The sequence below is a fragment of the Chelmon rostratus genome, chromosome 24, assembly GCF_017976325.1.
Source record: "Chelmon rostratus isolate fCheRos1 chromosome 24, fCheRos1.pri, whole genome shotgun sequence".
Taxonomy (NCBI): Eukaryota; Metazoa; Chordata; class Actinopteri; order Chaetodontiformes; family Chaetodontidae; genus Chelmon; species Chelmon rostratus.
The window spans coordinates 11709803-11825510 of NC_055681.1; the positions used below are offsets into that span (position 1 = coordinate 11709803).

The window sequence follows — 115708 nt, forward strand, 5'->3', positions numbered from 1 at the left end:
CCCAGCCACTCTGTTGCCCACACAGGCGTTAGAGAGGGAGGAGGGCGCCGCTGGATCAGGTCGACTCCCCTCCTCTGGACTGATCACACTGATTGATCGTCGGGGTGCGTCCCGGAGGAACCCCTGCGAGGAGCTCGGAGGACCGAGGCGGGAGGGGAGGGGAGGGGAGGGGGGGAGACCGCTGTGTGGTCGCGGATGACACGCAGGAGAAAGTGTGTGGGCGGATGAGGAAGTTCGGAGCGCGGATTGATGGTCACACACACACTCACACACACACACACCCACTGTGTTGGCACTTGAACGCAGCAGCAGCGGCAGCAGCGCCACGCCGGGCTCTCCGTCCACCAGTTCCTGCGGCCAGGGGGTGATCCGCGCATGGGAAAATGACAATCAAGTTCGCGGTCATCCTCCTCACACTTCTGCTCGTCCGAGGCGCGCGGTGAGTAGCTTTGATTCAACAAGCTGTGAGGTGCTGCTCTGACGCCTCAAAAGTTCACATGTGACTATTGTGGGGACGCAACTGCGCATTTTTGTGTGAATGAGTCTGGCTGATAATTCATGGAGTGTTTTTTTCTTGGTCTGAGGGCTTTCCCCGCACTCTCTCTCTCTCTCTGTCTCTGTCTCTCTCTCTCTCTCACACACACACACACACACAGCAACCATTCACTGCTGTGTCCAAATACAGAATCCATGGCAGCAGACATCATGTTTTCCTGCTGCGACAAAGTTTGTCAGAACAGCGGTGTTAATTAAAGGGAAGCTCGCAGCACATTAACGCCCCCCTCCCTCCCCGCTTTGTTTCCCCACCCCACCCCACCCCGCAGTTCTGATCCACAGGAATATGGCGACTATGGAGATCACCACGACGCCACTGTCAATCAAATGCTGGTTCCCCGGTCGCACCAGGAGGACGCCACGCTCATACTGAACAATTTGCTCAAGGAATACGACAAGACGCTGCGGCCGGACATCGGAGGTAAGGCTGGATCTGGACTGATGAGTTCAAAGCTGAAAACTTAGTGGAGCTGCAGGCGCTGCGGGCGGTGTCCGAGGTGCTGGCGCGCATTGGAGCTGTCCATGGTGCTGGCGCGCATTTGGGCTGTCCATGGTGCTGGCGCGAATTGGAGCTGTCCATGGTGCCGGCGCGCTTTGGAGCTGTCCATGGTGCCGGCGCGCATTGGAGCTGTCCGTGGTGCCAGCGCGCATTGGAGCTGTCCGTGGTGCCGGCGCGCATTGGAGCTGTCCATGGTGCTGGCGCGCATTTGGGCTGTCCATGGTGCTGCACCATGAGGCGGGTTGCTTCCCAGGCTTGTGCGCCTGTGTCAGCTCGTTCCAGAACTGCCACTGAAGCTCTGTGGTGTTTCCACAGAGCGAAAGGTCCACACCAAGGCTTTGTACGGCTGCACCTGTTCATCCAGGGTTCCTTAAAATGCAAGCGGACACGTTTGGACGCTCTGGGAGGTGGACTGGGAGTTAGAAGCGGGTTCTGTAAGATTGAACAACGCGCGGCTGCACAGCATGAGTTTGTAATCATGACCCCCCCCAGGCTGCAGCTCATTAGCAACACTGTTTACTGAAAAAATACAAGGTGTTTGAGTCTGGCTTCAGCATCTACAGTCTAATCATGCACAAACTACAGCTGCAGCTTATTTTCTGAAGCTTCTTTTCATTATCAGTCCTTCTGCTGATTATTTTCTCAACTAATCTAGAAAAGAAAACGGGGGGGGGGGGGGGGGTAGTCTTTTATGATTGTCCTTGACTTGTTTTAATCATCCAAAAGCTAACGAGATTTGCTCCTCACATTGAAGAAACTGAGCGTTTGGCTTCTGATGAATGAGCAAAAGTTGATTCATATAGCTGAGTTTGCTGATGTGACCCCCCCAGAAGGAGAAGGAGACAGTTCCACAGTTTAGGAGTCAGGACAGAAAGAACTTGGTCGCTCTGAGCGGAGAGATAACAGAAGCGGAAACTATGAGGCATTCAGGGACTAATCTCCTTCAGACAGTTCTGTAAAATGGGCAGATTTGGAGGTTTTCCAGGTCTCATAAAGACATAAAGCTGGACAGCATCGATAAATTGACTGATTGTTGCAGGTTTAGCATAAAGCAGCACAGTTTTGGGGGTGATGTGTTGGGAGAGTATTAAATATAGCTGCTATGGCACAACATCATATCTAATGAATATCACAAGCAGCTCTTCAGTGAACTGCCTTGTTTCGTCTTGGGGTGAGTGTGGCGCCACCAAAAGTGATGCTCACGTGTTGCTTGGGTCGCTACAACAACACACAAATGGAGATTACAAGCAAGGGTCATAGTTTGTTTTGTTCTCAATGACCTGGGGGATTAACATGTTGAGTGACTGCGAGATCGACCAAACGGTTTGCGTGCAAGCCTCATGTAAACAGCGGGAGGGTCATCAGTGTTTTGCTGGTGAGGGCTAGCTTTAAGGAGCTGAATGCTAATTGCGGTTAGCAGGTCGGTTTAGCTCTGAGCAAGCTAGCAGCGCCATTGTTGTATGACTTCCTGTGCTTTCTGTCCATCGCTGTGCAAGGAAAACCATGCATCTCCAAAACAGTTGATATTGTTTTTATTTCTATTTTCTTTTATTCATTCTCACATGTCAACAAAAATCAGATCACTGAGAAATATCTAAGGGTGGAGCGTCTTGCTGCAGATGTGAACATTTTTTTCGTTATTAGAGATTTAATTCCATATTTTGCTCCAAACTAATGAAGAGTTCCTTACATGGATCTCCTCATTTGATTACCAAGTTATCGAAAGGCAAGTCTACATCTAAATTTAGCAAAAAGTTAATTTGAACATTCAGAAAATTGTCGGAAGTGTTGGGTGGAGGCTGAGCTACATATGGGTATTTTGCCCCTGCAGGGGATTATAAGGCAGGCATACTGTGCGTATGAGGCGGTGGTAGTTTCCCTGATTGCGCCCACATCATTTCTACCATACTTAGGGTGCAATCAAAACTCCAGGCTTCTTTGATGAGAATGGTCATTTTCAGAGAGGGAGGCTGGCTGCTAATCAGATCGTTACTAGCTTGATCCAGCCGGTGACTGGGAAAGCTGAGTGTGCGGTCGTTACCAAAGTCCCACATATTGTTACTGCTGCGTCTCAGGAGTCATTTGGAGGAATCGAAAGCAGTCTGTCCGTCTGAGCATGCAAGAGTTCTGAAGCTGGTGAAGAGGTGATCACTTAGCTTCAGTGTGCTGGTGGTGAGAAGTACATTTTATGGCTCTATATCTGACAGAATGCACAAAAGCAGACATCTGCGCTCTTGAGTAAAGCTCTGAACGTTGGACGGCCTTGGCATGAAGGTAGCTTCAGTGGCGTCATGTGGCGCCACCTTTGGCAGAACTATAGGATCCGCTTTGCTGCGTTTTCTTCTTCTCTCTGGACTGGGATTTTGCATTTCCTGACAAAATCAGAGGAATAGCTGATCTGATATGCGGAGGCCATTCGGGAATTGCTCTACTCTACATTTCGGAATAAACACTGCGAGTTTCTTAACTTTTTAGATGCTGTTGTTTCGTCTCCTGCAGCCCACGGTCGCATTTTTCTTCTCCCGTTCTTGTCTAAATCTTTGCACATGCTGGTACACGTGGACATCAGCGCATGCTGAAGGAGACATGGGCCCACGTGCGTAAAACTTTGAAGAAAAGGTCTGAAATGTGATCCTAAACGTATGAGTCCAACCAGTCAAAACAAGCCAAATCAAGTGAGGTACAGTAGTTTCAGCTAAATGTGCTTAAAGCCCTCCTCCGAAGGGACTTTTTTGCAAAACTTTATGAGTGAAATGTTGGATCCTTTCGCCTCTTTGGGCCTCCAACAGTTGTTTAAATGAAACCAATGCGAGACGTTCAGAGTGGAAATATCTCTTCTTCTTCACCTTTTTTTTTCTTTGGAAGAGGCTACAAGCAAAAGCGTCTTTTTTTACCAAGTATTTTATAATCTTATATGTTTTTGTTTTTTTTTTTTTGGTGTAAAACAGCATTCTGAAAAGGAACTAGTAATTAAAGCTAGAGGAGCAGTAAATTGAATAGCACAGACTCACACAGTGGCATCATCAAATCCCACTTTTCTAATTAGGTGTGTGCTTTTCAAACAGCACGTTTAGCAGAGCTCTCTGTCTCTCAGCTGCAGGACTCACGGGTTTGAACTCATTCTCAGGTTTATGAAGACTCAGTCTCAGACTGCACTGTGCACCTTCACGTTGCCACCGCCAAGCCTGAAGGACTTTCATTCGTCATGGTTTCAGTCGGGAGCCTCGCCGGCGTTGCGCTCGAGATGGAGTTTCAAAAGACTTTGTGGAAAGACTCTGATGGGAACACTTATCTCCAGATCATTAAGAGTGTTTATTTGTGTTCTTCGGTTATTTAAAATGACCGAGCATCCAGCTTTCACAGTCTCTAACCTGCTGGGAATTGATTTATTTTTTTTTTTCGGTTCAGTGTGGTAGCTCACCTCACGGAGGGGGGATCTCCCTCCAGCCCTGCTGCCATAATTAAGGATGAAATTTTGATGAGATCCAGTTGACAAACCTCGCCGTCGTCCATGAAATGTTAATGCCCTTGCAGGATAATGCGCGGTGGCGGAAACGCACGGGCACGCGTGTGGGTGGGGTGTGGGGGGGCACATATGGATACACACACACACACACACACACACACACACACACACACACACACACACACACACAAGGGAACACACTCACAGATGACGCTGAGTCAAAGACAGATCTGGGACATATAAGCCATCGTAAAAAAAGAGGGGGTTCAGCTGAGAACTGCTGCAATGAATCTCTGAAATGCGCACACACACACGCACACACAAACAAGCACACTCACGTTGACAGCCAGCTACTGAAGTCAGAACAGTGTGGCTCATTTCCGAGATACACCTGAATTTTGTCTAAATCAAAGTCATCCTCTTTAGACACACACACACACACACACACACACACACACACACACACACAGTATCAAACAATGCTTTTCCGGCTGCCTCTTTTAAATATGAGCAACTTCTCGTCTGTAGTTCTGCTTGTTTATATGCTGCTGGCTGTGGAACCAGAGCGCACGCTGTTGTTTTAAGCATATTTGAGATTTCTGTATTAATTGGCCATTAATTTGAAGCTCAGAAGCGTGTTTGTATCTCACAGCGAAGCTCCCTCCTTTGGTAAAAATCAACCTCTGTAAGCTCAACCGGAGTAATTGAGGCCGGGGTAGGGTTGTACCACTGGTTACGAGGCAAACATTCAAGGACATAAACAACAGCAGCAGCAAAAACCTCTGCAACCAAACACCAGATACCACTCCAATGCCTGTATGCACTGTGCACTGTATACAGCCGGTTAGCTTAGCTTAGCATTGAGAATGGAAGCGGGGGGAACAGCTCGCCTGCTGTGAAGACGACAAATTGCGGTTTTGTGGGGTTTTGAACTCGATCAGGTTGCCTGGCAACCTTGTCGTGACAAAACAGCCTCCAGGAAGTGACTGCGCCTAGCCCAAATAAATAAATGAATAGTCCAGTTATAATCCCTGGCAAGGGAGTCTTCCAGGCTTCTCCCTGCTTCCAGTCTGCATGCTAAGCTAAGCTAACTGTCGGCTGCTTCTAGCTTCATATTCAGCATAAAAACATGAGATTGAGCCTCCTTTCAAAATACAAGTAAGCACATTTCCAAAAATGGAGACCTTTAAAGATTTGTATCAGCCACAAATGACTGAGGGTTATGTATTCATCACGCTGTCCAAATTTCCATTTCCATGCTTGATTGCTTTAAAGTGAATCTAGCTGTGAACTTCAGGTCTCTGATCAATCACATTTTTCATAGTTAGTTCACAGCGGCACTTAGGAATCTTTAAAGCAATCCAAAGTGCGGTTCGGGTCCACGGCGGTGAGGCGGAACTCCAAAGACACGACGTGACAAGGTTATTATCTTCGTTTCCCTGTTTGTCTTCGTCCTGTCTCTTCCAGTCTTGTGAGGTCAGCAGTGAGCCTAATCGTCATATAAAGTGCTTGACTGGTCCACTTGTGAAAAAGCGCCCCCCCAAAGCAGAACAAGTGTTGAGCCTCACCTTAACCGATAAGAAGCAGTTCGCCTCAGATGAGGATGAGATGCTTTTGTGGCCCTATTGTGTCGCTTTCCTTTTGGATTCAGAGCGTGATCACCGCGTGCGATCTGTGTGATCCTGTGCGAAGGCGTGCGTGCGTGCGTGTGTGTGCTGTAGCATTCGCTAGTGTGTCGGTGTTTGCGTGTGTGCTCGCCAGGGAATCGAGGACAAAGCGGGCGGCTGGAGTCGAGGGCTTTGTGTGCCACGAGGGCACCGCAGCCATGCACATTCAAAGTTTGGGGGCCAGGGATGATTCAAGGGGTTTGATTAAAGATGGGTCGTAGCCGCACTCTAAAAATACACAAACAAATTAAGAAGTACATTCAAGAAAGGTTCAAGTCTTTGTGCCCATGAGAATTTAGTCATCTCAAGAAAGCTTTAAAGGCATGAGGCTACCCAACAACAACCCCTACAACTGCATAAAAGTGATGCCTGCACGTCCAATGCCTGATACATCTTCTTTCTCTATGCCACAGAGCTCCACTGTTGTCCAAAAACAATTAAAAACACATCAGCCAGCCACTGTCTTGCACTGTGTGACATGTTCCTTCATTTCCATGAACACACACGCAACACATTTTTTTGAGTCAATCCTGCATGCACTGTCCTGCTGCTGCAAATACTCACGAGAGTGCCAAAGGTGTATTCATCCGCTGCTGGAAATAGTCCCAAGCAAATGCTGTGTTTGCTTCCGTTTGAGTAACATTTTCGAAAAACTACAGTGCCCAGCTGATTTAAGAGAATACAGAGCCTTTTAAAAAATGGAACCAAGGTCACAAATAGGGGTAATATATCTTGAGGTTTAGCAAAACTGATGCACGAGTGGCAACGATCTTCTAAACCAAGGTCAAAGGTACATCCATAATACACTTCTGTGCTATGAATATTCACTCTTGTCGCTAATGCCAGACAAATTCACCCATGTGTCCCCCCATGCAACATGAGAAAAGCAATGGATTTTCTCTCTCCAATCATCATGATTCTTTGGGACTATAGTTCCCATGATGCTTTGTTGGATGTAAACAGACAGTCATCATCAAAAGTTTGCCGAATTGGCTGTTAACAGTTCCTGTTTGCAGTGCACATGGATGCACGGACAACTATTACTGGATTACTTTGATACTGCAGAAAACGTAAAAACGTGACGATTCTTCTGAAATAATAAGTCAGATCTGTTTCCGTTATTTCTATTCATCGAAAGTGTCAGTCGCACTGCATCTATCATAAGTGTACCTTGGGTGTGATAGACTTAGAGAAGGAGTACGTTTGTTATAAATTGCAGCAATGGGGCACTCGAGTTTATAGTATCTAAACTGGCTCCATGAGCGGTGTGTCACAGTATCTTTGCCTCATATCTCGCCTCCCAGCTGCTTGTTTTTACAATAAACAAAAGAAGAACTGGCAGATTCATACAAACAGCAATAGAGGCTTTGCAGAAAAGACAAGAAAATTAGCCCCATCGACTGAGAAGCAATAATAATAATAAAATATAAATAAATATATATACAAGGGAGAAGTCACAATGCTGATCTCAAGAGAAATTACTGCTTAGCAGCTCAGAGTGTGGAGACAAAACATCCGATTAAGCTATTACCACTTTAAGAAACTGTCATTTTAAATCCCTTGACTTTTTCGAAACGACTGCAACACACCAGGGAGAAATAACTGGACCCAATCAGATTTAAACGAAGAGAAATCCTGTTTTCTTTCCAGAAGTTAATCCTGAACAAGCCGCTGTTTTTCTTTGCTCTGATTAGGCGCACGGTCCAGTGTCAGCCTGCATGCAAATACAGTCAACCTGACAGCTTTTCGACATGGCGAGGGGGCTAATCCGGTCGCAGGTTGGCTGTGATCCGAGCAGGTGACGGTGACCCGAGGCTGGGATTGTCCACAGCTAACGCGCTATCGATCTACACTGGCTGACCAGGTCGCTGCAATCATATCCATCATTAGAGTCTCCCTGAATATGTCTGGTGCTCACAATTAAGTCTGTGGGTGGGGGCGAAAAGGGAAGGGCTGTGTGTGCATGTCAATTGGGTGTGTGTGAACGCATGTGTGTGTCTGTACTTGCTACATAGTGAGGAGGAACACGTTTTTAATCAGCAGATTGAGGACATTTTGGCTAGTCCTCACAACTTCAATGGGCGGTTTAAGGGTTAGGTTAGATTTAGGCTTAGCTTAGGGTTAGGGTAAGGGGTTTTTGGCGTGATGGCTAAGGTTGTGGTAAGGGGCTAGGGGATGCATTAGGTCAGTGAGGGTGCAAGGGTGTGTGTGTGTGTTACTGTAACCGACAAGCAGCTACTGTTTGTAGTTGTACAACACTTTTATCCATCTATATTTACTCAATTGCTTTTATGTATTTTTATCATTTGCGATCACTGGCTTGCCGTACACACTTTTACACACAAATGTGATGTGCATGATCTAAATGTGTGTGTGTGTGTGTGTGTGTGTGTGCGTGTGTCACCAAAGAGAAGGACTTTGATTCAGATAAAAGCCAGGTGTGTGTCAGAAATGGAAACCAAAGCTACTCAGACATCAGTGGTTTGCAGCCGTTTCTTGTCTCGTTCACCCCCCCCCCCCCACACACACACACACACCCCCATCTGTTTCTCTCTTTTGCGCTCCTCCCTCTCTTCCCCCATTTCTTCATGACCCTCCCTTTATTTCCCCTTTAAACCTCCCCCTGCTTACTATCAATTACTGCGCGCTGCTACATAATTCATGTCTGGTATTTGCGGCCCAGATTTGAGGCTTTTTGGAGTCCAAGTGAGAGTTTGACCCACTTTGCATCCCATATTAAAATCTCATAGATCCAATTCAGAAGTCATGTCAGATTCAATCACTCCAGGGCGAAGCACAAGAGCAGAGGATGGGCTGCGGGCACGGCAACATTCGGTCTTACTGAATCCGACTCATATCCTCGAACAATATACGTCAGCAGCCCTACATTTCCCCCTTGTTTGATAAAAGATTTAGATGAATCCTTTGTTTTATTAAAGCATAAAACCAGTGGAAATCAGATTTGAGGAATCTTAACGTTGTTTGCTGAGAAAGTTCCGACTCAGTTTGGATTTTTTTTTTTTGTATCCCAGCGCCAGAAATAACAGGGACGTGTTTGTCCTGCACTCAAACGCTGTGATTTCACACCGGCGTGAAGCTTGAGCTGAAAATGAATTGGAGTGGATGGAAGATTGTGTGACTGTGTCTGGGATCAAAGGGGCACTTTGGAGCTGAGAACGGATAGACGGAGCGTGCTGACGCGTCTTTGCCAGTCGAGGAGGCGTCCAAGTAAAAAAAACAGAACTAAATGTGAAGAAGGACTTGGCGGCACAAGAGTCTGCATGTTTCTGTCTGTTGATTCGTCCTCCACTTTAGTCGAGACTAAAATGCTTTGGCAGCTGCCGGATGAATTCACATGAGATTCAGTGCAGACATTCGTGGTCCCAGGAAGATGGATCCAAATAACTTTGGTGATCTCTTGACCTTTCCTCTAGTGCCATCATCAGGGCAACATTTTAATTGTCCAATACTTTGGTTTATGACCAAATACCTGCAAAACTACAAACATCCTCATCAGCCTCAGACCTGCTCTTTGTTCACTGCTAATTTGTCCTGATGGGCAGACAGCGACTCTTCTTTCGGCCTGCTAAAGCGTACTCTTGTGCCAAATGGCACTTTAGTGCTAATATTGGCATGTTAGCACAGATGGACGTACAAAGCTAAGCTATCAGGGCTTTCTCCGTGGTTACGGAGGAGATGTGAAGCTTCGACGCATTCCACTCACCGAGCACAGTGGCATCCGTGTGGTATGGAGGCTCTACAGTGAAGCTTGACAACTAATTGAGTTCTTTCTATAGCTGAATTCCCAGAAGTGCAAACAGCACAATACATGGAGAGCTAAGTGTTATCCATTTTCATCTGAAGTACTCTTGTTGCTGCAGCACATGCACAACTTCTGTGTTAAAGTAAAGGTATTTATACACACACTGTAGAAAAAATGTATGAAATGTTTCTGTGGCACGTCATGTGCATCCAATTTTCTAAGCTATTCTCTTCACTTCTTATCCAAAAAATGATCAGGTATGCGTCGGCATGCCAAATAAAGATGGTGACCATGGTAGATATTGCACCTATGAAACATCTGCAGGTTATCACCGTTACTGTGACAACTTAGCCCAAGTTCAGCCTTGCACGAGTGGGGATGTAGGACAAAATGTTCCATACAGCAGAAACACAGAGTAGAGGCACACACATGAGGAGAGTTTCTGGAAATAAGTATGAAAACCCCCTATAAAGCTCTCTTTTATTAAAGAACTATAGGGCGAAAATCCTCACTCATCCCTCTCAGCTGCAAATTGCTGAGATTATAAACCTAGGTGGCCTCGTTCTTCCCCTTAAGGAAGTTAATATCACCCGCTGTCAGTCCAGGATTGACCCCATCACTACCACTACCATCATATCTTTCAGTGAACACTCTGTTACACTTATATGATACACCTTTCTTATGACTGAGGAAGGGTTTTTTGAGGTTCTGGCACCCTGACGTGGTGTTGTGCTTTCCTTCTGGGAAACACGTGGGTGAAGGCCACGTGCTGAAGCTTGGTTCAGAAATAATCAAAACCTGTCATATGAAGCATGTGTCAGAGGCTTCTCAGCTTTTGTTAGCGGTGCTCCTCCAGACTGTGGGTCGATATGACATCCCATTAGTCTTGTTTGCACTTGACAAACTCCTCAATGGACTTTTTTGTGACTATGGCTGGAAAGGATGATGTAGTTTTCACATGAGATAATGTTCTCGTATCCTCAAGTAACTCAACAGTTGATGCTACTTTGATCTTTCTTTGATCGTCGGATTTAAAGATGGATGAGTGCCTGAAAAGGTGATCAGCTCCATCACAAACGCAGGTGGGTGTTTTGCATTGAGTCGCCCTTTGTTAATGAACAGACGCGCATGCAGCGTCCTGAGAACATGCGAGCTCCCGCTTCCTTTCCAACCCACTGTGCTTTTTTTTTGTCACCAGATAACCCTGATGACGTCATCCCTGATGATGTCATCAGGGTTATCTCGATAATGCTTGATACATTGAATTTAGAAGAAAATCAGAAATTTTTTTTTAAGATGTTGGCATTCAGGAGGCAGGGGGCGTCGAATGAAAGCTGTTATTGAGGTGCATTATGGGAAATTAGGGACCAGTATTTTTGGAGTTTGATCCATGTTAGAGACTAAAAGATGATTAAAACTAATTTGAGTCCGTCCTCACCAGAAAAACGGCATACAGATTGACCTTGCAAGAAGGTTATTACGACCTGTATTTTACAGTTATTGCAAGGCGGCGACCTCTAGTGGCCAAAGTAATTACGACGGGAGAAAAGGAGGAAGTCAGGCAACGTAGTATAAAGAGCAAAAAGGTCTACATGTGGAGGATGGATGGATGGGACAAACAAACACAGGAGACCCTGGTGTTGGTGTCCCATACCAGCTGTCAAGAGGCAGGAAAAGACATTCAGCAAAGGGCCCCAGGTTGGAACTGAACCCGGTGCCTTCTCTTTGAGTAAAATCGCCGTAGCCACCTCTGGCTTGGTGGCTTTGAGGCTGACTCAGTCCTGGCAGGCCTCTTCCTGGTGATCCTCACAGGGCTGACATTTGGCGCAGCGGTGACGCCTCGCCAGCTGAAAGGACAATGCTCGGCTCAGCCTCCTCAATATTTCAAGTCCGGTGACATTTCATTAGATGAGGAGGAGTTTAGACGCTGGCGAAGGCCTCTCCTCACGTCTCGGCCAGCCCGGTTAGCCGAGCTGACAATCACCTGCGGGAGGGAGGTGCACATGTGGACACACCAGACTTTAATGGACACACATTTGCGGACGCGCGCGCACACACACACACACAAGCTGGAGGATTGAGTAACCTTTTACGAGCTCTATGATGCAAATGTCTCTCCCGTCCTGCATGTGTGTGTGTGTGTTGGAGAGGCTTGCGCTGAGAGTTTTGCACTCCGGTTTGCATGAAAAACAAGTTTCACAACATTTCTCACTAACTTTTAGGTTGTTAGTATTTCCAAAAGCGTGCAACATTTCCAACGGTGAAGTATTTCTTTCCACTTAGTAGAGGGGCAGCGTGACCAAACGTTGCATCGCAAGATTTTCTCTTGAAGAAAAAAAAAAAAAGAAGTTCTGAAATGATGCTCTCCCGCTGGTTTCTTCCCTGCCACCTCCTCTTCTAATTCAGGAGAAAATCGAGCGCGACCCCTGAAGGGTGCAGCCGGGTCTGGACAGCTGATCAGCAGGGTGGGAGCTGGTCCAGTGTCAGCGGAGTTTTTTTTTTTTTTTTTTGCTTCATTCTGTCAACCTCCTGCCAGCTCCTCTTGGGCTGTAAAAAGCAGGAAAAAAATAAAATAAAATGCTGTACAAACTGCAATTACAACACAGTCTCACTCAATAGAGTCTAAAAGCGGTGTCCACAGAAAGATATGTGGTGATGTTCACACAGTTTAGGCACCAAAATTACTTAGATTTGGAAAAATATTATGATTTGGGTTAAAAGAACAACTTAAAGAGGGTCTCCAGGTGGACCTCCTTGCTCTTCATCCTCGTTAGGTTGAGTGTCTCGAAAAAATTAAACATTCCAGTAGTACACAAATGTGATCAATCAAATCCCATGACTATTTCACCAAGTGCCCTGATGCTGGCCCGGATTCGCAACTGAACAACTTTCCTTCCAGCCAAATCCGCTTCTCAGCCAATCAGATGCTTTGGAACGCCACCCGTCTCGACCAATGAGTGAGCCTCGTGTTTTCAGGCGAGCTGCAAGTTTAAATGGCTGATGCATTTTTTCATGTTGATAGCTGTATCATGTCATGTGCTGTCATCTGCCAGCGTGCTGCATTGCATGTGGGATATCACGTCGCCATGGTGATGTCTGCCTGTGTGTTGACAGGCATTGTGATCACCGTAGCTTGTGCTTCCAGATGAGATGATCTCATTATATTTTGGAAACCCTTCCTGCATATTAGCACGTTAACGAGGACATTTTCTCAAACTTCTCTGTGCTTACAAATACGCAGCTACCTGCCAAGTGCACAGAAGCATGCCGGCGGAGAGATTTGCAGATAAATGCAACTTCCTGTGCCACTTTCTAACACCACACAGCGTCTGAGGAGGCGAACACCAGGCCTTGACCAGGAATTTAGCGTCCCTTGCAATGCTAATTAATCTCGAAAGAGAGTTTGCGGGGCTTTCATTCCTTCAGCGTTCCCGAGTTAATGAGAAACCACAAAGGAATGGCAGAGCAATCGTGTAGGGCTTTAAAGCCGGTCTGATGCCAGAGTGAAGTGCATTAGGTGGTAATAGGACCAAGCTGGGTCTGGATCATGGCTGACACATTTCCCATCCCTGTGAGCTCTAACCATTTAATCGATTTCCATCTGTGTCTCCCATGTTCGCGCCACTCCAGCCAAGGCAGAGGCGGTTAGCCAGGGATTGGTGGAGGTGGAGGTGGGGTGGATAGACATTAAGTGGAGCTGCTGTGGAGAACAAATCAGAGACCATATTGATAGAGCCATTTGTGTGTGTGCTTCATGCTTCTCTGGCCACAATACTTTTTTCTGATTGCACTAGATTTTATGGAAGATTTAAAATGCCTGAACAAAAACAAATCAAACAAAGAAATGCGGTGAAATCCACAACATGTTTTTTGTTATTTCCTTTCACGTACGCGCTCACTGTGTCATTATTAAAAGAAAAGCACGTTAGAAGGAAATTATCTAACTTTTGGTCTTTTTTCCATGCCTCATTAAAGTTAAATCACAGCACAGAAAACAAAGTGACAATGCGCGTTACAATTCATTATACTGCGGCCACTGGCAATTCTGGATTGTGATTGGCTGGAAGGTGTGGCGTAGGTGTTAGGCGTACGAGCTTGGATCTAGTGTTACGCGATTAAAAAAAAAAAAAACGCAAATATCATCTCAGTGAGAACAACATGTTAAAAACGTGTTTCATGCTTAAACAGCGCTGAATTCAAGACACTTTTATTAGTTTTCAAGCGCCAAATGCCAAAACGAAAGACGATAAACTTGACTTTGACAGTTCTGATTGAGCTGATGGCAGCCATGATAGACTTTCACATTAAAAAAAACATTGTCTAAGTCTCAAAACTGCAGACAGTCGATAACAAATGTTACGAAATGTCCGGGCAACCCCACAGGAAGCCGTCTGAACGTGAAATTTCACTTTATTCAAAAGTTTTTTTAATTAGGCATTTTAAGTCTTCCGTAAGATTCGAGCTTATGGAAGACAACGAGGGGCATCACCTTCATGATTTTCCACTCAGGGGACACCTAACTTCACAGGGGGCAGATGTGGCATTTTTTCTGAAAATCTGAAACTGCTACGATCTCGTCCTCCACAGTAGCGCGTTTGGCATCAAGCAGTTTCCATTGGCGTCATTGCACCGGGGGAGCAAAAATAATGCATAATTCATTGTTTACCCGATGGACACAAAGTCTAATTAAATCTCCAGAATCTCCAGCTGTGATGGGGGTGTCTGAGTTTTACGTCCTCGGTTAAAGTGATTGTGGGAAAAGTTGCAAGTCACCAAGGACTTGACTCCTTCGCCGAGTGTCAGTCTGAGATTGTGACTGGGTGTGTGCGAATAAGGCACCTAATATCCTGTCTCTTCCCCCATCAAAGAGATTATAGCATTAACCTCTATCATCGCCTATTAGCAATATTATGAACACACTCGGCGTGATTGTTTACACAGCACCCTGGGATTAGCCTAAGCCGAGCCAAAACGCTTTACATTTGCATCCATTTGCGCCGTAATTTTCGTGAAACAAAGTCTTGAAGTCGATTTTAATGTCCGTGCTGTAGCTTGCGGGTCACATTCACTTTCAATTCAGTCAATTAAAAAGTAATTGATACAATAAATGGATGATATGCTGCTCATTTACCACGGAAAGAGAGCTTGTTATGATTAGTTCATTATTCTTTAAGTATTAACAGAAATTGAACGGGGAGCTGTTTTCTAAAATGCCCTCCTCGTTGCGTGCATTAACGTGCGTGTTTTATAACAAGCAGCCCCAGCCCCCCTCCTGTTTTTGCTGAATTATCGCTCAGTGATTGCCTGGTGGCGATTCATAAGCAGTGAGACCTTTCCCTTCGCCTGGTTCTCATCAAACCTCAGAGGAAAGAGAAACACCTTCCCCTCCCAGATCTATTATATTGGATTCAGAGAGCTGAATACAATCTGGTACAGTACAGTATGTACTCGCTCAGTCCCCCACACACCTACATGCACAAACCACACACACACACACAAGCACTGTATACACACCTACGCAGACGGTCAATATCTGTCTGATGGGAAAGTCTTTTCATTAAGACTTACATGACTTTTTTTTTATGCGCTCACGAAGAGAATTTATGAGTTTTTGCCAAATCCTCGGCACACCTGATGTCATCTTTTATCTTTCCAATGAAACGAGCTGGACTCGTGCTTCTGGATGCTGGATCGGCCTAATAAAACACACTCAGCGGGGTCACCCGGTTTCTAGTTTAAATAATATTTGTGTGCGGAGGGGAGATCTGCTGAGCCGACGCGCGTCAGCAATAACCTGCTTTAAATTCATTCAAGTAGGCGGACACACAGCTAGCTGCTCAGTGCAGCCACAGGTTCTTTGGTTTGGTTCTCAACACCAGCGTTTCATGTCAGGGGACGAGCTTTGAAAACCCACTGAAGGCTACCTGCTGAGAATCAAAGCCAAGGGCCAGACATTTTCCTCAGGAAACCTAAAACAGAGTGAATATTTGACCACGTTCATAAAAAAAATCACTTATTGCTTATTATTGCTTTCTTGGTGAGAGTCAGGTGACAAGATCAGGGAAATCTGCAATCAGAGGACAGCGATGGACCTGAATGACAACACAAGTCAGCCGGGGTCACTCAAACAACAGATTGACAGAGAATTGTGGGATTTGAAAGGATTTAAAAGCCATCCTGAATTGACCCTCTTCCTCCTAGGCAGCCATGTGATACAGGGAATGTTGCTAACTTCAGCTTTCTGAGCAAAATTCACAATTACTGAGCCACCGGCTCTGTTAGCTGACTTGATGCTAAGCTAAGCTAACCAGCTGCTGGCTCTAGCTTCATATTCAGCCCAGACAAGAGAGCGGTGTCGATCATCTCACACGACTCCGGGAAAGAAAGCGAGCGAGCACACCTGACAAAAACAGAAGTGGGAAAACTTAAAGCACCGATGGGTTTCTTTTTGAAATTATCTCATTCTGAATTGGATTGTGCACTTGATTTATAAAAGTGATTAGAACTGAATCAAACAGTTCATGTGGTTTTAAATCAATAACTTGTGCGCAGGTTTAGGCACAGACTACGAAACAAGACGTCCCCCGGTTTCTCTTTGCTGTGCAGCATCAAATTAATCAAATTAAGCAGCGGTCACAGCCCATGTGTTGTTTTTTTTTTTGTTTTTTTTTGAAAACATACATCACCTGAGACAACTTCATAACAGTTATAATTAGCTGCTCTGCTCCTGCCGCTGGTCCCGGATCTGCCGGAGGCAAGGCTGTCAAACGGCGCCACTTTTCGGGGCGGGAGAGTTCAGCAGTAAACATCACCCGCGCGTGACGGACCGCGGTTTCCCGGCAGCCGGGGCAACGCCGGCTAACGTCCCTCTCAGCGGCAAAGATGGCCCGTCGCGGCTTGTCCTCGGCGTGGGTCGCCGCTGAAACCTGCAGATGTGGGTCAAATAGCGTTTGTGCATAATTTTTACCCTTTGCTTCTTCCTGCTCGGGAGAGCCCGGCAGCTTCCCACATGCAGCGTGCAGGCTGAGTTATTTAAATATTTCTTGGAAGCAGAAACAGTTTCGTTGGTTGAGTTAAACCCAGTGGGATAAACTACAGAACTCTTTTTTTTGTCCGGCAAAGTGTCATAAGACGAAAAAGAGAGACGAAAAGAGGAGAAAGTGATTGCTATTTATATTTGCATTTTTTTCTGTTTCACTGGTAATAATAATGTTTTCTTGAGCAAGTGTTATGTTGTGTTCGGTCATCAAAGTTTAGAAATCCCCCCAAAAAAGTCTTGGCCCATAATCATCAGCCTTTTCCTCCAGCGTGAAAGCAATCCAGGTGATTGGAATCTGAACGCCGTGAACAGGCGCCAAAGCAACATCACTTTACACGATGCAGCCGCGCCAAAAAGGAAAAGCGAAGGCTAAAAACAAAAGCGAGATTCATTAATTCCACCTCGTGATCTCGTGCTGAAGCCCGACACCTTGCTTGCGTGACTGGAGAGGTATGAGAGTTCATGCAGGAGTAAAAGGTGTTTCAATTTTATCCTTCCTGTTTCCACACACGAGGGGGGCCGAACATTTCAAACACCTTCAGCACGACATCACTGGGGTATATAATTGAATTATAATCTCGGTGATGCAAAAAACCCTTGTTTTAATTGTCACGTGGCTTCCAAAGAGTGGGAGGAAATCTTAGCGAGCTGAGGTGTGCCCTAACATTTCGCTCCAAAGTGAAGGAAATAAATCAGATCAGTTTTTATCGGAACTTTGCTTGGAGAGCCTCTCATGGAAATCAGTCAAGTCCTTTGGCTGTTTGTGTTTTCTGGCGCTCCTCAACAGTTTTGACATTTTTCACTAATAAACATTTTGTGTGTGTGTGTGTGTGTGTGTGCCTTGGAAATTTGTTGTTCTGCCAGTGTGTGGTGCAGTGCCATGCAGGCTGAGAACTGCTGGGAAAGACAGCAGAGAGGGGTTTGGAGCCCGCGCCGTCACATACACAAAGATTAGCTGCCACTGTGCAATTATAACTCGGCTTTGGTCCTGCGTGCTGATTACCCCGTCTGTAACGCCACTTTCATAAGAGAAGAAATGCATTTAAATTCAGGTGCTATTTGGAAATATTGCTTTGTTTAACTTGAATGCCCAAATCAACAATGTTAAGGTCATTTATTGGGCTCATCTCATCACTGCTGCATTTTGTTATCGCTCAGACTTTGAGGAGAGAAGAAAGCCGGCATCAAGTTTGCACTTGTGTTGACGCGCTTCAATCAGTCTGCAGTGCCAAAGGGGAGCACACAAAGAAGAGGCTGCATGGCCTACTTCTGATCGCCACTAGGGGGCTGACACCACGGGGTTAACACAAATATTCCTGGTGCCCAGCTTGTATTTACAGTTCTGTTCAGATGAACGTGGGTATAAATCACAACACTAACCGAGGGCTACAGGCCTGCAGCAGCCACTATCGATTGACATGGTGGGTGGACCGCCAGCTCTTGGTTGCATCCCTGGCAGAGCTGCATGCAGCATAGCCCAGTCACACACAACTGACAGTGATGACTGATGGGAAACCAGTGGGGGATCATGTCCATGTTGCAGTACTTGAGACTCCGAACGGTTGGTGCAACACATTTGTCTCATGCCAGCCGTCTCAGCCCAGCACGAAACAGTTCAGAACAGTTCAGCATTTTTGGAAATGTGACACTGTTTCTTGAGGGTTAGACGATAAGTCACTCTCATGTTTGTACACTAAATATGAAGCTACCACGAGGAGACACTTAGCGTACTTAAGCATATAGGTTAGCAACAGGGGCAAACAGCTCACCTCTTGGAGTTGTTGTCACCAAAAGGTTGCCAGACAACCAGTCGAGAGCCCAGGAAGTCACTGAACTCAGCCAGGAAATAGTCTCATATATAACGTAAAACCCCAACAAAAGTGTTTTTACATGTGAAGAACTGTGCAACCATGCAACCATCCACTCACAGGCTTGCATCCTTCCAGTTCCATAAAACCACAGCAGCAGAGACTGTATGCTCCCTACCGGCAGACTGCAGCGGCGGCAGCGACAGCTTTTTCCATGCAAAACCAAACCAAAGGCAACGCGAGCTGCGGGGCTTTTACTGATACTAACAAGGGAGCGGAGAGGTCATGCATCACATGATGTGTGATTACTGCGGATGACATGGGCTGCTCCAGTGCAGCAGGGTATGGAGTGATGGATTACACTGTGTGCAGACTACACTCTTGTGGATCCATAAGTGACTTGGACTATGTGACCCACAACTGTGACTTAAAAGGATAGCCGAGCAGAGCTGTGCAGACTGTATTTGTTCCACTGGAATACACCAAATGAACTATTTAAAGGAAACAAAGTGATCTGACAAGCTTTCTGGACTGACACTTTCTAGAGAGCCTGCCTGCTTCAACATGTGCAGAAATATATCTTCTGAGTAAAAAATGAAGTTAGTTTATGTGGCATATTCTTTAACAGTACTGCCGTACAAACTATGGAGAGCAGTAACAAGTGAAGTGGTGAAGCTCATAAATACTTTTCAATCTGGCTAGCAAGCTGTGTAACAGATAGAAAGGTCACGATGCCTTCATTTTATGCTTTTTAGGCTGATCGTTGTCTTGGATGCTGCATAATTCCTGAAAAAACTGCAGGCACTGAACAATCTTGAGGGAAAGTGAGGCACGAACACAGTATCTGCAAACAGAACGTGTTCCTTTTAGCCTCCTTATCCATTTAAACGAGTTTGTTAAGAAAATAAAGTACTTAGATTATTTGAAGTCTAAAAAAGTGTAAAGCGCTTAACAGCACTGCACGAATTCTGCTGTTAATTCACCAAATATGAATGAATGAATGTGAGTATTTTTCAATTACAGATAACAGCTATGAAAAAAGAGAGTAAGAAATTGAGTTGTAGTCCAATCATGGCTCTGCACTCTTAGCTGTCTCATTGATCAGAGCACATTTCTGTGCACTGTGCTTTTGTCAAACACTGTTTTTCGGATGGAGCCACTTGAGGTAAACAGCTCAAAGGCCTACAGTACCGCAGATAACTTTTAGTTAACGGGATGCGATGAATTATTTTACAGCACATTTATTCTGAAAGTGAGACTGAAGATGCGAGGCTCGCCCTGGGGACGGCATCTGACAGCCCGCCGAGGCCTGCAGTTCTCCCAGCACGGGGCTCCTTGGATGCTGAACATATGGGAGTTGAACGGTCAGCTGGGATACGTGCGTCTGTGTACATGTGTGTGCGCCTGTTTGCCGGGGCGGACAATGCGTAATGCATTTGTCATGCCAGCAAGGCCAAGCAGGCATAAAAGCCCTTTCTCTTTAATCGAGGCCCACAGGGTAATGTGGTAATACAGATGGGGCCTGTCATGCTTTTCTGAAAAGCAAGACGAGGAGGAGGAGGAGGAGGATGAGCAACATGAAGAGGAGGATGGGGATTCATCTGGCCTCTGTGGATCATGGTTTCTCCATCAGAAGGAGAAAATTGGGTTGATAGATGGGTGGATAGGTAGGTAGGTGTTTTAGTTGCTTCCCATGTTGATTAGAGGTAGCTTTCTTTACAACTTGATTTTTCTCCATGAGAGGTGAGAGAGAGCAAAATCCCTCAAACAGACATATGAAAGGGAATAAACAGGAGATGCGTCCTGAATATTCTCTTTTACAGCCGTGTCATCATTACCTATGCACCATCCCACGTGAACCTGCCATGCGTTATTTGGACATGTGTCAGGTCGGCTCAGCTTTTGCGATGGTTGTGTTTGCACGAACACTCGCGCTCACTTCCAGAGGGGGGAAAACAACAGATTGAAGGGAGGCTGGAGACACCGGACTGTGGTTATTTCCTCCTGTCTTCCTCCTGAAACTGTTACTCCGCAGACCAAGCTGACTCATGTCTGTGTAAAACATATTTTATGGAGATCGGTGTCATCGTCTACCTTGATGAGGCACTGTGGTGTAAATTAAGGACAACTCCCTTCAGGTTGTCCCACTTTCCAAATGCTGCAGACCTGCTAAGCTGTAACAGATGAGCTTTCCACTCCATGCCTCCACTTCTGTGGTTTTTCCAATTTTCTCCATGTTCACTGTAAATGGGTCTCACAGGGGGGGACAGCGGTTCCCACTGTCACCTGTGTGTCCTCCAGGTGTTTCTGCTGCATAATCCAAAGAAGGTTTTGTTTACCGCTGTCTGGTGCTGAGAGACTTGCCAGTGTGTCCTGGGGTTTCCCAGTCCCTGGTTACCCTGAATAATAACAATGAACACATCCTATGTATTTCTCTATAATCAGTGCATTGTGATTACGTATTGTCCTGTTCAAATTCGATGCCAGATTTCCCCAAATGGACAATAAAGATTTGATTCTGAGCATGAACTTGGGCGTGATGCCCAGTAACAGTCCCAGGCAGTACTCAAAAGAAGGTTCCAGATGCGATGCAATGACCAGGATGCCTCAAATGAGCCAGCAGTGTGTGCACACCTCGTTGCTGCACTATTGACTCCCACTGATTAATTAGAGGTTGGTACTAGCGATCCAACATCCATGGCATGTGCAAAGAAGGGACTGTGTGTAGGCACATGGCTGTCTATGCTCTCCCCCGGAACAGTGACAATGACTAAGAATTAATTATACCAAGTACAATCACTTCCTGACACTGATGGGAGTGTCATTAGTTGTCGGTCATGAGCCAAATTAAAACTTTGACCTGATCGTGGCCCAAGAGGTAGAGTTTTTACACGTCATTACAGCTCATCCTAAGGGGGGAATGGATGTCTGTGCTGCATTTCATGGCAATCTATCCAATAGTTGAGCTGAAAAACAGCCTCGTGGTGATGCTGGAGGTTCATCAAAGTCATGAGGATTCATCCTTTGGAGAACATGAATGCCTGTGCAAAATGTGCGCCCATGTCGAGATAAGTTCAAATTTTGACCCGTTGGTGGTCAAATGTTATGCATCCTCTGGTGATTGTGAATGTCTGGACCAAATCCTATGGCAATCATGCAATAGTTTTTGAGATATTTCAGTCATTTCACATGATGCTAACGTGGCTAACATGTGGGGGAAGTACATCTCTCATGGCAATAGGCAACATTTAAAAGTATTGTCGCCTCATGCTATCAGCATGCTATCAGTACTGTTGAAACTGGTGGCTGCATTTTTGAATGAATACAGATTTCAACCTATCGATCAAAGATAAGACATCTGCAGCCATGGCACAAGCATGAATTGTGGACAAAGGACTAATTTCAGAAGTGCATCTGCATTGTTGTCCCTCATTGTCCAGTTGGTGGAGCAGAACATGCTGTTGGAATTGAATCAACGCCTCCCAGCAGGCCTCCGCTAACCAAAACCGTTTGCATCAGTAGCCCAGCACAGCAGGTCCCCGGGGACACCACACGCAGATGTGCACACATAAGTACACCCGCGCATACTTCATTTCTGCCATTCACACACATCACAGCACACGGAGTTACATGACTGTGAAGATGCTGACAGTTTAATAAGTCTTCAGTTTCAGTGAACCATAAAGAATAATGGGAATGAATGCAACATGGGTCATGGATTAATGAAGTAGCTCTTGTCTTAACTAACATGAATGAATGCAAAGTGCCAGATGTTTGATAGGACATGCCGTATGTAAAGAACCAATAGATTCATTCAAGTCGCTTCCTTCAGTAACAGCAGCGAGTTGTTTTTTCTCTTTTCATCTTTGATCAACCTGTACTTGTGCTGGGAAGATTTGCTTGAGAGTATTTGTTCTGTCTCAGCATCAGCCTGCTTTATATTCATTGTGGCACAGACGTTCATACCTGGAAGCTGCTCTGTAAGACAAAAGATTCTTCTTGTTGGATAGCGGGCAGCTGGACTGAGCCGGGTCAGGAGTTAAACACACTGCTCAGAGGTACCTTTTCTTCAAAGAAAGGAAGGCGCATAAACACGTCAAGCTGAATAGAATTGTGTGCTACATGGAGGTCGTGCTGATATCTCGTCAGGGCAAGGTAGCAACGAGTGTAACATTATGGAAACCATCATAATTGAATTGTGCTGAACAAAAAGACCACTCAATATTGGAACCTGTCGGCAATCACCTGACAACAGTTTAGCCTCTGGGGTCAATGGCCAACGGTTTCATCCTCGTGGTGAAGTGAGAGGATATCTGTGCCAAGTCTTCATCTTTCATGTGACAGTCATTGTTTACGGTCCGATTAGCAACTTTAGACTAGGTCCAGATGTCGTTTTGGCCAACGCACTCTACCTCTTTTGCTCTCTACACTATTTACCCGCATGCAACCAAAGCCTCCTCAAACACGATCGGTCATTGCTACTTGGACTACAAACAGGCTACAAACAGAAACCGGAATGCCTCTGATACCAAAAATCTCCTCCCTTGCCTCCAGATTCTGCATCCACATGCAGATATCTGATCGCAGAGATTACACCACTTCATCGAACCCTGTCAGGCTTTAGATTCCAGACAGTCCAATCTGCTGGTCGCAATCCTGCAAAATGATACAAACTAACTGCAACACTATCTCACCCAAGAGCTCGCACCCCTGCACAGTGCTTCGCCTAAAAATGCGTGCTGTAACCAAAACTCAGCCTGCATTTACACTTGTTCTAACTACTCTGCAGTTGTTGCATTCAGCAGCACTCTTAAGGCAGAAAACATGTGTGTGTCTAGTCTATGTCCAATCACAGATGTGAATAGCTATCGTACAGGCTACGCTGTGAAGAGTGTGATGTACATATGGGCACGTTATTATTATATTAAGATGAAAAAGAGTGATCCTGCCCTTTAATGGCATTCACTGAGACAAATTGACCCAATGATTATTTGTTTCGGTCAAGACGGGATGTTTTTATGTTTTTTGTTCACTTTCCTCCCAACCCAGACTCAACAGCCATGCTAGCAGCTTGTCCTCAGCTGTCCTTGAAGCTAAATGCTAATGTCAGCCTGCTAATATGTGCAAAATGAAAATGCTTTGCATTTGCTACTTTGCAGCCACGACAACCCATGAATATCATGCTACGTAAATATCCAGATATTGCTGATGCAAACACTACCCATAATGCAACTCATCACCGATAGTAAGGCCTGAGATTCGGGTTTTATCAGCTAATTTGGCCTCAAGCTGTGAGCCTTGAGGAGTGGTCAGCTCACTTCTTTTTAACCCCACGCCCCAGAGTCTTCAGCTCCAACTGAAGCGGACTCAAGTGACATCACTCGAGGCAATTTATCAGATTTTAGCACAGCTCACTCTGAAGGTACAGAAACCAGAACTGCCAATGGTGGCGCTACAGGAAATGTCAGGGGATCGATTTATCCACTGTGGACCACGAATGTCTGCACAAAAGTGGCCCATAATAGATTTTGAGATATTTCAGTCCAGACCGGTGGACCAGACCATCACGGCTAAAATACATCACACATGGCGACAGGCCATGTCATGTGACACATCTTGTAACGGGTTGCAGTGTAGGTGTGTTAGCGAGACATGTAGATGATGCAGTGAGAAAAGTCTCTTTCCCTGTTTTACAATCATGAAACAAAGACACGTTTCTGATGCTCCAGTGTTTGCTTCTTAGAACCAACCTGCATGTCGTTGCCAAGCAAAACTAGCCAAGATCCTACATACTGACTGGAAATGCTATTAATTGCCATGGTAACACAGTAACTGCTCCAGGAAGCACAGTGGAGCTTTTCTGATTCCACAAGTAAATCTTTCCTCTGGATGGCTGGACGGCTGTTTCTTCATCAGAAAAGGAAATAGGCTCGCTTTATCCGCCAAGGTGACATTAAATGATAATAGGCGTTGCTTTAAACTCGATTGTTGATTTGATTTTTTTTGGCCAGGGACACATTCAGGTTCAGTCATGCATAACTGCAAGCTGAAATCACTGACAAATGACAAAAATAGAATGACTGCATGTATAAATCTCACATGTGTCCATCACTCACTCTTCTTCTTCCCTTTCTCTCTTTCAGTGAAGCCGACAGTCATCGATGTGGGCATATATGTCAACAGCATCGGGCCTGTGTCATCCATCGATATGGTGAGTCAAAGCATTCGCTCTCTCGCTTTCTCCCCCCTCCCCGAGTCAGGCACGCGCCCATTGTCCGACATTAGCATCATCATAAATGAACGCTGCCATCACTCACGCTGCGTTTGGGGGTCATGTGCGCCACCACAGCTGTTTCCGCGCTGAGGAAAGGCAGGTGTGGACGCTTTGTTCACGTCCCGTGGATCAGCTCGGATTAAGCAAATGACTGAGTTTCAACACCCAGGAGAGTAATCGAAATTCTGCTATGAAAGCTCTCCACTATCGAGTCGGACAGCTGCGTCTCTGCGGAGGGGAGAGGACCTCCTCTTAGGCTTGGGCATAACGGCGTGTTATTTTCTTTCAGTGTGTCTACTTTTTAGCTCGATTTAGTGACTGGATCTTTTTGTGGCAATCCCCAGAACAAAGTTTGACTAGACGGAAAAATGTTTTTAGAAAAACTCCAGGACATGGATGAATGCATATTTCATTATGGAAGGCCTCATAAGATGCCATCAAACATATAACGCTGAAACTCAAAGCCTGATGCTTTGTGATGAGAAAAATGCTTCTTTACAAATAGAAAAGCATAAAGCATAAGCAGTATGTTGCTCGGCCTTGAATGAAGTGCAGTAAACTAAATGGATGCAGCCTTGTCTTATGTACAGTGCAAAGGGTCCCTTCAGTGGCTGTCAATACACCCAAACGCGGCATCGTTTGTTCTGCTTGAAAACCGCTCTCAAAACATCATAAATGTATTGCTTTGCAAATATTTGATGAGCTCGACGTGATAATGAAAGCGTTTTATCTCTGAACTTACCAGATCGCCAGATGTTGAGGAGGGACTGTTGCCTGGCAACATTTAATATTTCCAGATATAAAAGCAATTTAGCCTCTTTTTTTTTTTGACTGTCGCTGCTATCCTGCAACCTATATTATGCAAGATTACATCAGGTCATTCAGAAGTAAATTAAAAGAACAATAAATGAGCGCGCTGCACTAAATGTCATTCCTGTATATTATGCATAATGCCGTGCATGTCTTTGCCATTTAATGTTCTTATTATTGCTACTTGCTAGAAATTAATTAATTTAATCTTTGAAAATGATGCAACTTGCTGGCAGGTAACAAAGCAAGCCTGTTTATCACATTATTCAGATAAAGGTTTGGCTTAGTCTAATGCATTTTAAATGAGTGCAACTGTACACAGCTGTCTAAAATTAACCCTAATAATGTTATCCCAGTTCATTACTATGCAGTCATTTAGCAGAGGACATTTAGGATTCCTCTCAAAGTAAAGTTGCATGAATTCAATTTGCAGTTGTTTTTGTACTCTGAGGAGCTACAACACTGTGAACTTTGTACTCAGTGCCGATGGTGCGATTGGTTGTATTTTCCTGACCCATCATTAATCCATTCACATGAGGGAGAGAGTGAGAGGGAGGGCAGCAAGATTACCAAACTGCGACCTGCACAGAACATCTATTGTATGCCGGCCGGTCCAAGTTTCTCCTTATTTGAATCCAGGGCCTTAGGATAGAGGGTGTTGTATGCTGAACAGATTGTAAAGCCCCTTTGGGCAGGTTTGTGATTTGCGATATTGGGCTGCATGCATAAAACTGACTTGGCCTGACACGACTGAACGGAATACCAACCAGGGTCACACGAAAAGGTGTAATCCTGAATGCCTAAATCCTGGTTCACGTGATGACACCTGTGGTCACAGTGGCAGCAGGACGCGTGGTCGAACACTGCAGCTCTCAGAACGAACAATAATAGTTCCAACGAGCTATGAGCAACCACAATCTGACTTCTCAGCAATTAACGCCACCCCGTGTTTAGCCACTTGAATGGCTTTAATGTAAAGACTGAACAATAAACATTGGAGATGATATCAATGAGATTAAATAGATAGATACTAAATCACAGGCTTATATTTCCTTCGTGCATCTGAAGGCAACCTGAATCCATCGCAGGAATGGCGGACCCCGCCACGAACAAAACACCTACAATATAGAGCGGTAACTAGGAACTACAATGAAATTCTCATGTCAATGCACTCTCTATAGGCCATTGCAGGAAAAACGCAGATCATGAAGAGAATTAAAATGGGGTTTGATTCCATACATCTTGAGGGTTGTTACTACACTAATTGAGAGAACAAAATTAATTTTCACACATTAGACAACAAGTCTGAAACGCTATAAAGCCAAAAGCACAGAATGTTTGTCCCAAAAGACAAATCTTAACAAAGATATTATCTGTTACATGGCTACTGTGTCGGATTGCATTTTATTGAACAGAGCTTTCCTAATAATGTACAGCAAACCTGGTCATTACTCCAACTCCAGCCCCTGCAGAGCCATTCAGCCAGTAAACAGGAGGCTCTTGAGGCTTATTTTACCGTGATGGCTTCCTTCCTTTATTATAAATCTGCTTACAAAAGACATCAATCGACACTGCAGATAAAACCAGTAAAATGCTTTTATTACGCACTAAAGCCGCTCAGAAGCTTACAGAGCAACAGAGATCGACAAAAGGACCTGACGTTACCTTTGGCTCTCCAATCAAAATTGAGCAGATTTAGCGGTAAGATCGTGACGCCGCTACCGAGGAGCTCTGCTAGTGTACAGTTTGAGCATCTATGAACAAAGTAGGGGACCAAGCACTAGGCCATGGGGTGCACATTAGCCGAGAGGGCAGGGTTGGATTTAGATTCCTTGATCTGAACAAATTGCTTCCATCAGCGGCTTTAAAGCCCTGAAAACATCTTTTCTCCATCATCTTCTGACTGTAAGTGATCGTATCCGACACGAGCACACAATTTTCGGCCAAGGTTCAGCCCAGCTTTGCTGATCTCTGTATTTGTGTTCTCGTTTGTGCCCATCTCGCTGGTTTGCATTGGACAGGGCTCAGGAGGAAAAAGATGACATCAAATACTTCTATGCACCATTTGAATCAAAATCTGATTACAGTCGGTGGGTTGTTGTAGCACATTTAAATCAGATCACACCCACACTAGCTCATGCAGAGTTTTTGACTGTTAAACTCTTATTAAACAGTGCATAACAATGTTTTTTTTTTTCCAAACTTTAACTTTTATTGTTGCTTTTTTCGTCAGATCCACTCTTATCAAGAAAAACCTCCAAGGGCAATACAAGTGGAAAAATCAAAAAATCGTTTTGGGATGAGGACGGACAGTGAGGAGGATGCAGGAAATCTTGTCCTTGTTGCTAAGCCCTACATATTCCTGCTGCAGCGCTGAATTAAAGCAAAGGCACAACAGATGCATGAGTTACAAGGACAGAAAAATCGGTGTACTTGTGGAAATAACTCATGGAATTACATGCACTTGGAGTCGAGCTGTTTCAGGATGTCCTTGTTTCTATTGAGGACTGCAGCTAGCTATGCAAATACTGTTTATTCTAGCGTTCATTAGAAGTGAGAAAATCTCCTAATTTTACATTGTACTGTTGCACATTTTTGCTTCCTTTTAAGTCAAATTTGAGAGGGAGAGAGCTACACACACACACACCATCATTTAAAAATATAGTTGTTGTGATTTAAAAACTCCTGCAGCCTGTAGTGGGTCAGTGAGGCCCGGCCAAACTTTGTTCCAGTGGAGAACAGGCTCCCGCGGTGACATTCCAGTGATTTTCCTCCCTGATTGGCCTCGCCCTGTCAGGGCCGATGGACGCTGGGCAGTGGAATGTGAATCCCCCAGCCGCCCCCGGGGTTGCCTGGGCTGGAAAGTCACAGCTCTTTTATCTCTGTCCGCCTCTGTGTTTTCTTCTTTAGCGCGGCCTGGCGTGGCTCGGCCTGACCCTGTTTTTTTTTTTTTTTTTTTTTACTTGTTTCTTTCTTTTTTCCCCCCAAAGCACCGCATTCACACTGTACAGCATTTCTCCTCTTGCTTGAGTGCCATCCATCATTTGGTCTGAGACCTCCATTTAGCCTGTTCTCTCCCTCTGAACTTCAGGGGTGTGTGTGTGTGACTTCCACATGAAAAACCAGGTCAATTCCCTGGGGCCTCTTTTAGATGCATGATCCGTATTGATCATCCACACACAGCGATTGTCTCCGGTGCTGCGACGTAGTCAGCGACCAAACCCCAGGACGCTCCTCATCTGCTTTTGAACAAAACACATTATCTTTCCTCATTTGCTACAACGGTAATGGCCACTGGCTGGGATGATGCAATGCCAAATGAAGCCGACAGTAATTTAGGACATACTGCGATGAATGGTTGAGTGGTTAAGCAGCATTAGCGGCATTAAGGTCGAGCGAAAGCGCTGGGAGAGTCAGATAACACGGCTGGTAAATTGACAGACAAAGACGGACACACTCTGACATTGATACGATGGACTTCTGCGTTTGTCTACGCTCCAGCCAGTGAGCGGCTGGCATCTTGAATTTGCTGCTTTGCCATTGAGCCTGCCTGAGTGCGAACCAGGTGTGGCAAATACTAGGACCACCTGCTCTGTCCATGCTCTGTCCATGAAACACACGGATTACGTCAAACCAAGAGAAACTGTGATTCTCTGTTAATTGCCTGAGAAATGAAATGGAGGCAGGGGAAAGGAAGTCACAACTTGATGTGTTGCACTTTCTGCACAATGCACTACTCTTTTTCGCCTGAGGGTGCTTTCATACCTGAAAGTCTGCATCAAGGTCCCACCCGAGGTTCATGTTTTTGTCACTCTGCATGTATTTGATCTATTTAGCTTCGGTTTCACCCTGCAATTATGAGCTGAGTGCCATGCAGAATGTGTTTGCCGTTGCGAATCATTCGGAAATTATGGTAATTTTCGGGAGACCGGGCTGTGCTAGAACAGGCGCCATCATCCGCACCGCAGCCCCGGCCATCACTTGCTGCCGTCGGCCAGAGAGGAAACGCTTCCTTTACTCATCAGTGTAGGCTCTTCAGCGCTGCCATCTGAAGTGTCAAAGCAGATCATCAACTTCTGTGGACGCGTCGGGCTGCTGTGTGCGGCCGAGTGACAGTTTGTGTTGCAGCTGGGTTGTTTCTTTCTAGCGCATTCACATTGAAAACATACACTTTTCCAATTAGAAAGAAATGTTTTGACTACAACGCTCACAGTTCATTTAGTGCCTCATCCCAGTGGCAAATTAAGGGTATGATGATGTAAAGCTGTGCTATGTAAGGGGTGCACGTAGCTATTTTAATCAGGTACTCTGGTGAGTACCAGGAGACAGTGTTTGGTGCTCCTCGAACATCTTAAAAAACACAAGCTTCCTCGCTGTCCTCCACTTCAGCTTCCTGCATGGTCGATGATGAAGATGAATCGCAGCCCTCCCAGATCAGCTGCCTCCTTCCACAGGTCAACAGCTGGCTCTGGCTCACCTTTCACATCTGTATGCCCACCAGGGCCGACAGACGAGTATTCATTCGGCTTGGGTTAGCGAGTGGGCGACTGGACTTTTCAGCTTAACCACCGTGTTTGTTAGCAACAGCTTCCGCCACTTTCGTGCGCCCCTGACTCTTTTCATGCTCGTCAAACAAAGGACGATTGAAGAGCAGCGTTGGAAAACAGCAGCAGACAGTCTGTGTGCACGCACACGGGATGAAGCTCATCCAAATGCAAGGAGAATAACAAACTAATTATGGAGGATGCAGTGCCGTGTTGTGCAATAGGTTCACTGGACAGGTTTTATTGTTCTCAATACATCCTGTGGTTTTTATTGTCAGTGAGTGAATTGGAGCCCGACGAAAGAGAAAAATACATATAAAAGGATTCTCAATCACGCACATTCATGATATTATCTGTATGTTATTTCTTGATCTGTCAAAAGCATTTTTCCTCACATGTCAGTCTGAACTGGTCTCTGGTCAGCGGAGAGGGATTGATACATCCAGTGCAGGCAGCCATCTACATTAGCCCAGACAAATGTGTTTACATGAATAGCCTCTGACGAGACGTCCACCCCGGCCAGGAGAAAGAGTCCCCGTTTGACAGATGTGATATTTCAAAGCATCTCTGCCTCCGTCTGTGAGGTTTGAGCCGCCTGTGTTTTCGTCTTTCTGCGCACTAAGTCCGAGACAAAGAAGCAGATCTGTGTGCGTTTGTGTGGATGTGAGCATCTTTCCTTTGTGCTTTCTCCTGTTTGGGCTGGTAAATCCACTGAAGTACAAGTTGAAAGTGAGTGATTCCAGACACTTCTTCCTGCTTCCTTTCCTTCGCCTTTGATCGCCTCTGCCTGTCGAGATCCTTTATTTATTTAGTTTTCGCCGAGCTTTGCTCCTTCGCTGTTGGTGGAAATCAAGGTCGTCCTTTGCGATGGCAAGCAAACCGAATTAGCCAACGCTTGAGCCAAAGACGCATGGACGATGAGCACATTTATCATTCCATCATTAGAAGAAAACGAAAGAATGAAGAGGGTCAGTGAGTCAGAGACAGAGAGGACAGATTATTATTCCCATTGGCGCGCCATCACAGCCCACAGTCTTCTTGGCACAGAGATCCGACATCTATTAGTCAGCGCGCACATTTCAAAGATGTTATTACTGACCCAAAACACGGAGCAGGTCGCCACAATGCAGCGCAGCCTCGCTTTCAATTTGCTGCGATCGAGTGCTGTCAATTCACGGCGCATTTATATTTTCTTCACAGCTTTCTCTGAACGCTGAGAGAGCAATCTGTCTCTTTCATGGCTGGGTCAGACGCAGCGCCGTGGGAACTGATTTTACTTCATTTTTAATTTTCTTAATTTCATTTCATTTCTGCTTCGTTGCTCTGGGTAATCACAAGGTCATGCTAGCAGCATGGTTCTAGAGATGGCAGTGTCAGTCTGTTGGCTGGTCCACCGCTTTGCTTCAGAGTGAAGTGAATGTTGCTCTTAAGGCTGGTAAACATATTCATGGTCCCCAGAGGAGGAATCCTACTGACTGCATCAGTTAGTGAGTACATGTGTAAATGTGTTGGAGTTAGCAAGCCTTCTAATTTACATCCGTTTTAAGTGAAGTTGCTCAACAACAAATGGAGGGATCGTCATAAAATTTGGCTCAGACATTCATGTTCTTCTCAGGATGGATTCTAACAGCTTTGGCAATCGCAGCATCAGCATCAGGTCGATTGTTTGGGTTTTTTGACAAAATACCTGCACTTGCTTTGCATCAGCACATTAGCATTGCCATTAAACGCATTTCCATCCACCTGTCTGTAAGCGCAAACCCGAGTGCAACTGCCAAACAGCTGGAATAAAGATAAAACATCACAAAAAATGTTTGCACACTTGGCTGAGGCGGAAAAGTTTCAATAAAATAAAATGCAACAAAGTGCGATTGAAAAAAAACATACTGTGCGGATGAATCATTACATTTATCTTTTCATGTGCTTTAACGGGACCTAACTGGGGAATTAGCGCCACCAGATCTTTTATCTCCCTGAAAAATTCCAGCAGTAGTGGATGGAAGCGTGTATTAATCCTGTTAAAATCTGCATTATGTTTAAAGGGAAACTTGACTATTATGAGCTTGTGATGCTGACATTAGCATTTAGCTCAAAGTTCTAGTTTGCACAGTCTCACAGAGCTGCTTTTTTCTTGATAGTGTTGCAAATGAAGTTAGCTCTCAATCATTTGAAAACACTCCAGTAAAAAATGTGTATTTGAACTTACACAGGTTGTTTCTTTGGTTTAGATGGAAAAAGGACTAAACTACTTAAGCATACAGTGCAAAGCACCATGATCACAAAAACACTTTTCCTCTGCTTTCTTGGCCGGAGAACAAAGCAGCTGTTTACGAATGTATTCCCCCGTTTTCCACTCTTAACTTTCAACCCTTCATTTCCTCCAAACGGAGACATTTCTCGAACCTAATTTTGGGGGATAGGTCGAATTCCTGGCATCTCAGTCAGCGGTGATGGGATGCTCTGCGTCCTGCAGCTCCACTTATGTGATTAAGGTTGATAAAACAGGTGTGCCTGCTTAATGCTGCTTTGAAGTCAATTTCATAGACTCCAAATGCAAGCAAACGGTAATACCTTGAAAAAACATGGCTACCTCTGCAAACCCAAAGGTCAGTACATGCTGGGCCTGTGACTCATGGATCTCTAAGCCTTGTTTTATTCATCTGCTGTAATTTTTGGCTTCCCAACAAACTGGCCCAACCTGTACATGCACTTAAAGAATGAATGAAAGCGTGCACCCTCGGTACAACAGCAACAGGGGACAGACTCACTGAATAATTGAGTCCACAGAGATTGAAGGACATCCTGAACTTCGACTCTGAAAAGACAGATGAAGCTATTTTCGCGGCGGGGACACTTAGCCCACTTACAAGCTACACAAACAACAAAAAAACACAAAAAGGCAGATTCACCAGTGGCGTTGTTAACTGGGATAAAGCCCCCGAATGTTTTATGAATATCCTCGGGTCTCCAAGGCACACCTTTACCTGATTATAACAGTCTAAGTCCTCATAAATAAGACTAAATCCCAGACCAGCTCCCAGACACCACAGGTCTATGCACTCCCTGTGATATTAATGTGGAAGCTGGGCTGAGCACAGAACAAAAGGGGGGTGACCTTACTTTGCTTTTATAGACTCCAACTGGTAAGCCTCCAAGTCGTAATTCGCTCTCAGACATGCGAAGCATCTCCGCAAACATTCAAAACTTGAACAGAGAATTGGCGGCGTAAGATCTGGCACATAACTGCTCCATCGTCATCATCAAGCCTCTCATCTGTTTTTTTTCTTCTTTTACACCTGCGGCTGGAAGTGAAAAATAACAACGAAGGTGAACGAGAACTCAGATTGCAGTCATTTTGTGTGTTTAGATTCCTGGAACGTGGAACATTCTGGCAGAGCGCGCTGCCTCGCGCCCGGCTCTCATTTCACTGTGAAATAACTGGAAAATGGTGCAGTTGGCAGGTGAAAGTCTGAAGATTCGTGGGCTGGGCTTGAATACCGCCCCATCTTAGCAAAGCCTCTGGAATTCACTAACACGCGCATCTATCTGCGATCCATCTATCTGTGATGTGTAAACACACACGTGCACACACACACACGCGGGGAATATACATCAAAGGCTTCGACCACTTTCAGAAGAGACTCGCAGACTTAAAAGGGAACATTGTGTTTCCCTCCCTCTGCTCGCCCCTTCATTTCTGCTCAATATTCGTTGCTCATTTGCGCTTTATGCACTGCTGATAGCGATTACTCGGCAGTATCTTAGTGTTAAAGGATCAGTTTGCTTCCCGGGTGCAGATATTTTTGCTTGGATCACTGTCGTCATTTGATCCGACTTTCTTTTCAAGCTGCACGTGATGTGACTTTTTGTCGCTGCGCCAAACAGAGACCAACACGGCACAATATTCTGTGGACTCAACACACACAAAGAGACATATCCAGTAGTGGAATGTGCTCCATGCCATTTTGCCATTACTGTACTTTTTACTCCACTAAATTTATTTAAAAAGCGACTGGCTGGCCACGTTTAACAGCTAAACAGACCGCCATTACCCTCACGAGCGAAAAACAGAGCTAAAAGAGAGTGCATGTTGGACTGAGAACAACAAGATGCCATTTGTGGGGTGGGTTTATTCAAATTCAGCCACCAAAGGATTTCAGCGGAGCTTGTTCCACCAATTAAACTCCGTGAACCCCTTGGCGCTGACGTCCGGCCATACGAGATCAGTGTAAAAACAGCATGTTCCGTCCATGTTTATGCAATGCGTGCCAGCTGACACTTCACACCTTGTGTGACGGCGCATTGCTTTGCTCTGACTCAGGAATTAAGGCACGTGCCCAGCGAGACGCATCAGCACATGTCGGGCCTTCGTAATCAATCCATTTTCACATCGCTGAGGGTGGAAATCAATTCAGGACACTAAACACATCCGGAGTGTCCAGGTCAGTGTATTTGCTTGACACCCACTTGTTCACTGAATGCATTTCCTGGAAGTGTTCCTCAATTCTAATCAAGATCTAGCTCTTCAATCCATCAAGATTTTGACACTAATACAAAATCTTGGAGTATAAACATTGGTTTTACACACCAGTCTCGCCGGCAAAGACAATGGCTGCCGTCTCCATTCAGTTTTGACTGGATTTCAGAGCACAGAAGGTGACAACAGCCCGAGCAGTGCTGAACATGCCGTCGATGCGATTCAGAGGAAAATAACTGTGCGGGCTGAGAATTCTTCGTACTGCTTTTTCCAGATGTCAAACGTCACTTTAAAGTGCCTTTTAATGTGCTGTAGTCTTGGTGCGTGGGCGGGCCGGTTTGCGTTTTTTTTTGCGGCTTTCCTGTGCTCGACTGTCAATGATGCGTCTAATTCGGGCGCAGGGAGAGCGAGGCCGAAAGAAACGCGGGGAAAAGGTTGTCTGATTGCGGCGCAGAAGGTCGCTGTTCTTCGCCTTGTGCACCAAGACATCATTAAGGTGGCCCCGTAAGTTAATTTAGAAAAATGAAATGGCATTCACTGCGCTTAATCACATTCTCTCAGCTGGATGAGGAGCGTCTGCAGCCTGGCAACAGACTAATAACATTAAAAATGATTTTTTTTTCCCCTTACATAACTGTCATATGTGACCTTTTTGAAAATGTGACACCTGTTGAAACTAGAGGGCACTCAGACGCGGCTCACCTCCGCCAAAACTGATCCTCTTGTTGCTCTCCCTGTGTAAGATTTAAAATCCAATCTTTCTCTCTTTCACAGTTTTTGTAAAAACATAGCATCTAATAGTGGAAACTTAAAATCTACTCTAATATAAATGTCCTCCAGTCCGTGATTGACATGCTTCCAATATGTTTTTTCAGTTAAGCCCTTTTCAGACATGAAATACGTAACATTGCTGACGCCATTTATCTGTTAAAGGGACAGATCAACCCATCTATAGAAGCCCACAGTGACTTAATTAAAACAATAATGCAAAGTGATGCAAAAAATTTCATTCCGCAAGGCATTATAATTTTTAATTTATGCACATGTTATTTGCGTCAAAATGAAAATGAACATGCTATCACACAATTTTATTTTCACATACTCACATTAGTGTTCGATGTCCGTATTAGAATGAGAATGAGTGACGTGTAGTTCCATTACATTCAAGAGAAAGTACACATTTCTGCAGCTGATTTCGAGAACTCTGCAACTCGCACCAAAACAATCAAGGTGCATAAATAGTGCAACAGCTAAAAAAAATGATAAAATTTGATTTTTTGAACTGTCCCTTTAAAATGCAGCTTTTTAAAATTCCACTCAAAACTTGCTGAAGCCTTAACTCATGGCTGTTGTGAGCGTGAGTGACACAGTGAATGAATTAGCGAATCCACTCGTATATTTTCATATCAAATTGAAATTATTAGTTAGCGAATTCGGCTGCCTGTTTTATTATCACATTTCAGTTTTTATTCTTTTTTAAGTCCAACGGCGCCCAAACAGTGAACGAGACTATTAGCTGGGGCTCTTGTTTAATTCCTATTCGCGCTCAAGCTACATGTGCAGAGTTCAGGGCATTCATAACTGAAAATATACAGAGAGAGAGTCTTGGTCAGCTTGGTCGTTCAAGGGCTTTTTAGCCTCTTTTGCGCCAGCTGCACCGCGAGGGGATAGTTGGTCGGATCTGGCCTGAGAAGAATCTCTTCAGCAACTTATAATTGGCTCTTTCACAGTGTTTCATAGTTCATTAAACGTTCATTTATTATTTTCTTACAAGGCAGTGCAAGATACACAGCTCTCTCTCGCCCTCTCTGCTGCTGCAGCCTTTACGTTAATCTGACGGACAGAAAAATGACCAGGATGCTTATTCGGACATGAGATTAACATTATGTTAACTGCCATCAGATTAAAGTAAAGGGGTGCATGTCTGAAGGGGATTTATGAGCCTATAGCCTTTATTGCATAAATGCTCCCATATATTTGGCAGGATAGCCCACTTTCCTGGGAAATGCATTCAGATTGGATGATTCTTAACCTCACAATTTATAATCAGACCCAACGCAGGGTGTAGCGTGCTATTTGTGTAGCGAGGAAGAAAGATTGTGGAGGTCAGGATGGTGGATGGGTGTGTAGCTCGTCCAGTTCTTATGTAGGAAATCTAAGTTTGCATCCCGTCAAAGTTTTGCAGAATCATCCAGAACTGAAGCTCTCTGCTGACACAGTTGTAGAGTAGGTGCACCATTGAAGATGCTCCCCAAGCAGGAGCGCGCCGTGCAAGCGCTAAAACCCTCCAGGGCTGCACAGGAACGAACAGACGAAGCTACACAAAATGCACCCAGGCAAGATGTGTATGGAAATGAGTCGATCAGATGGAGCTGGGTGTTGGAGGTAGATATCAATCATCGGGGCCGGTGTGTGGCAGGTGGAACAAAGCACAACCGGCAGCTGCAGCGTTATGTAAGCACGACACTGCCTTACTGTCTCCATCAAATCTGATTGGTGACCAGTTTGAGTGTGCTTTTGAGAGTGGGTCGATGTTGATTAGCTGACGTAGCATTAACTACAAGACTCCGTGAGTCCTTTCTTCCTCCCTCTCCACCACGCTCCTCTTCCTCAAGCCTTTCGATTCTCATTCCCGCGCCTCTTCGCTTCCCTCGCCGTTATTAGATTCCACATACTGCTTCCTCTCTTATCTAACTCCTCTTCTTTTCTCCTCCTCCGCTTGTTTTTCCCTCAGAATCAGCGTACACAGAAATTTGGCGCTTGAAGTGAAACTCGGCATCTAAATTAATTGAGAGCAGCAGGCGTTGATGGACTATTCTGTTCAAAGACGCTGGGAAAAAAAAAAAGCTGGAGGTATCAAAATATGTTTAAGGACATGTTGCTTGTTTGAGATGCACAAGAAAAGGTGCATGTTTGCCTGAAAGCGGAGGACTTTAAAATCCTGCTACTGCTGCTGATAATAGTATTATCACTGCTTTACTTTTATTATTCAAGGGTGTAGGTTTGGTTTTAATGTTGCATTCAGTACTAATCACATCCACACACATACAAACCCCTTTCTCTTTTTCCTGGCTGTTTAGATCATGGAAGACTTTTCTATTTTCACTTCGTATTCATTCATTCATTCATTCATTTCTATTACAACTTAGGCACAGTGGTGCATTGGCTGAAATGCTCACAGCGACAATGCTAGCTGGTTAGCATGCCAGCTAGCAGCAACCGCAAGGTACAGCAGAGAGAACTTTCATGGCTGGTGAGGCGCTGACGTCATCAGTCAGATCTACAAACATGATCCCTACAGAGTAGCTTATTCATCATTTAGATTTATTAAACTCATTAGAGTTTAGATATTTAATCCTGCATTTGGAAATAAGAGCAAGCAACAGGAAAAAACTCAATGCTGCACTTGACTTGCTAGCTGTTTACTGTAGCTTGCTGTCACTAATTCTATGATTCTGCAGCTGAGGTGTCATAAAAAGAACCTCTGGAATCACTAGTGCCCCCTACCATAAGGCAGGAGAACTGCGTGCCTCATACAGAGAGACAACAGTGCGGTACAGTTCGCATAGTCATTGTGCACATCTCTTCTCAGTATTTGAGCTGTAAATGTGAAAATTCAGAGATTTTGAAAAAAAAATCTAAAAATGGTGACATAAAATGGAATATAGCTTTATAGTACAAATCACTGAATAAATACAACCATGAAACCTAAGTTATCAGGGAAGTATTGCAACTAATCCTGTGCTGCAGGTGTCCATCTACGTCCAATTTAATGGAAACGTTTCACTCAAAACCACAACTCATGATGGTGCTAAAGGGAAAAGTCAGTGGTCACGAAAGCTGTTAAGATTCATCCTCTGGGGAGCATAAATGTTCCAAGCAGCAATAATAGCAGATGAATGGGCACCACTGCTGCCTCAATTACCAATGCAGACTAAAGTAAATCATTCGTCTTAGAGTTAGACAAAGAAACACAGGTGTCGGTTGTACCTGAAGCCAGATGCTCAGTGAAGCGCAGCAGACACTTTGCGTCATTTTTCATTTCTTGCTGCTTCCCTCCTCGCAGACAGACTTCAAGCGAACAGGCGGCTCTGCAAATCATTCCTTTTCTTTCTTTCAAGGGTCTTTTTATTTGATTCTTCGGGAAGAACGAGACAAAAGCATGTTTATGAAATTAGCTCACACACACACACACACACACACAGAAGCAATCTTTGAAATGCCACTCATATCCGTAGGTAACGCACCGTTTTGTTTATTACACATGCGACAGAAGTTCATCACCACCCCCGAGCGGCGGTTGAATGGTCGTGTTTACCATGATTTCTGCCCGTCACAAGGAGCGCCGCTGCGAGGCCGCCTGCGGGACGAAGCAACAGTGCATTCTGGGTGACTGTGTTTGTTTGGGGTGGAGGGGCGGTTGGCGGTGTGGATGTGAGGGCTCAGAGAGTAGAACTGCATATTTAAATGCCGATGGATGAAGTACAGAAACGGACATATGACTCAGAGAAATCAAACACTCCTCATGTTTATCTCTTTTCCTCCTCTTGAGGGATTGAAAATGTAGTCCAGCGACCAATTTCCCAAGGTCTGAGAGATATAAATATTTCACCTATAAATATTTATACCAACGATGCGGCATCGGTTTCGCCTGAAGAAACACATTAGTCAGTGATCTGTGCTTAAGTTTGAGATTCTCTTCACTGCAAAGCATAATAGAATAAAGACAGTGTTTCAGAGCACACTGGATTCTAATCAGTAACAAAGCAGAGTGGAGTCTATTATGAGTGAGTTAGAGTGGTGAAATATGGCAGGCTGAAGGGACTTTTTGGGTAAGTTCATTCAGAAGGTCGGCATGAGACTGGAGGAAGAACTCAGATCCTTTGCTTTAGTGTACAATTGCTCCTGCATTCAAAATGATTAAAAGAATATCAGCAAAACGTATTTAAAGTACTCAAAGTTAAAGCTCTCATTGTGCAATTTATTATTGGATGATTATCCCTGATGCATTAATGTGTAAGCAGTATAACCATCCAATAGTTGCCATAATTTGAGCAATATTGACGCTCTTTTAATGTGAAACATCTGTGCAGGAAGCGTTTAGAATGGCAGCTCAAATGTCCGATCACATCAAAATTTGGGTGCAAAATCAATGAACTCCAATGGAACGCTGCCAAAGTCTGCGCCTCTGATCGGTAGCAAGGGTCTAAGACTGATGCATCTTTTGAATAAGCCGTGTGAACTTATTGTCCCGTTAAGGACGAAGCTAACAGGCTTGCTGACCGACAGATACAGTAAGCAGTTCAAAAAAAGCAACAAAACCCTGTTGAATTAAATTGTATGCAACCCTGAGAACAACATGCTGGATGAGATAACGTTCCAGTGTAGCTCGCCAGCTACAGAAAGTTCACCAGAATTGCACTTGCGTTTGCAGCTACATTCACATGCTGACACGCTTCCCTTTAGTTTTCTGCTCTTTTCTTTCATTCTCATTTTCACCTGTGCGTGACCTGACCCCACGTCAGCTTGTGAACGGCAGAATGAACAGCAGGCTGACTCATTTTAACCACTGATGCAAAAACGCTGATACCGGCGAGCTTTTTTCGGTCAGAGTTTCAGCTTCAACTTTCGGGCAAGAACAACATTTCCTGCTCAGTGAGTGTAAAGATTTGCCCTCCAGCCTTGTCTCCTGGATATCACATTTGGATATTACTAACATTTCTGTCAGTGAATGAAGCGCTCCATTTGTGGCTCGAGCTGGAGTCGCAGGGAGGTGTGAAAAAGCTGAATAATGCTGCTGTCGCTATTAGCGGACAGCGTAACGCGAGATTGCCTGTTTTAGCGAAAAACATACAAAATCCGCGTCGTCCCCGAACCTACCGCAGGTCAGTATCAACATGTTTGCATGTTGCCAGGTGCGTTAATTGAGAGCACTTCCTCATTACGCTAATGGAAAAGTTCATTCGCTCGACATTCCTCAAAACACATTTGCTGTTGCAAATGATTGGTGCGTGAACGTCATTTGCGGGAGACGGTGCTGCTGCCCTCTCGGGAGCATGTTCTGGTACACGGATGTGGAGAATGTGGCTGTAATTGATCCTCCTCCGTGCAACAGTGATGAGGCCGGATAAGGAGGGCTCTATTTGTTCTGACGCTGCTCAAGTCAGGCTAATTAATTTCAGCCAGGCTTGCTTTGCTGTCGGCATCCGGCTTTAATAATGGATTTCATATTATCAGATTGCGAGTGGCATTAGCATTCCCAAAGACAGCACGGCACAAATCTGTGGATTTTCACCCACCTACAGTGAGGACATTCGCAGAAAAGCATCTTCTTCGGGTCGTGTTGTTCTCATTTGATATGGCAACATATGTCAAAGTGGATGCAGAAGAAGGTTTTTTATGTTAAATGAAGTCATTCAGCAGAAGTTTTCCACCCGAGGTATGAAAGATTGCCATCTGCAGCCTCACTTTTTTCCACGATAATGAATTGGCTTCGCAACACACACGAGAAATAATGATTTTTTGACCATGTGAGGGTTTTCTCGCACTTCCTGCGCCTATTGCCTGCTGTGTGAAACTTCGTCAGGGACAGGAGGGAAATAGTTTATCACATTCTGAATATTTTAAAACCTAAAATAAAATATTTATGCCCTAAATAATGAACTTGCAACTCCCAGGCTCTGACTTCTTATGTTGGATTTTCCCAGCAGAGAGTGTGCAGTACAAGTCAGCCGTGATTATCTCACCTACAGGTCTGAGCCTCATTGTTTTTTTGGCGGTAGCCGTGAGTAATGGACTCCCTCCTTAACACCCTCGTTTTCTGACTTTGAAATGGATCCCCAGGGGAATAATGCCAGCCTCCGTAGTTAATTTCACTCAGATATCTCCCAACACTCATTGTTTTGCATAATGTCCATGAATAATGGCCCTGCTTCAGTGCCTTGTCTCATAGGTGTGGACCCAGTGGAAGCAGAAAATCCCATCTGGGTGTTGCCGTGACAGTTCATCCGCAGCCGGCGTAACGCGTGACACTTTGCGGGCTGCCGCGTGAGTTATGGGCGCGTCACAACCAGCGTGAGCCCCCCTATCATTATCCTCCAAAGGTCACACGAGCCCAGAGTAACGATGGGGATTCTGGTGACAGATGTATCAGGAAGGTCACGTCTCGCCTGCCTGTTTCGGGAAAAGGTCAGAAAAGCCGGGAAGTGCGTGTGAAATCATGACGTTTGGGGTGAGCCCGTGCTTCACGTGCGAACAGGATGTTAAAACCTACAATCTGTTCTCGGGTCACCTTACAAAACTTCTGCTGCATGACAAAAGTTTCAGAATGAGACGCCGCCCTCTCGAGAAAATCCTCCTGTAATTGCACATTTTTCCCTTAAACCCGGATCAGCTTTTCACCAAACAGGATCACTCCGAGACAGTCTCACATAATAGACTCTGGAATGCCAATTTTCTTTTCCTGCGTTTCACATCAGCGAAGGAATTGCGAACGGCTTCCAAAGGGTTCTCAGCGTCTGACCTTATCGCTGAAGTATCAGTGCACCCTGTTTACATTCTGTAGAGGATCTCCAGCTGATGCACTGACCTTCTACCGCCACGTTGGAGGCCCTCAGCTTCCATCAAAGGAAAGCTTCTCACATCTCTCATTTGTCTGACTGTATTAAAATGTCTCTCTCGGCTGCTCGTGGAGTATTAACTATATAATCAATTTTATCCTATAATATTTTCCTTATCTTCAAACAATAACGGCTTTTTGCGTGACTAAATCAGTCAGCAATTACATGTGGTGAGGAAGTGAGGACAGGGGGTGGGGCGAGATCATGACGAGCTCCACCTCAGAGGAAAGTCGAGCCTACAGGTGGCTGCTGGGGCGGAGGTGGGCCTCATGAAATGCTGCAGTAGAAGCAACGTAGCTTTCAGGCGTGGACATTACAGAGCACCTCTGTCTCCCGCCGCAACATCTGCTCTCTCAGCACCATCTCCACCTCCACTTAAAATAGCGCGGCGCCGTCTCTCTCTCTCTACACGGAGGTGCAACTGCGACCACAATCCCCGAACGCAGATCACAACGTTTCGGCTCACGATTGCGGCAACAGCGGTGTGCTATTTGGAGCACACGCTAAGATCAGGGAGAGTGAAGACAGCTGCGTCGCTGGCTGTCAGCACACCGATTCAAATTCAAGAGAAATGCTATTAATCAAAGGCTCAAAGGTAGTTAAGATCAATGAGTGACAGTCTTTGTTAGCTATATTTTGCCAGGTTATATTTAGCCAGTATTTGGATGCATGTTCCGTACGGGGACATGCAGGCTGTAGTCACAGTTGTGGCACAACTTCTAGGTGGTGACATGAATAACTTGCTCCTCAACTGCAGCATATACAGATAAACATCCTGCAAACAAAGCTTCCTCTGCACAGCATTTAAAAGATGCCTTACTGCTTTATTCACCATCTACCGAGGTAGGTGGGTTCAGAGAACGCACTCAGCTCTGACACTGGAGGGAAATAGAGTGCATTCAAATCCACTTTTGTCAAGGATGTAACATTATGCAATGAAAAGCAAGAGAAAGAGACATTTCTCACTGATCGTGTAATCACACCAATTAGACTTTAACTCGCTCTAAATGCTAAGTGAGGAAATTCTTCAACTTCCTCGAATCAGAAACGACAGAACTTCTCACGATTAGAAGTGGGTTCACGGCTGAGGTGAGAGAGAAAATGTGCTGAAGTAAACAAATTGTGAGCTGGTGTGATTTGATTTCCATATCAAAAGCAGAAAGCGCGTTCGGGTGTTTCCAGCGAGCGCCCGTTGATGCTTCGGTGTGGACACGTTTGCGTCGAAACAAACACATTATGGGCTCCAGACGGAGGCCTGTTCATCCGGCACGTCTCATGCTGCCTCCACAGAGACCGCTTTTAAAAAAGGATTGTCAGATCAGTATATTGACTCAACTTTTCTCTCCCCAGGAGTACCAGATCGATATTATCTTCGCCCAGACCTGGGTGGACACCCGCCTGCGGTACAACAGCAGCAGCAGCATGCCGACTCTAACCCTCAACAGGTATACTGGATTTAGCGAGGATGTACTGAAAACACAGACAGCTTCATGCCTGATTCCTGCATGTCAGCTGTAGCATCGATACCTACACATCGATGGTTGCAGCATTTTGTATTCAACCAGGCTTTGGCAATGAAGTGGAACTCCAAAACACTGCTGCGAGGCTTCATTCTCTCCACAACTGTTGTGTTTCAGCATTTTCATACTGTGAATATCTCATTTGAGAACAATATTCTTCCCTCTCTCGGGAAGAGGCCTGTAATTAATGGAACAAATTGATTGATGTGCTTTGTTTTCGCCATGTCGCCCGGGTGTTTTATTATCCTCTTACGGGGAAGTGGGGCTGCCTCGTGCATTTCATGAAAAAACTGGAGGAGCTCAGCAGCGAAGCATTTCTTACCTTCTCTCTCTCTCTCTGTGTCTTATTCAATCAGCAATATGGTCGGCTTGATCTGGCTGCCCGACACCATCTTTAGGAATTCCAAGAATGCTGACTCGCACTGGATAACGACGCCCAATCAGCTGCTCCGGATCAGGGACAATGGAACGATACTTTACACACTGAGGTAAAAGCCTTCAGAGCACATGAAAACACACAGAGCGGGGTGATAAGAGGAAAATCCAACAAAGATGCAGACACAGTGAATCGCTGGCAGATAGCTATCATAGCACCTGAACTAAGTATTCACAGGAGGAAGACGTACGTACAATTAAAAATCTGATCCGGCCGTGCTTGCCGGCACGCTGCTGACCCCGCTTGGTTTGTCCATTCTTGGCTCCTGTAGAAACACGGCTGTTTGACCTGGCGGCCTCAGTGGAACAGGACCTGTTCCCTCTGCAGATATAAACATCTTACTCATACAGTAATGTAACCACACTTGTGAATAATACATCCCCTTTCTGCCAGTAGATCCCCCCAAATCCAACACACTGGACCTTTAATGGATTTTTTGTCTCTTTTTTCTCCGATATCACTATTCAATTGCGTCATCCTTGACACTTTATATTGTTCGCCTGACACTCAGGCCAATAAAAGACGCTGAATTGAGTGGAATTAATGCCAATTATTTTTTGGATTTTGCAGATCAATTCAAACTGCTGCCAGCCTCAATTTACCTACAGTGGGTTTTGCAGATATGACATGCGCAGGTGGTCGAGTGGTTTAAGATGCATACCATCTAACGTACCTGGTTTGACTCCAGCTGGGGCCCTTACATGCACTTCAATAGCTGCTCGTGTTCTGGTGGCTTATTATAGTAGCGTTGTATTTCTTCCCCCTGCATGTTGTTTTAAAGATTGAAATTTGAATGTCAGAAGGGCAGACACTTCTCTGAACAACACGTCATGTGTTTCTGCTTATTTTGCTCAGCTCTGACACGCAGGGGGAGTGTGTGTGTGTGTGTGTGTATAACCCTCAGTGTCTGTGTCTACACACACACAAAAAGAGCTCAGGATTCGAGGGGACAGGTTTAAATTTGAGTGGCATCCGAGTTTATGAACCCTCGAGCTCTGACATGAGCGTTCTCTGTCTTGAGGATCCAATTTCACCTGCGCATCCAGGATTTCAAACTACACCTTGGTCAGATAGCAAATACCAACGGGAGTGTTTGTTTTCAACCCCTTGGAGGAGCAGACGCAAAGCTCCCTGATGCATCAGGATAGTTCAGACCCTGTCGCGAAGAGTGGAATCGATCCGAAATGAAAAGCCTTTAGCGTTCATTGTGCTGTATTTGCTTTGACTGGTAAGTTTCTGCTGGTGGCGCCTGGTGCTGTGTCAGAGCGGAGCGAAGTGGCTCTTCAGACAGCCGCCTTCCAGATATTCCTCTTCACGACCACGAACTCCACACAAAATGTTTGGGTTTTAATAGCTGATTTGACTCCTGCTAATGCGCGCCTCGGTGATGAATTTGAAAATGATTGTTTCATTAAACGGATATTAAGTCTTACAGAGGCGTATGTTTGGGGGCGTATTTGCACAGACTGATGCATCTCCCGCGCTCACGTCCCCGCAGCGCTCGGCGCCACTTGCTCTCCTCACCTCGGCTCGCGCAGCTGCCCAAATTTGGGCTTCCTGCATCATCGGCGCTTTGTTCACCTGCGAGCCAGGCGTGCGAGGCGGCCCTCATCCCGCTTTGAATGAGGCTCCGCTTTTGTGCTCGAAGTCAGACAATTAATGAGGAGCTGTAGCGAGGACAAAGACACAACAACACAGAACACGCCGGAGAAAAAGCCCATTTTCACGACGGTCTCGTTTTTACAGCCACAGTGAAAATTAATTTCAGGGTGATAGATTGAAGTAACGCGCAGAGAATATTAACCAAGTAGGATTCAGTTTTATATTTGCATGTCAAGCTAATCCCCTGGGTCTTTGTGATCGTTGCTCTCCCAAAACATCTGCTGTGTTGACTTGTCCAGTGATCACCGCTAAGTGCTCCTGTTCTTAGAAGCCTACATGCCTCCGGGCCCTGACCTATAAGCCAACGCCGCCTCGACGAACAACACGTCCGACGCCGATGATTAAACGGTTCTGTCGTTTTGAGGGATTTCACACATCAGCCAAGCAACCGAGTGTGATCCTGCACCATCTGGTTTGAAGCCAGCGCTTCACATGCTGGAGTGCGGCAGAAGCGATGATGGATACCGTGCGTTCGCGCCGTGTGCTTCGTGGAGCGAGAGATGAGGGATCCAAAGCATGTTTCGAGCCTTGAACGTCTTTGTCTTTGTTTCTCTCTCTCTCTCCAGGATGACCATCAACGCAGAATGCCAGCTGCAACTCCATAATTTCCCCATGGACGAACACTCCTGTCCTCTCGTCTTCTCCAGCTGTGAATATTGGCAACAGCATGCACACCGACACACACACACACATGCACATCAATGCACACAGAAAGTCATGGTCATGCATAGCGAGGCCTATACGGCAGCTCCTGGAGTAAAACTGTTAAAGCAGGGGTGCAGCAGACAGCAGGTCTGGATCAACAGAGAGATGCACAGCAATGACAATAATAACAGCAGCTAATCGTATATGTATTTAATCATCTTAATCGAATATTAGCATCAGTTTTGGAATTGCAAGGGTGAATTCATCTCGCAAGAGGAAAAATGTCAACATTTAAAGAGTTAACACAAACCAGTGGGAAACTTCAACATTTCCAGCTCCTTTGGCTGGATTACTTCCGTGAACAGGCAATACTTAACAACTGTTAATGGCCTCTTCAGTCGTACAGCACCGAGTCGGGGGAAATCGACGAGAGGAACCTGCAGGAAACAGACAGTAACATCATGTGACTGCAGCCCTGCTGCTCTGTTGTCTGTTGCCGTGGCACTGAAGTATCTCGTCGTGCGTCTTTGAATCTGTTTCTGTCTCTCTCTCCCTGTATAGTCTATAGTCTCTCACCCCCCGTGCTGCAGATTTATACCCACATTTGCCAGATATCAGACTTCAGACACAGTTTAGCCTGCTGCAACGGACAGTCTGCAGTGATGAAGCAGTTGCAACAGTTATTTTGCGTACATTTCCTCTCCCTGCTCCCACATTCTGAGAAACACCTTCAAATACATTTTGAACGAGACCAAACAAATTCCAGCCGTGGCACTTCTCCCTTGAAGAAAGGACGCTTTGCTGTGGTCCTTTTTTTTTTAAATAAGGACAAACACAGTTTGGCTGTTTAGCACATTTGAAAGGGCTGCAAAAATAAACAAATATTATGTAACAAGCAGGATTTACATTCAAACTGGGACTGTCAGTGTTATTTTAAGTGGACTTAAACTCAAAGTCAAGCTGAGATTGTTTGACTTAGAATTCTCTGAAATGGCACATTTAATTAAACATTAATTTTAAGTTAAATTGCAAATAATTGATCAGTTGGCTATCGGGTCTAAACATAAAAGGATTTCTGTGCTGTCAACCTCTTCTGTAAGAGGGGAAGAGTGGTGCAGATTATAGCTCTGTCTCTCAGTGGCTCATCAAATTCAGATGAGGGATCAAATGAGGAAGATGGAGAGGATGAACTTAATGCACTGGGCCACACTGAGAACCACAGCATCAGTGGAGCCACTGCTGAATCTAATGACGAGGCTTAGCTAGTTTTTCCATGATTCATAGCCACACAGACTCTTCAGCTGTAATGGTTTTTAGGTAAGTCAGTGAGGAAAAACACATTTTTATAGCACCTTTCTAACTCAGAAGTCACCAAGTCCTTTATAATAAAGACAAAAGAAAGACACAAAATAGAGACATAATACAGAAAGTCTAAAGGGAGACAATTCTGTTCGTCAAAAGCTCACTCTGCGGCATTTTGGACCATTTGGAAACCATCCAGGGATGTCTTGCTAAGACAAGTGAGGAGGCAGCTACAATAGTCGAGACGGGATGAAATAAAAGTAAAAATAATCATTACTCATCTCAGCTTGCGGCACAATAAGCCTTCAAACTGAGCGTTTAGGAGATGAAGAGCAGGGACTGAGGATGAGACAGAAGGGACACGAACAAGGACCTCTGCTTTATCAGCATCAGCTGCAGAAAACTGGTTCATAGAAGTGGTTTGGACCAATCAGCATCCTATGAGGAACTACTGGCAGCTACGGGCGGGGTTTAGATGGTGTTAGCGTAGATGCAGATGTTGCATCAGTGTCTGAGTCATCAGAACTGATCTGTGGGAAAAATGGCTCTGGCAAGAATCCCACTGCATCAATCGCTTCATTGATCCGGTTGGCTGAAGTTAGCCCGCGATAGACGGTGACAGGCAGGTGGTCGTCCAATCACCTGCCGAGTATTTGTTGAAAAGTGCCTGCCCCTTTCCACATGGTCCTGTGTGACAAACCATCAGGCGCATCAGCTTACTGAAGACCTACTAAGAAAATAACAATTACTTAACCATATTAACTACATGTATGTTCTTGCACATGCTCATGCACATTTAAACAGTCCAGAAGCAGAAACTCCCAAAAAAAAAGAAAGAAAATGAAATGATAGCTGCATTAGCGCTACTGATGGCTATGCTGCCATCAAATTAGAACCCTCAAAGCGTTTATTGTTCCATTAACCAGGGCCTTATTAAGTTACTCACCACCTAAAAAGCACCGAAATCCCATTTGATTTTGCATGACAGGTCATTCTGTTGGACCAGACATCTTTCCCTGCTCGATATGATTTAATTTAGGTAATAATCATTACCTGATACGGCTACAGATGGCAGCATTTATCACAGGCCATTATTAAACCTCCTCTCAGCACTGACGTCGGATAATCAGCTGACTATTTTTGCGCATATATACAATTTGTTCACAGTGTGATGTGGCCGGATGTCACAGCACTCCACATCATGAAAAAGCTATTGACGGCAAATGGGTTTCCATTATGTCTCCGCTATCAGTGAAAGGATTTGCAGTAATAACCCTTTTTTTTTTTGCAGTTTCAGTTCATGACCACAAGAGTGGACTTTTTTTTTTTTTGGCCTGTAGCTGCAACAGATTAGCAGCAAAGGTCTCCAATAACGCTGAATTAAAGCCTTGGACTCCTCTGTTTGCTGGAGCTGAAGCCTACCGTCGCCTCATCGTGCTGACTTCATGGTGCATGTTCATGAATGACAAATACAAATGCTAGCTCCGTTAGCAGCACATGCTTGTTTTTTTTTTTTTTTTGCTAAATGAGCCTGTCTTTGGAGTTCATTTTAAAGCCCCAATACTGAATCCTCCCATTTAAAACTTTGCTTTATTTGGGATTTTCTCATCAGAGCAAGATCCCTTGATAATTAAGAAACAGCAGAAATTATATTTGGTTTCTGGAAGCAAATTCAAAAAGGCCAGTTAAAGACGTTTAATTTCCTCTCTTCATTTTTTGAGCTTTTGTCAATCTTATTACAACATCAGGTGCTGTTCCCCAGTCGCTCTACATGAGGATGTCTGATAACGAAGCCGCACTTGGCCGTCGTTTTCCTTCACTGTCCAAACGCACAATCCTTTCTTATGCGCTGTAGCACCCCCCGGTATCAACCTCTCCTGCCACTCAAGGTGCGTAGCTCTGAATGCATTATGATACCATACAAACCTAATTTACAAGCCCTTTTAAAAATGTTCTGTCTCTTCATCATGAAACAAATTAGAAGCCTCCCCCTTATGGCTGCAATCAATTTCACTTACTGAGCGAGAGCATTATGAACATGATGAATGCAGTTCTGAAAGTTTCTTGACGGCAGATGTATTCCTGACAGACATTACGCATTCAATCTGACATCTCGCAAAAAAACGCTTTGAACTCACTCACGAGCCGCTGTATCGTTCTTTTTTAGCATATTCGCCGGATAATAAGTTAGAAAAAGAAAAAGCAACTGTTCTGACAACTTGTGAGCTCAGTGTAAAAGTCGTGAAAAGCCTTAAGGCTGATTCAAAGCCCTCTGGTCTCTACTCTGCAGCTATCTGCATCACAGGCGTAGCCGCGACCGCTTCCTGGAGAACACCCCCTGTTGTTCCATATTGTCGGATATTAACAGTAGGAGCGGTGCTATTTGTGTCACAAAAGGCTGGCCATGATTGCAGGGCAGGAGGTAATTGGCTGCGTTCAAGACATGGCAACTTTTTCAGCACCTTTCCCTTGGTTTCTTGTCAATCAGCCGACAGCTGCCGAAAGAGATGAAAATAATTAGTCAGACAGTGAATATGCTGCCAACCAGTCACCGATCCCCACTGCTTGACTGGGAAGCCGCCAACGATGCCGCCCCGAAAGCCGTGCAGCTAGGGTGGCTAAAAATCTTCAAATTCGAGCAACTTATGGAAGCAAAACCAATCGGATGTGTTGAAAAGATCGTTTCAACAGACCCGACACGATCATTCCCCAAAACCATCACTCAGGAAAGAATTAACCGCAGCTCAGCGCTGCCAGAACAAGCCGAGTCATACATTTCAAGATGTAATCAGCAGTTCTCAGTCACCGCCGCCCAAAAAGGACAGGACCCCACCACAGGGCCGTTTGAATGGTCAATCACAAGCTCTTTCTTGTTTTCATTTCGAAAACATCATCTAAAAATGGACCTGTGTTGGGCTTTTGGGTGTCAGAGTGGAGAACAAGGGAAATATGCTGAACACTCCCAGTTTAAATGTATTCCCGTGGCGGCTGACGCTGGAAATTAAACTCTCGCTGACCTCCTAAACGGGTACGGCTGTCGACAAGAGTCAAAGGTGGGAAAAAAAAATAAATAATGAGAAACATCAATATTTCAATGTGACTTAAATCCCTCGTCTTTTTACTGGCAGACGTCCTCAGAGCGATCTTTGCTTACAGGAACGCAGTACGAGCAGACATGGAGGACGGCCAGCGAGAATATTACAGCCAAGGCCGCAGAAGAGTTTAATTTATAGCATTATGTAAGAACATGTTGCTTCGGGGGGCTTTTAGAGCCGTGAAATATGCCTGAACATTTCCTGGTATCACAATGGTAATAGTGCTTGCAGTGAAGATAATTGTCCAAACAAACCAAGAGAAATATGATGGCAATAATGCCTGCGATCTATATTAGTGTTTGTAAAAAAAAAAAAAACACACCTCTCTTGCATCATAGTGATTGTTCTTCTTGGTTATAGATGGCGACCCTCTCAATGAGACGATTTACATAATTAGTCTGGTTTCCTCTACCGGGCACAATAAGACTCCCCACTTGCTCATTATTTCTGTCACTCTTTTTTTTAATGCAAAATGCCTCACCTTTTCTTTTTTTTCCATTGTTGTCGATGCATTAGCTTGCATAAACATTCAACCCCCCTCAGCGAGGATCTGCATGTGGAATCCTGCAGTTTCAATGCTAAACATGTCCGGGATCAGCACACGACAAAGTGGCTGCAGCTCGAAAGCCCTTCGAGCAGGTCTCTCTGTAAGCGTGGCATGGAAAAGTGCTTTTACGTGACTTTTCCTACCCAAGATCTTGCAGTAGGGCAATTGACTTGGAGAATCGGGTGCACTATGGCAGATTCCAAGCAAACAAGTCAACAGTCATTGCTCAGTTGGTCTGCAGTCCACTGGATTGCCAATGAAAACTTGCTGCATAGATTTGTATAAATCACGCCCAAATCAGGTAGAAATCATGCATACAATAAAAACTGCATTGCTGCTTTCAACCCCTTCTCTCCCTTTCTTCCACGCGCTGGACTCGCTCCCCGTGTGGTCTCCAGACGGCTACCCGCGAGACGAGATTGTGTACAAGTGGGCGCAAAACTCTGTGGCGACCTCGGACCAGAAGTACTGGCGGCTCTACCAGTTTGACTTCATGGGGCTCAGGAACACCACGGATGTACTCACGACGACAGCAGGTAAGGGGGACGCCGACTAAAGGTGGAGAAAAGGTCAATAACTCGGGCGGCCGAGTCGCTTTTCATGGCTTTACGGCTGATCGTCATATCAAGCTTTGCAGATCTCTGTGGCGAAACTCTTATTTTCCCCTTCCACCCTCCCTTCGGTGGAGGCGAAAGGTCAGGTTCAGCTGCAGACCAGGAGTCCTGCTCGCTGTTCAGCAGACTCCCAAATAAAACTCCCGAGCCACTTGACTACCTCAGTGCCCCGAGCCTGGCAAAGGTTAACATTAGCCCCATGCCCATAAATGTAATCATATAACTACAAGCTCAAAGCTCATAAGTATTCCCCTCGGGTGGAAGGGCAAATAGGTTTTTCCACTGACATTAATCACCAAGATTAAAGATTAAAAAGGAAGTTTAATTATTCACTCCTTTTCCTCTCTCTTCCCATGCTTTCCGTGCGGGTATTAGGCCTTGTCTTCCTCGATGATTCAATTTAAATTTGTTGTTTGGGAGGCAGCTGGAGAAATATTGTCGCCCCAACAGGTGCTAGTGATTACACTCACGACTGGCACGGGGTGGACAAGTTCTTAATACATTTTTAATGCTTTCACGTGACCCCGTGAAGATAAAGACAGATTTCACTGGCTTAATGATCAAGGCATTATGAATGAGGGAGACAGAGGAGGAGCGTGGCGCAACGATTGTTAACCTCGCTTAACCTTGTTTATGAGTTGCACATTTGCGCCATCCGGTCTTTTGTCTTCAGAGGGACGCGCTCCGGTCCGCATAATGTGGCCTCATTCGGCTTTCGGGGAGAGCTGCGCCTCCGTTCATGAATATTCGAGGAACGAGAGCGCTTGGCGTGATGAGGACAGGGATAAACAGGGAGTGGCGTGAGATTATTGAGGAGCTCAGAGGAAATGAGATGTATAGTTTTGGAATATGTTAAAGCGTGGCACTCAAACATGACATAGCTAAAACAAACACGTCCTTTTCTTTTAAACTGATGTTAACAAATTCTGTTGTCTGCTCTCGTCACCCACTGGGAATACTGATCAAGCATCCTGTTTATATCTAACGAGAGGCTGCCTTCGTTTCCGATCACAAAAAAAACAAAAAAAAGGTGACTGATGAGCCTGAGACGCGTTGACGGCCTTATAAATGATATGTTTTCCTGGACTCCCGCTGCAGCGTCGAAACGCAGCCAAACTAATTTTCTGCTGAGATGCTCAAAAGCGACGGCAAACCTACACATCTACCTCATGCTGTTCGAGAAAATTAGCCGTTTTCGCATTTATTACCTCGTTTCTTTTTTTTTTTTTTTTTCCATTTCACTTGCCGGAGCTCCATCACCACACGCATGATGATTAGATCCCCGGCTAAAAATACCTATCATTAATTTACATCATGACAAACTTCGAAAGTGCAGCGTTTTCTCGTCCTCTTTTCCTCTTGTTTCCCTCCCTCTCCCAGCTTTATCCTTCATCCCTCATAAACACATGAGGTATGGGGCTGTTTTAATGAGGACAGAGTGGACAGATCCCCGGCCACGGTGCCACTGGGGACCTCCGCTGCAAATCCGCCATCGTTATCAATTCAGCAGCGTCCTCTTCAAAAGGCCCCAATGCGGAATCCCAAACGCTTCAGCGCTTTGTTCTACCATCCCATCACACATTCCCCCAAAAGCTCCTATTATGCCTTTCTCTGTGGTTACATTGCAGAAATGCTGATGTCCCCCCTTCTTTACATGTCCACCAGGAAATTTTTCAAATGCCTTTTTTTTGCAAAGAATCTGTCGTGAAATCGCTGACAATCCCAACGTGGATCACAATGCTGATATTCCATTTGATGCTTCCTCTCCACGCATCCTTTGACTGTGCTCACCAACCTGCAGCTGACCGCAGATCATACTCAAATCATGGAAACCATGAAGCTGTATTGGCTGCACGTGGAAGAGACACGGCCACACATGCAGACATTAAAGCTGGAAAGTGAGTGCTCCCTTAACCCCATGCACTCTTAAAAAACTGCCCCATCTGTGCTTATAGCAACCACAACTAGGTAGCGTCTGCTGATCTGCTTGATGCAACTGTTAGCATGTTTGGCTTTTCAGTGATAAAGTAAAGGTACGAAAACCTCAAAGCAAACATGTAAAGAATGAAAAAACAGACATTTCCATCCCGAGGCTTGCAGGAGGTGAAACATTTTCAGTGGGAGTTTTCAATTTCAGCGTGCGGTTCGAGGTTCAACTTTTGGGGTCAGGATAAACCTTTGTGAGGAAAGTGAAAGAGCAGCGCTTCCTCCTCCCTCATTACCATCACTGAGGTGCCCTTGAGCAAGACCCTGAACCCCCGCTGCTCAGCAGCCGACAGAACAAGCTTGCTCAAACTATCTTTATACATAACAAACATTTGAAAATAACTGAATGTGCTGCTGTCACATAACCTGGTTCATCGTGAGAGAGCAGTCTGGCTTTAATAACCATCCCACAGTGATTAATTAGTTGTATATACAATCGCATGGGACATTTTCAGAACCAACTGCAACTGTGTGTCAGTTTAGTGCAAAACCACAACAACAACATTTCAGCCGAGTTGTCTTGAGCTCAGTAATAAAAGCAGTTTTCTCAAGGATTTTCCCTCACAGCTCCCAAACAGAGAGTCGACCCGACTGTGTGGCACGACAAGAGTCTGAAGACAGGCGTTGAGCTGGCAACTCGAGCTCATAAGTATTCTGCAGGAAAGTGTAAACAGACGGCTTTTTACTGTCCTAACAGAATGTAAACAGAGGGGTTGTTTGCTACAATGCACAGGAGTCGCCACGGTGCCGTGTGTATGCACACAGCTGTAGATAGTCCATCTGGGGATGCACATTTTTTGCAACCTCCGTGTAGCCATTAATGCAAGCTAAACAGTATAATCCTGCAGCATTCGCAAGAATAACTTTGCAAAGTGACGCCTGTCGTCCGTGCATTAAGCTGTCAAATTAAACATTCTGTCAGCGGAAGAGTGTGGATGTGAGCCGGGTCTGTCTTGGGCTGCTTCTACCGCTGCGCAGCGTCGTACCGCACAGTAGGAAGCGGAGAATAATTCAAGCCAAGCGCGCACACTCTATCTCGGACATAAATGGGTGCGAGAGATCAAAATGAGGCAGTTTAATTTTGATGAAATGGCAAATTACTCTGATTTTATGTGCCCACTGTGTTGTGATTAAGGCTGTCTTTGTTGCAGCGTTCCTTTTTAGCTGAGTTATCTGCAGCAGCCTTTGTGATATACATTCAACTCATTATTTTTACATGTATCCTCTTTAGGGGCCGCAGTTACAAAATTCCCTTTATGGTCCCTTTTTTAAGAACAGTTTTGTATTGGCAAGCTGGGATTTACAGAATTGACTCTGTACACGTAAAAAGTGATTCACTGCACTACATTTTTATTGACCAATTTGCACGAGTGCATGAGTCCATTCTTAAGAAACTATCTATGTAAGTGTTAGTGTGAGGCAAGTTATGCACTGGACACCAAAAATGTGACAAAAACTCCTAAAAATGTGAGATAATTATAAATCAAAGCCAGATCTGCACTGCAATCGATTCTTTCGTTGTTATATTTGATTGTTCTAATTATAACAAGAATTAAATTATAATAATTGTGTGATATTTTACTTTGTTATCAACATCTGCCGATATCATGCCATCATCACTCTCATCCTGGTTTTATCATGTTCAGGATACAGTACTGAAGAAATCTGGTTATTAGAGTCCTGCAAGTGTTAGCATTATGCTAACACAAGCTGCTTCCTGTAGTATTTGAGAGAGGATGTCAGTGTGGCTCTGCTCTGGAAGTGAGGTGTGGATATTATTTCGACAGACTTTTCGACTTCAGCATGAGGAAAAATACTCCCCGGCGCTGCCGACGTGTGCTTCACCTGCAGAGCGTCTCAGAGCAGCTCTGCCAGCATACCTCGCTGTCTGGGTGATTTCGGCTGAGGATGCCGCACTTTCGCACTTTCGCTTCCAGCGCTGTGCGGTCAGTGTTTTTAATGGGGCACAGTGGGGGCAAACATCTGGATCTCGCACCATCATCGTCTCTTTTGTTTACCTAAGCAAATGCTTAAGTTGTACGGGATGGCGTTTCTGTACTAAAGTCACCATCCATGCCCCATAAAGCCGAGGATGCACCTGTGCACATACATTCACGGCACCCCAGTTACGCTCATGTGATGATATAACTTTGTAGCTGGTTATGCATTTCACTTTGCATGATTCGCATGGTGAGTGGCTGAACCGTGGGGTCACAAAATAATCAGCAGCCAGCAGTTTCAATTAATAACATCACAATGAGCGTCTGCTCCCTCTGTAGAGTCTATCTGCAGTCTCCTCTCAGCATCAGGTGTTTCAGTGGCGTGTGAGCAGTGGGTTTACTCAACAATGAAAAGCTGCGTTGGGCATCAGTACGACAGACTTAAAAGTAGCGGATGACTCTGAAGTTAATGAGTAGTAAAAGAAAAAGCTCTAAAATGCCTAAAAACGCCCCTGGACATCACGAAAAAGCCAAAAAAAAAGAAAGACCCTGGCAGCACTGTGCAGATAGCTGCTCTGCTCTGGTACGCACCTACATGTGTAAATGATAAACACTCCTCTGCACCAGGTTACCAGGCTCTGCATTCATTGCACATAGCGATTAAAATGATTACTCCAGCTCTACGTGGAGTACGAGGTGAAATCCAAGCTGCGAACGCGGGGACAAAAGGTCGACCTCCATTCAATCTGACGTCCTTTTCACAGAAACACCTGAGTGGCGGCAGATCATCAAAAGGCATTCTTCGGCACTGCCGGGTAGCAACGCTCGCCTGACGGGAACTTTATCAAGGTTGCAAAACAATGGCTTCTGTTCAAAATTCAATATCTACCTGCCGCTGTCAATTAGCGCTCACAATACCAAGCATCCTGCTGCAGTCGGACCATTGAAGAGGAGGCAGAGGAAGTTCGGTGACTCTCCTGGATTTTCTTCCCCTCACGCTGACTCATTGTAAAGTTCGAGCGACGCTCCTTCCTCTGCTCCTCTGGGCTCCATTAAGGGTTTTCTCCCCTCGTCATTTCTCTTTCTGTCCTCTGCTCTATTTAACTTTTATTCACCTCACTATTTTCCAGCTGTATCGCTTTCCCGTCTCCTTCCTCCCTCTGACGGTCTGCCTTCCCATTTGATCCAGATTATCTTACTTGAAGCAATTACAGACCTAATTCCAAACGATCTGAGGCCTTTTCTGATGTCCTGTATGACCAAATAGAAACTCTTACTGAAGAGCTCAGATCTTTGTACTTCTGTCGATCTCATTAGAAAACTGGACTGACGTGGCTCTGTAATGGGTTCAGTTAAGCTCCACTGACGGTAAAACGGCTTGTTTTTTGTGTGGGGTTCCCCAGGGTTCATTCTCCAGCCCCCGGCTGTTTTACTGACCATTGCAGCTTCCTTAATAAAGAGCAGGATGATGTCTCACAGTAAAATTTGGTCCTGGCCTCTGTTTTTATGACCACATTAAGAGTACAGCATGATGTAGCCTCCAGCTTCGTATCAGACCTTTTAATTACTCATGAGCCAGTGTGCTGCTTCAGATCCTCGGGGATTATGGCCTGTTGTTTATGGGTGGATGGTAGAAAAGTGTAACTTACAAATTAGCAGGGTCACCTTGCAACATGATCCAACTTAACACAGCAGCATTACAAACTGCAGCAGAGTTAGTCTCCAGCATACCAGACTACCGTCATGCTCGACAGCCACACTAGCAGCTCGGTGCATTCAGGGCTAAATGCTGATGTCGCCAGAAGACGCTCACAATGACAATGCTAAAATGAGGATGTTTAGCAGGTATAATGTTAACTATGTTCATGATCTTAGTTTACTGTGTCAGCATGCTAATATTTGCTCATTAATAAATGCATTAATAAAATAAAGTTTGTATACTGTGAAGTATATTTGGCATTTATCAAAATTTGAGCTAAAGTGTTTAAAGGAATGCAGAAATAAGACGAAGACAATTAGAAAACAAAATTAGGACGAAACACACTGAGGTTGTTTGGAATGTCATTAGTTTTGCACATATTTGGTCACAAAGTACAGGACAAATTAACATTTGGACATGAAACATCAACTGGGAACAATAAACGTTTGAAAGAAAATATCGTCATGAAATCCATCCAATAGTTGTTGAGATATTAGAGTTTGGACCACAGTGGTGGATCGAGCCACAGCGCCATCCCCAGACACATGCTACTAGCATGCTTATGAATATTTTTGAAAGAGTAGCAGTTGCAGTGTCAGCAGAGCGCCAGAAGTATTTCGCTAAAATACAGTTGGGTTCAAGAAATGTGACCCCTCACCAATGGTAAAAACAATAAATCAGCACAAAAATGAATGACAGTTACCGACATAAACAGCAATTTAACAAGCTGGTCGTGCATTATGGGAAATGTTATTAACGCAACACAAGGTATGCACGCCTGTCCTGGAGATGCTAGCTGTTGCCAGCAGCGTTTATACACCACTTTTTAAACTCTGTTAACAACAGCAATAGGAAACAGGAACTTAAATGTCACAAGCCACAACCCTACAGCGCCCCACAATGGTTGGAGGACGCCATCGCACGACTCCAAGCCTCCCTTGCACGTTTACGTTTTTGTTCTCACGTGAAGCCGTTGGATTGCTTTGATAGATCAATGTGTTGCTGCATTTGAAAGGCTTATTCTGTTAATTTCTGTTAATTTTGAAGCTTTTATAGCAAGTTGCTGGTACATTTGCATATTATTTTAATAATCTTAATGAAGTAGCCTGATCCCTGATCCCTAATCACTGGGTCAGTACTCGGTATTGGCAGATATTCTAATTCAGGTGTCGGAATTGGATCATAACTGAAAAAAAAGTGGATTGGTACATCCCGAAACAGCAGTATTTATTGTAGGGTTTTCACATTTTAATTTATTCAATTAAGTTCTGCCTTTTTAATTGCTGTTTTTCTGCTCTATTTTCTCCCTCTCAACAGGCGACTACGTGTTGATGACAGTGTACTTTGACCTCAGCAGACGCATGGGCTACTTCACCATCCAGACCTACATCCCCTGCATCCTGACCGTGGTCCTCTCCTGGGTCTCCTTCTGGATCAAGAGTGACGCCACACCTGCCAGGACGGCCCTAGGTACACAACTGCACCGCCCATGTAGCCGAAGACCTGCGGGACACATTATTTCACTTCAAAAGGGCTTGTATAATTGAATCCTCCTTGGGAGCAGTAATTTGTTGCAATACTTTTTTTTTTGATATTGCTTTTCTGTTACACCCACCAAATTGGCAGATAACTCCTGTCTTGCCTGTGAACGACCATCAGTGGGGAATAGTGTTGATGTCCAATATTTTGTCATCCATTTGCTTTAATTGAAGTGATGGGAATACTTTCGCCAGATAATATAAAAACTGCTCATTCAAGCTGTAGCTGTATCAGTCTAACATGACTGAAATGAGTCAGAAGTTCACGGCGGGATTTTAAAGCCTTTTTGAAGATTCCTGTTCAATCAACAGCTTGATAGAAAGAGAAATAATCTCTTTTTTGATCGGTAAGTGCAATCTTCTAACCTAGTCTTTGTTGCAGTAGTGAATAAAAGAAAAAAGCAACATCTCTCAATGTTGCTGAGGAGAAGAAAACAAAAGAAGAAAAAACTTTTGTGTCTGTGTGTGTGTGCATGTGTCATACTGTGTTTCAGCCATTCAAATACATGTTTCACCTTAACTTTAGCCGAGCATTGAATTGAGAACTGTTTCCCGTCCATGCTTGTTTCCTTTTCATCCTTTATTGTAGCGTTGATCTTATTTTTCTTTGCATGATTTGACAATCATTTCTGAATTATTTTCCTCCCCAACTGCATGCCTACAGTTAGCTCATTTGCTTTCCTGTGGATGATGATGTTGTGCTGATGGTCCCTAGTTAAGGTGGAATTCAAGGTAAGTGTCTGAGAAGTCTGATACTGTATAGAATAAATATATAGACTGCATATATCCTAATATTGCATTAGGCAGAGTTTCCAGTCATTAAATGTTTTTTTTTTTTTTTTACGCTGTTCAAACATTGTTCGTACCCACAAAACTTTATTTCACCTTTTAGTGGAGATCAAACTAAAAAATTAAAAAAAAAACACAATTTGTTGGTCTTTGGAATTTAGGGGAAATGTACAAAAAAAGTGATTTTTCACTCAGTGTTAACATCATATCGCTTCAATGAAGAGTTGGAGCAAGATGAAACAGAATATAAATGACAATGTCACAGAGTGTGACATTTTTCCAACACTGGAGCTACTGAAAACTGCATGTTAAGGGGTCAAACTGTTAAGGTGCTGAATGTTGGGGGAGTAAAACTTTAAGATGAATGCCAAAAAGGGGTGGAGTGAGGCTCACTTTCAGCCCAGGAGTTAAATAATGCATAGCAACCTACCTCAGTCAGGAAAAGGTTGCAGACGAGGCAATAAACCATTAATCTGACGCAGTCCCAAACCTGCAAAAAGACACAGCACTGAGATGAAAAATTCATTAAAAACATTCTCATTTCTGAATTTAAAATCCCGAGTGAACTCTTTAGTCACACTGACCCAAATCTTGAACATACGTGCATCTCCTACCTCGGTTCATCATCGCTGACTGACTCTGCCAGTAGCACTGAAAGTGCAGCAGAGGAGGTGTTTGGTCACAAAGCGTTGGACAAATTATAATTTTCACCTGATGATGCTAAAATGGCGACAAACAGATGCAAACTAAACAAAGGTGAGGGCTTGCAAACATACCAGTGACCTAAACTCTCCAAAAAGCTTCCTCAAAACTCAAGCCAACTTCACCCCGGGTGTCACTTGCATCAAGGAGGCGCACTCCTGCCCTTCATCAGCCTGCATCACAGAAGGTCATCTGGAACGTCTCCGTGGTCGTAAAGAGGTTGCACCGGAGTTTCAGCCCGAAGAAAAAAAAACTTCCCCAACAGCTGGACGATGAAGCCGTCTCACGTTGCGTCGAGCTCGCGCCGGGCCAAATGGAGTCTTTCCTTGCCGTTAATGAAAGCTGATGAGGCGAGCGCGCATCCTGCTCCGCTCACGTCCTGCGGTCAGGTCGATGAAAGCTGACGCCGTGACAGTTGAACATCAGGACAGGGTGAAGCAGATGAGCTCAACAGAGACAACACAAATGTTGAGAAATGTGCGTGTAGAAGCTGCAGATGTGCTTCCTTGCTCTTCACCAAAAGCTGATTAATTTGATTTTCTATCGACCAGTCTCATCACTGGCAGATTAAGATACACTGGAGAGGGTTTACTTCATGCTCATTTGGCTGCGCTGTCACAGCTTTTTGACCCGTGTGGGAAAAATGTAGCGTCATTACATCACAGTTACAGCTTCTGCTGCTTCTTCCAGCTTTCGCCTTCCTACTGCAGCTGTTATTTAATGCGCATCACACTGCTCACGATGTGTGTGTGTGTGTGTGTGTGTGCCCGTCTGTCTCTCCATCACCCTGCCAACCTGTCTGTCTGCCTGCCTGGCGCAGACAGCAAGCAGAGGCAGTCAAGGCTTACAGTGCGTGGGCGGCGGTGTGATACATTACCAAAGGCGGTGAAAGGCTTGTGATCGCCCGCCGTCAACAGGTAGTGCTGAGAAGCAAGCTGTCCTTGTCCTGATAAACATCCACATTCAGCGCAATAATAGAAAGTCATTTAGCCTTTCTCCTGTAGCGCGCCGCCCCCGTTTTCTGTTCGGCCTGAAGCTTGATCCCGGTGCTGAAAGGGGAGAGGTGAGATAAGAGGAAGAAAAAGTGGGCACAAGAGAGGGACACAGGGGAAGTGTAAAGCAAAGTGAAGGCTTCTGGGAGATATGTCAGGAGGGGGAGGATCAATTGGATTGCAGAGAGGTGGAAGTCCAAGAAAAAGGAAGGTGATCCCGCTGCCTCCACCCCGCCCCTCAAGACAGTCCGCATTGACAAGCTGTTAACGCGTCCCAGGTGGTGTTTCCAAAGAGCCGTCACTCACCTGCTACTCCTCCAGCGGCAGGACGTTTGGACAGCACCGGGCCGAGCTTAGCTTGATTCCAGTTAGACCTGGACTTCCGCAGCTCTGATGGGCTTCGACAGAAACTGGGGGCTTGCTGGTGGGAATGAAACCCACCTTAAGGCGTAAATTGAGATCATAGAGCTGGAGAGGGTGAAACAGAGCTGCTGCGATGGAGTTAATACAGTATAACATTGTGTTGCACAAGTTATTTAAAGGACCGGGTCACCCCAATTACAAAAATATTCTCAAAGTTTAGCAATGCTGATATTTTTGGTGTCGTGTGCCAGCAGCGTGTCTTTAAAGGAGAAGCTAAATTACCTCTTGTGATGTCACTCGAGTCAGCGTTGGGTCTGAATACATCTTCTGTCTGTAATTTCTACAGCACAGGGCTACTTGAATGTTACTTGGGGGCTGCTTTCTCCTGAACTATCATTCATCTCAAGCATTGGGCCCCGACTGGCAGCACGCACCAGCAACAAACGGAGCTTATTTCTCGTGATATGGGTGCGGTGGGGGTGAAATTTAAACACCCAGGGTTTCCCTGCGAGAGCCGTCATTCACACAAACGCCTGTCAATGGCGATGTGTCAGCTTGGTTGTGAGAGCTGACAACGTTCCTCGCGGGAACTCTTCCGAGAAGGCAGCGAGTTAAGGGTAGGCGATAGCACACAGACATCAGTCCTTCAAAACTGCACCGCGAGGAGATCGGGGAGTCTAAATCAGACGCTCTGCTCTCACTGCAGGGGCCGCGTGCAGCATTTCAACCACAATCATGAGCACATTAATGTGAAAACATCAGCGTGATTAGCATAAACAAACAAGCTCCGGCTGAGGAGGCTGCCGGCTCGTACGTGCACCGTGCTCCACCTTGTGTTGACACGGCATTAATGCCCCCAGTGGGCATTAATGTCACCGGGTTCATCTCTCTTTGAAACAATTGATTTCATTTCACCGAGCGAACACAATATTCCACTTTAAGACGCCATGGGGAGTAATTTCTCAAACAATGGCGCTGATGACAGAATGAGACACAATTAAAAGTTCCCCAATTAGAATCGTTAAACGCCAGTGTGGCAGGTATTCATGACTGCTTTCACAATTTCACAGCTATTCTAGAAAAAGGTGAGTTGCCTCCCGAAAGTTACGAACTCGCCACTCGCCAGCAATCATGCACGGGTGCCTGACAGCTGATTGGCAGGACTCTCGCTCAAACCGCCTTTGAGACATTTTCATTTAAATGCCAGTTTTCACAATAGCCGGTCAGGCTAAATTGTGAAGTGGTGTGGGATAATTCCCATCGTTCGTCACTGTCATTAAAAGACAAGTGGAGTGAAATCAGACGCTCTGCTCTCACTGCAGGGGCAAACCCGCTGTATGAACGACTCGGATCCTCACCTCGAGGTGTTTGACACCTGAGAGGGTCAAAACAGGCGTCAGTATTTCTAGCAAAAAGAAATAAAGTTAAGAATGTGAATCGTTTCATGAAAAAGGAAGCTCATATATTGTAATTAAAGGGAAGTAATCACAGAGGTGAGTGGAGTGGCTGCAGGCTGTTTAGTTTAAGCATCTCCTTGGTCAGGTGGTCACGTCGAGCCATCTGACTGATCACATGCATGGGAGACGCGGCTTTAAGTCAGGGCCTCTGCGGCGTGCGTGGAACACCTTTAATCAGATTAGGCCGAAGCTGCCGCGTGCAGCATTTCAACCACAATCATGAGCACATTAATGTGAAAACATCAGCGTGATTAGCATAAACAAACAAGCTCCGGCTGAGGAGGCTGCCGGCTCGTACGTGCACCGTGCTCCACCTTGTGTTGACACGGCTTCGCGGCTCGAAGCAGGCACGCCTGCACTTTTGCAAATGATCCGCTTTTTTATTCCTCTTCAGCTATTCTCAGTGCATCATTTCAACTTCACATTAGTCCACGTTGCTAGATCACGTGGATTCACTGTTATCGGGGGCCGCTGCGATGTCTACAGACACTCGCAGCACCTCTGTGTACACATACCTTGACGTGCTGACGTGAAGTGTTTCTCATCAGGGCGCATTGTGTGCATCCTTGAGCTCTGACCCCTGCGCTAAATGGATTTCCTTCTTCATAAAACACTTGCAGGGCCGATTGTTCCCATCAGCGTTTCTTCTCTTCTTCTGCTCCGTCTTTGCCGATGCACTGTGTTGTGCTCATGAACTGACAACTAACTGCTTTGTCAAATCTGTGGAAAGCTACAAACTGCAGCTTTAACACGAACAACCCCAAAATTCGGTGTTCTAGCTTTTTAGCTGAAGTAGAAAAAATACCGGTCTCAGAACAGATTCAATCTGCAGTCATAATAAAAACCAAGCAGTCTTGTGACCTGGCCACTGATCCCTGACTGGTACCCCTCAGTACTATTTATAGACGGTCCGTGTGCACAAGCTGCGCTCTGTTCCACCTGGTTTACCCCCGGACACAGACCAAAAGTCAACATTTCATATTTGTTAGCATATCATGGTGACATCCCATCACCACTACGCATGAATGGCACTGTTTTGTACCAGCTCCCACATCTTTAAAACTGTATTTTCTAAATTCGTGTTAAAAAAAAGCAGAAAATCGGATGCCTCTTGTTGCCGTGGTCACACCATCCAGATTAGTTTGCGCTCTGAGGATGCCTGCAGCGTGTTCGCTCTGCATGGGCGTACGCGCTGGAGCTCTTCTCGCCTCCACGCGACGCCTTGTTTTCTGGGGATGTGAGACTTTGTGTTGTTCAGATCGCCTGCACAGGTAGGAATCACCCGGTTGCCATGGCATCGTGTGGCGACGATTCCCGCAGAATGAGTTGAACTCCACAAAGAAAACTCATGACCTTGATTTGAAATAGCAGCCCAAACTGGGAGCAGCCAGCGGGTAGCTTGTGATTTAAAAAAAAAAAAAAAAAAGGTGGTGTCGATGCACTTGCTGTTTTACAGACATCATGCAGTTTAAAGTGCACTGGGATTTGAACAGATAGTAAGGTTTTAGGTATTAGAAGCAGAGAGCTGTTCATTTACCTAGTTTGGCGCTTAAATCTAATGAGCGGGGGGAAAAGAGAAAGTCTAGACGAGCACTAGACCAGAGGAGGTAGCTTGAAATAGATGGGAGCAACTCGTCTCTATGGAAACCACAGGCGAAAACAGTGGCACACTCTGCCATGAAAGACATGTGGGAGATGGGGATGAAAGAGACAGAGGGGAGCGAGGGAGAGAGGAAGGGACGGAGAGGCGGAGGAGGGGTGAGGCGCCACATGAAGAGAGAGAGGAGAGGATGAGAGCTTACGGGAACGATGTGTGTGTCACAGCGGCAGATATCGATGCCCCCAGTGGGCATTAATGTCACCGGGTTCATCTCTCTTTGAAACAATTGATTTCATTTCACCGAGCGAACACAATATTCCACTTTAAGACGCCATGGGGAGTAATTTCTCAAACAATGGCGCTGATGACAGAATGAGACACAATTAAAAGTTCCCCAATTAGAATCGTTAAACGCCAGTGTGGCAGGTATTCATGACTGCTTTCACAATTTCACAGCTATTCTAGAAAAAGGTGAGTTGCCTCCCGAAAGTTACGAACTCGCCACTCGCCAGCAATCATGCACGGGTGCCTGACAGCTGATTGGCAGGACTCTCGCTCAAACCGCCTTTGAGACATTTTCATTTAAATGCCAGTTTTCACAATAGCCGGTCAGGCTAAATTGTGAAGTGGTGTGGGATAATTCCCATCGTTCGTCACTGTCATTAAAAGACAAGTGGAGTGATGAGCGCGTTGCGTCTGCAGAGGCTGACTAATGACCGCAGTCTGGACACAGGTCAGGACGGAGCTGTCAGCACCGAGAAGTGGTGAATATATACAATAATAATACAAGCCGACTTCTGCCAGGGAAAGAAATAATAATAAAGCTACTCAAAGTCAGTAAAAATGATTAGATACTAAATCATTATATTGATATGGAGTCTGAAATAAAGCTAAACTAAACTGTATATGAGAGAAAATAAGGACTTTCATACTCACATGTTTGACCCAGTGTGATTTTGATGAAAGGATAACTTTCGTTTTTTACAACCTGGACTTTATTTATAGCATTAAATACGACCATTTAGACACCCAGACAACTTTGGTGGCATTTGGAGTTGTTTTGAAGAAATTAGCCCCAGAGGAGCGACGCGTATATCCGTATAATGCGAGTAATCGGGGCACCTGTGCATAGCCTCTATAAACGCATAATCTGCGGCGAAACTCGTTCATATTCCAATATTTTGTTATGATATGCTGGTGCTATTCCCCTCTGAGCCCGTGGTGGCATGTTATCAACATCCAGTGTCTCTAGACAACTACCTCTGACACGGATGACGTCATTTTCGAGCGCCGCGCGGTGGTGTTCTTGTGGACAATGTTCATCGATGACAACAGATGAGGATATGTTCATCGATGACAAAGGAGGAGGATGTGTCAATAAACGTCTGTATCACAACACTGGAGGATTTCCGCGCAATGATAAACCGGGCTGTGGTGTAGACGTTTTTTTGTGTCCCTAAAGTGAACTGGAAGACCGGTAAGGACGTCCATCGTAAACAAAGTCATCGTCCATCACCTCAGAGTCGGAAAAATATTCATCCATTTTGTGAAAAATAACAGTCGCAAACAACAGCTAAACTAGCCGACCGCCGCAGAGTTAGCCGTGTTGTGGCTGGTTGCTCGCAGCACGCGGCGCTCGAAAATGACGTCATCTACGTCAGAAGTAGTTGTCTAGAGACACGGATATACGCGCCGCTCCTCTGGGGCTAATTTCTTCCAAACGACTCCAAATGCCACCAAAGTTGTCTGGGTGTCTAAATGGTCGTATTTAATGCTACAAATAAAGTCCAGGTTGTAAAAAACTTATTAGTTATCCTTTAAGTATCTCATGTTTTTGACTCATGCTGAGTTCAGACTTTATGTGTCCAGAATCACCTCAGGTGGTTTAACTCTGCTTAGAGGAGTCAGACCAATCACAGCCCTGGTTCATTATCACAAAGGGTGCAGCGTGTCAACTGCAGCTCACTCAGAGCTCCTCTATTTGTCCCCCCTTGATATGAACCGCATCTGAATGAAACTTGGTGTGAATGTTCAGGACACAGTGCAGGATGTCTCCTGTGAGTTTAATCCAGGTCGTTCAAAGGCGTCTTGGATTGTGAGCAAATATGGGATGTGGCACTTTAGATTTTGATTTACACTTGCTCCCAGAGCATGCACAACTAAACTGGTGAGATTCTGCCCACTGAGTTTTGAGGTAAATGTTTTTAGTACTTGTGGCGCCCCCTACGGGTTGGGCTCAAAATGCTTCAGCAGGCTAACATAGTTTGAAGAGGCGCACCAAAATTTATGACAATTAAACAAATTGTTAATGAGTTTTGGCCGTTTTCCTGCTAAGCCCTACCTTGTGCAAAGTTTTTAGTTTATGGCATGTTTTTCAGCTGTTATTGCTCATTTATATATGATTTAAAAAAAACTATGATTTATGACTGTATTTTCATAGAAAATCTCAGAAAAAAAATTATTAGAATCATGTTGATCACTTTAGTCTGGGCCTCTTATGTAACCACTGGTTGCCTGAGTATTTAATCAGAGTTCACAATTTTTTAAATTTTGAAATAACTTCACTGTCCCAAAAAACTAGTTCAAAGCTGCTTTTGTATCTGCACTTTCAGTGCAGTTGACCTTCACATGAGCAATTCAGCATATTCATTTGCATACATATGCAAAATCAGAGAGCCTTTTTTCTTGAATTCTTAAAAAAAAACGAATAGGTTCCACCCGTAGAGCTGAAATCATTGCTGCATGATGACGTTTCAAACTGGAGCTGGAAAGTTCAGTTTGCTCAGTCGACATTTTGCAGCCACAACGGAAGCGACGCCAAACAAGAGTTGACAAACCAGAGAAAAGAAACATGGAGAACCAGCACAACACTGAGCTGGATGGTGTTAGAGGAAACACTTAGGACTTTGTACAAACTTGGTATTAACAAGGCGAGTCTAATTTTGAACCCAGTGAGGGCAGAGTCAGACATGATCCGATGGAGCCCAGCTGGAAGACTCCCAGCACCAGCAGCACCTCTATCATGTGCAGCTGCGGAGCGAAAGAGCAAGTATTTAATGGCCCGGCTGGAAGAAGTTAAGAATAAGTACAAGTACTCTACTCCAGCAGCTGAGAAAACCATTAAAGAGCTCAAAGGCCAACTGGAACAGGCTCGCGGCAATGACACCAGGTCTTATGAGGAGGAGATTCATAACAGGCTGATTCATGCTGAAGAGAATATGCTCGAATCTCGAGCTGGATGAGTCCAACGAGAAGCTGCAGCGGCGAAATAGCAACCCTGCTGCACAGCAGCGTGAGGCCACTCAGACAGCCTTGGAAGAGCTGAGCCCTGACAATGAGGGGACGACTGCTTCAAAGAACCAGCGCTGCACAAAGCAACAGGGCCCCCCCTGTGCCGCTTGAGGGGAGCTTAGAGGAACTCCAGCAGCAGCTCCCGAAGGCCCAGAACCACCCGGAGGAGCTGGTTGCTAAACGCATGGAGCAACAAGAAGCTTTCTGCTGTCAAATTCAGGAGCTCAAAGCCAAACTGTGCACCAGTGAAGCCCTTAAAGAAAAGACTGAGATGAAGGCTCTGAACCTGGAGGAGGAGGGAAGGGACACTAAAGCCTCCGATCTTGCACAGCTGGAGCAGCAACAAAACGAAAACGCCAAGGTTGTGGCTGCAGTGAAAAGGGACAAATACTTTCTAATAATCTATTTCTAAGAACATTTTCTATCATTAGTATGTAAGTTGCACATACATTCAGTCCAGCACTGGATCAGTTCAAGTTAAAGTATTCAGTGGGAAATAAGCTGTGTGAGAGCAGGTGTTCAGATCTAATGAAAATTTAGATATCATGAATTTACCCAACAAATCTGCAGGGAATGATGTCAATGTGCATATTCAAAGAAATGAAGGCATTTTAAAACCTTGTCCTGAAAATGAAGCAAAGTCTAAATTGAGCATACGCATGTGAACACATGCGTACACACATATACAAGCTTACTGAGGTCACTTTAGGGAAAATTACGTGGATAATACATTCATTTCCTGGAGACTTTTCTAACCCGAACCCGAACCACCGAACAAAATCAGCTGTTTTCCAACTGAAAACACAGCTGCTGTCCTCAATTGCACCAGCCGGCCCTGATTAAGTGCTCTTGAATCTGAAATGTGACCAATCATCAGCGACTTCAAGTTCGAAAAGCCACTGACGACCTCGTTACCAGACGAACGACATCATCGAAAAAATGGCTTCGCTTGTAAAATAATTTTTAAAAATGCTCGAAAAGTTTCACTTCTATATCCGTAGCGTCTGGAAAGTTTCCACCGGGGCTCAGATAGTGAAACTTTACTGAATTCATGAGCATCACGGATGCACAGGAATACAGGGCCAGCTCTTTCCAGCCTGCTTGTTGAATTATGGCCGCGCTGCTTGAGCCACTTCAGAGACAAGTCATGTTTGAGTCATGAGGAGGTGTCAGGCCCTGCCTCTTAATTCTGATGTGGCTCCGCTGTGTAATAGGGGATCTTAACCCGCAAATCGATTTCTGACACGAGGAGAAAGAGATACGGGGAATTAAAATAAAGAAAATGAGGGACGTTTTAATTATCTGATCATTTGAACTCGTCTGCTTCGCCTCACTCAAAACAAATCCCCACTGCAGCGATTTTAATAGAAGACAGGATTGATGCAAGAAAGGGGACATCTACCCAGAATACCCCATATGCATTATTAATGGTGATTAATAAACCTCTGCCCACATGTTATATAACCACTGATTTCCACATGGGTCACCCCAGTGCTGACCAGCTATTCATCATGCACGCATGAATCCTCTTGCTCTTGCATCGCTCACACTTGCGTTACCTTCCCAGGTATCACCACGGTGTTGACCATGACCACCCTGAGCACGGTGGCCAGGAACTCGCTGCCGAGGGTGTCCTACGTCACGGCCATGGACCTGTTCGTCACCGTCTGCTTCCTGTTCGTCTTCGCCGCCATGATCGAATATGCCATGCTCAACTACTACTCCTACAGTGTCCGCAGGCCTCCTCCCAAGACGCGGAGAATGGTAAGCCTGCGGCGAATGTGTGAGTAATCATGGTGCTGTATGTGATTGCCTTTTATTCCTCTTAACGTCCACCTCCGCTGCTGCAAAGGTTCCTCTAAAGCATGAATTTCTCACTCTGTTTCCTGGAGCACTCTGAGCGGCGCATCAGCATGGATAGATGACTGGTCCGCCCTGTGTTTGAAGTGACTGAACAGACACAAAATGACAAAAAACAGGCTCAAAACAGCCACAAAAAGTCTCAAAATGTCTCCAAAGAGACACAAAAACAACCACAAAGAGTAAACAAAATGACAAGTAGTCTTGTTCCTATGCAAGATGGGCAAGGGGCCTTTCATGTCCCATTATGTCATAGTCTGTCCATGCACAATATCACAGCTGGATCGGTTCCTTGAAATGAAGACCTTGCAGACAAATGCCACATGGACACGAGGTTCATGGGTGCCATAGCAACACTGGGGCCCTCAAGACCCCTGTGCACCCCTGGGATCACTACCAGTGATTGTGATGTACTGTCACCATCTGGACATGGAAGACAAAGGACAAACAGGGTGGTGTCTTCAGTCTAAAAATATCAGCCTTCACACACTCATACTGATGGTATCCACAGGGTGTCAACATACATGCACTTTATCATCAGCGTGTGACATGTGTCCTTCTGAACACATGCGCAGCGGGAAACGTTTCTCGGCGCAAGAGCCTAATGCTCTGCGTGGGCGCTCTCAAGGCTGCACCTGCCGCGAACGCTCTAATGGCGGCGGCGGCGCACATCCACTAAGACTGAGTCAGCCACCGCTGCTGTCACTTCCCTCTCTCCGGCTCCCCTCCCTCTTCATTATTTCCTCCCAGCGCAGGGGAGCTCTGCTGAACGTGTCTCAGGGCTAAAAAAGACTGTCAGCCTGGGCTCAACAATTAAGCTGTGTTACATTTGTCCTCCTCTGCTGTATTTTGGCCTCGTCTGTCTGTCTGTGGGGAAGCCTCATACCCCCCCCCCCCCCCCCCCCCCATTCTGTGTGGCCCCTTTGTGCCGCCCACTCAGTCGATTCTCTTACTCCACAAGATGCATCTGACTCCATCCGTCCCCCTCTCGCCTCCCACTCTGCCTTTAGAGCGGAGCAGAGCACTGGAAAAATGTGTGAAGATTTTACCCCAATTAGGTCCCACACGATTTCATAAACATCAGGGAGGAAGTCACATCATGAATTTTCTCAGGAGGTACTCAGTCTAAAAATTCAGGCTATAGCTGCATTATGTGACGATAAGAAGGATGAAGAATATAATAACAATGATTCTTGTTATTATGTATTATGTACTACTTTACTTTACATTAGATATGATTTTTGTTTATTTGATTCAAAAAATCTAATTCCAAGAATAAATTTGAACATTATGCCGTCTAGTAGTGCACCTTTTTTTTCCAGCTGATTACTGGACAAACGGTGCATCACTCTCAGATCTGTTCAGCCCATCATTAGCGTAGTTTGATGGAGTTTTTTCAGCAGTCTAAAACATCAATAAGTACACGCCGGAGCTTTGTGTTTTTATAGACTTGCCATTTTGCACTAATGATCTATCGCACAGAGTGGACTCCACCAGAAATGGCACAATTTTCCGCCACTGCAGCGTCAGCGGACCAGAATGCATCAGCAAAGAGGCCTTTTGCTTTTCAAGAGTGGAACGCTGTTGCGTTGCGGCGCCATTTTTATAAACTGGACCGACCGGAGTGACAGGTGTCCAGGTCTTACACATTGCACCTTGAAATGAGTCTCGCCCCATGAACACCACTTCAACATACTGAGAGAATCAAAGCTTGACAGGCCTGCCTGGTGACAGTTACACTTAGCAAACGGTTACTTCCTCCACTATCACACTCTCTCTCTGTCATCCCATACAGGCCTACTCATCCTTCAACATGGCTCACACCCCGCGGCCCATGATGCCCATGGGCAACTCCCTCTTCTGGCACGACTACGAAGACAACTGCCTGTACGAGTGCCTGGACGGGAAAGACTGCACGAGCTTCTTCTGCTGCTACGAGGAGTGTAAAGAGGGTGGCTGGAAGAAAGGACGGGTCCACGTCAACATCCGCGAGCTGGATTCCTACTCCCGGGTCTTCTTCCCCACCTCCTTCCTGCTGTTCAACATAGTCTACTGGGTCAGCTACCTCTACCTCTAGTCGGGGATCAGTCACAGTCCAGCGCCACTCTGCACCGCGGCTTGTGATTTAAGGTCGGAGCGAAGCGTGGTGGGAGGAACTGTTGTGACAGATGTGCTGCCTCTGGAGTGGTATGAGTCAAAGACACACGTGTGCTGTGGCGCGACACTTTGAGCAGTGGCCCTCAAAGGAGAATAAAACGCTCAGCAGTTGAACAACAAGCCGCCGGCGTCCACTTGAATGGACTGGTCCCGTTTATGACTCTCAGAAACCAAACGACGGACAGCTGGGACTTCGGACGGGGGGGTTGCGCTGCTGAATCGTGGCCGCTGAGATGGCGAAGCACCCATAGTGCCTTCTTTAGAAAGGGTGCGGCACAGAGAGACACAGCTTCAGAGTTCCCTCCATCGTCTTTATTACCTCATCCACCGCGCCGCCGCATGCTGAGCTGTTAATCCTTTGATGGAGCAAACACCACCACCACCACCACCACCGGACATGTTTCAAACTGACCCTCACCATTCATTTCGGAGCACATTAGTTTTAGTTGTACCTTAGAATTAGTTCGACTTCCTAATCGAGTAACATTTTCCTATTCTTATCATCGTTATTATTAGAATTAGTTGTGTTTTCACAGCAAGTCAACCAGCTCTCACGTCAGCTGTTAAGTGTTGAATATAAGTTCGTGTCAGGGGCAGTGGCTGTCTGGTAAAATCTTTATTAAGTCAGTGAGCTTTTGTTCATGATGCTTTGCGACCAAGCGACGCAGTTTCGAGTAGACGGCAAGAAGATTCGGTTCTTTCTGCTGGGTTGCGTCCGCACACACAAAATGCAGAAGAGCTGCAGAAACACACACCAGTCTACTGCTAATCTCATCCCCAGGCATGTGTGTTACAGTACATGAATAAACAGATTAGAGCAGTGCCGGTTTCTCCCCGACAACAGCTGTGTGAAAACTGTTCCACATTTTATTTGAGACACGTTTATTCTTATTCGTATATTTTGGTTTTATTATTATTAGGGCCTGCCGATTACCTTGACTTAAAGGAAAAGTTCAGCATTTTGTCTTGATAAAGTCAGGATACGGTCCGTTTACATGGCGCTAACTCTTGCATGAAACAAACTCAGCGTTTCCTCCAGAATTTTCACATTAAAAGCCTCGCAGCCTTCTTTTTATAGTGTTGAGTTTTGTCGGCATCGATTCGCAGTAGAGCAAATAAGAAACAAGGGTGAAAAAAGAGAAAGTGAGAGCAGTTTTACTGGTGGAATTAGTGCTGTGGAAATGTGTATTATACAGAATTTACCAGGGGAGCTGTTGCAGTAGGCTACAGTTAATTTCCCCCCACTCTTCGGTATTATTAGAAAACCTGTTTTTACACGAGAACTTTTATTCACTTTCTTCTTTAGAGTCAGTTGAGAAGATTGATAACACTATCATGTCTGTGGACTAATTACGAAGTGATCGCTGACATGAACTTTGCTCAGCACAAAGAATAGAGACAGGGTGTTATCAGCTGATGACCTGGCAACCCGTGACTCAGCGTAATGGAAGTTTTGTACTTTGTGTGGATTCAAATAAAAAAATAGATAGAAAATGTTAAAAAGTGAGTTTTAGAGATGCTATCAGGTGGACTTTTTTTTCTCCTATGAACAGAGCCAAGCTAGCTGTTTCCCTTTGTTTCCAGTCTTTGTGCTAAGCTAAGTTAGCTGGCTGCTGCTTCTTATGCAGAGAGATGAGAAAGGTATGAGTTATTAGTGCCTCCTCCCTGAAATGTTTCAATCCTGGTTTAACCATGTAAAGCACTCCATAACTTTTGTTGGACAAGTGCTGTTTAAATAAAGTTGTTATTACTATTATTAATATTTCAATTAACTCTCTGCAGAAAGCCAGCAAGCACTTTTCTCAAAATCTCGACCCATTCCAGCAAGGTACTCGCCCCAAAGAAATTTCATCAGCATTGTTTTCAATGGAGAGTTTCAGCTGTGCATGATGTAATTCTGGGTAAACACAAAATCATTGTTTTGGCATGAAAATTGTTCAGTCTATATGTTGGACATCAGCACAAAATGAGCTGCGGAATTATTCGTTTTGGCCACAAGCCACGCGCATATCCTGCACATGGCCTCTTTATTTTTGCATCAGCGTCATTTCATCCAGTTGTAGAAGGAGAGTACAAAAAATTGGAGTCTTGATGAAAGCTTCAATTTTCCTGGGGTCCTGTCGTTTGCAGGACCCGGGGGCACATCGGCTCGTGCCCAGCAAGGATCACAGGTGCTGTAAAATAGGTCCCACATATCTCCATGCGCTCACACACTGTACACTGAGCTGTGCTGAAAAATGGATGATCCAGGACGGCTGTTGATGACTCTTGATGGAGTCCCACGCCCCCTCCTCGGACATGTAAAATTGATGCCATATATGGAGGCATACGTACACGAGAGTTAAAAAACAAACAAACAAAAAAAAACAGCAATGGACGCCGTTTGAAATGTTTTGGTTTTCTTTCCTGTTCTATGGTGTTTTTTGCAGTCGTTTGGCTTTGTAGAACAATCAGCCCCTCTTCCCTCCTCCCTTCAACACACACACACACACACACACACGCGCATACACACACACGCACAAACACACACACACACAAACACACACACACACACTTTTTCCCTGGTATTTGTATGTTCAGAGAAAAGCTTTTATGTAAGATGTATCTAATTAATGTTTCTATTTTCATACAGTTATATATGGAATGTAAGTTAGGCCAGTAGCGAGGCCGGAGTCAATCTGGTTCCAGTTCAGTCAGTTCAAGTCGCCGAAATGAGTTCATATTAAGGGGGCCTGCATATTCATAAGGCCCCCGGACACATTTGTGTCCCGTCCAGAGGTTTGGAATTACAAATCAAATTGCCTCAAGTGATGCTAAAACAACAGCAGAAGCTGTGACACTGTGGGCCATTACTGACTCTGCTGATTTCATACATTCGCTCATATGAGACAGTGACATTTCATTAGTTTTTCGACATTAGATCCACCTATCTATAATCTATCTATCAATCTATGAACTGACTGAACTGAACAGAGCTTGGCCCACACCGCAGTAAACTCTCCTCACCTCTGATATTTCTACTACACTTTATAAGTGTCTTAGTCCGTTGAGATACTTCAATAAAACAAAATCACTATTTTCTACGTCTTAATGAAAATCACCTGTGTGTTTCAACTGACTGGGACCTGTATTTATAAAGCCTCTTTGGAATCAGAGTACTAACCCGGGATCAGCACTGGCAAGCATAATGAACTCGCTCAAGAGCCTCTTCCGGAGACCTCATCACCCCCATTAAAGTTTCCCAGCTCCGCTGAAAAGCGGCGCGCCGTGGCACCGGGGTGTCAGAAAAATCGTGTACTACTCCTACTCCACCCCGCAAACCAATTCTGTTTTGATTACCAGTGAGGTCTCTGGAGGGCGGGGCTGTACGAAAAAAAAAAAAAGCCACGCTGATCTCGGATCAGCACTCCTGAGAGAAATATTTTATGAAAACAGGATCTAGAGTGAAAATAGGTATCTTTTTTCTAGTGCGTGGTACATTGCTTATATTAATAAATAACGTTTTGGTCAAGTGCTACTGTGGAGTCTTTTTCTGGGAGAATGAAGGTCACCAAGAGAGCTACTCCCCGTGTTGTTTCTGGGTTTCAGCCGTAAGGCAAGAGATTTGAAAGTATCTGGGACATGTGGAGGAAAGGCAAGGCTATTATTCCACTGGAAATGCCATCATTTGGGGTTTTACACTTCGGTCCACAAGTGTATCTATTCGATATCCTTCGTAATGTCCTGCTTTTGGACTCCAGTGCCTCCTTCGCTCTGATCCCTGTGAATCATTGCCAATTTGAACAGGATTTGACGCTGAGACTCCTGCCAAAAGGGACCCAGCAAACAGCCTTTTTCTCAAGACCACAGTTTAAATGTGAATACTGTATGCGCTTGGGATACAGTTAAGACAATAATGCAGGAAATAAGTATTGGCTGATGGTAGTATTACATGCTGCAAGTGTAGAATTTCATGCTGATCTGTAGGTTGTTGACACCTGCAGAATGCATCTGCATTTAGTGCATACTGTACACACATCTGTGCTAGATTAATAGCAAAGACGTCACTTAAGAAAACATTGTTGCCATAATGGCATTTCTTCCTTGTGCACATGTGCAGTAAATGTCAGTCAATCTCATTAAAGTTCAGCTCTGCATTCAGGTAGTATGATCAACTGTCAAAATTAACTTATCAAATTATGCATTTCATCTGATCCAACACAAGAAAACAAAGGTTGCAAGTTTTATGCTTTATAAAAATAAGCTAGCAAGTACCGACCGGGCTTTGCTGCACAGAAAGATTGAATATTGTGTCAATAAAGGACGTAACATATAATATAAAATCAAGATTAAATGCTGTAAGCCTTTTGTCAAATTCCAAATAATCCTAAATACTGCACCACTGGTTGGAAGCAACATTTTTTTTTTTCCTGTATGGCACGAAGCATGATGATGATTTCAATTTGGCTTTTCTAATTATGAGTTAAAATACGAATTTCCCCCCAATGCATGTTTTTCGTGCAGCATGAGACGCAATTTGGTGTCAATCACTAAAAGAAACACCTCACGGATAAGAGACTTTGCATTAATTATGCTAGTGCTGACTGCAGGTGGACAAATCTGGTGCAAAATTGAGTATGTCAATGATCCGAGTCGTTTTCACTCATATAACCCCAGGTGGCTTCATATGCAACCTTGCAATGATTACTGAGTTCAGAATTTGCCAGCAAAATATTTGACCAGTACACATTCATTGGTTTCATTAGTCTAAAAAATACTTCTAATCCAATGTTCTGATGGGCAAATTGACAAATTAAACTCTCCATATACAATGAAATGAGCTACAATTGTCCTCAGGCAGCCTGCCTGCCTAATGACAATGATACGACTAATATCCAGCGACAGATGCATGAGCACGTCATTGCTTTACCCTGAGTTTGCTGACCTAGTTTGAAGCGAGCGGCATGAACAGAGTGCAAGCAAGAGACAGACAAATAAGTGGAGTCAAAGGGTGGATGTTACAGCGGAGAGCTGCAACGCCACCGCTGCCGAAACTGGAAGGAGCTCCTGCCACCTACGCGAGGCAAGAGCAGGACGGCACGCTAACGCGGCGGATGTGGAGAGAAAGGCACTTATGCAGTGGGAAATTGAGCTGTCAGTGTGTGTGTGTGTGTGTGTGTGTGTATAGATTTAACTGGTGAACTTGCTCATTCCTGTAAAGTGACAGCTTTGCTTGCTCGGAGAATGGACACCCAATGTGTGGGGAATCAATGCATCAGTGTGTGTGTGTGTGTGTGTGTGTGTACATACATTCACTCAGTATGTGTTCAGGCATGCACGTTTGGCTCAGCTAGGAGCTTTTTCTCAGTGCGTGTGTGTGGGTGTATGTATACACTCATGTTAGCTGTGTGCACAGGTACAGTTACTGTATGTGTGCATCGTGCATCGCTATAAATATGGTGTCTGAAGGGGTGAGTGTGTGTGTGTGTGTGTGTGTGTGTGTGTGTGTGTGTGTGTAGGGTTCATTGTTTTTCAGAGTGAAAGAAAGGCGGCTGGATGTCGACGCGTTCCCTTTTCCTCCAGTTCAATGATTTTCTGCTGCAATCAGGGTCACACAAAAGGGAGTTTGGTTCAGAAGTGGTTGGGTGGGGGTGGAGGGGAGTGGGGGGGGCAGCACAATGAAGTCGGAGGTTCTTCAACCAAGAAAAATATACTCTTGTGTAAAGTATGTTAGGTATGTACATGCTATTTCCTGAATTTGCATACATTTAGTATATTATCTATAACAGATAACAAATAATAACAGTGACATGAATGATAGATGAATATGTGTGTTTTTTCAAATAATAGCTGAGTTATGATGTTTGAACAAGTTGTTTCAATTATTACAGTCTATTTCCCAAGACTGGGTGACGTTATAGAATACTCCTCACATGTCGGGGACATAAAAGGGGTGTAGTTGAAAGAGGAGAGTGGAGGAGAAAACAAGGCTACAGCTTTCAGCGTCATCACTGCACGCGCCTGTGCAATACGTGGCAGCATCATGGGCTGCAAACAAGATTCTTAGTCTCAGGGCCTGCTCTGACGTAGGAGACGCAGGTAAGTGTCTCATTACACTTCCTCAGGGTGATTCTGAGACACACACCTGAAAATGCTGAGGAGCTTGTCCTCAGTAGTGTTCATAGTATCCCTCACAGACAGCATGCAGCCACAAAACCACTGGAAGCACAGGGGAGTGTGCATGTTGCCTGAAAGGTAAATCCCGGGGCATATTAATCCCCATACTGTGTGTGTAAGTTTAATTTACCTCTCAGCAAGAATTGAACTGTTATATTAATACACACATCAATTTCTATCAAGATAACATTCAACTAGATTGGAGATTCAGCGTTTTATTGCCTGCTGCAGCGATCTGTGAATTGTCTTGTTGAAAGCAGACAGACTTTTGGGAATTTTTCGATGGGTTTCGTTTCGACGCCTGTTTTAGCCGAGGTGCAACAGTCGCGTTGATAATTGGGGGCTTTCAGGTGGAGAAACGCTTCCTCAGGCAGCAGCCCGTCCTGGGAAAATACTCTCTGCGAAAAGCTGATTGCATTCCTAAACATTCGACTTGCATGTCTCAAATGGGGGCATGCGGGACTTCTTTCGTGGTGCCTGAGCCGACATTGATCATTTTCTATCATTATTATCGGTGCTGTATTTAAATAAGGTCGGGAGTTGTGCTATCACAGCCCCAAAACATGGTAGATTTTGGTTAACAGGAGGTTTTGAGAGATGCATGTTTGAGATTAATAAAACTAAAAAGGGTGGACACGATAAAAGGAGCACCTCTGCAATTACATGCCGTGCAAATCAATAGCTGTGCAATGAACACTGCCTTCAGGAGGCTTATCCTGCTCAGTGTTTGTGTCAGCTAACTGCTAAATTGCTGCTTTCTGTTCACCTGCTGTAATTGCTGTGAGGCTAGGTGGACTCAAGACAAGAGACCTGCTCAATCGTGCGCTAATGCGTGACAGCCAATCAGGGGCTCCCGGGGCTGCTGTTGTGTCTAACTAGCATCTAGTTAGCTGCAGTTTAGAATGAGCCAAACCAGGACTTCCTGGAGTTTAAAATGTGGCTGCTTTCTGAGTTGAGTCTGATGCTTTCAGTCACGTAGTCAGTGAACATCCCTTACGTATTCACAGTTTGCAATTTGGCAGATACATTAATTCAAGGGCGTAACCTTTACTCCGACTATAAACACCATAGACGAGAGAAGAGAGGAGTTAAAATGTTGCTAATATCATCTTCAGTTATTATCATGTGTTCAAAGCAATAGCCAGCAGCAGCAAGCTGAGCAACAGGTCCTTTTTTTACCCTGGGTTTCAGCTCTCAGGCTACATATGTGTTGCCTTATCTTAAAGAATACCTGCAGACACGACTCAAGGCTGATATCTTCCCAGCTTCGTTTTACCCAAACCTCTAACTTCATTTGAAATCAATATTCCACGAAAACGATGCTTGAATTAGTCAAAGATAAGACAGTAAAGTACAGAGTCCTTCGTACTCGGGATGGAATTACAACATTATCTACCAGAAAAGATTGTGAAGGAAATTAAAATTGGATTAATGCATGTGTAATACAGAGGTTTTACATATACAAAGCTTTTCTGTTTTGTTTCAATAGCAGTTTTTTCTGCTAATTTTCTAATTTGCTAGATTGATTTAAATGTCTGCTGTATCTGAAACCGAACCCAGACCCTTGCATCAATTTAGCAGCAACAATACATTTCTCACAAAACATATTTGCTGTTGCAAAATGGTTGGATATCAATGCAATTTGCAGGAGACAGAGTTGAGATGAGCTACCTCTTAACCAATCACATGCAGATACATGGATCCAACTAGGAGCGACTAAATCTTCGTCCATATAACAAGATGTTCTGCATGAGTGATGCACTCCTGCAAATGCAGTATAGTAGAACGTGGTTTGCTTGATTTGCTTTGCCTTTTATCAAAATTAAATCATAACTTCTAAAACACCACATGTTGGCCTAAGTTTGTTATATGCAACGCAATCAAATCAAAACCACCGCGAACCTCAAGCTTGGAGATCTGAGGTTTAATTAAAGATGGCTACGCTACTATTTATCCGTGTCTGCTAGCAGCCTGATGTTGACTTTCCTGCTCTCTTTCATTTTTGTTCTTTACTTTCGCAGACTTTACTTTTCAAGTGGATTTACAAAGTCACACACAAGTCAAAACTTTTCATCATTCTGTACTGCAGATTTTGCTTAAAGTATTATTTTAAAAGTGCAAGAGCGCATTGTCAAAATGTTAATATTGTGCATCTGTTTGTAATGGCCATTAAAAAAAATAGCCATATTAGTTTCTTATCATTATTTTCTGACCAGGAAGATCAAAAATCGGTATAAGACGGGTGAGGTAGGACTCCTGCATGTCACTATCAAATCTCTGCCGGCTGCACAAATTCATGATGGAGTGATATGATCCTCCTGCACGATCATGGTAAAAATTGGGCGGCGGTCATTATCGGTTTCACCCTCTCGTAACGATCTGATTTGACTTTCCCAGCAGCAGGACCAGCAGGATAACTCGGGAGGGGAATAAAAAGAAAAAGTATTTCTGGGTGTCCATAAAGTTGATGCCATTAGCTGATTTCAGGGATGTGAAATCTGTTCGGTCAGCACGCAGTCAGCTCACTGCCACTCACCAGAGCCTAAATCAACATGTTTCACGATCCGGATGATTCATGATCAAAGGGAAGTGAGGGACAAATCTGTGTTAGCGGCCTCCTTTCTCAGAGTCTGCGAGGATTAAATCATTGCAGTCTCGCAACACCGAACTGTGATTGAGTCTTGATCAGCGACAGTGTCAAATGAATTCAGCCAGATATTCATTCATCAGCTGCAACAAGGAAAAGGCTGCAATAAGACCTACTCAGCGGAACAGAAATAAGACGTCAGCGGCACAGTGCATAAAAAGAACAATCCGTGATCTGTGTTGGAAAGACTGCAAAATCGTACAAGTTGTAATATCTGACTCGTATAAAGTTGTAACAGTCAGGACATTTTGGGATATGTGAGCATCCACGTTTATTTCCAATAATTAGATAAAAGATCAATGCCACTCTAATGCCTGTGAGCTTAGCTATGCATAAAGACTGACAACAGCTGCAAACGTTGAAGATTTAATCCTTTCCTGCTATTTGGACATGAGCTTGCTCACATGAAACAGCAGGAGCCTGCAGCCACGCTAGCAGCTCTGTGAGGGCTTTGACCTGTACGCTAACGCGCAAAATCAGCCCACTAACGCCTCGGAAAAGAGCCACAGCAACTGTTGAGGATGCTAGTTCATGTCTCCTGCATTTCCTGTGGAACGAAGTTGCCGGGATGCAGCAGTAGTGCGTGCGTGCTTCGGCACACAAAGCCAAAAGGACGGGAAACCACAGGACTGCCAAAATATAATAAAGCCACAATGTTAGCACTTCATGTTCCTTGAAAACATCTGCTCATCAATACCCCCCATCTATATTCATAATTGGTGCCGTAAATCGCCGAGTGTCTGCACACTTTGCTGCGCTTCTTTAATGTATGCCAGCGTTAATGGACACTTTGCAGCAATTTTCTAACAATATGTGGCCTGACATTCATCAAATGGCTTTTCAGTAATGAATCTCTGCGCTTTCGAACGGCTTGAAGTACAAGATGTTTGAGTGGGGTGAGCATCATTAAAAGGACTCAGATGATGAATATTGTCACTCATTTGGCTGGCTCCTGTGTCTGGGCACAGGTACCTGGCCTACTTATTGTGAATTCCTGCGCTGCCTGGTGGTAAAATAGTCCAAAAAAAAAAAAAAAAAAAAAAAAAAACAATCAAAGCCGGATAGTTGAGCGGCAACAGCCTGAGGGCGACAGACGCTGCAAATTGTTGCTTCAAAGACTCAGACGGGTTTGAACTGGGCAGGGAATATTTAATTGCTAATAGAGGGTAAATGTGAAAGTCAAAGTGAAAGACGCCGCTTTGAAAAGTTACCGCTAATGTGAGTTTGATCAGGGTTGTTAACCCCTGGCTGCTCGGAGGTGGTATAACCCTATCATCGCGTTGAGCGTGGCTGCTGCTCGTGAGCAAACAAACCCCGGATGTCCAAATTGAGCAATCTGGCGTTCCAAGAGTTGAACACGAAAACAGAGCACGTTGGTTTCATTACAGCTGCAAATTGGACAGCGGAATGAAGGCACGTGCCGCGCGCGCAGACATATCTCCGGCAGCTCGCCGAACATTTGGGCCGCATCTGAAGGTTTTCATTAATGGAAACTCGAGGGAAATCTGCTTGTTGGCTGAGTTCGTCTGACTTTCAGCCGCATGCAGGAATGTTTACAGCTCCGCGGCGGGAGTGCGCGTCTCACAATGCCCGCTGCTGACGGCTTCATTAAAGATGCATCCTGTTTCTGTCTGGGTGCCTAAAGTAACAAATGGGAGCTCGGGGGAAATCTGACCAAAAATAGCTTCACGTGTTGGCTGTGCGGGGATGAAGCTTCATCTGTCCAGGGGGGAATCTTCCGATCAAAACAGAAATCATCTGCAAAACCACTGCTGCCATTAGTGCGACGAGCATATTTCAGATGCTAATAAGGTTTGTCGAAAGTTAGATTTTTGTTGATTCCATTATAACTTTTTTGGTAAATTTCCAAGTTTCTAAGAGCAAGAGCAGCAATGAAAGAATAAAACATCCACTGTGCCTTTATATATCTACTCATACTCCACACAGCTTATTAAATAAAGGGCTAACATCACAGCTGTCCCTGCTCTCCGCCAGGAATGCCCACTTTACATTTTAAAATCCTCGATTTAAGAGAATTAATTTGATTATTAACATATTAAAGGTATTAATTCACATTAGGAACATTTAATATCATATTTCCAATCCTAGCAACACAGTTTTTAGCTCAAACACAGTATAATACATCTTTTTTTCTCTCCCTAAAGATGCTTTTCTGCTTACAGTAATGTTATTGGAGAGGAATTAACAAAATCAGGGCAGTTTTTCTCTCTTTTTGGGATCATGCTTTGTTGGTCTGACAGACGTATAGCTATCCAGTTGTGGTGAGCGTACTGGTAAACATCCACGAGCGTCCAGATAATTCATATCACAGTGGCATTTCCTCAGTCAGATCTCTTGTTTCACTGTGCAAACAAAACCGCGGCTCAGGGGAAATCCTTTGTCCATCACAGTCATTACAGCAGAGTGATTAAGAGAAATGAGCCGCCGTCGCACAAACATCTGTGACGGCTCTGCTGGCCTTTTTTTTTTTTTTTTTTTTTTTCTTTTGGATCCTGCGAGGGGGAACCTGAGTCAAAGTCATCACGTCCACCAGCTGTCACCACTGGGCGGACGCGCTCCTGAGGCTGGTCATCGTGGCGGTTTTGATGGCGCCATCGGTGTCTGTGCATCTAATTCAAACGGATTTCAAATTCGATTTTACGATACTCCTCCTAAAGCACCGACGCCTTTGGCTGCGGGTTCGAACACACGTAGGCAGGGCTGCAGCCGTCTTTTAGAGTAGCGACAACACAATCCTACTGGCTTCCACAAAGTCAGGATTTAAAATAAGATGTCCCAATTGGCATCGAAGGCGGATTAAAAATCAGCCAATCCAAAACACAAACTGCGATCCCACTTTGGAGTGACCTGCTATGCATTCACTCATTTCATGTTTTTCACGGCAGTGGAATGAAAGGATTGTAAGTGCACATGTTGTTGTGCTTTTATCTGATTCATACAAAGGACCCTGAATAAACACCATACAAGCTAGGCGAGTGGGCGCTTTAATGGATAAGCAATGTGGCAAAAAAACAAAATGCTTTCAGTCTGCCGTCCCCCATCCCTGCCACGATTTCTGCCAAGGCGTACAAGCCTTTAGAAAAATCGAGCGTACCTAGTCAGGTGGAATGCCGAGCCGCTGTGATGCTTCTCGCCCTACTGAGGTTTTTTTTATTTGCATTTGAAATAGCGAACCGCAGAAAACAAACCCGAGGCAGAATCAACACCAATCTTCTGGCAGCTGCTGTCCTCGCGGAGCGCTCTCTCTGGATTCAGGAGAGGACGGGGCCAGATGCCAGAGGAGAAGCCGGAGACAAAAACACCGCCAGAGTACAGAGGTGCAATGTTCAGAGGAGCAGCAACTGGGCCAGGGGGTGGCGTTTTGTAAAATGCACCTGGAGCCTCCCCTTTTGATTTGATATTAGGACGCTTTTAAATGCTGTGCACACAGTGTTTAACCTGGTGTTGTAATGCTTCCATCCATTTGCAGCCGGGTTTTCAGGAACACAGAAGAACTTAATATTCAGGCTTTGGAATGTGATCACAGCTTTTGATTTGACTGAAAGAGCCTAAGAGAAAAATAAATTTGGCTCAGGGTTGCAAGGAGCTAGCCCTAGCTAATGGGTTGATGCTAACTGGGTCTGGGTTACAAAATGGACAATATCGTGTATAAGATCATGTTTGGTGCACTGCTAATCGGCCCTAAACCAGCCACTTAGCTTGAAGCTAACGATGAGCACACGGAAATGTGGTGCAAGATGACATTCACATCCACATCTAGCAGATAAAAGGTGTGTTTTACACTGGCTGGATTGGCTGGATGACGAGTCTGGAGCGCGTGACTGTTGCACGAGCTGTTGCTAACAAACAAGCTACGCGAGCTGAAAAGTCCAGTCGCCCGCTTGCTGAACGGCGAAGCAGGCTGAGAGAAGAAAAACAGCGAAGCCCTGCGTTTGAAGCAGCCGAGAGTGAACGTCGGAGGTGCGTGTCATGCAGAGCGCTGCGCAAACCGTCAGCGGGGGAGCTGGGAGCAGAAGTTTTTCAGAGGGCATCACAAAAACCCTGAGCAGCTTGACAGAGACTCCACTGTTAGAGGGAGGATGCACTCAAAGCGAGCCTGAAAACACTCTGCAGCGTCCTCCGAGTATGACTTGGTCCAGATAGTAAATACAAGCAAATACAGATAGTTATTCCAACGCCAGCGAGGTGGTTAAATTGTCTGCACTCTGGCTGCACTTCTTTTAAATCATCATGTTTAACTTGATTTGATGCATTCTATGTACTCTATTTTTACCTTTATATTATCACGATTATTCAGTGGTTTTATTTTGCATCTTATGTTACGCCTTGTCTTTATTTTCATCCTTATTCTATTCCGTGAAGCACTTGGTGCATGTGATTTCTATGTTGTAGCATTATTATGATATTGGCATTGTAATTATGGAAAAACACGGTTAGGGTTCCAGTAGGAGGACTAAACTTGTGTAATGGTTTGACTGGGCTGATGAATTTTTCGAACATAACCTGTAATCCTATATATTGTACTTGGTTAATGATGCGCTCCTTGGCTAAATATTACAAATCGTGAGCTAATTAGCAAATGCTAATGTTTGCAGCTGACATTGGAGGGGCACACAAGCAGTTTACTGCATCCCTTATTATTTTGCTTCTGTTGATGGTAAAACCAAAAAGATAAAATGGATATGTATACAATGGAAGGAGTATATCTCTGACCACAGCATCTTCAGCATGCCGATAACCAAACCCTGACAGGCTGTGCCTATAGTTGCTAAGCTATGATTGGACAATTACAGACACCTCAGATGATCGTTGATCACACACACCTGCCCTGCACACCTTCTGTTCACTGGAAAATCACCAAACTCTCAATTACGGGACTGCTCGATTCCAGCAGTTGGTATGTTGGGCTGCACGTATCTGTTGAAGCAAACTATTTTGTCAATGATCTCGGAGACACACTACTCCCACATCAGGGATTTGGGCTAAAACACCCACCGCATTGATTGGAGTGCTCTTTTAAAGCCTCCATTCGAGGCACATGATTGCGTAATTGGACCGGTGCCACAGAGCCCATATGTAAGACGTGTGAAGGGTGCAATCATGTGAAGTGGAGAACCTTTAAACACACTGACTTGTTTCGAAGCTGCAGCCTCTTTTTTTTTTTCGCGTGTCTTCTTTTGAGCTCGCTCGAGTCAAATAAAATATTCAGGTTTCATCCCTGCGAGCTGAAGACACTCCGGATGGAATTTTTCTGAATGCACACTCTGCCTTTCTCTTTCTCTGTCTCTCTATATCTCCGTCACACACACACACACACACACTCAAGCCCCACTCCCCCTTCCCTCCAATGCCACAAACATACAGTGTTTGCTTCAGTGCTCTGTGTGCTACAGATAATCTTTATGAGGCAGAGACCCCATTGAGAGTATTTATAACCCAATCAGACGGGTATTCAGCGTTTTCTTCTCCTCTTTCCACTGTTTCTGCCCCTGCTCCTGCACGAACGTTAAAGCCGCTAAATCAACATGAGATCTGCGTTAGCCTGGCATGTGCATGTGTGCGTGCCTATCCCGTATGCGGCGGCAGGTGGTAATCCCGCAAAGAAAACTGAATAAAACATGGTTATTGCCCGTACCCAGACTAACTTGTCGCTCGGTTAGCTGCAAACACACATGCGTGCAAGGTGGGAAAAGCTGTGTGTGTGTGTGAGCACATGCACGTGCCTCTCTGCAGCTCTTTCAGCCAATAATCGCACTTGTCAACTCAAGATGTGTGACTCCAGATGGCAGACTTTGAGGTGAAATCTTGTTAGCTGCATGTCAGTTCCCAGGGAACAGTGCCGCCTTGTTGCTATTTATTTTGTCAGCGCTAGGTGACTGGAACAAGCAGGTGTGTGCGTCTGATCGGCGATGTTAGAATTGCGCCTTTGGTGAGATCGTGCCTGGAAAATGACAAGTCATATCCCAAAGCTGCTGCGCATCTTAGTAGTGTAAATAAACGCACGAGGGCGACGGGGCATGAATATTCTTAGATCGTGTTTGTGTTTGTGTGTTCATGAAAATTGGCGGGTGACACAGTCATGTCTCCCACGCTTTCATCTGAAGCAGTGGGTGGCTGTTTCCCACGGGTCTGTGCATATACAGTTCATTGGTGCTGTGATTTAAATTGACAAAACTAAACATGGTTAATTGGAAGGAAAAGTACTTTACGTGAAAAGACAGATGAGTGATTCAGGAAATCCAGCCCAAAAGTGATGAGTAGTTTGAGTGTCCAAAAATAAAAAGTTATTACAGTGTGGAGTGTGTGAGAGTTGCCTGCACCTGCAGGGTTTTATTGCTTTATTAGGGGCATAAAACTGTTTCCAGTAACTTATTAACAGTAAATTGTGAAAAATGTAATCATATTAAAAAGAGAGAGAGAGAAAATGGTTGTACTGAAAATACGCCACTGGAGGAAGTATAGCACGACTGTGTCTAATGCCTCCAACTGTTGGCAAAAGGAAGGGAAGATAGAAGGAAAGAAAAAAAAGTGTTATAAAACAGACGAGTGATTCAGGAAATAGTGCCCCCAAAAAGAGGAGTGTTAATGAAAGGTTATTGCAGAGCCTATACAGTATGTGCGGGGCAAAAAAACAGTTGTTTCAAGAAGACGTTAACAGGAGGCTGAAATCCAGATTAAACACACACACACGCATAGCGGTCGTGCTGGATAAACCTGTCTATACACCACAGCTTAACAATAAGAGAGAGTGAATCAGACAACTGTGTCCATCGCCTCGGGCTCGCAAACCTGCCTGAAAACCATCATAAGGATCTACTTGATCTCAGCGTATAAAGGTTGGTTTATTTTCTGGAGCCTGAAAAAAAAAATTCACTGGAAAGGGAAGGAAAGGAAAGGTAGGAAAACAAGAGCGCGCGCTGCCTTTCATCTACATCACATGACGCAGCCAAAATCAGCTTAAGGGTCGCAAGAGCCTGGCGCTGGCTGAGGGTGCACCTGCCCCATGAGAAACATCCCGCCTAGCTGAAGATCTCAGGTCTGCGATCATGCCAATTACAATCACAGGGGACACGTTTCTTTGAATTCAAATTATCAGCGGCGGGAGGAAAGAAACAAAGCGTCATCAGCAGTAGTTAATGGCCCTGTTATTACATGTTAATAGGGCTGTCGTAGGCTGGGAAATCAGCCTTTTGGGTGTGTTAAACTGTGCCTTGGCTATAATGTAATCATATTATAGTATCAGTCCAACAACAGCAGTCTCAGCTTAAGCCTGCCTCCAATGGCTCTGCAGAGGTCCCATGCCTACAAGACAAAAAAAAGGTCACGCTGCCTGATATGCAGAGAACCATCCTTTCTATTTTATGACAACAAAATTCAATGTTGTAGACACTCCTCATCAACACCCTGCTACTTCCTCTTCGGCATGCTGCATCAATCAAGCGCTTCAGTTCCTGCAGAGTCAGACCACACACAATCACACGCCGCATTTGTGAGTTTCGCTCAATGCGGACGGCGCGGAATCGCCACGATTAACCATCCCGGACACGCCTTGTTGCCAGGCCGCTCTCAACTTCTGCTGCAGAAGCGCTCCGAACACGTGACAGAACGCGGCGTACGAACTGCGTCGTAACTCTGGCCCGGTCTTCAGTGCAACATCTAAAATCGTGGTCGTAAAAAAAAGGCGGTTATGCCTGATCTGAGGACAGGAGCCTAGTATAAATCCTGGGAGCTGTAATTAAAATTGAATGAGACAGGAATATTGAGAGGAGGACATGCCGGAAAACAGAGTGGCTGGCTGAAACTGATCGCGCTGTGCTTGACAAACAGCAATCTGTGAAAATCTGCACCGGTGAGCGCGGAAAATAAATTATGAAAATGACCACGGCGAGGAATCCCTTTTTACCTACTTGATATTCAAACTGGATCGAATGACTTCTTGCAGGAGACATATTGCTTGTTTGAGTGTTGAATATTTCAATAGTTGTTGCATTTCTGATGGCGCAACACAAGATGGGAGATGAAACAGATGACGTGTGGCAAAGGTCAACACTTCCTGCTGGGACGTTCATTCAGTTATCACTGCTTGCTGCAGTGCTTTGGACGGAACACCAAGAGGGGCTGTTGGCAAAATATCTTGGACTAACAGAGAAAATGTCCCACAATTGAAGTCCTTTTTATTCTGACAATCTATTTTGTATATTTTGAGACAGGAAATAATGCATTCTACATCTTACAAACGAAAAACTGGATTCATAAGCGATGAAACGCACCGTTGCGACAGCGTGAACAGCACAAATCGCATGGAATGTGATCTTTTCAATTCCACATGTGGTTCTAAATCAGATACAGGTCTGCGTTTTTCTATTGTTTAATCGGGATTCATGCGACTTTTACAACACCTATTGGAGCAGATAAAAGCATCCCTCGATGTCCTGAAATTTTGGATGAAATCGGTTTCTGTGAAGCACACGTGGCTCAGACTCCGCACACACACACACACACACCTCAAAAAGCCAATACTTCAAATATTTTTCTCCTCATCTTGTAATCATCCGCTCACAAATTCACTTGCCAGCACTGTAAACGCCGAATCAGGGGCCTCCGTGTTTACTTATATGTGACAGCATGCTGCATGTGATGAGTCACGGCGTGCATGTGGGTCAGTTCAGGAGCGTGAGCAGGCCACACTGGAATCTGTTATTGGCCATATTTGAAACAAATAATGCGAACAGCCAAACAAAAAATGAATTTGAGCAATACGTCTAAAGCAAGTAGCAGTAGTCTCCTTTGAATCTGAGTCGCTGCAGAGAATCAGTTAAAGCAATCACACTGCGAAGCAAGTATTATTTGTACTGTGAGGCACAGAGGCTTGTTTGTTTTTTAAGAGACCCGTGATATAAACATGAAAGGCACAGAACAAAATGTAAAGCCAATTCAAGAGCAATCCCGCTCTCCAGTGCCCCGCCATCTCCCTCCTGCTGTGAGCAGTTCACCTCTGCCAAACCTCACTGAACCTTTGGCAAACAAACACAAAGAACAACATGCTTCCTTGTTCCCATCAGACTCTTCAATCCATAATTCATATGACGTGCAATTCCAGCTGCCGCCTGCCCGCTTTGACAACACTGAAAGGGAGTGCTCTCGCAGTTTGCGGACCATTCTGAGGGGCTCTGTAATGTCAGGTGTACTGAATGTGCTACACAGGGTCGGGGTCTGACGCAATTCACAAACAAATTTCACCAACAGGAGACCCTGAATGACATTTACATCCCTTCAATTATGAATAGAGGAGAATAAAGGATGCACAGTGGCCTAGTTACACTGGTTAAGATGTGTTTTTGCGTCAATTTGTTTCACTTTTGCTGCACATTTTTGCAAATGCGAATCACGATTGCTCTGTTACAGTCGACAAATTTGCTAAATTAACGCAACTGGATGCGTGGATTCCTTAGCGCTTACATAGGCTGCCAGTTCTAGTTAGCGCGGCATGTTTGCTACTTTAGCTCGGCTAAACTGTTAGCTTGGCTCTCACGCTTTCCTGAGGGTCAACATGGCGTCTTCAAACGTCTTGTTTTGTCCGACCAAGAGTCCAAAACAAAGATATCCTGTTTATTATCGCGTAAGACGGACTGTAGAAAAGTCTCAATAATTTAGTAATAATTAATCAATTATCAGAATGTCCTAAAGATAGGTCATAGCATCATATAACATTATCAAATATGAATTCTAAACCAACCTCTGGCACATTTGCTTTGTATTAATTAAGTGTGTATGATATTTAGACTAAATCTAGCTCGCATTGCCCCATTTTCTTTTGCATAAAGGCCTCAGCAGCTCAACCTCTCATGTAGAGAGCTGTAAAAATTGAGCCCCTCTGAAGGCCGATTACCCTCGCAGGACTCGCAGTTTAATCTTCAGTGGTGCTCCTCCTCCTCACTCTCATCTCATTTTTCTTGGTCGATAGGAGCATTGACTGCAGCAGATGAATGGGGATGGGATGAGAGATGCCGCACAGTAAAGATATTTCTTTATGGTTTGATGGGATCGTCGAGGGGACACAACCTTTTCCTCTCAAGGTCTAACCAAAACTGTTGCTGTGATAGAGGATGTGAGCCTCTGCCCCCAAAGTAACTAAAACCCACTCAGTTAGTCCTGATCAATCTCTAATGTTTCATGATTTCCCAGAATGCCAAGCAACAACCTCTGAGAGTTTTCCAGCTGATAAAAAACGATATTATATTGAAACTGTAACACAAGCTGTGACCGCGTGATCTATATTTGACTGGGCTGGAAGCTGCAGATACGATCTTTAATTCAAGAGACAGGTGAAATGAGGGCAAAGTGTAAATCCTATAAAACCTGCAATGTTTCTTGCGCTCAGTAACGTGAACCAGTGATCATCAATGAGGTGCTGCCGGCTGATCCTGTGTAGTTAGCTCCATAGAGACCGTCCAAATGTGTTTAAAGTTTTGTTTTGTTCGTTTCCACAGCAGGCAGTCCCTTTGGGAGAGGAGAGAAACAGCGCTTTTGTTGAGCACCAGTGTAAAATGGGGCAGTGTCAGCCCAGAGGTTACAGAGGCAAGCTGGTGCCTGGAAGACCGCGATCGAATCCCTGAGAAAACACAGGGGGGGAAGATGAATGAGCGGCCATGGGAAATATATATCGCCGCAACGTCCTCAAGCAAGGCACCGTGCTCGCCGTGGAGCCGCTCAGCCGCTAACAATAAAAGGCGCCAGTGCACGGTGCTCCATCAGAGGTGCTTGTTGAAGGGTCGAACAGCACATTCAGAACAGAATTGAGAGGGGCCGCATCAGACAATCGCAGCAGCTTTCTGGAACCAGCAATTCCACATTCACACGCACTCCATGCAGTGATTGGGGGAAAGGGGCGGAGGTCAAAAAGTAAACCTCACTCTCGAACTCAACTTACTCAACGACTTCTGCCGCGCAGTGCAAAGCTGTGAATGTCTTCCAGGAAAGACTGCCTGACTGTGGTTATTCCCACATTCAAACAATTAGCAAATCTGGCCCCTTTCTACAGCCTTTCAACCTGCCTTCGAGCACTGCTGGTCGGAACAGCCATTAGCGCTTTTGCCTTCCGGCTTGGTCAGACGACACTTTGTATGTTATCTTTAAGCATGAACCAGCAGTAAGCCAAAAAAACACTGGATGTATTAGTTTCTGCATGAGGAGGATGGACGTTAATATTAAGATTCCTTAAAACTGTGTGAAAATATAAAATGATGTGTGTAATATGACGTCTGCCCTTTTGATTTCCTGTAAAGGAAAGTCATGGTTTGACATTTTGGGAAATACGCTCATTTGCTTTCTTGTCAAGAGTTAGATGACAAGATTGATACCACTCTCATATGTTGGTAAATATAAGGCTACAGCTGGCAGCTAATTAGCTTAGCTTCGCATAAAGGCCGGAAAGGGGGAAAACTAGACAAGACATTAACCCTCTTTGTTTTCAATCCAGAGAAAAAAAACGAGTTCACATGTCCGCTAGTGAGCTTTAGAGGTGCTCATAGGCAGGTTCTGCCACCTTCGGTCAGAGGCGGGCTAGCTGCTTCCCTGGTCCCACTCCTTCTGAGAAGCTAAGCTAACCTGCTGCTAGCTGTGGCTTTAAATTTAGCGTTTTTCACCTAACTCTTGGCAAGAGCGTGCACAAGCATATGTCCTGATGGATGCGCTCACCTGCAATGGCTTGCACAACCACACTGTTGAATTTTTAGGATGTGATTCGAGATCAATGTGCAGAGTTGACGTTGAAAAACAGCGCTGACTCAACTATTGTTAATTTTTGATAAATGTTTTCATTGCATGCAATCAAGTCGAGGCACTGTATAAGAGATTTCTGGCCTGATCATTTATTTCAAACTCCAAAAATACAATAAAAGTCATTTTCCCCTTTGATTGATGGAAACAGCATGATGTTCCAGTAATTAAAGCAGCACAAAGTCATTTGCATGAAAAATAAGGCTCTTTTATTATATCGAGCAAGAATCGGAGGATTCCTGCCCGATCGCTGAACGCTGGATGTGGGAAAGTTTGGGTGTGAACAGTGCAGAGTTGGATCACACATGTCCCGCTGTGAGAGATATGAGTGACAGATGACGGAACGCGCATGTGTGTGTGTGTGTGTGTGTGTGCAGGAGATGCAGAGGAGGTGGCAGGGGTTAAATGGGAGGGTAAATGAGGAGATTGGGGTGAAAGTGAGACGGGAGGGAGCGAGGAAACCAAAATAGAGCGGAAGGGCGAGGGAAAGGGGGGACATGCGAGGGTGATGGCAGAGGGAGAAAAGTCTTAGCGGGAGATAAGGGAGGGAGGCAGAGGAGGAGGTGGGGGGAGATGGAGAGAGGAGGAAGGACAGAAAGAGAGAGATAAGGGCTGGCAGTTAACAGGGGCAGTCTGCCGATGTGGATAGCTCGGGGAAACCGTGTCTAAACACAGCAACTCCCCTGCTTGGGGGAATTATTTCTGGAAAAACTCCAACAAAGGTCGCCATAGCAAAAAATGTGGCTATCTTTTTTCTAAACAGACTCAGGCCGAACAAGCTCTTTTGTCCAGAAAGAAATAAAAGCCTTTCAGAGCCAACTTTAAATACGATTTCAACTCTAGTCCCTACTAGATAAAAGATGTTATCCCCGTTTAGCTTTTCATCGAAGAAGCTGACAGACAGATTAGCCCTTCAACACGGGGGGGCCGATGTGTGATGCCTTCACACCAAAAATCTGTGCCTCATCCCTGTTATGTGTTTGCATGTGAAGTCACCTAAATGAAAATGGCAGAAATGTGAAAAAGGCACCGAATACGGTTGAAATTGTGGGTAAAAAAAAAACAGTCACAGTACATTTCAGAAATTCCCTCCCAAAAAAAACGTGCTAGTTCATGAAAATAAATACATTTTACGCTTGGCCGAGGTAAAAAAAAAAAAAAAAGCAAAAAAAAAAGTTAGAGAAAAACAATAGGGAATAAATAACTACAGAGAGCAGAATCACTCAGCTGCTTTTCCCCAAGATGTTTTATAATTGCTTTTTAAATTCAATTTGACTCGCTGCCTGTGGGACACGCAGAGGTAGACCGGTGCTGTGTTTTTTCGTGTTTCCTGGTGGAACGCTGATTGGTTGACTACTGGAACCTGCAGACAGCTCTTTGCTACCTTTTTTAAGTAGATGTCAGGGCCAAAAAAAAAAAAAGAACTGGATTCTCTTGGGGGCAGCAGAAACAAGCTGTTAACACAACAATATATAATTACCTTTAAGCTGATGCTTGTTAGCACACAGTCACCTATGCTAATGTGGCAGATACAAAGAAACATTAGCATTCATTTGGAGTGTTCCTGGCTGCCTGGCAAACAAGAGGCCAACATTTACTCTACTTTTCAGCTTTTTATGCTCAACTGTTTTCACTAGATCGTCACGATCATGGCCAGTCTGCTATGTGGTGCTGAGGAGGAAGTGTACAGTGGGGTTTTAGAGCAAAACCCAACCAACTGCAACCAAAACAGTGAGCTGAAAGAGGCTAAAATGCTCCATAGAGCTAAGGTGAACTTGTGGTGGTGCTATTAGTTTAAGTGTTTTTGAATGATTTCACTGTGCCGAGCAAATGAAGCCACATTCAAAACGTCCATTCTCAGGAAACTTGGCCGTGCAGCCAGGTCACAGGCTTTGCTATGAAAACGTAGCTAAGCTAGCTTTCATTTTCTGCAGGTGTTGCAGATGAAGCACACACTGGCCAAGCTTAACATGCTCTGTCATGTTTCTCTGCAAGTGCATCCCAAATAACGTGTCAGAAGAGTAACTGATGAATGAAAAGATGCTTTGCTGCACGGTCACTCATTTCAGACGGATTATGCACAATGTGAATACTTGATTTCTTCACTTGGCCAAAGAAAGTGGCAGAGCGTCATTCTGGTGCGCTCTGAGAGCATAACGCCTTCAATCACTGCGAGCGACACCCTTCTCGCCACGCAGTCATTTGATCTATTTGTCCATAATATAAGAATATCGATGTAGCAGCTTTCAAACGGAGCCTCGGTTTTCACTTGAGGATAAATAACTTCATCCGCGAGCAAAAGCCAATTCTTTGTTTACGCTAGCGCGCAGAGGAGCACAGTGAAGGTGGCAGGAGCAGTTAAGAGAGGAGCATTTATCATGCAGCGGTGCAATCAGGCTTAAGTCCTAAGTGGCATTGACACAAAAAAGAGGATAATTAGTGGGAAGCCTGTTGTGTGTGTTTACGTGTGTGTCTGTTTGTGGGCACGTTACAGTGTGTCGAAACAACGCAGCACAACATATATCGCCAGACTGTCATATTTCAAAGTATTTCTGTCATCTTTCCCATTTCACTACACTTTACTTTACATGTAACATCGAGAGCAGAGAGCTTTTGTTATAGAATAGTGCAAGTCAAGGTCCTTCTGGAAACTTCCACACCTCTTCAGACTGTACAGTTCAGTGCATTGCATTCTTGTCAATTGAAGCTGACAGTAGAGAAATTGGTACCTCCGCCTGCTCTGAGAGCTGACACCCAGGCCTGACACTTTTACTGCGGATGTTTTTCAGCCGTGTTGGAAACAAGTTAAACAACGAAAAGACAAAATGGATAAGGAGAGCAAGCTAACTCACTGGCAAGACACGGATCGGTGAGAGAATGGTTAAAATCGGTGCAGCAGTGGCCGAGATATTTCAATATGTTTAGTCCCAAGTATAAGACAAGCTCAGATCCTGCAACTCCCATAATGCAGCTTTCATTCAGCGCCCCCCGTTTGTAACGAATGTAAAGATGTTTGCAACAAAGTTTCAAGCCTAACTCAAGATGACTCTGATGACATCATCAGGGTTATTTTCTCAGACTTTGGAAACAAAGGAAAGCTCCCTTCAGAGCCACATAAGACACAATCCAGCTGTTTTTACAGGCTGAGCAGCACTATCCACAACGGTAAAACTGGCAGAGTGCCCCTTTAAAGTCCTTTGTAATGACGCCTTTTTTCCTTCAATCTCTGCAAAAATGGACACTGGAGTTCAATTTTAATGTGCAGAAGCAAACTTCGTGAGCAGATGGCTGCACGTTTGCCAAGTCTGAGGCTGGCATCTGCTACTGAACATGTTATTTTTGTAATTTGCAAGGAAAAAAAAATAAAAAATCCACATTGGATGATGAGGTATTTCCAAATTTCACCCCCAACAAACACACATGTCTGCAACTCGCTCAGACAACTGTTTGATCCACGTTTGTTTCATTTCCTCTTGTATCTCTGTCTGTTCACCTGCCATGTTTTCGGTGTTTTTTCTATTCATTCTGCATGTCGTTCTGCTTTTTGTTTTGATTGTCTTCCCCCCAGTAGACAATTCAATCATGCATGGCAACTGAAACAGAACAAATTTTCTGGGGAGCCGAGTGACGCAGGGCTAAAAGTAGGGCTTGTGCGTCTTTATTTTGAGCCGATTTGGGGGCGGAGGTATCCCTACTTTTAAAAAAAGGGAGAATTAGGAGAGTGGCGAACTGCGTGATGTCGCTCCCTCATGTAAACTAGTTTAAATAAATCATGTCTCCTCTGAAAGGCTCGGCGCTATTACCCAAGCTTCAACTGGGCAGAGAAAGGAAGGCCTCTCCCTCATTCTCTTTCTCTGTGGTTGTTTGTCTATGTACATGAATCTATCATCTGTATTTATCTGTGTTTACATCAAATCATCATTGCTGCTAAGTGCCTCACAGCAGAGACGAAAGTCCAGGACAGACCGTCCCCTGTCCTTCTTTTTCAGTCCATGTCCTTCTCTCTTATCGCTGTCTCTCTCCCACTGGAGGAGAAAAAAAGCAAATCCTTCAATAGATCAGCAGCAAACAAGCTGCTCAAAACATCACAGAAACAAAAAGAATAGAGTGGGCAGCTCACTGGTGTCAAATTGAGGACGGTTTTAATGTTCCTTATGAAAGTTTCATAGCCGACACTTAAGACATGCTGTGTTAAAGGATGTTGTTAAACCAACTGCAAAGCACCAGCTTTCAGTCCAGGAATCCACAAAAGGCTTGCCTCATATGTTTCAGTCCGACACAAAGGGTTAAAGCAGGAGAATTTAGCAGGATGAAAAAATGTTAAAGGAATCGTTCCACATTTTGGGAAATATGCTTATCTGTTTTAGACAGGAAGAAGAAACCACTCTGTCCATTAAATATAAAGCTACAGCCGGCAGCCATGAGCTTAGCTTAGCATAAAGACTGGAAGCAGGGGGAAACAGCTAGCCTGGCTTTGTCCAAAGGCAACAAAATCTCCTGACCAGCACCTCTGAAGCTAACAAGTTAGCTTAATCTGTGTAACAACTGAAGTGTGAAGGCCACAACAGAAGGAGGCACAATGAAATTAATCCACATCTTTGCAAAGTGTTGAGCATAGAAGACTGGTAACATAGTGAACAATTGCAAGGCCAGCAAGAGGGCTAGCCGCCAAGTGCGCCAGCCAGCTATTGGTCAACGAATCAAAAAATTTAATTAAACACAAAATATGTGTGGCTTTACTTTACTCAGCAAATGAGGCGAGTCAACTGGAATGAAGCGACTCTAGTTGAAAATTTAACTGTTTTAAATGCTGGTGTGACCAGGCCTTAAGAGTCTCCACTGGCTCGCTGCCAAATCATGACAAAATTTCCAGAAGTCATGCAATCTTTGTGCAGTTTAGAAAAACAAGATACAACATCTGAAATGACTGAGATTTAAAGGTGCTGCTGTTTCTCCCTTCTGCAAGTCTTTATGCAAAGCTAAGCTAAAAGTCTCCTAACTGTAGCTTCATATTTAGAGTACATATGTGAGGGGGCTCTTAATCTTTTCATCCAACTCAGTGCCAGAAAGTGAACAAGTTCATGTCCCAAAACGTCTATTTCTAAAAAAAAAAAATAATATTTGCCATCTGTCTAAATTTCCGTCCCAAATGCAGGATCGGACATGAGTTACAAACAGCCACAGTCCAGACTCTCCATGTGGTCCGTCCTGTGAACTCTGACTCCACGCCTTCGCCAAACTTCTTAAAAGAGAGCGAGAGTATGCCTTTCTGCCACTAAGTGTAGTGCATCAGCAAATGCACCATGTTGCTGCTCTGTAATGGAAGGAGCAGGAATAGCTAACAGGCCTTCCTACATTGTGTGTGTGTGTGTGTTTAAAACTAGAGGACAGCTGGAGGATTTTTCAGAGTATAAATAAATATTCAGGACAGGACATATAGCTGTAACATGTTCTGTGCTGCTGGCCTGTTAAACTGTGTCAGAACATGACTTTCGTCATCCAGCGCTCGTGTGTGTGTGTGTGATCCTGCACGTGTGTCCATGTGCTTGACAATGAGTGAGTCAGGAGGAGAAAAAAACAAGCACATACGTGCACATACACATGCTCGAATTTCTGGATTTAATGGGGCGGTGAGAGCCTTCAAAATAATCACTGGGAGCCAGGCGGGGTGAGCGAGGGTAGAAGAGCAGGTGTTAATTGCTTGTTTTCTGAGGGTTGAGCCACAGTGTGATTTTTGCCAAGCGCTGCCTGCCTTTCTTGAGTGCTACATGTCTTAATTGCTCATTCTTGTTGGCAGGAGGAGGCATGCAAATCAAAATGCCATTTGGAAACCTTTGGAATACGGTGCTATGACTGGGCGCGCTCCCATGCTTTTGTCATACGCTGCATTGGTGCTTGGGGAAATGCAAATGCCAGTTAATTTAGTTTCCAGCGTATATGCGCTTGCTTGACTGAAGCTTGTTTTTGTATTTTTGCAGAATATTTCAAGAATAGCACTTTGGATTGGGTCGTGTCAGAGGCTGAGGCATTAGCATTCATTCAGTATTCTGCGTCTTTTAGCTCTGTTTTGGTTTCAACACTCTAAATTCTCCACAATGTTCACCAGCTAATAACTGTGTGTTTGCTGAGCAGTGTACAGGGGGTTTATTGGAGGTTTTTTTTCTGCTAAAAGCTGCTTCCTGCTGCTGCAGAAATGACACCAATGAGGGCTGTGAGACTGAATCAGTAAAGTCACGGGCTGTGGAACCAAAGCAAGGAGCTGAAAAACGCGAAAATGATTCATAAAGATGAGGGTACCGGCCAAACTGTGATGATGTCATCGTGGTTTTATCACTACAAGCCCCTGCTTTACATGACTTACAGTCATGTGACCCATTGGTAATGTAAAATTATTGATAAGTGCAGCTTTAACTTTCAGAAGAAACCTTTTTTCACATCGCTGCTCTGTGCCCTTTTCTGCCTTCTAATATAAAATAATAATGATGTCGTCTATTTCCTGGTCATTAAAGCTTTCGCAGTGAGTGTTTAAAACTGCCTTCATCTTGACTGGTCTGTCTTTTCCTGGGAGGAATTATTTGTAATTTTAAACCTGCAGCTAGTTTGACATTTTAAAAAGGGAATAAAATGAACAACGACAGCCACCACTGAATATAAGCAAACAGACAAAGAAAAGTGGGAACCTTGTTTAGGTTTCCGGGAAAAAAATCAGCTATTTTCAGCCGTTTATGAACTTTATTGCTCCACTGGAGATGACAGGTTATGGCTGCCAACAGCGCCTGTGGAGATCACATTTGTACAGCACTCACCGTCTGTACTGTGGAGTCATGCACAGGCGCCCACAGGCTGAACTGCTGACTACATAACAACTAAATAAAAGAGACTGTCGGGCTGCTGATGATGTTCTTACCCACTTTGTGCGGGGATTGCATCATGAAAAACATCAGCTGTTGCGTTTCACTCGCCCACCAGATCCCACCAGCCGCCACGGGCCGCTGATCTGTAGCCAGCGAACGCGACTGAAAAGACAGATTGCAGCCGTGGCTTAGATGGCGTCTGCAGGAACGTTCCTCTCAAACTCTGTTGCGCTCAAACTCCTGTTTTAACCTAAAAGCAAGCCGAGCCATAAATGATATAAGCGGTAAAATGTCCAAAATAAAAATGGCTGGATGTGAGGAAGAAAAAGAGGGAGGGGGGGAATCATCCCTGTTGACATTCAAGAAACAATAACTTTTGTATGGATGCCAGGTTTCACACAGAACGTGACCACTCAAACAGACTTTTCAAGGGACACGAGCAGCTGCCAGAATAATTACATACCCTCGCTTCATAGGTAGTAATGATTTTGAAAGCACCTTTCATACTATAAAAAAAAATAATAAAGGCACGCTGTCAAGTCCACTTGAAGATAATTGACTAGGTGCCGCTGAAGCCTCCAAACAATAACGCGTCATTGGAAGAACAGGACAGTAAACAGCGGGCGACTGTATTTGTCATGCGTGGAAACGAACACAATGTTCAGAGGGAATGTTGGCTGAGAAAACACTCCTCCGAGCAGACCCGGCGCCGGTGCACACAGTCCGGTTACTCTGTTCCTGCCTGAGCAGGAAGGACTTGTGTTTTTCGGTTCGCGTCAAAAATAGCACGAGGCCCGTTACACTCCGGCCACCGGAGGAGCAAAGAGTGGGATGCAGTTTCTCAGCTCATTACAAAGCGACAGTCTGCCTTATTGGTGTCGCGAAGCTGCACCTTGGGGAGCTCACACCCCAAACAGCATGCTCCTCTTGAGGTGTGCACAGTCTACATTCATTTAAACTCTCTGTTTTGTTCTGGGCGGTAGGTTTGTTAGGACTCTTCAACAGCTGGCTACTGAGCGTGGTTTATGTGCTCGGATCGAGGCCTTTTTGATCAGGGGAGGGCCACTCGCTCCTTGATCTTGATATAATCTACTGATCAGATAAAAGGCAGCATTCGCTGTTCAAGCAGCTCAAAATGACCTGTGTTTGATATCAAAGTGGAAATTAACACAGAGCTCTGACTGGAGAGTCATAAGGGGGATGTGGGCGGTAGCTGGGCAACACCGGGGTTTCAACCCATCACCCAATAAAGGGTATTACAGTCAGGGCTTCTCCCAAAAAACTGGCAGCTAAGCTAGTTACCATGCAAGTGCTTAGCTGTGGTTTCGAACAGGCTCAACTCAATTTACTGAATGTTAGTTATTTAAAGCTCACGTAAAGCACATGAACAGCAGGTCTGAGTTCAAACTCTGACACCACCATTTAGATTATGTTAGGTTGCTTCTTATGTATTAGACTAAACCACAGGTGCTGTTTAGACCACAGATGCTGAGGACGCAGTAATGGAGGTGAAAGCTGCTATCATCATTGTCTTTGCTTTGGTTTTATGGAAAGTCAATGTACTTTTAACTTGAAAACTATTAAAAACATACGGTTCAAATAATTACAGGTCATATACTAATTCTTTAACATTGCTTGTCCTGTTACCAAATTGTCTTTTTTCTCCGGAAGTGTGGCCCTCCAGTGGAAGTGACTCCTCTCTGCTGCCCATCAGTGGGACATTTTTCTCCATGAATCCACACGAGATATTTTTCTTCTACAGTCGCTTTGTTTTATTTGTTATTTCCCCACACAACTTGAGTGACATACACAAACGCTACAAAAGGAAGCAGCGCAAATGAACTCAGTGGGGTCGCTAAGGTGCAGGAAGGTGCTCTGATTATCACCGGCAAGCTAAAAACGGCAACAATAAACAAGAACTACAGTAGTCAGAATAGAGCTGAATGAGTTATTTACACACAACTAAGATGTGATATGTTTAGTTATGTTCAGCTCCAAACTAGGTACGAACATATTGGTGAGTTCACACCCACAATCATATTATTTTCCTCTCCAAACCAGCACCACTGATCAGCTGACGGTCTGACAGAGAGGTCGCGTTCAATAGCAGCCTCCAGAAGCAACAGTATGTGAGCCAACAACGACACAAAAAGAACCAAAAAAGTAGCTGAATTTTTGGGTCATCCTAAAGGCACGGCCTTATGGTTGGTTATCTCAACATTTTTGAATGGATTTCCTCGAAATTTTGTACAAAATTTCATGACTCCCAAACGTTGTATCTGAATGACTTTGGTGATCCTCTGACTTTTCCATTAAGGTCTTAATTGGGTCAAACTATGTCCAAAACTTCAGTCAAATTCCTGCAAAACTGATCACATTCCCATCAACCTCAACTGTACTTCTTTGTAAGCTACAGTTAAATAGCAAATGTTAGCATGCTAACACATAAAAATCAAATGATGAACATGGTAAACATTGTCATTGTTAGCTTGCTGATGTTAGCATTTAGCTGAAAGTCCAGCCTCACAGAGCTACTAGGAGGTTGTAAACTTCTTGATGTAGTGTAAATATGATAATATGAGATAACAAGGTGCATTCTTTCAGTCTCGTTTCAGCCTGGTTGCAGCGACAACAAAATTAATAGAGCAGGCTGATGTGCTTTCCCTCTGCAACTTCCTCCAGCTCTTCCCAGGGGAGACCCAGGTACCCCCAGGCCAGCTGGGTAATCCACCAGCATGCCCTGTATCAGCCTGTGCAGAACACCACCAAAGGGAGGTGCACAGGGAGCTCCCTTACCAAGCATTAAAATGATCTCAACTGACTCCACCGCAGTCCAGCACAACATCCACATGAACGCAGCTGCTCCCTCATACGAGCAAGACCACAAGACACTGGAACGAGCGCCGCAGCTTTCAGAGAGCAAACCAGGACCTCAGACCTGGAGGTGCTGATCCACATCATATTCAGACAGCGAACTGCTCCAGTGCACATGAGTGATCACAGTTCATTGAAGCCAGAAGGACAGTATCATCGGCAAAGAGCAGATAACACCCGAATGTCAGTGAACTGGACTCTCTCCAGACCTCAGCTGCACCTTTATGCCATGTGAATGCTATAAAGAGAGAAGAGGAAAATGTGCTTAAGGTAACTGTGCTGTCCATCTTAAATGTGTGCTGCCTTAGAGACACAACTCACGCTTAGAGGAACCAAATGGCTTGCAGCAGTGACCCCTGCCAATCTGTACTCCCACAGGATTCATTCAGCAGCACGGTCAAAAGGCAAATTCTGCGAGCCCTTTGATTCACCAGGACTGGATTCACAGAGCTTACACATGCTCTTCAGCCAGAGTTAAACGAAGCATTCCTCAAGTTAAACACATCCTCCAGTGTATCTACACCTGTCTGCTCTATGAGAGATATGGAAAACAGAAATAAACCGGTGATGAATCAGTGCAGTCGCCACACACAAATCATTTTAACTGCATACTCTGTGAGTCTAAGTACACAGAGGCTGTGACATGGGCAGTGAGGTTCGAGTTTCATTAGGTGGTAGGGCACTGTGTGTGGGAGTGTGTGTGTGCGAGAGAGAGAAAGACAGAAAGAGTGCGGTAGGGAAAATCAATATTTCATCTCATCAGGTGTTTATCTGAAGCAGTAAATATCACTGATGGATGGTTAGCAGTGGGGTGACAGAATACACATTACACTAACAGGTCAAGGTCTCTAAACATAACTCGTGCACACACACACTCATACACATGCAGAGAGAGAGAAACAAAGAAAAAAAGGGGCCAGGACTGGCAGAATAAAAAAAATCTCCTCTTGTGAGGACATTTGGTCCTCGCAAAGACAACCAGAAGAATTCGCGCGCGCGCACACACACACACACACACACACACACACACACACACACACATGCATGCATACTGCAATAGCAGTGGGTAACCCTCAGTAATTCCCGGACCTCTCTTTCTCTCCCAAGCAGCTGTGTCGCTCATCTCTCATGCCTTTGAGTCTACGTGCACGATGTGTGTGTGTGTGTGATCCCGGAGGGATTCGACAGCAGCATAGCTGACAGTGATGACAGCCGACATATTATCACCAACCGTGCGCACTCCTGTACACATATGTAGGCTAGAGCGACCCTCTGCGTGCATTTAAACTCCAGATATGGGGGGGGGGGGGGGTTCTCTCAGACTAACTGGGAGGGGGGGGTGAATTCATTTTCAGTGATTTGTCGGCAGATTTGCCAATATTTCTGATCCTTAAACGCTTTTGAACGGTTATCAAAAATTCACTTGATGGATTGAAATGGAACTGACTCCAACCGTGCGATGATGATAAACAACCTGTGAGTGAGTGTGTGTGTGTGCGTGTGTGTGTGTGTGTGTGTGTGTGTGTGTAGGAGTGAGTGAAGGCATGTGGGTGGAATAGAAAAAAAATGTCAGGCAGCATACAGCTCCATTGACAAATGCAGTGGGAATGTACGATGAGTGCAGAAGTGTCCGTGCTTATGCTCCAGTGTGTTGCACATGGTTACGTACTGGCTGCATGTTTAACTAATGAGAAAAACTTGAAATGCTTTTAGTCCTGGCATGTATCGATGTTTCCAGAATGATCTGTGGGCTGAGAATATGAGAATGGACCAAATTTCGCAAGACAACAGCCTGCAGCCATGCCAGCTGCTCTGTGAAGCTATACTAGTAACTAAATGCTTCTGTCAGCATGCTAACATGCACACAATGACTATGTTAACATGCTTATGTTTAGCAGGTCTAATGTTAACTATTTTTACTATTTTGGGTCAGCATCTTAGTATGCAAGCATTTGCTAATTAGCACTGAAAACGAAGCACAGCTGAGGCGGATAGGAATGCCATTAGCTTTGCAGCTATTTGGTCACAAGATATTGGAAAAAGGATTTTAAGAAAATGTTGGTGCTAGAGGAAAAATCAGGGGATCACCAAAATTATTACAACTTATCCTCTGGCTACCATGAATGTCTGGACCAAATTTCATGGCAATCTTTTACACATAGTGCACAATAACAATAACGCACTTAAATGATAGCTAAAACTAATAACATACACAGCAGTTGAGGCAATCGCTGAACATGTTATCCAAGCTTTGGCTCAGCAAACAGACCATTAGCTACTGTAAGCTCTCTGCCCATGCTATGGAAGCCAGTAGGTCAGCCTGCTCTCAAAGCCTGTTGAGTACACTTCCATTCAACCAGCAAATCTCTATAAGCAGTCGGGAAATAGACCGTGACTTGGGAGCCTGAGGGCTGGAAAAGTGGGCTGGTGACAGGACAATTGCTGGTCTGAAGCCCCGGAGTGGCGGGGGGAAACCTGGACAGGTGGAGGGAATGAATAAATCACGCACTCTGCAGCTGCAGCGACCGCTGCTGACGTGCCTTTGAGCAAGGCGAAACACCGACTGAAGATGCCCAGCAGCAAAGAGGAGAAGGTTTGAATGTGTGCAGCCCTTTCTCAACGGCAAGAACAGCGGGCACAAGAGGGGCACAAGTAAGAACAAAAGCTATTAAAATGCAGATTGGTTGCACACTTTACAGTGAAGTAGTTGGCAGCTGTGAGTGTGTGAAAGTGTGAAAATCTCGTCCCCGAGGCTGCTTCAAGAGCTTGTTAACGGGAACGTGTTAATAAGGGTTAAATTAGAGATGGAGCTGGCGTTGTCTCATCTCTTTCGCCCCTCTCCTGTCTTTGTCACGTCTAGGTGTTTGATTGAAGAAAATGGGCTTCAGAGAAATTTAACAAAGAGAGAATCTCCTCTTTTTTTGTGCATGTTAAGAGCGCTGGCCCCGATTTAAAGGTAAGCCCGCAGAATCCTGAATGCAGCAGACATCCCATCCCGCCGATACTGTATCTGACAGTATGAAGCCTTTCGTAGAAACCCGAGTCATAATCTGCATCGGAGATTAAAACTGTGCTATGGGCCTAAATCCTTCCCGGAGCGCATGCACACGCTGATGAAGCCCTGCAGCATAAATCCCACTTAGGCAGCTCTGAAGCACGCTTTAATTGAAAGCATTCCACATATTTAAAAAGGTGGCTGCCGCACCGCAGCCGCCGCGGTGCAGCGACAGAACAGTGCGTGCGTGCGACGGAAGTTTATCTGGGATCAGGACGAGACAAGAGTCCAGGAGTCCACACTGAGATACAACGCCGCCGTTTGCTGCTGTGCTGTAGCAGCGGTCGCTGTTCGGCTGGTACGTGACATAGAGGCACCGTTGGGTTGAGCACGTTCGTCTCTTTAATTTCAGCACGTGAGCTTCCGCACATGAACGTCCAGCCTTGACACCCCCGGCCCATTCAGTCCTGCTGCCTGGCCTTTATCACCCAGCGCTGTCTTTCCTGACCTTTCCACGGCCTCTCTAACCACTTTCCCTCTCGCCCGAGGTCACCCCCTGCACGCGCCGCTAGCACGTGCGCCGTCAGGGAAATGTACCATTAAGCGTGTAGCTTCACAAGACTGAGCTCCCCCATCGTCACCTGACTCCACAGATTAGACGATAGCGAAATTGAGTGTCAGGGTGAAATCAAGTTGTAAACTGGTTTGGCTTGTTTGTAGCTGGGCGACGTCCGCCTGGGGCCACGAAGATGGAGCTCGTGAGTAACACCTGCTGTATCTTTAAATAAATCAGAAAAGCGCTGAGAGCAGGGTGGGATTTAATACGCCGCTCACGGGGAACATAACAGAAAAACATCCCGAGACATCAGGACTCAGCATCAAGATTTGTGTGTCATATTCCGCTGGATGCCAATTAGCTGCACGTGACAGCCTTAAAAAAAAAATAAAAAAGGGGGTGGCAAATATAGCAAGATCTTACCATTCCATACTGTAAACCGTAAAAATGGCAGCAAGTATTAGTAGTGAGCTATTAACAGCTATAACCTCAGAGAATATCAGATATTCAGCACACTTTCTCCTGCATTTTTCATGGTAAAAGGGTCGCAGTCTTGTTTGCTAATTCCAGTCGTATTTTTAGCCACGTTAGCAGAGTGGCTCTGGGGATGGCGATGTTGGTCAGTCTGTCCGCCACTTTGCCCGCAACGGAGATATCTCAACTGCTACTGTACGGATGGCCGAGAATTTTTGTGAAGATATTCATGCTCCCCCATGAAACTTTCCATATAGCACCATCGTCAGGCCAAAATGTGTCCAGTGCTTTGGTTTATGTGTGGCCAAGCCCCTGCAAAGCTAATGATTCTCATGCGCCTCAGTTGTGCTTTAGTGCTAATTAGCCAATGCTAGCGCGCTAAAATGATAAGCTACAATGGTGAGCATGGTAACATCAGCATGTTAGCATGCCGCTCAAAGCAGTGCTGTCTGTACGGCCTCAAAGAGCACATTGCTTCAGTAATCTTTAGAATGATCCGTAAATCATTTCACAAAATTTAAAAAACCCTGTAGAAAAGAACATATCTGTTCCCTTGAAATGAGTCTAGAATATCTGACTGACGGTGAAGTAAAGCAACAAACTCTGCCAGACATTTTAAAGATGCATGAGCCACACACATGTCATGCTCTCACCCTTTTAAACCACATGCTCTCAGCTTGAGTACGACACTCAGTTTAGTTCTAGTCAGAGATGCAACTTCACAAATAGAGTTGAGCTTCATCAATGCCGCCATGTTTGTTCTCCTCTGACGGCGGCTGGATCCATTCACTGGATTCTTGCTGCAGCTACTAAACCTTTCCACCATATCCTGTGGAGAGCTGAGTGATTCCTGCCAAATTTCCCCTCCATTCCCTGTCTCAAAGAATGTTCAAACCCTATTTAGCCTAAGTAACAGTAACCTTTCCACTTCTGCTAAAAGTAGAAGCATCCTAAATGATTTCTTGCACTGGTTACCTATTATTCATTTGCATACACCTTCAGTATTATTGGATGTGTCCTGATTTCATTCTGCAACCCCCCTTCTAAAAAAAGTTGGGACGCTCCGTAACAAGTGAATAAAAACAGAATTGAGTCATTTACAAATGAACTGTGTTCACCAACAACAGTTTTCTGAAGTTTCTGAGCCCATGTGTTCACAAAGTGGTGAACCTCGCTCCATCATTACTTGTGAACGACTGAGCCTTTCCAGGATGCTCCTTTCATACCCAATCACCTGTTACCAATCAACCTGTTTACCTGTGGAATGTTCCACATCTTTCCCAGTCTTTTGTTGCTCACTGTTCCAACATGACTGAAACATGTTGCTGCATTAAATTCAGAATAAGCAGATATTTCCAAAAATCAATGTTGTTGATGAGGCAAAACATTAAATATATCGTCTTTGTACTGTTTTCATTGGAGTATATGTCAAAAAGGATATGCAAGTTATCACACAGTTATCTGTATTATTTGTTCTGCCCAGCATCAAAACTTCCCTGAAATCAGTGTTCTGCACTGTCTGTTTGTTCACTGCATGAATTCAACTGTTGCCTAACTGCTGAATCCTGACTTTTCCTTTGTCATATTTCACGTCTTCATGTTTCACAGCTGTTAAGCAGCGTTGTAACTTTATGAAAAAGTTCTCTCCAATGGTTCTTCCTGATATATTGCTGTGGAAACAGGTGTGGCAGAACAGGCGTCTCTTGCAAAGATTTAGTGGAAGCTGGCCAAAACAGCATTGTGGCGTTTGCCTGCAGTGACAGCATGCTGTAATGTGAAACACCGCAGCGCGGGAGAGGGCAGGCGTAAACGAGAGGAGCCCCGGCACCCTGTCGATATCTTAGGATGATAATGCACAGGCATAATTGTCTTTTATGATGAAACTATCAGCTGTGGGTTCTCTGGCTTTCAGGCCATCTGTCTCTCCAGCACACATAAACCCTTCCAGGCATAGATTTTAACCCAAACACTAATTGATAGTCTCTCAGTTAAGCACACACAAAGCTCTAAATACTCTTATTTTGACAAATAAAACAATAATGCATGCTAGTGCTACATTTACAACATTGTTAGAATGATTATTCTAAGGAGGACACAACTAATTCTAACCGCAGTGTCACAAACAATGGCTCGCCAGTACATTTTACTCAGGTCTCAGTAAAACTCTGCATTATTTATCAGAACTATTTGGACTTATGAGACTTTGAGCAGTCTCGACACTGACTCTCAGCCAGCACAGCTGCAAAAGTGACCGCCTCACTTCTGTTGCTGAGCTATGTGTGTGTGCAGGAAGAGAGAAAGCTGCAAACTGGGTATTGTGCCATTCTGGCGAATAAGTCCCTTTACTTGGTATTACAGTTAAACAAACCAGAGTGTTATATTTGCTGCTTTTAATGCAGCAAATTAAGAAAAATCTAATCAAATAGTGGCAAAAAAACAAAACAGCGACGTGTTTAGTAAAGCTGCGTGGGAACACAGTCTGACAGCACTATGCCGATGTCATGTTAAGACATGAAACCTCAAATTAAACTTCTAATTTTTCCACTACCCTCCTCTGGAACCACAGTGTGTGTCAGACTCTGTTCATTTTGTGAAGACAGACACCTGAGCAATGGCACAGAGGGGAGTTATCAACAACTTGTGCTCTAATTAACTCTGATCTTGGCAGTTTTGATAGCTGGAGAATTTTGCTATTACCGCTGCTACTCAAAACGAGCAAGTCTATTAATTTAATTGTTTTAGTTTTTGCAAAATCAGTTATACAGGGAAGAGATGAGAAAAAATACTTCTCAAGGTCAAGTTGAATATAATTTGACAGTGGAGGCACTAAGTCTCTAATGATTTTCAAACACGTGTCTCGGCTGGATAAAAATCAAAACTGACAACCTGTTCTCACATACTAGGATGAGAATGTAGTTACAAAAGGCTCTGAGGTTCACCAAACACACTGTGATCTCTGATTACGGCAGGATGCCCGGTGCATAGCGGGATTCGCAAATCTGGCAGTGATTAAAATGAAGCTCTCTTGCTCAAAAAAACGTCAGATGGAGAGGAGAGGAACGGGGCCAGACATAAAAACAGACAGCAAGCAGTCATTTTAGTACCAGGCACGCAACCAAGAGGCCTGAGCGGACTATTTTTCACATCATTTTTGACAAAAAGCATGTCATTTTCTTAAACATGCACATTTTTCACCTTGTGCATGTGGAGCTATACCTCTATCCTAATTGGACCCGACTGAGAGCTCGAGGACACGTCGTGGTAGCGACTTGTCTATCACAAGGGAGCCACACCCCAGCATACTCTGCTTTATCTATTGTACTCTGAAAGGGACCATAATTAACAAAATGAAGAGTCACACTGTATTGAGGAAGACTTGGAACTTGAAATTTGAGACCATAGACTCAGAAGTATTTTCTCATAAGCTCACGTACAATGAGCCAGTTGTCCTCCTGCTGGCCATTAGAAAGAATGCAGGTTCCAGGAGCTTCCAGTTTTTATACTATCGATGGTGCACAACATATTTGGATAATCTGGAGTGGGTGGGTTGGAGGGTAACACACCAACACGAGAGCCAAATAAAACTGACCACGGATCAGTATCTGACAGAGCGTTTCCTTAAGGTGGACTAACGTGCAAACTCTTGGAACGATTCAAATGTCCACACCAGTGGTACAGAATGTACTGTAAGGGGAGTAAATGCTCCAACAGTGTGAACTGTGAAGCACAGTTTAATTGAAAGGATTCCTCAAATCCCATGGTATCTGCTCGGCAGTAATATTTAGATCCACAGTGAAATGTAGTTGTGTACAGTGAGTGTTAAGAAGGCCGAGCAGGATAAACAGACTGAAAGGCATGGTGGGTATTCTCTAATTGGAGGGACATCACAAGGAAAGTCGGATGTACAAACTTGACTTTTATTCGGCTGTTCGGACAACTGATGATGGAACAGCTGATGTTTTCATCCGGCCTCACTGACTACCCTGCTTTCTCTCATTTTCTTCTCTTGACCTGCTCTCTCCTGAATGCGAGGCCAGTCTCAGAGGGACTAACCTGCATACAATCAAATGAAATGAGAATGAAAAAAAAAAAAAGTTTAAAAAAAGAGGAAACGCTCACTGGGAATACCGTTGGCTACAAGGGCTTTTCTAGCTCAGTAATTGGATAGATCGCATGGAGCCTCCAAAGCTTACTACACTGTGTTTGTGCTGTGGTTACTAAGCTAATTAGCTGTAAACAAGCACCTAGTAACCACCTCTCTGATTCTCTTATGTTGTTCTGTGTCTCACATACGAAAACAGCTTTTCCTACAGCGCTCATGCGTTGGCAACCGCTGAAAGCAACACTCTTCACTGGAGTATTTAAGTGGCAGTGACTCTCCTGGGTATGACTGCGAACATGGCTGGGAAATGAGGTGAAAAAACCACGAGAGCCGCAGCAGCTCATGACAAACTAGCAATGCTAACGTTAGCAGCTCTTGTAGTTCAAAAAGGGCAAACGGTCCAAGTTATCCTAATGATGCTCGACGCAACGTGGACCATGGATTAGCCATCAGCAAAAGAAGAGAAACAGAAAAGCTGGATGTACCAACTGTTTTGGGAAGGAGGATGGAGTATGCATCGCGGCCAGGCACAGGGGAGACAGCTACTAATGTTACATCAGCTGAGTTAATGCTAACTTGTTGGCAGCAATCAGCTGTGGCATCAATCAAGTCTGTGTCTGCGTGGCTCCTGGTCCCAGCTGTCAAATAAATAGACAGGTCCGGTTCGGGCACTAACGTTAGGACGATTTAAGACCTCCGGTCTGGAGTCAATTTCACCTTCGGTGGGGGTCGGCTTTAATTGGAAGAAATCCACCAATGTTAAGACCACTTAGGGTTTCTAATTATCTTACACAACAAAGGCACCGAGGGCAGCGCTTTCACACCGAGAGTGACATAAGAGCAGTCGGTCTTTTTCCTGCCCTCGTGGTCTTTTGAAAGGATTATCCGAGCCAGCGGGGCAGGTCTTGTGCCAAGAATTGCCGGTTCAAGTCTCTCTAATGACCCTAATTAAAAAGAGCTATCAAGGATATCACAGAAACATGACAACAATACTGCGACTGTGGACTATAATTAACTGTACGCGCTCTCAGCAGACTGCACTCTTAATCTATCGTAATTATGATGATTATTATGGACTCTTTTAGGGGGGAGGTTCCACCTTTCTTCTTTCTGGAAACGTTCGACTTTGCAGCTCATCGACAGGCCGAGTCTCAGTTCCCCTGCGTGCGCACTTCTACTTCAACTGAGGTTTCGACTACTCGTACCACTCACACCTCTTCAAAGGACAACGCAACGGCTTTCACCACTTACACATCAGCTGACGTTTCGCTCCATAACGTTAAATGTCAGAGAGTAAGAAGAGTTCTTCAAACTGAGATTTGAAAAGGGTCGAACCCTTCCTGTCTCAGATCTTCACCTTCGAACAACAGAAAAAACTTCTAATTCCCTCAACCACCACTGTTCAAACATGATTTACTTCAGCCTCTTTCAGTGTTTCCACTTCCGTTTCTCACTTACATTCAGGATGACGCCTCAACTCTTGACCCCGCTTTCACTTCAACTGAGCTCTCACGCCCAGACTGACACTTTGACTTCGATCAGCTTAAACTGGAAACATTTTAACTTTCATTTCATTTGCCAAAACAACTGCAACCTAAATTATTTCAGCACTTCAAACTGTTTCAGCTTTTTTCAGCTGCAGTGAGCACACGTTGTTTTCCTTAGAAAATGTAGCCTTGTATCATAAAGACGATAATTGGTTCTTCTATTTATTGCTTTATTTCATCTGCTTTATTCAGGCTCGGTTTTAAACTGTTTTACTGGATGGTTCTCTGCTGATGCACATTAACATGATGATTCTTCACTATTTCTACCACATTTCCTTATCTGTGAGGTTACTGCATGGTCGTGAGCAGTTATTAGCGGATACATGCTGCACAGGTGCACGCATGAGGCATTCAGAAATAAATATCCTGCAGGCTTTTATGTGGACGTTTTTCACAAAGAGAGCCACAGCACAGATCCCACGGCTTCCTTTCCGCGGCTGCATACTGACGCGCGAGCGCTGAAGTACCTGCTGACGCTCTGAATGCCTTGCAGGTGAAGAGACTCCACTTGCGGACGAGATGAACTGAACGCTGCTTTTCTCCTCCACCGCTGCCTTTATTTCATTTGCGCTTAACTGTCTGTAAAAGCGTTTTGCAAACTCAGTTTTTAAGAGTGCATAAAAAAAGGTTTATTATCGCATTTTATGTTCGAACCTTTCTCCCTCTTTACTGTCTCACTAAAACATTTAAAAGAACAGCCCACTCTGAATCACAATCACTTTGTTTGCTAAGCATAGGAAACAGCGAATTGCCTCAGGGGGGCAAGGTAAAGATATGTTGTCAAAACTGCAATTTCATAGGACTACTGACACATATGATGCAGGTCGAACAGGAAACTCTCTAATAAAGCAGCAGGAACTTCCTCACATGCCTGCAAACAACAATGATCTGGGTCTTTGCCCTGCCATCTTGTAAAAAAGAGAAAAACAGCTCAAAATATCTCCCATTTCCTTCTCTGGGAAATGTCTTTTCTAAGATGTACAGCTGAGATCAGGAAACGCAGAAGGTTCAATGAACGTCCTCTTATCTCTGACCACAAAGGCTGGACTAGCGAATGTTTAGATGTATTCAGTTAATTGAACGAGCGATACAACCCTGAAAGCAGCCGCACTCGACCCAGTCGCTGTTTTTTCATCCAGCCTCCAGAAATACCCCCTCCGAGGTGAGGCCGGCCCACTCTGCTTGACAGAAAGGGATTTCATTTGCTGCTTGTTTTCGTCCTCCCATCAAAAATAAACATTTGTGTTTCCGTCGGCTGAAATGTCAGGGGGGATTTATGCGCTCCCCGTTTTTGTGTCAGTGGCCTATTTAATGCTACAGTGCACACCCCTCACAACCTGAAATGAAAGCATGGGTCTTTATGTAGCCAGCCGTGTTCTCCACCAATCAACCTGACAGGGATACCAAATTCAGATTCCTGGATAGCGCAGCTTTGGAAAAGCATTTCCAAATATTGATATGAATCATATTTCCAGTCTGTCATAGCCTGAAATAGACCCACTAAAAAACACTAACAGAAAAAGTGATGTGATTTATTTTTTATGTGGGACTGAGGCCTCACCTGTGTGAACAAAAGCAGTTCTGGAGACTGTGGTGCCACTTGGTGGACAAGTCCTGCAGCTCTGATTTTAAGTGTCTTCTTCTCATTAAGGAATCAGTGTAATCCAGAACAATAGCTGCAGTTTTATTAGCACTCAGCATGTGCGCATAGCTTGAGTACTTATTATTTGGTGTGCTTCTGAGGGAAAAAAAAAAAAGCAGTTCTACCTCAAGGACGTTTACACTGAGACAGAAAAGCAAACAAACCCTTGGCTTTGTTGCAACGTCGTGCTTAAGAGTGCTCAGATTTAATTGAGCCTTTTTTCTCTGAATCCAGAGAATTAATCCCTCAAGTGTTTGGGTGTTGGGTAATTTCCTATTTGGATCCTCCTGTTATTCAGCCATCTCCACTGTCAGATGTAGTGTTAAGCCTGAGAAACCTCACGCCGTAATCTCTGTGATCTGAGCCTCAGATGAAGGTAGGATTTGAGAGAAACCATCTTAACAGTGCTTTTACTGAAGCTAAACCCATACGTACAAGGTTGTTTGAGCGATTTGATTGGGCCAACACCCGCAGGTCATTGTTCACCTTCCGCTGAGACTATCCCCCCTCTGGCTTGTCTCTGTCCTGCACTACAGGTTTAAATCTTTCCAGGAAATTGAATTAAACATTTGATGGTGTCCTCTCCCCCAGAAGACATCTCGGAGCATGACTGAGTGGAGAATCTTTTCCATCACATCCCTGTTTCTATGCCTTCGGGCCATGAAGCCGGGACGGCGGGGGGGAAATATTTCCTTGATGAGAGATGGAGGTTTGTTAATGTGCCAAATCCATTGTGGATAGGAAAGCAAAGCGACTGGTTTGAGCTCGGCCCAATCAGCTAAAGACCAGGGCTTTCATTTATTCAGGCAACTCAGAATCCATCCTTTCTCTTCAACCGTCCCCACTCCATTTTCTATTCTGCACACTTAATTGGAGCTTTTACATGTTTCACACCAGTCACAGATGACTCACAATACTGCAATGATGCATTACTTCAGGCTACATCAAGGGTTGCAAAACACTGACATTTCAAAATACAACATATTAGTACTGCACACACAAGCAATAAAGGTTAATTAGTGCAATTTAGGTGGAGAATGTGCACTAATTAAGAGTGAGCTACTATAGAACTAAGGCGTAATTTATTCCAAAGTAGAAGTTCAGATGTTTTTTCACGATAAGGTGTATGAGTGAGAAGGCAAGTGCAAGCTAAATATGATCAAGACAAAAAACTGTACGTGACATTTAAAGGGCAAGTCATTAGACAAGACATCAGGCCGTTGTTCACATTTTCACTGTTTCACTCAGCGCATAATAACTCGAGCTGAAGTGCGTCAGACACTGAAATCACAGCACCTCCACATACCTCGCTCAGAGGTGACTCACAATTTTCGCAAGATACGGGG

At 44.7% G+C, this 115708-nt stretch overlaps 1 protein-coding gene across 1 annotated transcript; it reads left to right on the forward strand.

The window, feature by feature from the left end:
• Positions 1-383: 383 nt before the first annotated feature.
• Positions 384-72636, forward strand: LOC121627241 (gamma-aminobutyric acid receptor subunit gamma-3-like). The gene is made up of 10 exons (XM_041966034.1): positions 384-439; positions 825-976; positions 24941-25008; positions 43872-43966; positions 44398-44529; positions 46706-46788; positions 52127-52264; positions 59285-59437; positions 70267-70463; positions 72355-72636. Exons 1-10 carry the CDS (start codon positions 384-386, stop codon positions 72634-72636), a joined length of 1356 nt encoding a protein of 451 aa, XP_041821968.1.
• Positions 72637-115708: the final 43072 nt, after the last annotated feature.

Bases quoted from the DNA above. Each gene is read 5' to 3' on its own strand.
- LOC121627241 (XM_041966034.1), top strand. From the start codon at position 384: ATGACAATCAAGTTCGCGGTCATCCTCCTCACACTTCTGCTCGTCCGA. The intron at 25,009-43,871 runs GTGAGTCAAAGC...TTCTCTCCCCAG, and splicing joins CTGTGTCATCCATCGATATG to GAGTACCAGATCGATATTAT. The intron at 46,789-52,126 runs GTGAATATTGGC...TGTGGTCTCCAG, and splicing joins TCCTCTCGTCTTCTCCAGCT to ACGGCTACCCGCGAGACGAG.